At 51.6% G+C, this 142292-nt stretch overlaps 1 protein-coding gene across 2 annotated transcripts; it reads left to right on the top strand.

The window, feature by feature from the left end:
• The first annotated feature begins 72653 nt into the window (after positions 1-72653).
• On the top strand, positions 72654-135750 carry RUNX3 (RUNX family transcription factor 3). Of its 2 annotated transcripts, XM_053576121.1 has the most exons (6): positions 72654-73160; positions 107059-107336; positions 109177-109333; positions 117497-117601; positions 128187-128342; positions 132737-135750. In XM_053576121.1, exons 1-6 carry the CDS (start codon positions 73103-73105, stop codon positions 133285-133287), a joined length of 1305 nt encoding a protein of 434 aa, XP_053432096.1. In that variant the 5' UTR covers positions 72654-73102; the 3' UTR covers positions 133288-135750. The 2 variants fall into 2 exon arrangements, with proteins under 2 accessions (XP_053432096.1, XP_053432097.1); XM_053576122.1 differs by lacking the exon at positions 72654-73160 and having other exon boundaries at positions 106621-107336.
• The last annotated feature ends 6542 nt before the right edge of the window (positions 135751-142292 follow it).

The following is a 142292-nucleotide window of genomic DNA, read 5'->3' as shown; positions in this document are numbered from 1 at the left end:
TCATGCCCCACTGCCTCCCCACAGGGCCTCTGCTCCCGCAGATCTCTCCCCTTAGCCATCCCTGAGCCAGTGGTGTCCCTGTGCTTAGACGGAAAACCTCCAGGTATCGGGAGAGTCAGAGCCGGGTCCTTGCTGTGCTTTCATCTGTGTCTGACTGGGCAGCCTCTGGCCCCCCTTGGCTCAGTTTCTCCATCTGTTAAGTGGGGGTAGATGTTAGAGCAACTAAGTCCCTCAAGCTGTTGGAACCATGGGGAGGCCTTGGGCTGGGTTGCTCAGACTTGTCAAGGCTGGTGACTGGGGTGGGGTAGGGTGGTGGAGGGAATGGGGTTTTCCCCTCTGCCCAGCACACTGTTTGGCAGGATGAGGAGCTCAAGGGTCAGGGCCCATTGTGATTCATCCCCACCTGGCTTGGAGGCTGGATTTTGGCCCGATGCAGCCCTGGTGGCAAGCTATACTCCAGACATACACCCCTGCCTCTGGCCATGATTGAGCCCTGACCTTGGCCCATCTGCTCCTCAACTCTGGTGGTGGATGAAGTTCTAATTTGGACACAGCTGCCTCTTATCACAGATTGATCCCTGAACTAAGCCATGTACTTACTCCTGACTAGCTACTGACTGACCCCTGATTCAACCACAAACTGCAGACCCAGGCTGACTACTGACCTTGGCCACAGGCTGACCTTGGCTATAGGCTGACCTCTATTCCTGAGTGACGGTTGGTCAGCCTTAGATTAGTCACTGGTGTCCATCAGCCATTCTTTCCTGCCAGTGGGCAAGAGGCACACCCACACAAGTAGATGAGCCCCTTTAGCCTAAAGGGGGATACCATGCATGGTGGAAGGGAGGCAGTGTTGGCCAGACCTGTGGTCCCACTGTGGCTGAGCATGGTCACCTGTGCAGCTCTGTACCCATCAGACTAAGACTCTGTTCTTATGCTGGGTTCATTAGTCCTTCTAATGAGCATCCTGCTCCCAATTCTCTGGGGTTCCCAATCTCTGGGATTCTAGGGGTGATTTATCCCTTTAGAAATGAGGGAATCTCTTTAAAGAGCCTTGGTATAGGAAGTATAAGACTGGGGTCTGAATCCCAGCTCTGCCACTGACTTGTTATATGACCTTAAGCATGACCTTTCTGGGCCTCAGTTTCTCCATCTGCTTGGCCTTTTCCCTACCTGACTTAGAAAATTCTCTTTAATTTGGGAGATCTATGAAATGGGAACATAGGTGATTTATACTCAAGGGTGATTGAGATGAGTCAATGAGACAGTTGCCTTAGAGCCTTTGCACTGCTGTTCCCTCTGCCTGGGATGCTCTTCCCCCAGACACACAATGTGGTTCCTTTCACTTTCTGTTCAAATGTCATCTCAGGGGAAACCACTCTGACAGTCTGAAATCCCAGCACCTTCCCCAAATGTTCTCTGTCCTCCTTCTCTTCCTTGCTTTTCTACACTGTAACTGGCACCTGGCATGCTATATATTTTAATTTTGATCATCGTCTTTCTCCCATGTCCAGAATATAAGCCTCCTGCTGTCAGGAGTTTTGTCTGTTTTGCTCACTGTTGTGACTCGGCACTAGCACAGAGGGTAGGAAATGCTCAGTAAATATTTGTTAGGTAAATGAAAGAGTAAGTCCTCCATGGGAAGAACTTAAACTGCAGCACCCAGCACATAGTGCATAGTGAATGATACTCGCTGTTGTGATTACTGTCACCAGCGGGTGATGGTAAAGAGTTGGGTCCTGTCTTTGAGATCATGGCATCACGCTTTCCCCCTGGGGGCCTCCCAAGACCACTCTAGCCTAAGTGGGTGGCTTTCACTCAGAGTTACAGCAGTTATTGCCTAGGGCAATGAAAAAGCCCTTGACTTGAAATCAGCCAGTGTGGGACTCAAGGGCAAAGTTTCGTCCCTTCTCTGAGCCTCAGTTTCCTCGATCGTCAACAAGACAGGGCTGAGCATAGTGCTGTGTGCACAGGGTGGCCAGTTGCTGTAATTCCTAGGACCCAACAGACAAGCTCTGTGTTCTCTTGCAGGGACGTCTAGCCACATTCCTAGGAACCTGATGTTCTTGGCCCTTTGTCACTTCAACAGGCAGAGGTCAGATCTGGGCCAGCAAGGGGGAGATAAACACAAGGTTGGTCATCCTCTTGACTAATGGATTCATAAAACTGTGACTGTGCCTCTGAGTACTGCCGGTCATCACCACCAGGGGGAAGCCTGGCTATGTGCATGGGGTGGGGAGGGGTAGGGTAAGGGAAGGGAGGAAGGTTGTGGATGACCGGAATGGGGAGGGGTAGGGGCAAGGGTTTGCTCCCGCCTGGTACCTTGACATCCCCTATTCCAAGGCCCACCTTGTCCTGACAGAGATGGGGAGACCTGGTCTACCTCCCAATCTGTGGGCTGTTCTTCACATTCTGATGAGGAAAGGACCCAAGAGACCTGGATCGTAAATTTGACTGGACCACCACTTGCTGTGTAACCTTGGGCAACAAGTTTTCCTTTTCTGGACCTCAGTTTCCTCAGCTGTCAAATAGGGAACATCAGCTATGGTGTACCATCATGGGTCCACCCAGAGTTTGTCTCAACTTGTTTTTAATTAATAACTGCCTTCATCTCAGCCACAAAGCATCACCCCCTCTTCCTCCTGATTCCTTCTTCCTGGCTGCTGGAGGAAGGTCTTACCCAATTATGCATGCTGCCCTCTGTTGGCTGGCAGTAGAATTACAGGTTCAGTGACTGGCTTCCACTATGGCTCAGGGGAGGAAGGCACAAGAGCTGGGAAAGGGTTTGGAGGCCATCCTTATCAATCAATTCACTAAATCAACATTTGTTGAGCCCCTACTGTGCACCAGGCCCAGCAGTAGGCCCTGAGAACATATCCATGAAAATGATATGACCCATGTCTTACTTTCAGGGTTGCACACACCTGGGGTTTTCTTTGGCCTGTGCTATACTCCTCCCATCTGATAGTGAGTGTGATGGGGAGGAGCATGGACTCTTGTGCCGGGATGCCTGGTATCAAATCTTGGCCTTGCCACTTACTAGCTGTGTGAACTCAGACAAGTTAGTTGATTTCTGTGTCTTTGTTTCCCTGACTACAGAATAGGGATAATAATACTACTTACCTCAGAGGGTTACTACAAGGATTAAATTAATTCATACATCTAACACATTTGAAAAAGTGCAGTCTTGGCGCCTGTGGCTCAAGCGGCTAAGGTGCCAGCCACATACACCTGGCTGGAGTGTTCGAATCCAGCCTGGGCCTGCCAAACAACAATGACGGCTGCAACCAAAAAATAGCCAGGCGTTGTGGCGGGTGCCTGTAGTCCCAGCTACTTGGGAGGCAGAGGCAGGAGAATCACTTGAGCCCAGGAGTTGGAGGTTGCTGTGAGCTGTGATGCCACAGCACTCTACAAGGGCGACAGCGAAGAAACAAAAAGTGCACAATCAGTGACATTGGTGTCAGATAAAATAATAAAAAGTAAATGTTGGTGGAAATATGTCAGAAACAATACATATATTTCTCCAATTTTAAACTGCCAAGGGCTTACCTAGGGGGTCTTATGTTAAGGCCAGGCCAGTTGAGCTCACTCTGCAATTGGCATTTTCAGTTTGGAATTCACCACCCACCTCAGAGCACACCGGTTTGTTTTCGCCATACTCCTGGTTGGCCCCACAGGGTTCTGGGTAGAGTCTGAGCTGGTATTCCAATTCCCTACAGCCTGGGCAGGAAGGCCCTACTTTTCAGGGTAATGGTAGAAGCAAAGTGATTGGCCCAGTCTCTAAGGCAGACCATGTGCTAATGGTTGTTATGTTGATGGTGCTGGTGGTGGCAGTGGCAGTGCTGGTGGTGATGGTGGTGGTGGTAGGATAGTGGTGCTGATAATGTTGGGGGTAATGGTGGTGATCTTGGTGGTAATGGTGGTAGGATGGTGGTGGTGATGATGATGGTGGTGATGGTGGTGATCTTGGTGGTAATCATGGTAGTGGTGGTGATGGTGGTGATATTGGTGGTAATTGTGGTGGTGGGATGGTGGTGGTGGTGGTGGTGGTGGTGATAGTGGTGATGTTGGTGGTGACAGTGGTGGTGGTGGGATGATGGTGGTGGTAGTGGTGATGGTGGTGATGTTGGTGGTAATGGTGGTGATGGTGGGATGATGGTGGTGGTGACAGTGGTGGTCGTGGGATGATGGTAGTGGTGGTGGCGGTGGTGGTGATATTGGTGGTAATGGTGGTGGTGGTGGGATGATGGTGGTGGTGGTGGTGGTGATGGTGATGGTGGTGATGCAATGGTGGTGGGATGATGGTGGTGGTGGTGGCGGCAGTGGTGGTGATGTTGGTGGTAATGGTGGTGGTGGTGGGATGATGATGGTGGTGGTGATGGTGGTGATGTTGGTGGTAATGGTGGTGGTGGTGGGATGATGATGGTGGTGGTGATGGTGGTGGTGACAGTGGTGGTAGTGGGATGATGGTGGTGGTGGTGGTGGTGGTAATGCTGGTGATGTTGGTGGTAATGGTGGTGGTAGTGGGATGATGGTGGTGATGGTGGCGGTGGTGGTGGTGGTGATGGTGATGGCGGTGATGTTGGTGGTGACGGTGGTGGTAGTGGTGATGAAGGTGGTAATAATGGTGATGACATGGTGGTGATGGTAGGCGCTCTGAGGCTTCAGGAACCTAACTTAACCATCCCTCTCCTCTCCCCAACACGCCCAGGCCCAGCCATCATCAATGTCTTAGGACTGAAAGATGGGTAGAGCTCTCTCTGAACTTTCCAGGGAACATTTTTGAGCCAGAAAAAAGGGGTCATAAATGAAACACCAAGTACACTTCCTCCTCTTGCTATAGGACTGTCAGATACTTCATCTCTCTGTGCCTCATCTGTAGAGTGGGAAAAGCGGGAAAGCATCCTGGTCCTGAAATTCATTTTTCTTTTTAAGAATTTGACAAAATCTGGCTCTGTCCTCAGGACACATGTGTGTGCATGTACACCCTCTATGACTCTACGTAGGGCTTGGGGGCTCCCAGCTCTTCTTCAGGTCCATGGACTCCAGTTCTGCCCCCCAGATGGGCTAGCCTCTGACTTCTCTGCCAGCCTTGCCTCTAGGGCTGCCTGGCCTGAGGCCTTCTCTCTGGAAGCCCAAGTCAGGACTAAGCAGTGGTGCCAGCAGCATTTGGAGGGTGTGGAAGGGCTTCTCTGGTCCCAACCCAAACTCCCTTGGCCCTACCAAGGCTGCTTGGGCTCCGGGGCCCTCGGAAGCCCTCTCAGCCTGCAGGGAAGGTGGGTTTGGGCTGGTAGAAGCCAAGAGCTAAGGTGGGGTGTTGGTGATGATGTCATCTCTGGCTAGTGACATGAGTGAGGAGCTTTTGCACACACAGCCCCTCCGGGACCGTGGCATAACATGACTCAGGGGAATCTGGGAGAGATTTGTCACCTCTCACCCAAGCAGGCGAGGCAGGGGTTGAGACACGTAAGAGAAGTCCTTCCCCCAGGTGGCTTCTCTTGGGCCAGACCCCATGCCCTACACATGGAGCCCAGCAAAGGGCAAGGGTCCTTTGAGATGTAAGTCCTGGCCACCTCCATCAGAAAGCCCTTCTGATTCATAACACAGAACAAAGCATTTCTGCACAGTCCACATGCACCTTGAGCCTTAAGGCTTGTTCTCTCCGACGTCCCATGCCTGGGAAGGAGCTGAGTGAGGCCCTGGCCCAGGTCTTGCCTCCCAGCTCTGCACTTCTTCCACGACCTCAGGGGACCCTGCTGCTCCCTGGCTATGGGAACGGGGCCATCTCCCCACCTTGTCACCTATCTCCTCAACTGTAAAAAGCCTTTGGGACTTTCCAGCTCTGACCTTTCAGGACTCTCCATTTTCATTGTCCCTCTGAGGTAGCAGGTAGGGGGTGATCACCCCATTGAACAGATGAGGAACAGGTCCAGACAGGGAAGCCACTTGGCCAAGGCGTCTGCTCGAGGAAGTGGCAGAGCCGGGACTAGGGCCCAGGTCTGCAGACCCCCAGCCACAAAGTCAGGGGCCCCAGCTGGTGCTGAGCTTCTAAGAATAAATTTCTGCTTCCAGAACAGACCCCAAAACAGGGACTTTTGGGCCCAGTTGTTTCCCAAGTGTGAGCTCAGGGAGGGCCTGGCTCGGTAGGGGTGGGAAGGGGGCGACCGCTTCCTGCTTGGGCCGGCGCGGTCCCTGTGCGGTGGTCATCAGAAGTCGACCACTTCCCGGTCTGGGCTGTCTTCCCCTTTCTGAGCCTGGGAGGGGACGGGTGGTAGAATGAGGTGCCCTTGCGTGCTGCGGCCTGGATGGTGTCTGGCCTCTTTTCATTTCCCCTGCTCACCACGTCCCTCTCCACAGCCACCAACGGTCGGAAGCTGCTCAGAGCTGCCTGCCCGGGCCCCTGTCCATAGCGAGCAGCCCCTGCCCATGGGTCTGCGTCTCCCATCCATCTCTCTGGATGTCCCCTGCCCAGTCCTCCTGGGAGTCTACCGAGGGCCTGGAATGAGGCGTCCTCATCCCCACTGAGGCTCAGAGAGGCAGCCTTTTGCCCAGGGTCACACGTACAGCCAGTAAGTGGCAGAACCAGAATTGGAACTCATATGTGTGAGACTCCCACATCCACATTCTTTTCACATTTCATTACCGCTTGGTGCCTCTTACGGGCCGTCTGAGCCAGAGGAGGCTTGGATATGGGGAGATGGAATGACCCCCCTAGAGAATGAACTCTTTCCTCCCTGTTAGATCCCAGAACCCAGCCTGGCACCTACCCTACAGCAGGTGGTCCTGACACTCACAGAAACATGAACGGCATCCTAACTGCCTCTGGCCAACCCCATAGATGCTCATGAGCACCTGCTGTGTACCAGGCCCTGGGTGTGGGGACACAGGCCTGACCTGAGAGCAGCGGTCATCATCACACACACACTTCAGATTCCACTGGGTGACCCTTTAGCTCTATAGCAGGGAAGCCAGCAGGCTCACGGGGCCTCGTGAAGGTATGAAGAGGAGGTAGTAGAATGTAGGGGTGAAGAACATGGGCCAGCCAGGCCTGGGTTTAAACCCTGGGTCTGGCTAGCCTTGGTGGCCTTGGGGAAGTGACTTCACGTATCTCAGTTTCCTCACTAGTAAATTGGGGATAAGACAGCAGAAATTGCCTTAAAGGACCTCCATGCTACTGGCTCTCTGTGGGTAACAAACCTTCTCCTTGTCTTTATAGAGGCAGACCAGTGGATGCCATAGCATCTCGAATGCTCCAGGATGATGGGTCCCTCCTAGTGCTACGGAGGCTGCCCTTGCGGCTCAGGGAGGCCTGTTCCCAAACCTATGGCTGCAAAGGCTAAACCAGCAAGACCAGAATGAGACCAAGAAAGAGGGTTGTGTTGCTGAAAACTAAGAAAGGACTTTGGTCAAAGATGTGTAGTCAAAAAAAAAAAGCTGCTAAATTAGCTGTGGGCAAGCCATGAAAGATGGGGGAAAACAATAGCGAAAATTCACCCCAAACGTATGTTGAATTGGGTGTAGACTAAAGCTGGATGTGTGTGGGGAGTATTAAAAAACTAGGAGCCTGCGTTCACATGCTTCACAGCATCTCTAAGGCCTCGCTCCACTTTAAAGAAATCCAAATGGGAACCATAAATGCTGCTGCACTGGTTTGTTTTATGCAAGAAAAACAAGGTGGGACTTCAGCCCGAGGCCTCGCTCTCAAAGATAGCCTTGGCCCAGCATCAAAAGATCATCTAATAAAAGTGCACGCACACGTGTTACGTTCAATAAAATGCCTACTTTATGTATCATAAGATTTCCTGCGCTAAATAGTTTCTCCTATTAACCAACCACTAGTTTTGCTCTCATTGGATAAGAGGTTCCTTCTATTAATAGTGCTTACCTCACAGGGCGGATGTGCGGACTCAACAAGGTAAGGCTCAGACGCAAGGCCTTTGCGCCCTGCCCGGCACACAGTAACTGGTCAGCAAATATTCGCTGTTATATTTATCTTCACATCCAGGCCCCCACCTGGCAGATGAGAAAACTGAGGCTCAGAGGTGTGAAGCAAGTGGGCAGAGCAAGGTCTAGAAATGGAGCTTTGGGAATCACTCCTTCCTGCACCTCCCCACCGCCTCTTCCTTGCCACCAACTTTGGAGGAAGGGGCCCTCCCCAGAGCAATGGTGGGAGGCAATGTGGCCTGGTCACTGAGGGACCTTCAGCATCCCTCAGGGCCATGTCGTCCCGGCCTCCCAACACCCGCCCCTTCAGGGGAGACACCTAAGTTCCCCTTCTAGGTCAATTTAGAGAGAACACTGTTGTCTCAGCAGCCCCTGTGTGTTCACTGAGCCTGGGTCTGTTTATCTCAGAGTCTTTCATTTGGGTCTTTAGTGGTTTGTTTCCCTGTCTGTCTTCTCTGCTGGACTGGGAGCCCCCTGGGGAGCAGGCCTGATTCGTCTGGAACCCCAGAGCCCCGCCTAGCGCCTGACTCAGCAGGGGCTTCACTCATACTTGTTGGACGATGGAGCAACTGGACAAATGTAAATGGGAGTCGCCGGTCTCTCACCATCTCTGCACCAGACTCTCTGGCTAGGGCTGTAGTGGACAGAGGTTTAGGCTTCATCTGAGTTTGCAACCAGCCAAAGTATCTCCCAGATTCTCAGATTTCCCACCATCTTGCCTCGGCAGTCTGGTGCCTAGCGCCCTCCTGCTCCCTAGCCCCCTGCTGGTCCCTGTCATCTTCCTCCGTTCCCCCACCTCCCATTCCTCTCTCCTTCTAGGTCTCATCTTCTATCCCTCATCCCCCATTTCTCCATTCCCATTCCTTTATTCCCCCATCCCATCCCCCATCCTTCCATGCCTCCATTCCTCCATCCTCATGCCCCTATAATACCCTCATCCGCATCCCTCCATCCCCAACTCCTATCCCCCATCTCCCATCCCCCAGCCCCCTGACCTCCATCCTTTCATCTCCTAAAATTCCCATCCCCCATCCCTCCATCCCTCCATCCTCGTCCCCCACTCCCATTCACCATCCCTCCATCCCTCTTTCTAAGGAGCCCAAGGGGCTCTGGTGAGGCAGTTCTGACTCTGGGAAAGCCAGCCTTGGTGTGAGGGTCCCCTCCACATTGCGAACAGGGTGTGGTTTGGGACTCTGTCTCCTCTGAGTCACCTCCATGGTGGGGTTGACTCAGACAGAGAGTGAGAAGGAGAACTTGATTGGTCCTCCTGTGACACGGTCCTGAGCCTGGCCAGGGTGGAGCCGGGTGGGGCAGGAGGAGGGGGCCAGGCCCATACTGAGAAGGATGTTAGAACCACACTCTGGGAGGACTGACGTGGATTTGGGCCCTCCGGGAGCATCTTAGCCCCACACTTTCTGCTCAGGGCTGGTGTGGCCTGGAAGGAGCCTCTGGGTGTGGTGGAGGGAGGAGTCTGACCTGTTCTTACCTCCTCCCCTCCCTGAACTTCAGATTCTTCACCTTACTGCAAGGGAGTTAGATTCAGATCCCCTCCAGCCAATTTCCAGCCTGAGCACCAAAAGCTACTGGGGGGCTGGAAGGAAAGAACGATAACCAAGAGCTCCTCTTGTGCTTACTGTGTGCCAGGGACCAGCAGATGGGTCTCACGAGTCTTTTTTTTTTTTTTAAATTAAATCATAGCTGTGTACATTAATGCGATCATGGGGCACCATACACTGGTTTTATAGACCGTTTGACACATCTTCATCACACTGGTTAACATAGCCTTCCTGGCATTTTCTTAGTTATTGTGTTAAGATATTTACATTCTGCAAGTTTCACATGTACCCTTGTAAGATGCACCGCAGGTGTAATCCCACATACCACCCTCCCTCTGCCCCCCTCCCTCCCCTCCCTTTCCCCCTTCCCCCATTCTTAGGTTATAACTGGGTTATAGCTTTCATGTGAAAGCCATAAATTAGTTTCATAGTAGGGCTGAGTACATTGGATACTTTTTTTTCCATTCTTGAGATACTTTACTAAGAAGAATATGTTCCAGCTCCATCCATGTAAACATGAAAGAGGTAAAGGCTCCATCCTTCTTTAGGGCTGCATAGTATTCCATGGTCTACATATACCACAATTTATTAATCCATTCGTGGATTGATGGGCACTTGGGCTTTTTCCATGACTTAGAAATAATGAATTGGGCTACAATAAACATTCTGGTGCAAATATCTTTGTTATGATGTGATTTTTGGTCTTCTGGGTATATACCTAGTAGAGGAATTATAGGATTGAATGGCAGATCTATTTTTAGATCTCTAAGTGTTCTCCAAACATCTTTCCAAAAGGAATGTATTAATTTGCATTCCCACCAGCAGTGTAGAAGTGTTCCCTTTTCTCCACATCCATGCTAACATCTCTGATATTGGGATTTTGTGATATGGGCTAATCTTAATGGAGTTAGATGATATCTCAAAGTAGTTTTGATTTGCATTTCTCTGATGATTAAAGATGATGAGCATTTTTTCATATGTCTGTAGGCCGTGCGCCTGTCTTCTTCAGAGAAGTTTCTCTTGAATTCCCTTGCCCAGCCTGTGATGGGATCACTTGTTCTTTTCTTGCTTATACGTTTGAGTTCTCTGTGGATTCTGGTTATTAAATCTTTGTCGGAGACATAACCTGCAAATATTTCTCGCATTCTGATGGCTGTTTGCTTGCTTTACTTACTGTGTTCTTGGCTGTGCAGAAGCTTTTTAGTTTGATCAGGTCCCAGTAGTGTATTTTTGAAGCTGCTTCAATCGCCTGGGGGGTCCTCCTCATAAAATACTCGCCCGGACCGATTTCTTCAAGGGTTTTCCCTGCACTCTCTTCTAGTATTTTTATAGTTTCATGTCTTAAGTTTAAATCTTTAATCCAGAGAGAGTCTATCTTAGTTAATGGTGAAAGGTGTGGGTCCAGTTTCAGTCTTCTACAGGTTGCCAGCCAGTTCACCCAGCACCATTTGTTAAATAGGGAATCTTTTTCTCACTGAATGTTTTTAATTGGCTTGTCAAAGATCAAATAACGGAAAGTAGCTGGATTCATCTCTTGGTTCTCTATTCTGTTCCAGACATCTACTTCTCTGTTTTTGTGCCAGTACCATGCTGTTTTGATCACTATCAATTTATAGTATAGTCTGAAGTCTGGTAGCGTGATTCCTCCTGCTTTGTTTTTATTTCTGAGTAATGTCTTGGCTATTTGAGGTTTTTTCTGATTCCATATAAAACAAAGTATTATTTTTTCAAGATCTTTAAAGTATGACAGTGGAGCTTTAATAGGGATTGCATTAAAATTGTATATTGCTTTGGGTAGTATGGACATTTTAACAATGTTGATTCTTTCCAGCCATGAACATGGTATGTTTTTCCATTTGTTAACATTTTCAGCTATTTCTTTTCTTAGAGTTTCATAGTTCTCTTTATAGAGATTTTTCACGTCCTTTGTTAGATAAACTCCCAAATATTTCATCTTCTTTGGCACTACTGTGAATGGAATAGAGTCCTTAACTGTTTTTTCAGCTTGACTATTGTTGGTATATATAAAGGTTGCCGATTTATTAATGTTGATTTTGTAACCTGAGACGCTGCTGTATTCCTTGATCACTTCTTAGAGTTTTGTAGTAGAATCCCTGGTGTTTTCCAGATATACAATCATATCATCTGTGAACAGTGAAAGTTTGATCTCTTCTGACCCTATATGTATACCCTTGATTGCCTTTTCTTCCCTAATTGCAGTGGCTAAAACTTCCATTACAATGTTAAAGAGCAGTGGAGACAATGGACAGCCTTGTCTGGTTCCTGATCTGAGTGGAAATGATTTCAATTTAACTCCATTCAATACGATGTTGGCTGTGGGTTTGCTGTAGATGGCCTCTATCAGTTTAAGAAATGTCCCTTCTATACAGATTTTCTTAAGTGTTTTGATCATGAGGGGATGCTGGATATTATCAGAAGCTTTTTCTGCATCAATTGAGAGAATCATATGGTCTTTGTTTTTTAATTTGTTTATGTGCGGAATTATATTTATAGATTTACGTATATTGAACCAGCCTTGAGACCCTGGGATAAAACTGACTTGGTCATGATGTATAATTTGTTTGTTGTGTTGCTGGATTCTGTTTGTTAGGATCTTGTTGAATATTTTTGCATCTATATTCGTTAGTGATATTGGTCTATAATTTTCTTTTCTTGTTGGGTCTTTTCCTGGTTTGGGGATCAGGGTGATGTTTGCTTCATAGAACGTGTTGGGTAGTCTTCCTTCTTTCTCTACTTTTTGGAACAGGTTGAGTAATATAGGTACCAATTCCTCTTTAAAGGTTTGGTAGAATTCTGACGTGTAGCCATCTGGTCCCAGGCTTTTCTTTTTAGGGAGGTTTTGTATGGTTGATGCTATTTCAGAACTTGATATGGGCCTGTTCAACATTTCCACCTGATTCTGGCTAAGTCTTGGAAGGTGACGTGCTTCCAAGTATTGGTCAATTTCCTTCAGATTTTCATATTTCTGAGAATAAATTTTCTTGTAATATTCATTAAGGATTTTTTTAATTTCTGACGAGTCTGTTGTAATTTCGTCTTTGTTGTTTCTGATTGATGAGATTAGAGATTTTACTCTTTTTTTCCTGGTTAGGTTAGCCAAAGGTTTATCTATTTTATTGATCTTTTCAAAAAACCAACCTTTTGATTTATTGATCTGTTGTATACTTTTTTTGTTTTCAATTTCATTTAATTCTGCTCTAATTTTGGTTATTTCTTTTCTTCTACTGGGTTTGGGGTTGGAATGTTCTTCCTTTTCCAGTTGCTTGAGATTTCCCATTAAGTTGTTAACTTCCTCTCTTTCCATTCTCTTGGGGAAGGCTTGCAGTGCTATAAATTTCCCTTTTAGGACTACCTTTGTGGTATCCCAGAGGTTCTGATAATTCGTGTCTTCATTGTCATTTTGTTCCAAAAATTTGGCAATTTCCTTCTTAATCTCATCTCTGACCCAGCTATCATTCAGCATAAGGTTATTTAACTTCCATGTTTTTGTATGAGTATGCAGATTCCTGTTGTTACTGAGTTCAACTTTTATTCCATGGTGGTCTGATAAGATGCAAGGAATAATTTCTATTCCTTTAAACTTACTGAGGTTAGACTTGTGACCTAAGATGTGATCAATTTTGGAGTATATTCTGTGGGCTGATGAGAAGTATGTGTATTCAGTTTTGTTGGGATGAAATGTTCTGTAGATGTCTGCTTAATCCAAATGTTGGATGGTTAGGTTTAAATCTAAAATTTCTTTGCTCAGCTTCTTATTGGAGGATGGATCCAACACTGCCAAAGGAGTATTGAAATCTCCAACTATTATGGAGCTGGAGGAAATCAAGTTGCTCATGTCTGTTAGAGTTTTTCTTATAAATTGAGGTGCATTCTGGTTGGGTGCATAGATATTAATAATTGAAATCTCATCATATTGAGTATTACCCTTAACAAATATGAAGTGACCATTCTTATCCTTCCTTATTTTTGTTGGTTTAAAGCCTATTGTATCTGCAAATAAAATTGCAACACCTGCTTTTTTCTGATTACCATTTGCCTGAAATATGGATGACCATCCTTTCACCCTGAGTCTATATTTGTCTTTCAAGGTAAGATGTGACTCTTGTATGCAGCAAATATCTGGCCTGAGTTTTTGTATCCAGTCAGCTAACCTGTGCCTCTTTAGAGGACAGTTTAATCTGTTCACATTAATGGAGAATATTGATAAGTCTGGAAAAATTTGGGTATCGAGTTTTTCAAATGTCCAGTGGACATTTTTAATCCTTTCGCCACTGTTGGAGTTTGATCAAAAGTTTCTGAGTGAGTTTACTTTTATGGTAGAAGATTGGGCTGGTCATTATGGAAGATAGGTCTGAGAATATCCTGAAGAGCTGGTTTGGTTATGGCAAATTTCCTCAACACATGAATGTCATTAAAGTATTTAATTTCTCCATAATAAATGAAACTCAGTTTAGCTGGATACAGGATTCGGGGTTGAAAGTTATTTTGCTTTAGGAGATTAAAAGTCGATGACCATCCTCTTCTGGCTTGAAAAGTTTCAGCAGAGAGATCTGCTGTCATTCTAATATTCTTCCCTTTGTAGATAATGGATTTCTTATGTCTGGCTGCTTTCAGAATTTTCTCCTTCATATTAACTTTAGTGAAGTTAATTATGATATGCCTGGGGGATGTCTTATTCAGATTGAGTCGTGCTGGGGTTCTGAAACTGTCTGCTATCTGAATTTCAGAATCTCTTGGCATGTCTGAAAAATTCTCTTTCATAATTTCATGGAGAAGGGCCTCTGTGCCTTGCAAAGCCACTTCATCACTTTCAGGGATTCCAATGAGGTGGATATTAGCCTTCTTTGAATTATCCCAGAGCTCTCTGAGAGAATGATCCATTTTTGCTCTCCATTTCTCTTCCTCTTTGAGAGTTTGGGAGCATTCAAAGGCTTTGTCTTCAATGTCAGAAATCCTTTCTTCTGCTTGCTCCACTCTGTTACTGAGGGATTCTACTGTATTTTTCGGATCTTTGAGGGCTGCAAATTCTTGCTTCAGTGCATCAAAATCTTTGGTGGTTTTGTCTTTAAATTCATTAAATTCTTGAGATAACTTTTGAATTTCTCCTCGAATTTCTAATTCTGACTTTTGAATTGCTGCTCGAATTTCTAATTCTAAATTTTCCTCCATTTTATTAATCTTGTTTGCAATCCAAATTCTGAATTCGATTTCTGACATCTCACGCAGCTGTTTATAAATTGGATCTTCCGTTACATCTGCCATATCTTTCCTTGCGGGGGTGGGGAGTGTGTTGATCTATTCTGGTTATTCATGTTACCAGAGTTTTTCCACTGATTCCGCCCCATGATTGTTTTACACCATTTGATTTTTCTCCTGGAGCTTTGTTGAGGACCTGTACAGTGCTATGGCCTGAGAAACTTGGGACCTGTTAGGTGTGGTGGGGCTAAGTGGTTCTGTCTTGTTTTCAGCTGGTCTCTGTTCGACCCTAGTGAAACAGTTACTCTGGGTTGAAGTCTCAGCTGTGGAGAAATACCAGCAACTAAGTCATCCCGCCCCCCATGGGTAGCAATTAGAAAAGGAAAATCAAACCTTCCTACAACCACACACCCAGGGCACCACCTGAATAGTCCTCGGGTGATTGGCTCAGTTCAAAAGGTCCAAATCAATTGTCTCAGTCAGCACTTGTCTCAGGTGAGAGAGTTTAAAAGGTATCTGGTAACTGGATCACAGGAGTCTGGTGACTACTCTGATATGGCTTGCTCCAGTGCTCCGTGGAGTCAGGAGGACCCACCCAGCAAATAGATCAGTCTGGGAAAGTTGATGCCTTTTTCCCCACTTGCACTTTTGTCACACCCAGTCACTGATAGCCCCACAGGGCTGTGAACCAGTTGCCTGTAGTGAACAGATACTCCAGGGGTTTGCACCTGCCTGAATCACAAGGAAATCTATTTCTGCTCAGCCAGGCCACTGCACTCTGCCTCTATCTAGCAGGGGGAGGTGAGGCCTGACAAACTTGGGCGCTTGATGGAGGCTGGGGGGTGTTCACTCAGTTCCAACCCTGCCCCTGATTGATGTTACTGACAGAAAAGAACAGAATAACTTTGCGGGAATTTGTTTCTATCCCTGCTAAATTCCCCTGCAGAAGAGAAGCTTTTTTGACTTCGCAGAGCCTGCACCTCAGGCCCTGTCTTTGCTCCTGCAGGTTTGTATTCAGTTACCTGTTAGTTCTAGCCTCCTGTTTTCCTTGGGTGCGTCTTAGGCTCAGTAAAGTGGTCCTCTGGGTCAGCCCTACCCCGGGAGCTTCCCAGCTCTGTGCGTGAATTTCTAGTCCCTGAGCTCCACCCAGGTTGGTACTGCCTCAGGCAAACCCTTTACTCACAGGGCCTGCATTTCCATCCCAGATCTGTTCCATGGTGGTTGCCATCTGAATAGATGCCTGGCCTCCTCTGGTTGCCCAGGGAGACAGGGGGTGTGGCTTCAGAATATTGGGGAGTGAGCCCTATTGTTGCTAAAAGATGGTTGCTGCTCTGCACCTCGGGGCACCGCCGCTCCGGTGTGGTTCCCTCTCAACTGACCATCCTCTCCTCACTCCTGTGCCCCAGAGTCAGCACTGACCAGCCGCAGTTTAGGCCCTCTCCACACCCCTCGAGAAATCACCCAAGAATCTGGACCCGTGGGGGACAGGCCTCCAGACCTCAGAGTGAGAGTGGAGGGGAGCGCTAGGAGCTCAGAGTTGCAGGTAGAGAATATATACAGTTTTATACGGTTGTATGCCTGGCAGGAGAACACCGTGGCACCCTAGTAGGGGAGGTAGGTCCAGTTTTTAGAGGGTTTCTCCCGTGGAATGTAGTGGGAGGACCTTTAAACTCTGCTCATTTGTTTGTGGGGCACTCCAAGCTGATCTCATGTGGGAGGGGACTCCTGTCTGCTTGGTGATGAATTTTGTACCTTTTGTTTGTATCCTTGTGGTCGCAGCTTGCCTCAGCGGGGTCGATGTGCGTTCTTCAACCTTCTCTCTTGGTGCAGCTCTAATCCACCAGGTTACTTGCTAAATTTCTGTTCTTTAACTCTCCTTCTGGATGGGAGCCTCTGTGGAAAGCTGGCTTCAGTCAGCTGTCTTGTCTCCACCCCCTCCCGTCTCACGAGTCTTCACAGCAGCCATCCAGGGCCCCATTCTGCAGATCAGGGTGCTGAGGCTGAGAGAAGTAATGACCTGCCTCAGGGCATGCTTCTAGTTAACGGGGGAGCTGGTCCACCTGGGTCTGCTTGACCTCAAGCTACTGTCTTCCCCCCACTCACCTGCACCCCAAGATGCTCCAGGTGGTGTTTTCTGACTCTGAGTGGGAACCTGGGAGGCCAATGGGGCCATGGGTCCCTGTCCCCTCTTGCTTCTTGACACAAATGTCCACCTCCATCAGGGCACCTGTGTGGCTGACCACAGCAACCCAGACCACCCCTCCCTGAAACCCTGGAAAGCACCAAGTCAGTCAGACAGTTCTGGGGAGGCATTTGGTTTTCCCGACTTTGCTTTTCTTTTCCTTTAACTTCTCTGCAGCAAATGTAGAAAAGAAAAAAATCATTCCTTATCTTCTTCACTAGGGTATTAGATTTGGGTGCGTTTCACAGGAGGATTTGTATTTTATGTGCACGCCCCAACAGTTGTGTTTCTATGAACACAGGATGGTTTGTCAACAGACATTTCCTGCACATCTGCTGGGGGTGAGAGCTGTGTTCAGTCTTCTCCCCTCACGCAGGCCCTGCCCCCGAGCATGCCTGTTGCACCTACAGGAGAGGTGGCTACTCAGGTGAGACTTCGTGGCCTCACGCTGAGAGCTGAGTTGGGGGGCAGATCTCGGTTACTGGCTGTGCGGCCATAGGGACATCCCTACACGTCCCTGAGCCATGGTTTTCTTATCTTTGGAGTGAGGATCACAGCCCCTGTCGCATGGACAGATACGTGGCAAGTGTTTGGCACAAAGTCAGTGCTTGGTGACTGTTTTGTGGTGCTCTCTGTAGGTCTTGGGGATCTCTGTATTGAGGGTATTTTTCTTCCTGGTGCTCTCAGGGGGCAAAGTTGAACCCAGGTTGCCAAAGCTGAACCCAGGTCGAGACAATTCTGTCATTAAAATCTTCCCTGTTAGGTTTGAGGCAGGGCCTGGAAAACCTCTCACCACCCTGTGGTGTTTCCAGAAAACAGATTCTGGCTCAATTGTCTTCCTTCCCGTGGGTTGCTAATGTGGGTGTGATTCGCAACCAAAAAAATCAAAGCCAATTTCACGGCTGAACACCACTAGCCTGTCTCGCTTTGGGTTCTGCCCCAGCTCCTCCATGGCAGGGCTGACAAGGGTAGAGGAGGAACTCAGAGAGAGGGGATGAGCAGAGGACAGAGGGGGCACCTCAGACAGGTGACACCCCAGGACCAGGTGAGCTGCTGAGATGGGGGGCTTCCAGGCACATGGCATCGGGTGGGTGCACACCCATGGCTGCTGCATAAGCAAATGACTGGATGAGCTTATGAGCCAGCTGAGGGGGTGGGAACTGGGAAAAATTGTCCAGCGCCCCCCACAGAGCCTGCAGGTACCTGAAGGGTCCAGCAGAGAGGTGAGGCCAAAACCCACCTATGGGCCGCTGCCCTCATCCTCGGATGCCCCTCTGTGACCCTGCCCTCATTCCACTGGGGCACCCTCTCATTCTCTGTCATATCGCCCAGCACAGCATTCCAGAGGGGATTTACCAGGGCACCACTAAATGTGCTTGACTCGAAACAATGGCTCTCCCATGCTGGGCTTTGCGGCATTGAGGGAAGGGATTCTAGAAAATTCTTTGTAAGCAACCAACTTCACCACTCAAGGATGAAGCCCTCCTCAGGGCAGGTGTCACAGCAAGGAGCCTGTCCAGCAGGCCCTGGGACCCCAGCTACAGGAGGGTGGGGGAGGACACAGAAATTGGGACAAGAATGGGCTTGGGGGTGGCGCCTGTGGCTCAGTGAGTAGGGCGCCAGCCCCGTATGCTGAGGGTGGCAGGTTTAAACCCAGCCCCGGCCAAACTGCAACAAAAAATAGCCAGGCGTTGTGGCGGGCACCTGTAGTCCCAGCTACTCGGGAGGCTGAGGCAAGAGAATTGCGTAAGCCCAAGAGTTAGAGGTTGCTGTGAGCTGTGTGACGCCACGGCACTCTACCCGAGGGTGGTACAGTGAGACTCTGTCTCTACAAAAAAAAAAAAAGAGAATGGGCTTGGAGCTCTGTGTGTTCAGAGCCACTGTGGGGTCCTAGGAAGTGGCTTCTCCCCTGACTCTGAAACAGCTGAGCCAAATGCCTGGGGAAGTCACTCCCAGCCCCCTGCCTGGGGAGGGCACAGCCTCAGGTACTGGAGAGCAGAGAGGACAGAGGGAATTTCCCAGATCAAGGCTGGGGCACCCCATTGGGCATCAGTGTAATGTCACTGGACCTAAGAGGCAGGGTTGGCCTCTTCACCAGGGAAAGAGGAACACGGGTAACAGTGATAATAATATGATCAAAACTTTCATATGCTAAGCACAGTGGGTGAGAAACTTTCCTCAAATGATCTTTTTTAAACTCCACAATGATCACCCCTTGTATAGCATTACAGACCGTGGAGTCTGCAATTGAACAGTCAGAGTTCATTGCAAGTTGCGTGCCCTGTCTCCCACACGGGGGTCACAAGAGCCCCTACCGCAGTGGTGGTTGGGCGGGTGTCTGGGAGGGAGCCTAGGAATGGTGTCTGGTAGAAAGGAAGGGCTTAAGGCTTGTGATTATTAGTATTATTGATGTAGCGATGGAGGCTCAGAGAGGTGAATTCACCTGCTCGAGGCCACACAGCAAGTCAATGATGATCTCACATCTCTCTGATTCAAAGCCCCACTCCTTCCCCACCACCTTCTGGCTCAACCTTTCTTGTGTCCCTTTGGTCCTTCAGAAGGGCAAAGTATTAAAATCTCAGCTACTGGGAGGGGAAGTACGCTTAGGTAACATTCATTTTACAGAACCATGACTGGACCTTTAGTGGGTAGATTCTTATGCCAGGGTCCCCCACCTAGTTCTCTGTGGAACCCGACATCAGGGCCATCCCCTGTCTGGCCACCCCATACCGCCTCACATCTTGTGGGGCACAGGAAATGATGGCCATGATCCATTCTAAACCACAGGGGAAATTTTTTTGTCTGGGCTGGGCTAGAATCTGGCCACGGCTTTAGGGCAGACATTCCTGGTCATATGCAAAAGGCAGGGGATGTTTAAGGAGTTGGGGGACATTCTGTTCCTACAGCTGTCTGGTCTTGGGATTCCCCTTGCCTGGTTGGGGTGGCCCTGAACTAGGTGGGCTTCTGAGGCAGGTTGGCCTGTGCAGCCTGTCCTGGGGTCATGGGCTAGCCAGTCCTTGGGCAAGCTTGGCTCCAGCCTCTGATCAGAGCCAAGCGCTGGGTGGAGGACTGCAGACCATCCTCCTCTGCTGGCTCTGCCTAAATTTGCTGTGTGATCCTGTACAAGCTTCTTGTCCTCTCTGATCCTCAGCTCCCCCATCATCTCAGAATCCTTCCCAGACTTCTCTCCTGAAATCCCCAGAGAAGTTTCCAACAAGTGTTTTTGCCTCTATGGGGCCAGCTTTCTGAACCTCAGCACTTAAAGAAGAAAAGCTCAGGGTAAATATGTTTGTTTTTTTTTAGCAGAGCAGGAGCATCTGGCATTTCACCTGTCCACCCTCTGGTTAGGCATGACGATGCAGTGAGCTCTCAGAGGAGAAATCCTTGCTCTCCAAACTGTAAATGGCTTGGAAAGAACTGTGGTTGCTTCTTCCTAAGGTTTTCAGCCTTCATAAGGCAGCTGACAGCCTGCCAAGGCCTAACAGAGCATGAACGTTCAGGTCTGGCCCGGCCCGGGATCCTGCACATGGAGCCTCTCCAGGTCTTTCCTAAGCAGCTTGGGTGGCAATGGGCAGTGTCCTTATCCTTGCAGTGAGCAGTGTCATTGTCCCTGCAGGGGGCCATGCACCCAGTCCCTGGGGCTGGCAAGGGTGAACCATAAGATAAGGGTTGGTTTGAAGCAGGAACCCAGTCCGGCTGGTGTAGGTCTGAGTAGCCCCAGACTACTGATGTCTGATTTCTGGGGCCCTTGATAAATATTTCTTTTCTCTTAGTAGTGGTAGTGGTGGGGACACCCAGGCAGGGGACAATGAGTCAAGACTCATGGATTCCAGCCTCTGATCTGGCATGGCCTCCCTGGGGAGCCCTAGACAGTCCTATGTCTTTGCTGGGCCTCAGCCTTCACCTGTGTACAATGGGAGGCACCTATGACTCTGAGTCCAGGGCAGGGAGCTAGAAACGGGCAGAGCAGGGGCCTTGAGTCATCAGTGAATTAGTGTGGCTGTTTGCTTTGAGGCTGGCAGCTATGGCCTCAGTGAAGACAGCTCTTCCTATGCTTGAGGGTTTTGGTGAAGACAGGCTGGGAGTAAGGGGGACCCAACTGCAGTCTTCTCTCCTTCCTACCATGCCGGGGGCCCCAGGCCCTGCCACCCCCATCAAGCATAGCTCCCATCACACAGCTTGCCCTCTACTGAGTTGCTGTGTGACCTTGGCTAAGTCGCCCCACCTCTCTGGCCTCCATTTAGGGTAACAGAATTGGAAAGGCCTTGGCGAGAAGCAGCTGCCAGGGCACCCACAGAGCCAATTCTGGAAGATGCCGGGAGGAAGTGACCTTCAAGCCAAGGTCTGAGCCTTGAGGAAGATACAGTCAGGCATGTGGGGGAGGGATCAGTGCCTCAGACAGAGGGAACAGCATGTGCAAAGGCTCTGAGCGTGCTCGTCACAGCTCCTATGTCCAAACCTGGGGACATATTAGCTACTGTCTGCTAGGCTCCCAGGGTGCTGGTATCACATGGTCTGGATTTAAATCTTCCTTGGCCTTTTCTAACTAGAAGACAAGATATAAAAGTTATCTCACCCCCATCCGTTAGTCTCCTCATCTGTAAAAAGGAAATATTACTAGTGACCACTTCCTAGAGTTGTTGGGATTAAATGGGATTATCCATGTGAAGTGCTTAGCACACAATAAGCCCTCTGTAAATGTCAGCAACCCTCTCTCCGCAGCGATCCTACCCACTGGGCACCCACTGCATGTCGGTGCCATCTATACTATCTGTAGTAAATCTCCACATAGATCAGTATGCTGAGGCCCACTGGCCCATTTCACAGAGAAGACGACTGAGGGTTAGAGGAGCGGGTCACTAAGGCGGAGATTGATTGAGATTTCGGAGGAATCAGGGGTAGCTTCTTGGAGGAGGTGGTGGCTGAGACGAGCTTGGGGGATGGGCACCCTCCCAGCCAGGCAGCCCCACCCCGAGCAGATTGTTTAAGACTCAGGGACTCCCTGAATCTGGAGATAGGACAAAGGAGCTTCTCTGAGCACCCCCAAGTGCCCCCAGGAGTCCCAGGGAGGGAAGGCTCCAGCAGGCCAGGTTCTCAGGCCACAGAGCCTCAAGTGAGCATCGAACAACAAAAAGGCTTTTCTCACTCTAGATGAGTCACCAGCCTCGAGAGCGAGCAGACGCCCGGTCCCTGCACTGGAGAAGACGAAACCACACATCTGAAGAAGTTTCCCACGGCCACCACTTACTTTAAATAGCTGCAGAGAGAAGTGGAGGAGGGAGGGAAGGGAAGAGGGGGTGGGGAGACAGGGCTGTCCCCACCAGGCCCCAGCTAGGGTCTCCATCCATCCCCAGGACCCTGATGAGAAAGCTCCTTGAAGCGGGTCATCGGTTGGAACTCAGGCCTCCCTGGGCACCAGGGGAACCCAGCTGAGCAAAGGTCCAGAGCCCACGGAGGATCAGAGGACAGCAGATGGACAGACAGACAGACAGAGGGAGAGATACCCAGCCAGGCAGCCGGATATGGGGGTGCAGGCCCGGGAAGAGGGAAGTTGACCTCACTGTGCACCCCGATGCAGCCTCCAGGCCCCCAGTCAAGCTTCCTTGCAGGTCACCTGACACCCCTCAGCGCCTTGGCTGCCTCCACCCGGCTGGCTGGGTTCGTGACTGAGCCCTGGGCGGCGTTTCCGGAGGCAGGACGGGAGCTGGCTGCTGACGCACTTGCCGCCCCCCAGCAGGGCTGGGCGAGAAGAGAGCCCCCAAGCCCCCTTTCCCGTAAATGAGCTCACCCCAGCTAGGCCTCACGGGGGTTCTAAGAAGTGGCAGCCTTAGCACCTGCTCCACGCCTAGGCAGGGGCAGGGCGGGCCTGGGGTCCTCACTTCCCAGCAGCTCACCCCTTAGGCCCACGCTGGGGTTCAGGAGCTGGCAAAGATTCTTCCAAGAATGCCCTCTATGGCCAACTGTGACCAGTTCAGAGTGTCTCGATGGCCTGTGCCCATTTTTCAGCGGCCAAACTGAGGGAATCCCAAAGGTGCCTGTGAGACTAGCATGGTTCCTGCCCAGGCTGGGAGTAGGGTCACGTCCTTGGTATTGGGGCAGCCCTTGGGGACCGTCAGTGACTTTTCATTTTTCTTTTCTCCTTTTGTTCTCAGACCTCACGGGTGGAAAGCCTTCAGAGGCCATCTGAGCCAAGGCCCAGAGAGGGTAGCGATTTGCACAAGGTCACGCAGTAGGTCAGCGGTGACTCAGGTACCTGGATGTGAGTCCGCACTCTGGCCAGCCCACCAGCATCGCCATCAAACATCTATTCGACACCTACTGGATCCTTTCAGAGGCCAAGGGATTAAACCAGACAGCATTCAGTGAGGGAGTCAGAAAAGATAGTTAGCAGCAACCACACCCTGGACCAGGGGTCCTCAAGGCTGCCTTCTCAGGTGGGTTTCCAGGCTTTGGGAAAAAATACAGATTCTGGGGTTCCAGCCCTGAGATTACGACTCAGCAGATTAGGAAAGGGCCCAGGAATCTGCATTTTATGGTCTCCCCAAGTTGATCTGCCAGCTAGAGGAGCTCTGGGGCAGACTGTGAATGACTTGAGGGCAGGGCCTGGCCCTCAGGAGGGGAAGATGGTTTCCAAGGGCTTCCTGTGGGAGGCTCACTCCAGGGCCCTCCCCTCTAACACCCATCTTTGTCTGCACGCAGGACCCAGCACAAAGAGACCTCCAGAAACCATGCATTATTGAGGGAGGGGCTGAACGATGTCCCCCACATCTCTCTTTTGTCCCCATCTCTAAGTTCACACGTAGGACAGGAACACAGGAAGAGCTATTGTCCAGGCAGCTGGTGAGGTGACTGATCCTGCTGGGGACAGTGCTCTCTGGTGCTCAGGTGCCTGGCCTGTGCCACTGCCTATTGCCTTTATATCCTCCCCTGGAGGCTGGGCAGCTCCAGGCCTCTGCAGGTAGCAGATCTGGGGGAGCGTAGGGGTCTTTTGTCTGCCCAGACTATGGGGCTGGAAAAGGTGGGCCAGGGCCTGCAGTTGGATGCTTGCCAACTCACATTCTGGCACTTGAGGAGTTTGGTTTTCTCAGGCCTGGTAGTACAGATGTCATCTTTCTTGGTAACCTGGGAGGCAACATGGACCCGCTGGCTGGGCTGTCCCCTGTCTACCTTGTGCTGTGTCCAGCTGGTACCAGGGTAGGTGAGGACTGAGCCACGTCTTCTTTTGTGCATGGGACAGTGGGCACAGAGGCAGTGGGAAGAGAGTGGCTTGTCCAGGGTCACGGCTGGGCTCATGGGAGCAGCCAGGCCTTTCAGCAGGGCCCACCCTTGGCCCCAGGGGGCCACACATCAGAGCCTCTCTGGACTGTGCTGAAGGCCGGGACAGGCAGAGGTCACTGACAGGTAGCAGAGGGCACTGTCCCAACTCCTCTGCATGGAGCTGCTGCCTGCCAGCTCTGGGACTCCCGGGGGGTATGTCACTTCTCAGAACCCCTCACTTCCCCATTTGCACAGCACAGACACCCCCAACTCCAAAGGGTCATTGAGATGATTAAATGAGCAAAATCATTAGACTGCGTGAGGAACCATCACTATCTCCACAAGCATCACTGGTATTTTCTCACCAGAATGTGAGTTCCAGGGCCTAGAAACCTCCAGGCCCACCACAGTTTGGCCCCCCAAGTCTCCCCTCGGCAGGCTGGTGGGGGGCACTGACAGTGGACTGGAATCGGGCTCTGGATTGTGCCTGACACTTGGTGGGTGCAAAATTTGTGTTCGTGGAGTGAATTAAATGGGTGTAGAGAGAGCTGCCCTCTCTCAGCCCGTGCCGCAGGCTTCCCTGGCCCTTGTTCAGCATGTGTGCGTGTGTGTAGATGGGTGTGTGTGTGTGCATGTGCACACGCTGCCCTGCCTGCACACTCCTGCATGCAAGTCTGGTCTTGTGAATGTCTGCATGGACCTGTCTGGGTCCGAGTTTTGCATACGGGTCTGCGTGTGCGTATTTGCATGCACGGCTCAGTCTGTGGCCTGGATGCAGGGGCCTGTGAACGTGCTCAGCCCACAGGTGTCCAGGACTTAAGCAAACATAGGCCTGGAGTGAAGGTGTCCAGTTCTTTGTGCATGGGGGGCAGAGGAGGTTTTCCCTCTTACTCCTCCAGGGGATCCAAGTGGTGGACCCACTTGGGAGAGCCATACTAAACAGAGGCCTGGCCTGGGGAAGACCCTGCAGATGGGTCCTGGGGACTTACAGGCCCTCTCCTCCCTGGGTGTCCCCATTCCTGAGTGCTCCCCATCCCTGAGTGCCCCTTCCCCTCAGGGAAGCAGCCTGCCCTTCCAATGTCCCGTGACCTTCCACTTGGGGCCACACACACGGCTCTGTCCTCCCTCACTGCTCTCTGCCTCCTGGCTCAACATCAGGCCCGGTGCCTCCCTCTCCCTTCCTCCTCTTTGAGGCCCCCCCTTCCCTTCTGCACAGGCTTTGCAAGCTGTGTAGCAGGTGCCTGCCGCTCCACCTACTTCACTGGCCATTCACCTGCATCATTCTTCCCACAGCCCCAAGACAGAGGTTGTGGCAAGAGTACCATTTTATCAACAAGGAAACTGCAGTTCAGGGAAGTTAGGGAACATGTCCAAGGTCACACAGGAAGTGAGTGAGACGAGACACAAACAAGACTCCAAATCTAAGCGTCTTACCCTCTATGCCACACGGCTGCCATGCTCCAAGTCACCTAAATGGTCAAGCCTTGTTGCGCTGACCATGGAGCCCCTCCCAGATGGGCTTTAGGGCCGGGTGCCTCCCATATCCCCATGGCTTATGGAAGGAAGACGCCCAGCTCAGGAAAGAGGCTCTTGCCCTCCTAAGGGAGGAACTTAGGCTCACCCCCTGCTTTTGGTCTGAGCCACCTTTGAGCCTAGAAACCTCCAAACCTACCACAGTTTGGCCAATTTGAAGCCCCCCAAGTCTCCCCTTGCCAGGCAGTATTTGCCCGGTAGACCCCATGGAGAGGCCAGAATCCCCTTCAACAGGGCCACTATTATTTCCTCAGTACACACTTCCATTTGGCAACTGTGTTGGGGGAAGCATGTGGCTCTGATTTCAGTTTCACCCTGGAAAAACAATGGTTTGGATTAAGGGAAGAAACAGTTGGTGAAATGTCATGAAAAGAAAGGAGGGGAGAAGGGGGAGTCTTTGTAGCAAAAATGGGCCCCAAACTTTCAAACCCACATTCCAGAGGTTTCTCAAGGCCTGACATGCAGACATAACTTCCTACCCCAGCATGCTCCCGGCCCCTTCAGTAGCAGCAAGGCTTCCTACAGGGTAAGTCCCACTGGTTCCCCCGTCCTCTTATAGAAGGGGAAACTGAGGCTCAGAAAGGGGTGGTGACCTATTCAGGGTTAGAATGGATTCTGATGACTTCTGTGGAGCTTGGAGAAGGTCGTGGGGGTGGGGGGGTGGGGAGGGAGTGGGGCTGGGGAGACACGAGGCTCTGGTGTTCCCAATCTACCAGTAAGGAGTTTGATGTCTCTAGACCTCAGTTTCCCCACTGAGGAAGGGAAGAAAAGGGTGTTATAGTATCTTAAATCCCCACTGAGCTAAGAGAAGCAAGGAACCTGGTAGAAGGAGGTGGGCTTGTCTCTGACAGCCTGACTCTTTGTTCAGGACAGGCTCTATGCCAGAAACGGCTCACACACACGGCCTGCCTTGGGTCCCTGAGACGTCCGATCACTGTCTCACAGGTGAGCAGACCGGCTGTAAGAGGCAAGGAAGCTCGCCGGGGTTCCCAGGCTAGGATGTGGCCACTGGGCCTTGAGGCCAGGCCTGTGTGGCCCCAAGACTGTGAGGCTGAAGCCAGGAGGGCAGAGTGGTGGAGATTAGACCAGGGCAGGAGGGCAGAGTGGTGGAGATTAGACCAGGGCAGTGAGAACTGAGAACAGTCAGGAAACCTCACCACAAGGTTTGCCACTGGTGTGCCACCATCTTTCTGAGCTGGGGCCCTGATGTCATCCATTCATCCCTTATAGGGTGGAGGAATGAACCCAGCCCAAGGAGGGTGTGATGTGCACAGGGTCACATGGGTGGGGGGCAGTGCTGGGCCCAGCTATAGCCCAGGCTCTTCCATAACATTGCTCTCTCTGATATGGCTCCTTGAGGTCATGGGCCATGCAAGACCAGGGCCAGAGCTCAGAGTGTGGCCGGGGCTGTGCATTAGGAATGAGGGCTTGATCTGGGGCCAGGGTCGAGGCCAAGGAGTTTAGTGCAATGAACTGACTATGGAAGACAAAGTGGACCCCAAGGTGCAGGGCTGCTAATGGGGGTCTGCAGGTGCTATGGGGGCTGGGGCTCTGGCATCTATAGAGGCTAGAGTTGGGGTGCCTCAACCCTGTGAAGTTCCCCCTTCACATCCACCACTGTCTGGCTCCAGATATGTGCAGATGGCCACCAACATCTGGCACAGACCACCCCACCTGCTCTGTGCCCCTGGACGACCCCACTTCCTCTCTGGGAAAAAAGCTACTCTCCTGACTTACCTTCAAAAGAAAGAGCCATGTGCCCCCCAGTTCTGGGTTCCACCTGTGCTCAGAGCCCTACCTTGCCCCACACCAGGGAAAAAGGAACTGCTCAGAGGCCAAGAGAAAGGTAGCTGTGTGAGCTGGGAGGGAAGTGGGGACACTGATGGCGGACTGTTCAGAGCCAGGCCTTCACCCGGGAAGCATGGGTCTCGATTCCCTGCTTTTAACCAACCACTACAAACTCCCAGAAGCATTTATAAAAGGTAGCATTAGCAATATTTCAGCAGAGTAGGGCAGTGTGAGGCAAAATGCAGGCTCAGGGCCACACCGAGTGAGTCCTGCTACACCACTGGTTCTGACACAGCACAGACGGTGAGCAGACAGGAACCAGAGAAGGGCTGGACAAATGGTAGATTTCCAGGCACCAGGACCCCAGATCAGGGTGACACCACACTGGGGCAGGAGAAGCCGGCTGGCTGCCCCCCCTGCCCCCCATGCCTGTCCTGGGAAGACAGTTGACACTGCCTGACTTGACTGCACCAAAGCCCCAGAGTCAGATAACCAGGCCACTCTTCTCGACCTTGACACAAACAGCCTGGCCTCCACACTCTAAAGACAGAGAAAAAATAACTCCAAACAACTGGGCAGGAAGGGCCCCCAGAAATCACCCTCCCTTCATTCTATAGAGGAGAAAACTGAGACTTATGGATAGGAAGAGACTCAGCCGGGGTCACACAGGTTGTTAAGAACAGGCTAGAACAGGGGCCTTCGGAGAGCTGCTATGAGCACACGCCTACCTGTGGTCACAGCAAACATTTACATGGGCTATGGGAAGCCCCCTCGTGCCCCTCTCCCCTCATCCTTCCAGGGCCAGGTGACTGCCCGGGGTGGAAGCTGAAGGCTACTCTCACCTAGCTGGCCAGTGGAAAAGGTCTGAGCTTGGCGCCTGATGCTAAGCTATATGCACCCACACCATGCCACTGCCCCAGGTAGGGAGCCCCCAGGACACGTCAGCCTGTATACCAGTCTCCCTTGCCCCACCGTCTTTGCAGAAGTGTGGCCCCTGCTCGTTCCACAAGGAACACTGGTCTTCTTACCCTCCAGCCCATCTCATGAGCGGTAAGAGGAAGAAAAACCCACAGACACAGGCGAAGCCACACCACACCTGCCACTGTTTCCCCTGACGGATTTTCCCTCTGCCTCTGAATGCGGAGGAGCCAACATGGAGAAGAAATCAGGCTGGGGGCTGGGCGGCTGTGGCTGGGGTGCCTGGGGGCCGGGGGGGCGGGGGGGCAGCATGTGCTATTTGTTCATTCACCATGGACCTCAAAAAGTGCCAGAGGGACCCCAACATCCAGGTATAGCACCCCTGGCTTGCTGTGTGGGGCCTTTGTCTCCCCTCTTATAAAATGAAAGAGTGGGCTCCTTTCCCATCAGTGATTCTCAGGCTTGGCTTCACTGGGAATCTTTTTAAATATATATTTAAATGGTTCTGGGATGGGAACCATTTAACTGGCCCTAGGTGACTTGGCAGAGCAGCAGGGGTGTCCTGGGCCCCCTGGCTCTGGTATTTCACTGGAGGACAGAGGTCACACACGCGGATGAGGTGTCAGGCAGGCCGAGGTTGGTGTCCAGATCTGCCACTCAGTACTGTGTGTGCTTGCACTTGCCACTTCCCTGCCGTGTGCCTCGGTTTCTCCAGCAGTGTCTAATCTTAGCCTTTCCAGCACAGGGGTGCTGGGAGTACGAAGTGCCCTCGTTATGTAAAGCACCAGCACACACAGAGGCAGGGCATGAGCTGGTGTGGAAATGGTGGGGATGACAGTTCTGGGCAAAGGGGAATACTGCCATGGGCTCTGCCCTGGGGCCTTTGTGGACCAGATGCTTCCCCTCCAGCCTGCCCAGGACCCCGGTGGGATCCCCTGAGCAGTGCTATCCCCTAGTGCACTCAGGGCGGAGACAAGGGCTCCGCTGAGCTGACGGTTAGGCAGGCTGGTTCACATGTGAGGACAGAGGAGCTCTGTCTGCTTCTACAATTCCAAGAGCTGGGCATTTGGGAATCCCTTTGGCCAGTCCCAGGGCTCTCCCTCTTGGCCTCTGTAGACTCTCGCTCCCTATCTCTTCCCACCTGCCCCCAGTGTCTCTGTGGAGGGGGTCCCTGGGGTGAGGAGAGGATGGGGCTGCAGGCCTGGCCCCCACGTGCAGAGGAGACTGCCTGAACTCATTCAATGCCAGAAACATGACTTTGGACAGGTGACCGCCTTTTGTAATCTTCTGATTCCTCACCTATAAACTGTGGCTGCTAAGTCCCAACTTGCAAAGTTGTGGGGAGAAGAATCTAGATTATGGCCATGGCTGACATCACATAGACATACACTGCCAGGTGGGCATCATGCCAACATCATCTCAATTTGTCCTCTCCATCCTGTGAGGCATGTGAGGACCAGTGCCCACACATCCCCATTTCACAGATGAGAAACAGGCCCGTTCACTGAGTGCCTGAACTGAGGCTCAGGATGGCAAGGCAACCTTCCAAGGTGCCACAACAGCAAGCACCAGAGTCCAGGTTTGAGCTCAGGACAGTCAGGAGCCAAAGCTCTAAACCACAGAGTCCTTGGCTGATTGTGAGAAGCACAGAGGCTCTGGCAGGGCTCCTGGAGAAGCAGCTCTATGCAGGTGGCCGGGGTGGTGGTGTTGAGAGGTGACACTTGTCCCAATTCATAAAATCTGGGCTGTCAGTAAAGAGAAGGAGGTGAAGCATTTGCTGCTTGCATGGGACTGAAGCTTGTGGCAGGAGAGCAAGAAGCGTATGTCCTCCTGTACAGAGAGCCCCTCGGGCCTGGCGTGGGTAGCGCTGGTGTGACTGCGATGGCCTGAGCACCTGCTGCCTGCCTGGCACCGTTCCAAGCACTTCCCATCCACTAACTCACAACCATCAGAAAGCAGAACTCCACAGTCCCCATTTTGAAGGTTACAAAACTGAGGCACAGAGATGTCTAGTAAGTTGCCCAAGGTCACAGCTAGGAAGGAGCAGAGTCAATGTTAAAGTCTAGACTCCACCCTTGAACAGCTGTGCCATAGACTTCACATGTAGACATTTGCATAAAATCAAGAGGATCAAACCTCCAGGCTCTTGAGCCTTCTGTTTGGATTCAAGCCCAGCTCTGGCACTTACTGGCTGTGTGACCTTGAGCAAACTATTAACCTCTCTGCGTGTTTCAGTTTCCTACCCATGAAATAGGGATAAAAATTGAGTACCTACTTTATGGGACTATTGTGACCCCTCATATATCAAGTAGCCTGGCAGTGATAATTACGATCATTTTGCACGTGCAGATGGTGTACTGGGAATTGTCAGCAGCGGTTACTTTTGGGAGTGGGATAGCAAGAGGACTTTCACTCTGTAATCACCACGCTTGAGTAGTACTTTCCATTTATTTTACCTCTATTGTGATATATAGATACACAATTTTTTTTTTTCGAGACAGGGTCTCACTTTGTTACCCCAGGTAGAGTACAGTGGCTTCATAATAGCTCACAGCAACATCAAACTCTTGGGCTCAAGCAGTCCTCCCACCTCAGCTTTCCAAGTAGCTGGGACTACAGGTGTGTGCCACCAGCTGATTTTTCTATTTTTAGTAGAGGCGGGGACCTTGCTCTTGTTCATCCTGGTCTCAAACTCCTGACCTCAAGGGATCCTCCCACCTCAGCCTCCCATGTTAGGATTATGGGTGAGAGCTAGCGCGCCCGGCTGATCTACGTTCTTTTGAATAAAGAAAACCCTCTGACTGAGCTGGGTGTGAGTGGGTGTCAAGAAATCTCTTGTGGCTAGTAAGTTGCTCTCTTCAGAGAACAAAAAAGGGAGCATTTGATTGTACTTCATACAACCTGAGTCATAGCTCATGGTGTGCAGAGAGGCCAAGGCATTTCCATCCAGGGTAATAAGAAACCATCTGGTGCCCCTGCATGCTTGTGTGTGCAGGGCTGTAGGAGGAGCTCTGGTCCCGGAGCCCAGTGACTCAGTACTGAGCCTCCTGTTCCATCCTACTTGTAATGAGACCTTCATTGATTTGCTTAGCCAATGCCCCCGATCTTCCTTAGGGCTAGGTCCTAGACCCCACAGGTTCTGAGTGTCCCCTCCTCACCATGCCCAGCAGGAGTCCTGGCAGACAAAATGTAGAACAAGGCAAAAGTGGCTGCAGTCTGTGGCCCCCTCCCCACCCCTCACTGCGACCAGCAGTTCAGTAAGGGAGGCCAGCACTGTGAAATCATTCCACAAGCAGAGGTCAAATTGCCACCTAATGGGTGCAGAGGGCTGGGGGTGGAGTTCAGGTGCTCCAGAGCCTATGTTGGGGGCAGAGAATGGTCAAGGGAAAGAGGAAGTGGCCCTGGAGATGGAAGATGCATTGCAGAGTGAGAACAGCATGAGCAAAGGCCAGGAGGAGCAAGGGATAGTAAGCCTAAGAGAGTGAAATTGTGCCTGTGATGGAGTGGGCAAGAGAGAACTCAGCATGAGACAAGAGGGCGGGGGCTGGGTTGGGCCACGGAGGGGGTTGTGGTAGGGATTCAGCCTCAAGAGCCAGAGGCCACAGAAAGAAACTGGAGTAGGGAATGGGGTAAAGGTTTTACCCAGTGGGGAGAAAGGACCAGGTAGAGGGTCAGAGTGGACCCCTGCCAATCTCCAGTTTTGACTGCACAGGCCTGGGCACAGAGCAGCATCAATACCTGGCTCTTCCCTCAAATTCACTCTACAACTCACAGAAGTAAAATTTAGGTCACAAATGTGAATTATTTATTCAACAACATTTTTCCTGAATATAAAATAGGTACTCTTGGGCGGCACCTGTGGCTCAATCCGTGAGGCGCCGGCCCCATATACCGAGGGTGGCGGGTTCAAACCCGGCCCCGGCCAAACTGCAACCAAAAAAAATAGCCAGGCGTTGTGGCGGGCGCCTGTAGTCCCAGCTACTCGGGAGGCTGAGGCAAGAGAATCGCTTAAGCCCAGGAGTTGGAGGTTGCTGTGAGCTGTGTGAGGCCACGGCACTCTACTGAGGGCCATAAAGTGAGACTCTGTCTCTACAAAAAAAAAAAAAATAGGTACTCTACTTGCAGAGCAATGGGGGAATTAATTTGAAGGGCTGCTAAGGAAATTAGGGATTTGGTTCACTTTCTGAAGTTCTCCTCAACTGGAGAACCAGGGTAGATCAGGCAGCTATGAGGACAAGGAAGTGCTCCTAACCCTATTCTAGGAGCTGTCCTAAGATGCCTGGATTCCTTGACAGGTAGTGAGCTTCCCATTCCTGGGGGTATGTAAGCTTTCAGAGTATAATTATAAAAAATAAAGTAAAAGCATAACTCTCATTCAAATTAAGATCGAACATATGGCAAAAATGTATAGCTAAATGCAAGAAAAACTAGAGGAATAGAGTTACAGAATATTGGAGAAAGAATGTTAGAACAAATAGCTTGATGAGATAAAAACTGGCAAATGTCCTAATGGCCCCAAATTCCTACGATATAAATCTATATGTTAACATATAACTTCTAAAGTCCAGTCTTTTGATAACACACACTAAGTCAAAAGGGCATTCCTTTAGACAATTAAATACTGTCTTAGAGCAGCTCACACCTGTAATCCTAGTGTTCTGGGAGGCCAAGATGGGATGATTGCTTGAGCTCAGGAGTTTGAGACCAGCCTGAGCATGAGTGAGACCCCGTTTCTACTAAAAATAGAAAAAGTAGCCAGGCACTGTGGCAGGCACCCGTCCCAGCTACTCAGGAGGCTGAAATAGGAGGATCGCTTGAACCCATAAGTTTGAGATTGCTGTGAGCTAGACTGACATCACAGCACTCTACCCAGGGTAACACCAAGTGAGACTCTGTCTCAAAAAAAAAGAGAGAAAGAGAGAGAGATTCACGTTGAAATGGGCCTTTAAAGCCACAGACCCTTTAAACTGTTTTAAAAAAAAATACATATATATATACACACACACATATACACATACATATATACACACATATATATCTTAGACTGTTTGGGCACCTAAAACAAAATATTGTTAACTGGGTAACATATGAACAACAGAAATTTACATTTCACAGTTGTGAGAAGTCCAAGGTCAAGGTGCCTGGCAAGGGCCCCTTTCTCATTGACAGTGCCCTCTCGCTGTGTCCTCACTTCCTGGGAGGGGCGAGGCAGGACTCTGGGGCCTCTTTTATAAGGGCGATAATACTATGCCTGAGGCTCCAACCTCCTGATTTGATTATCTCTCAAAGATCCCTCCTCCTAATTGTGTCCCATCATTGATTAGATTTAAACATACGACTTTTTCAGGGACATAAACATTCAGACCACATCAGATATACTCAGTGGGCCTGTTCAATGATGCCCCAATATGGCATTGAATAGACAGCCTGCCCTCTCTTTGCCTATTTCTAAGTTTTGGATAATTTTTCTCAACAAAGCCGGGGTAAATATCTGCAGTGAGAGGCTGCAAGAGGGTTCTGAGGGGTTGGCTGGCATATTATCTTTTGCTGTGTAAAAGATTTCTCTAAAACGTGGTGGCACAAAACAGTAAATATTTATTATATTGCTATTTCTACGGGCCAGGAATTTGGGAGCAGCTCAGCTAGGCATTTCTGGCTCATGGGCTTGCAATCACATGTCAGCTTGGCCTGCAGTCATCTGAAGGCTTGACTGAGGCTGGAGGATCTACTCCCAAGATGGTGCACTCATGTGGCTTGCAAGTCGGCACAGACTGTTGGCAGGTCTTGCCGTGTGGGCCTCTCCGTGGATTGAGTAACATGGTGGGCAGTTACTCTCAGAACAAGTGATCTATACCAGAGAAAGTAAATCAGGAAGGTAGCAATGCCTTTAATGATCTAGCCTCAAAGAGCACAGCCATCATTTCTGCAAGTCTATTTGCTACACAAATCAGCCCTATCTAGTGTGAGTAGGGACTTCACCAGAGGGTGAATACTACAAAGCTACAGTCATTAGGAGACTTGCCGATTTTGGAGACTGGCTTCATAGCTGGGCACCTTTAGTGTCCTTAAAGCTAGATAAATGCTAGGGTTGGTGCAGGTAGCAAGCAGGAGTTGCCTTCAGCTGTGCCATTGCCCAGGATGCTTTCTATTCACCTGCTCGGAATTGCTACACAGTAAAGGGCCTGGGCAGGTAGCCTTTCTTCAATGTTTTTCATTGTAGTACTTGGTTGAGTCTTCAGAGCAGCGTTTGCACCCCAGAACCAAGTCTTTCTCTGGAAAAGCCATTGTAGTCAGTCAGTCACACCTTAGTATGAATTAGTACATCAAACTTTATCTCTGGCAGTAGAAAAAGAATGGAATTTGGGATGGGAGCTGGTGGACAGCAGAGTCAAGGTTGTACAAAGGGTAGTCTGAGAAGGACACCTGGGGGGGAGTCCCCCCAGCAGGGAGCAGCTGGGAGAAGCCTTTCTGGGGAGTAGCAAAGGGGACTGTCTTGGCAGGAGCATTAAATGGGGGGTGCCTCAGGCAACACATGGGGGGAGTCTTTGCAGGCCAGTGGTAAGGGAAGGACTCAGTCAGGAGGCTTCCCATTATTGAAGGTGGTGGGGATTTCTGCATGCCCAGGTGAGGGCATCAGGAGAGGGCGGATAGCATGAAAGGAAGGGCAGAGCGTGACAAAGAGAAGCTCCTGGCCCCTGTGTTTTGACCCTGGCTGCAGGTCAGGACATGTCTGGCTGCCTGCTGGTATATCTGGTTGAGGGGTGGTCTGTAGGCCCAATAGTGGGGCCCTGTGACAGCAAGGAGGAAAGGAGGATTTCCCTTTGCCTGTGTGGGCTGGCAACAGCCCAGGATGGAGTGTGGCCGACTGAGAGGCACATTGCCTGGAGGCTTCAGGCCTGGGGTTGACCCAAAGCTTCCAGGCAAGGCAGCTAGAAAGAAGAATCTGGAGTCCGGGGTCCAGTCTTGGCTCTGTCCTCCACTGCACTGTGCTGAGGCCACAGGGGCCTCCTTCCCTCACCATGATGACTGCTCAGAGCCAGCTTGGGAAGCTTACGCTGGGAGTTTGGCCCCTGCCTCAGCTGGGCCTGGAGGACAGCCACACACCCTCCTCCTTCCTGTCCTCTTGGCTGAAAGGTAGGTGACTAGGGATATTGGGGAGGGAGGGGAATGGCACCAGGGGACCCCACGCCTACCTGATGCCAAGGATCTGATCTGGGGTGGGCAGTCCCAGGGGCATACCCGGCTGAGATTTAGAATCTGTCAATATGTCCCAGAGACGTTCATTTGAGGAGAAAGAGAGAGGGAGTCTGCCAGTTTGGGGGGTAATTATTTTGCAAAACTTTACAAAGTTTCGGAAAATCTTGTTTCCCCCTTCATTGAAACCATTGTTTTTCAAGGGAAATTGAATTAGAAGGTGGTGGCAGCTGGAGGGGGCAGGGGAGGGAAGAGTAAGCCACATGTTTTCCTAACTAACTGGGCGTCTGTCCTGTGCCAACAATTTCAGGAGCTGCTTGTGCTCTGCGTCTGGGACCACCAGGGCTGTGGCCAGGGCCAGAAGGGGCTGTAGCAGCTCTGGGGACAGTGGCAAGGCTGAGGTGCCCTCCCCCGACATCAGCCTCCTTCATTGGGCTGAGAGAACAGTTGGGTTTAACTGAGAAATGGGGTCAGGCCTTTGGTGACAGGGAGAAGCTTCTGCAGAAAGCTGAGTGGCCTTGAGTAAGTCTCTCCACCTCTCTGTGCCTCCGTTTTCCTCCTTGGAAGACTATAGCCTCTAATGGGGATCCTGAGTGGGGAGCTGATCTGCAGGCAAGATGTAAAGTGAAAAGTGCTGCTGTCTTCATTGCAGTTAGGACCACCATCATCATCTCCCTGCAAGACAGCCAATCTGCACCATGCTTCAGGCCAATTCCGTGTGATTGGTAGAGACTGGCTGTGGTACTGTGGAGCTGAAATGATGGGAGGAAGTGCAAGGATTGACTAGTGATGCCTGCTTTGGATGCAGACTGGCAAGTAATGATATGTGTGTCGGGTATCTGCCATCTCTAATCTAGTCCAATTCCCTCCATCTACTCATAAGGACACTGAGCCCTAAAGAAGTGATGGGGCTTCAAACTTCCAAAAGCTGACTCTTCCTGCTTCACACACTTCTTCACATGTCCTCACTCAAAAACATTCAGTGGCTTCTGCTGCCTACAAAAGGAAGTCCAACAACTTTGCTGGCCATTTAAGACCCACTCTGTTTTGGTACTGAGGACACTTTCCACACGTTACTTCCCTCCCTAACACTGAGTCCCAGCTGAGTATTACGGAGTAATAGTATTATCCTCTATTCCCTCCTCCACAGTGGGCCTTTGTTCATGCCATTCCTGTGCCTGGAATGCCCTTTCTATCTCTCCCACCACCCCCACCCAAAGCCTCCAGCCCTCCCTCTCTACCTCCTCCCCACGATCCTGATCCTGATCAAACCATACATCTTAACAATATCCCCATGTGTTCTCTCTCCTGCTGAGCGGTAAGCTCCTGGAACTGACCAGGTTGGCTCCATTTTCTCCTGCTTCTCCTTTCCTTGCACAGGGCCAGGCACGGAGATCCTTAGTCAATATCCACAGCACGATGAAATGAACGTCTAAGCTCACAGAGGAAGGCGGGAGGCCTGGGCCTTTGACTCCCTGTCTGGTGCTCCCTCTAGAGCCGCAGATGTCCCCCTGAAAGTCTGACTCTGGTCCACATCAGCCCTCTCATGGCTTCCTGGGCCAGCTAAGCCTCCTTTTCTTCCCTCTCTCCCCTTCTCCTACCTGCTTCGAGCCCTATCTGGCTGCTGCTTGGCTCTGGAACCCAAGAATGGAGAAGTCTAGAAGGAAGCCCATGACTGGACTTCCGCTGCCTGCTGTCATCTCCCCACCCTTTGGCTCTGGACATTTATCTCTACTCATGTCAGTTCTTCTAGTGGAGTAAAGGGAGGACAAGGAGACACTCCGGGTCTCTGATCGATCCTTTATCTCTAAGTGTGAATGCACCCCGTGCAGGGGAAAGAGCCCACAGCTGGTGCCTAAGTCACACGCTCTGACTGTGCCATCTTAGGCTAGTCCTTTGCCCTGGGCCTTGACTATACAACCTCCCCACACACACACACTGGCTCTAACAGACAAGCTCCTCTCATTCCAACCTCCTAGGAGAATGGCATCCTTGGGACTGTCCCGTGGGGCTGGAGAAGGGACCCCACTGTGCCCTGTTTTGAGGGCCTGGCCTCTTGGCTCTGCCCCTACTCTCGGACTGAGAGTCTCGGGCTGCCAAGGAGGCTGTTTCTCATAAACCACTGCTGTTGCAAGGACCTTCCTGGGCCAAAGCCATTTCTGAGCTGAAAACTAGAAGATAGCTCTGGTTTCTCTGTGCATTTTGCAAACTGAAATCCTTTGAGGGGTCCAGCTTCCAGCAAAAACATTTACCTTGTTAAAAATTTATTTAACTTATTTAGGGTCAGATACATTGTAAAACAAAATAATAAAAAGGTCCTGCAAAGAAAGGGAGGTCCACCCAAGAGAGGCAGGGAGACAGGTTGAGATGGAGAGTAGGGCTGGCTAGACTTGGATCAATTGGGCATCTCCATAAACATCACAGCCACTTGCAGAGTCCTAACTGGCATTCAAGCTCTGCCCCACCTCCGGCTCCTTCTCTCGCCCTTCCTCCACCTCCTCCCCTTCTCTGTGCCTGGAGGCAAATCCCAGCCTCTGAGCCTTTGCTCCTACAATTCCCCCCACCCGGGGAGACCTTCCTGTGGCTGCCTCTCACCATTGCCTGGGGAACAGGAGAGGGCGATGGTGAGGATGGCTCTCCATTGCCTGGGGAACAGGAGAGGGCGATGGTGAGGATGGCTCTCCAGCTCCCCCTCTGCCACCTTCCTGCTGTTTCCTTCACCTCCTTGAACCTCAAGTCCCTCTCTGAAAAGAGAAAACAGTAATACCATCCACTGGTTTTGCAGAGATGTAAATGCTCTAAAATGCTTAGAATGGTGCCTGGTATATATTAAGTGCATGATTTTAGGATGTTAGCTATTAAATAATTACAAGGTCCATAAATGCTCCACTGACAGCATGCCTCTGCTCACACTCAGCCCACGAGGTTACCACCTCCTCCTGGCCCCCCTCAGTATTCCACACCAGCAAGTGCCACCATGGCAGGAATTGTCTACCCTGTGCCCGGGATGCATGTGCCTAACACAGGGCTCCATCAGTGTTTGTGAATGAATGAGTACTCAGCGTGGTGCTGTGGGGTCCGGTTCACAGCAAGACAGGTTGACTGAGCACCTATAGCTGGGCTGGAATATGCTAGCGTCATCCATGTCCCTCCCTCTCATTAGGCCGTAAGCCTCCCCTTCTCACCACTGTGATGCCTCTTCTAGGAACTCCCAGATTGCCCATGCAGCGTGGTATACAGTAGACGCTCAGAGTCCTAACTGGCATTCAAGCTCTCCCCAACAAGTCATTCAAGAATGTCTGCTGCTGGTAAGCCTATGGGTGGCAAGGTTGTGGCATCTCACCAAAGCCCCAACCCCTGGGCAGGCCTCCTACAGGGCTGACCCCACATTGATTTTGGAACCACATGAATGTGTTTCTTGGTTGGAGGAAGATACAAGCCCACCAGATCCCAAAATCATAGGGAGGGGGCACGAAGCCCACCTCTTCATGAGATGAGTGTCAAAGAGTTTGACCCCCTTTAAAACCCACCACACTGATTTTAAACATTGAAGTAATTTAAGTTTTGAAAATTTTAAGGAAACTTTATAACTCCACACGAAGTAGAAAACCAATATCAAGTAACTTGCAAACATAAATAAATATAAGGGGAGAAGAAACACGGTTACTTTCCTACCTCTGTGTACAAATGTGTCAGCTTAAATCAACATCAACACACTAGCTCTCAGTTCCCACAGGTCAGGAGTCCAGGCACAGGTCAGCTGGGCCCTCAGGGCTGAAACTGAGGTGTCACCAGAGCAGAAATCTCATCTGGGCTCAGGGCTCTCTTCCAAGCTCCTTGATTGTTGGCAGAATTCAGTTTGTTGTCACTGTGTGACTGTGTTCCTATTTCCTTTCTAGCTGACAGGGACCATCCCTGGCTCCTAAAACCCTCCCAAAGTTCCCCACCACATGGCCTCCCCCTGATAGACTGCTTACAACATGGCTGTTGTGTCTTCCAGAATCACATCTCTTGACCCTTCACCTTCTTCTTCTTCTTCTTTTTTTTTTTGCAGTTTTTGGCCGGGGCTGGGTTTGAACCCGCCACCTCCAGTATATGGGCCCAGTGCCCTACTCCTTGAGCCCCAGGCGCCGCCCGCTTTCATCTTCTTTTAGAGGTTCCTCTGATGAGGTCAGACCAGCCAGGGTAAACTCTGTCTTGAATAACTCAAAGTGATACTCACATGTTCTGCTCACACTCAAGGGGTTGGAATTATACACAGTGTATATACCAGGGGGTGGGAATCTTAGAATTCCGGCTGCCACCCACGTTATGAGATGCCAGCTAGACACCATCATCTGTCGGAGCCCCTGCCTATGAGACTCTCTCGAGGTGCAAGGTTAGCAAGCCTAAAAGAGGTGGCAAAGACCCCCCAGTCCCTAACTGGGACTCCTACCCTGGTGGCACTCAGGGGCATGAACAAGAATGGAAAGGGCACTCTATTCTCACCCTGTGAGTCACAGTCCTGTCAACAGCTGCCCCAAATCACCTCATAGACCAGCCCTGGGGGAACACAGGACCAAATAACCATTAGGTCTTTCCTGGGATAACATTTTGAAACTTTGGCCATTAATCTCAGATTTATTCTTTTTGGTCATGTGGTCTTAGGCCAGTCATGATGAGCCTAGGATTTGAGAATGGGCTCTACAAACTGTAAAGTGCTGTAAGGTCATTATTGTTAGTCCTGTTCTGAGCTAAGTTGAGCTAGGCCTGGTATCTCCTCCGGGTGCGTATAATGGCTGGGCAGAGCAGAGTCTGGCTCCCATTACCTCTCACAACATTAAATGGCTTTCAGTGTTCTTGAAGCTCAGGGTAGCGCAGAAGGGGCCAGGCTGTGACATCTCAGAGGTCTGAGAAGAGAAGTCTTAGGTTCCTCTGTACAGATAACCCTTCTAAAACCATCACTTACAACGTTCACAGTTTACCTAATACCTGGGAGTGCGGGGGAGGGGGGATTCCTAGTGAATCAAATGAATCAAAACTGTGATTTCACAAATATAATTTCTTAGGGTGAGGATACGTTTTATTAAGTATAAAGAATGAATCCATTTAAATACATATATTAAGGAAAATAATGCATGTGAATTTAAGGTAAGAAAAGTCATGTAGTCATTACTGGAATGACTGAAATTTGGAAAAAACATCTTTGGGAAGACAGTTTGCCACAGAGTGGCCTCAACACCCAAGATTGTGGGGTGTGGCTGTTTCTTCCTGAGTCATCAGGCTGAAAGGCAGGGAGTTTGAAGAGGGGTCTCTGTCCCCGGTCCCAACCCCAGCCAAACCCAGGATGCTCATCTGTAACAATGGGCAGATGCATCCAACAGAGAAAACATCTCTTTGTCCATCTAGTTGCTGCAGGACGGTGGCTCTGCTGTGTCTCACAACAGCTGACCAGTGTGCAGTCTGCGGCCTTCTCAATTGGGCCAAAGGATGACCTGACCTGAACCAACAGCCCATGGCTGCCAACTTCCTGCTAAGGGCGAGCCCAAAGGCCCCTGGAGCCTTTGGAGTCTGACTTCCGGTGGCCAGAGATGGTACATGGAGGGACAGCTTGTGGCAAGAGTGGAGGGGCCCAGGGTGGGGCGGCTGGAAGACGTGTCAACCCAGCACTGGGCAGGAAAAACCAAGCAGGAAACATGGGCACCCAGCAGGCCTTCACCTCAGTGACAGAAAAACCAGTATTGGCAAACAGTAAATAAATTCAGCCCTGCCCAGCCTCAGCTATCTCCTGGTGGGCACGGCCAGGAGCAGCCAGAGCTGGGACACAGGAGGAGCAGCTTGGGGGAACCAGGACCAATGTGACCGAGGCCTGGTGTGGCCTCTTCAAGGTGCCCAAGGACAAGCCCTCATTCCCTATCCTGTTCCAGGGATCACAGACGCTCAGGGTTGGGTCTCTGCTAAGATGGGAAAGCCTCTCTGTTGCTGAATGAAGGAGCTGGGGGTGAGGGGTATGAGAGGCAAGATAGGGAAGGAAAGGCCTGACTGTGTGCATAGCCCTACAGCGGCGGTTCACTGGATCCTCCCCATGGCCCCAGCTGTTCCACCCCACAGTGCACGGATACAGAAACTGAGTGCCAAGGAAGTCAAAAATCTTGCCCAGCTTTACACATCAGGGAAGTAGGAGAGGCCAGTGATCAGCTGTCCCCTCTGCCCTTGAAAGCTAAAGTGCATTTCAAGTCAAGAAAACATGTCCTTCATGCATGTACCGTGCAGTTTACAAGATGAGCTCACCCCTGCAGTTTTGCAGTCAGCTTTTGCACTCACTGCACTGCAAGCCTCTCCCTACACGATCAGTTTCAGTGCTGATGTTTCAGGCTGCTGCCTGCACCAACAATGCATCAGCCACGATGCGGTCAGGGGTGACAGGCAGGGAAGACAGTGTCTCCCGGACTTGTGGAGGGTACAGCCTGGGCCCTGGTGAGGGCTCAAGAATGTCCCCAGTAGACATTAGCTCTTCTCCCCTCTATGCCAGATCCTGGGCTGGGCATCGGGGCACATACTTACCCCTGCCCTCAGGGAGCTTTCAATCTAGTTGGGGCAGGAGCAGGAAATCAGATAATTCCAGGAGAACGAGTTAAGCCAGCTGGGAAGAAGACCCTTAACCCTCACAACACCTGGCAGCTAAACAGGTGCCAACACTTTGCTGGGTGGGACAGACAGTGGGGTGGCAGGAAGTTCAAAGAGGGACAGGTCTTCATGGATGGACAAGTCAGAGACAGCTTACTGGGGAAGACTGAACTGGGAGCCTTGGGAGAATGGGCCTGACCTTGAGAAGGGAAACAGTGTCCATCAGAAGAAGCTGGAGCAAAGACCACGGAGGGAGTCTGATAAGCAATGACATGGTGAGAACGACATGCAGTTTTCCAGGTATGGTCCAGACCTGGCACTGTGCTGAGCCCTTAACACACAGACTCACACATGTTCATGATAGTGCTATGGGAGAGGGAATGATGGCCCCGTTTTACAGAGGAAGAATACAGTGTGACCAACTATCCTGGTTGCCCTGGATTGTCCCAGTTATAGCACTGAAAGTTCCCCAAGTCCCAGTAAAACTGGGACAACTGGTCATCACAGAAAAACTTCCCAACTTCAGCACTACTGATATTTGGAACCAGCTCATTCTTTGTTGTGGGAATTGTCCCATGTCCTATGGGATGCTTAGCAGCATTCCTGGCTGCCACCCACAGGTGACATTGCATGCCCCCATGTGACAGCCAAAAATGTCTCCAGACATTGCCCAAGGAGCAAATTGCTCTAGAGGAAACTGAGGCTGAGAGATTAAGACACTCGCCCAAGGGCGGCGCCTTTGGCTCAGTGAGTAGGGCGCTGGCCCCATATGCCGAGGGTGGCGGGTTCAAACCCAGCCCCGGCCAAACTGCAACAAAAAAAATAGCCGGACATTGTGGCGGGCACCTGTAGTCCCAGCTGCTTGGGAGGCTGAGGCAAGAGAATCGCGTAAGCCCAAGAGTTAGAGGTTGCTGTGAGCCGTGTGACGCCACGGCACTCTACCGAGGGCGGTACAGTGAGACTCTGTCTCTACAAAAAAAAAAAAAAAAAAAGAAAAGACACTCACCCAAGGTCACACAGATGTTGATCCAGAACCCATGGATTTCCCACTGAGCCATGTGGCTGCTCCTGGCATGGGCAATCAGGACATCTCAACTGGAGCCCAAGCTCTGCCTCCAGTAGGCTGTGTGTCCTAAACAAGTCACTTCCCAACTCTGGGCCCCAATTTTTTCATCTCTAAAGTGTGGGCTTAGGTTTGAAAACCTCTGCAGTCCCTTGGGAGGGTCAGCCCAGCTGGCAGGGGTGGGGAAGTAGGGTGCAGCACAGGCCAGAAGCAGGGAAGTCGGCAGGCTGGGGGAGGGCCTGCTGTCTGGCTTGGCCACTGTGCCGCCTCTGCCCACAGGGCACACCTTGTCTGGGCCCAGGCAGGCTCTGAACTTCCCACGGGGGGTCCCTTCAAAGGAGCAACACTGGGGGCCGAGCAGAGGGAGTGAGAAACTGGGGGTGGCATGGTGATACTGTCCTTCAGGAAGCCTCGGCCTGTCTCTGTGGCCATCCCCCTCTCTCCTCCCTTGGCCCCTGCCTCTTAGGTCTTTGCACGTAGAGAGAGTGCTCAAGAAATAGTTTTTTGAATGAATGAATGTCCAATGCAACTTCCCCCACATTTGTGCAGAAACCATGGCCCCAGACACCCTTGACTCTCCCAGGCCTTGATTTTAACCACCAGTCCCACTTCTGCTCCTGCTCGCACAGTCCTTTCTTGTCTCATGGCCCCCTGCTCCCCCCTGACCAGGTCTGGCACATCAGCTGTGCCAGGGCTACTGCAAGGAAGGGACACTCCCCCCACCCTAGGGTCGATCTCTCTCTCTCCTTGGTAGAGAGCACTTGGTGCCTAAGCTGGGGGCTGCCTGGTAGGACCTGCCTGACTCTGTGGAGAAAGGCTTGAAGCCCCCGTGCTCCCCTCCTCTCCCGCCCCTCACATTGTGGTTTGCTCACAGAGGAAGCAGCAGCTGGGCCCGAACACAAGGCCTAGAGGCGTGCTTGCTGGGGCCGTGTGGAAAGTTACAGCTGCCACCACTGAGGTCTTTGAAGACCAAACTGTTTGTGTTCCCCACAGCTATTTGTGGCCAGGCACCCACCACCCACCACCCGCCCTGGCTCAGAGCTGGGGACTGAGCAGAGTAAGGAGTGCTGTGGCTATCCTCCAACCGACCTGGAGCCCAGGCCAAGCCACCCTAAAACCCGGTCGCCAAGCCAGCCTATACCAAACCAGACAGCCAACCAACCCAACCTATCTGAGCTAGGCCAGTTCTAGAAACCCAAGTAACCTAACCTGTCCCACTAATTCTACCCCATTAACCCTGCCTTACGTACCCCAACCAGTCACCCAACCAACTAACCCAACCCAAGTAATAAGTTCTACCCATCTAACCAAACCTAACTTACCCAATGAGCCCAAACCAAGTAGCCCAGCTAATCCTACCTACCCAACTAATTACTCCAACTCAACCAACCCAGCCCAAGTCAGCCAACCCAATTCAGCTCAACAGCCTAACACAAATAACCTAACTGAATGCAACTAACTAGCCAACTCCAACTAAACTAGCCAAAACCAACCCAACTCACCCAACCCAAGTAAAAAAAAGCCAACCACAAAACCCAGCTCAACTAGCCAACTCAAACCAACCCGGCTTTTTCAATTTAAATAGGCACATGTAAATAAATAAATATACATGTAATCCCACCCTATTCAACTACAAAGGCTATTTCACCTAACCAGGACTACCCAACTAATCCAATCCCATTCCACTAATGAGACCAATCTAATTGATCAGTTTAATTAATCCAACTGAACCCAGATAACCCAGCCTAACCCAGCCTACCTCAACTTAAATCCATCTGGTTTAGGATAAATCCTTCCAAATCTGCTCATTCCTCTTTAATATGCAAACTGCTATTAAATATCTCAACTGTCCAGTCAGAGGGCACCCAGCTATGCCACTGTTAAATAGCCACTTTTCTTTGGTATTAAACAAGCCTCTGAGAAAAGCAATGAAGAAGACCTAGTCCTGTGCTCAGGGACCTCATGGTCTCCAGAGTTTGGAGAGGACACCAGACTCCAGTCTCCATGAAGTAACTTCCTTGAATATGACCCAGGCTGCAGTGTTATGGGAGCCTTGAAGGGGGTACTCCTGGTACCGTGGCTGACATGAAGTATGGGGGGCTTTGGGAACAGGCAGGGTTTTGTAAAAGGGAAGAACAGTGGGAGAGCGTCATAGGTGGGGGGAATGAGAGCAAAGCCTGGAGGGGAGAGGCCCTCTGAGCAGATGGGAACAGCGCCCTGTGCTGTGGTGGGAAGCTGAGGCTTGGAGGAGGCTGGGAGTGAGAACAGAAGGGCTCGCAGGAGGACAGGGGAGAGGCTGTGAGTGCTGCCTGGAGGGCTGGATCACTGTGTTTTGGGCTACAGGGAGCCCGGGAGGTTGCTGAGCAGGGTAGGGTCTGATCAGCCACGTGCTTTGCATGGCTCATCTTAAAGGACAGAGTGGCACAAGGAAGAGAAGGGCCAGTCTGTGTTAGGAGGCCATGAGAGGGAGCTAAAGCAGGGAGGGGTGGGGGAGGGAAGGAGAAGCAGGAAAGCTGGGGAGCAGAAAGAGGGAAAGCGCACGTGGGAGTGTCAGCCTGGGAGAGCCCTGATGCTTTCCTAGCTCTGTGTGCCCCTTTGGCAAATGTAGACACCTAGGGCCAGCATCCCCACCCAACAAATATTGGAGTCCAACTCCAGGGGCCATTACACCACCCAATCTGTGGGCCCAGCTCTTGAAGTCCCCTTCCTCGGGGGACCAGCCCCTCTCCTGTAGAGAGAGCCAAAACCCCAGGGCCTCATCCATGACTTACTTTCTTAGGAGATAGGGGCAGGCCCTAGAGGTGTGTGTAGCTGAGTGTATCATGAGCCCTTTTGAAGAGAAATTGCCAGGAGGGTGTAGGAGTGTATGAGAAGGGCCAGTAACGACACTCTGGGATGGCAGGGGCCAGAATGTGAGATGGACCCTCACAAGAGATATGCCTACCCTATTAGCCAACTCTGGGGAGTGCAACATACCCAGACAGGAGGAAATATCGTCACTACTACCCTCTGAGCTTAGCTTTCCTTACCAACCTTGGTCTGAACTTCTCCTTTGACCTGTGGGGAAACAGAGGCCCAGGGAGGGACAGAGATTTGTCTTAGTCTACACAACAGTTTAGTGTCAGAGCAGGGACTAGAACCGAATTGATGACCCAGCCAGGGATTGTAGACTGTACCATTAGGCCACTCATTGGGTTCGGAATCCAGGACTGGAAGGGGACAGCAGTAAGTTAAAGCGTAAAGCTGCCAAAGCATCTGGGTTGGCCCTGAGCCCAGAAAGTGCCCCCCTGGCCCATGGCTCTTCCCAGAATGCTCTGCAGTCCTGCCGGCTGACCCTCAAAACAATCCCAGTCAGATCTGCCCTGGCCTGTGTTTCTAAAACTCAAGAGGAACTATTTCCTGGCTCCAAACTCTCCATTCCCATCTACTAAGCCAGGTCCCATCGATTTCAGATTGGGAGGAAAACAACTGCTTTCCCCATGCTGACAGCAGGGATCAATAGGACAGCCCTGCCCAGCGCCAGGCCAGACAGGTTTACGGGGCTGGTGGGTGGTGGATCTATACCAACCTGGGACCTTTGGACCCACCCTTCCAGGCTGTCTACCTCCCCCTGTTAGAGGAGGGAGGCCAGGAGATGTGCAGCCCCTGGCTCTAAGAGCAAGTCTTCAGAGGAGGGTCTGGCTTTGGAGAGGGAAGGAATACCAGGGTGGGTGGAGGGATGCCTGGAGCCCCGGAGGTGGAAGGAGGTTGGCCTGTGGGAATCTATCCATTCACAACTGGGAAAACTGAGGCTCAGAGAGTGCGTGAGGTCAGATCTGGGATTCCCATTCTGCCTCCGTACGACCAGAACCAACTAAGGAACCAGACAGTGGGGCCAGAAGCCAGCACGGCCCTTACTCCCTGACAACATCCCCCTCGGCTCAGGAGAGGTGGTATGCTTAGCAGTTCAAGGGCATGGTGGATGAACCCTAGATCTGGGTTCGAATCACGGCACTGACTAGCTGTGTCCGATTTTGGTGTCTCCATCTTCCTACCTGAAAGATGGGAATAACAGCCTTTCTCTCAGATGTGGTTAGAGCGGCACTGGCTGGTAGTGAAGCGCCCGCGGCCTAAATCTTAGCAGTTACTTTGACTTTCCGGCACTTAGCACTTAACAGCTATCTGTCAAATAAATGAGAGGGCTGCCCCCAGATCACAGTGAGCCAATGGCAGAACCAGGAACTGAAATCAGGTTTCTTGACTCTTGTTTCTTCATCTGTAAAATGGGGAGAATGATGCTGTAAAGAGTTAACCTGATTATGCACAAGTTTACCTAAACAGCACCTGCTGTGCGACCACCAGCTGCTCTACAGTGGCTTGGGCATAAAACAGGCTCTCATTGGTCTAGCTGGGGTCACATGCCCAGCCACAAACCAATCACCGTGGCCAGAGGTCCAGAGGCCCTGAATATTGAGCCAGCAGCTGCCAGCAGAGGTGGGCGTGTCCAGTTCCCCTGAGCCCAAAGCTAGACCTCCAGGCCAGGATACGGGAGACAGGCAAAACCCGGTCATGGAATCCGAGCCCTCGGAACAGAAAGTTTCTCAACACTGCACTCCAGTGCTCACACCCTCACTGTCAAGTGGAGACTGTTCTAGCCCCAAGTAACAGATGAGGCCACCAGGGCAGTACAGAGGTTAAGACAGATTAATGATAATGTCTCGGAGGGGAGCGTATTGCAATTACCCTCCTCAGAGGCCTCCATAAATTTAACTATAATTCTTCTTATTACCTGTCCTCCTATTGAATGGCTATTAGGGCGGTTCAAATTAATGATACTAGCCAAGGTTGGTTAAGCCCTTCCTATATGCTAGGCATTGTTCTAAGTGCTTTTCATGTATTAACTCATCTAATTCATGCAATATTCCTATGTGGTAGGTCCTATTATAAACTCTATTTTAGGAAACTGAGGCATGGATAGGTTAAGAAACTTGCCTTAGTTCCCACAACTAATTATCGGAAGTTTCCATCATGAGACTTTTAATTAATAATGGTTTTGCCATATAATGGGATAAAATTCAATGAGCATTTATATGGAACACCTCTTTTCCCCTGTTCCCCACCTCCCCCCTGCTGGACAGGAAACTGAGGTTATCTCTGCACCACCTACTAGCCAGGCATTCTGCCAGGTGTGTTAGCTACATACAGTCCCCTGCCATGACCCCAAAGTCCATCTCAACATCCTCATTTCACAGAGAAGGAAACTGAGGTTCACAGAGGCAGAATAACCTGCCCCAGGTTACACCCACAGTGGGACGAGGAGGTGGAGCAGGGCCTGGACTGGCAGGGCAGAGGAGGGAGAGTCTTGCCTGTGGCGAGGGCTTGGATAAATGGGGCGCGACTGCGGTGTGTGGTGGAACGTTCTGTGCCTGCCTCAGCTCTCTCCCCAGCATAAATCCAGAAAGCCTGTCCCAGGGGAGGGCATGAGTGGCCTGGGCATCCTGCAGGCCCTGCTGCGGGAGACTTGATTTCAGGTAACCTTGGCACCAGGTCCTGCAGGACCAAAGCCTGACCCTTGTTTTGCTCAGAAAGCCCACACATCATTTCACACAGGAAATTCAACCTGGCCTCCTCACGTCCTGTTCTCAAGAAGAGGGGGGAAAAACCTGTAAAGTCAGTCACTGGGTTGTTTTTTAAACAGACTTTGAAATGTTTCCTGAGAGGGAGAAGAGTTTAAGAAAAGGAGAGATAGAGAAACCTGCAGGAGGGAAAGTGTGTCACAAGGACAAAGAATCCAAATGGAAAAGTGAGCAGAGATGGCACCTGGGGTGGGGGGATCTGGCTTAGGAAAGCACCAGGAGTGGCCGGCAGAGGCTGTGCAGAGAAGGCAGTGGGCAAAGTGAACCAGCAAGAAGCATGAGAAGTTTGAGGCCGGCGGAGGTTCCCACCCCACCTCTACCCCCAACACTGTCCTCTGTGCAGTTGCAGCAGCACCAGCCTTTCCTCCCCACCTCCACCTGGTTCAGGGTGGTAGGAGGAGGCCTCCCTTTGGGGTGAGACAGGTTTTCGGGGGTGTGCTGGAGATGGCTGGTGCTGGATGTTGCTAGCTGTTGCTAGCTTGCAAGAAGCAATCATCAAATACTCTGGAATTTGGCAGGCCTAGGTTGGTAGCTTAAAATTGGCCTTGGTGGGAGTATTTACACCACAAAAATTGGCAAACACTATAAAGCAAGGCTTTTTTTTTTTTTTTTTTTTTATGACAATGGTATATTGCCTGGGGTCTGGAGCTGATTCCAGCCATGATTCTTAACAGCTATATGACCTTAGTCTTGTTACTCCACCTCCCTGAGCCTCAGTTTCTTCACCTGTGCAATTAGAAGACTAATACCCTTCTCACAGTTGCGGAAACAAACATCTGCACACAACAGGCACCAAACACACATCTCCTTTTCCCCTGAAGAACTCACTAGTCTGTTCTCCATCACCCTCCTCACTTCCCCTTTATACCTGAGCTTCCCATACTAGAAAAAATGGATCTGAGTCTTGCCCTCATTCAGTAGACAAATACTGATCTTCTGGGTAGGGGAGGACCTTTACACTTGTAAGGCCATTAGTCATATTAAGTCAGCAGTTATTAAGACCTTTGTGCCTGGGAGGACACAGAAAGGGATGGGGAGGCAGGGGGAGAAGACAGAGCTGAGAGATGATTAAGACGTATTTCCTAGAACCACAAGATGGGGAAATGAGTTGGTACATCCAGAAATGACTGGTGCTAAGAATTAAATCATATCAGGTTTTGAAACATGGGATTCAAGGAGGGTAACATTTGAACTGGGTTGTCCTCTCTTCCTCCCTTTCTCCCTTCCTCTTTCCTTTCTTTCCTTCCTCCTTCCCTCAGTCTCTCAACCCTCCCTTTCATCGTTTAATTATAATTTATTCATTCATCATTCATTTCTTCTGCCAATATTTTCTACCCACCTGCCCAGGCTAGGTGATGAGGACACAAAAAACAGCATGTTTCCCCTGCCATCCAGGAGCTCGCAGGCAAGTGCAGTGTGGCCCTGTTTGCAGGCTGGCAGATGGTAAGGAGGGCATTACAGGGAGAGGAAAGGTCATGAGCAAAGGCCTGGAGGTTGGACTAGGCAGAGCATGCGCAGAAGGAGTGAGGAGCTGAGTGACTGGAGCAGAGGGTGGGATGCACAGCATAGGCTGGAAAGAGAAGCCAGACTCTTGAGCACCTGGGACAGGACATTTTTACATCACCCAGCAGGATTATTTCCAAGAACTGGCAGAAAAAAGAACAAAAGAGGGGGAGGAGGGTTAAAGCCCAGGCTCCCTGACACCAGAAGTGTCTTCTGAGCAGCCCATTGGCTATACATCAGCCCTTCCCTTCAGAGCTGACCAGCTGCCAACCTCTGGCACCTCTGCATCTGTTCTCCTTTCTTTCGAAAATGACATCTGGATTTCCTTAGGAGGTACAGCCCTATTCCTGTGTTCTGTTCACTGACACACACCCCCAACCCCCAATCTCCAGGGAAGGGCTCCTGACCAAGGTTACCCAGTGAGAGTCGATCCTGGGACCATTGCCACGCTGTCAACCACTGCTGTTCTCTTTCTATTCAGGTGGAAGCTGATAAAATGAAAGCCAAGTTGGTGGTGACTGCCTTTGACACAGAGTTAGAAAAGCCTGCCTGAGAGTGCAGCTAAAGCAGGAGAATCAGAAATGAATGAGGGGCAGACAGGATTTCTGGTGACATCATCAGAGCTCCTAGACCCATCTATGCCTGAAGCAGACATACTTCTAGACTTTTAGTTCTATGAGCCAATATAATATTTTTATTGCCTATTTATTTTGCTTTGTTTTATTTAGGCCAGTTTGAGAATTGGGTCTTTTGTCACTTGCCACTTGTCCCTACTGATACAGTTGTTTCTCTGTCCTACGCCTTTTTCAGACTCAGACTTGGACTTACTATGAGTCTCTGGAAAAGCAACCTAATCTCTGAGGCTCTATTTTCTCCTCTGTGAGGTGGGTATGATAAGCCCACCCCACAGGCTTACTGAGTAGTCAATGCGACCACGCCTGCGCAGGGGTTAGTTGGGTGACTCTGCAGAGATAGGAGTTGATATGGAGCCCATGTCTTGAAATGGTTTCAATCGCTGACCAGTCCCTCCTCTATGTCTCTAGATTCACCCCCTCTTCTTTGACCTCCAGGGTCATCTCCACCTGCCCCCTGTGTTTGCCCTTGACATCTCAAACAGATCGTGGCCAAAGCAAACTCTCGGTTGTTCTCCCTCAAGCCTACTTCCCAGTTTCCCCTCCTCAGGTAATGGCCACTTCGTCCCTCACTTGCTCAGACCAGAAACCTCCCCCATTATCCTCCTAGCCCTCCATCCTCCACCTGGCCATGCAGTCAGGAAGTCCTGTTGGTTCCACTTCTAATTACATCTGAACACTTCTCCACCTCCAGTGCTTCTACCTGGCCAAGCCTGCTCATCTCCAGCCTTGGTTATTGGAGGAGTCTCCTAGAGCTCTCCCTGCTTGTACACTTGCCCACTACGGTCTATCCTCAACAGTGGCCAGGTGGCCCACCTGAATCACCTGATCACAAGTCAAATGGGGCCACTCAAAATCCTGCTCAAAATCCTCTGCATCCTGGAAAGAAAGACAAAATTCTTACAATAGGCTGGCTAAGATGTCTCAGTCAGCTTCAGCCACAGTTGAATGAATGTTTGATTCATTCAACAAACATCCATTGAGTGTATGGGGGGGAGATCATTCTAGGTACCAAGGACACACAATGAATAAGACAGGCCAAGACCCCACCCCCCATGGAGCTTTCATTGAGTTTAACAAGACAGAATGTCAGAGGGGTTCATGTACAACTGCTAGACTTGGGCTAAAATGTGGTGCGTAGGGCAGGGAGATAGTACTTGGATCTACACCCACGGGATGACATTGCTGCTAAAATTGACACTAGGATTCTTGGCTGCATTATTGAAAGTAGAGCTCCTGGAGAGTGGGACTGAGAGTCACTTTTTCCTGTGTAAGACTCACACATATTCCCAGCCACAGGGAAAGTCTGGCTCATGAGTGGACCAGTGTCTGTGCCTGCCCACTGTCCATTCTGCCTTCTGAGAACAGCACCTTTATGCTCCTTTAGGGACTCCTCCCTGCTCCCCTAGCAAATATACTCCCACTTTCAGTCCATGTGGTTTTGGTGGGAATGACATCACTCCCCAGCGCTAGAGAGGAGCACATGACCCAGGCCTGGCCAATCAGCACTGGATCCTGAGTCTAGCCATTGGTGTAAGGGAGAGCACATGACTCAAGCAAGCCAATGAGAATCAGTCCTGAGACTTTGCCTAAAAATATAGAAAAAGGGAGCTCTTTCCCCTGGAATCGCTAAACTGATAAAATGTAAAACTTCAGTTGCTAAGGACCAGTAAGGGGAAAGACGTGCTTGGAAGTAAGGGCAAGACAGAGGAAAGCATTGTGGAGTGATATAAAAGGAGAACATGAGATTTCGAGTCCTAATAATGCTCTTTGAGCTTCTAGATCCAGCCATGCCCTCAGCCATCTACTCCTGCAATTGTCAGTCATATGAGTTAAGCCAGTTTGAGAAGGATTTATTTCCATAATATGGAACTATAACAATCCTAACCATTTTCATTCAGTTCTGGGTGCCCCACTATGAGAAGCTTTAATCTACTGGATCCTGACCAGAAGAAAGCTTCATGGGTAGTGGGGGGAGAGGGGGCGGTTCTCAAAACCTCCTGCTCAGCCTTGTATCAGTCTGGTAATTTAAGCAAGCCTCTTCATGTCTCTGAGGCTCAGTTTCTTCCCCTGCAAAATGGGCACAAATAATAGGGCCCACCTTAGAGAGAAGGACATGAGATAACAGGAGCAATGCGCTCAGCTCCACATTTGAGAACAGCTGCTGGGATTGCTGACTTAGAGGCTTGGAAGGCTAAGGTGTGGATGATGGCAGGAAGGGAGGAGTGAAGGACAGGGGATGGGTGGAGGGTGGAATTGGGACTGATGAGTGGAGATACAGAGATACAGAGATCAGCTCAACATAAGGGAGAACTTTCTCACAGTCAGAGCTAGTCAAAATTGGCATGGGTTGCCTTGACAGCTAATGAGTTCCCCATAAACTGGAGGTGTGTGGCCACTTGAGAATGCTCCAGAGAGGGTTCAAGTAGGAATCAGAGGCAGAAACTAAAGGAGCCCTGAAGCCTATGAGGGTGGGGGGAGTCACAAGTCAGTTCCCTGGAGTTTTCAGTTTCAGCCAAACTGCTCCCTGAGGGAATATTTGAAGCTTAGCTCCGCCCTCAACCCCATTCCAACACTCCCTGGGCTCCTTCCTGTTAGCAGGCTTGTTCTTCAGACCCGCAGTTCCCCTTCCAGGCTGAGTCAAGGCCCAGGATCTGCTTCAAGGCATCATGTAGGAATCATCATCAGACCACAGTAAACAGGGCTACCTGGCCCCCTGCACAGTCAGAGTCTCGGCAATGGGCCCAGGAATTGTCACGTGAACTGAACCAGGCCAATCGGTATCAGCCCCAGAACTTTTGCCTGGAATTATTGAAAAAGAGGCCCTCCCTTTCTCTGGTCTTCCAAGCTTTGGCAGTGAGTTAGAACTGCTGGCAGCCTTCTTTGTACTTTTTAAAGGACAGCCTGGTCCAGAATGAAGCCAGAACAGAGGAAAGCAGGACAGGGGTGGGGTGGGCTTGTTTTAAGGCATTGGCTCACACGGTTGTGGAGGCTGGCAAGTCCAAAATCTGCAGGGCAGGCTGGCAGGCTGGACACCCAGGGAAGAGGTGAGGCTGTGGCTCAAGTCTGAAGGCAGACTGCAGGCAGAATTCCCTCTTACTGGGGGATTTCATCTTTGCGCTCTTAAGGCCTTCAACGGATTGGACAAGGCCCACCCACAGGGTGAAGGGTCATCTGCTTTACTCAAAGTTTACTGATTTCAATGTTCATCTCATCTAACAAGTACTTTCCCAGCAACGTCTAGACCAGTGTTTGACCATATATTTGGACACTTTGGCGTGGCCAAGCTGACAAGTAAAATTACCCATCACAGTTAGGTTTTTGTCACTTGCAATAACAAAAGCATCCTTTTGTCACTTGCAATAACCAAAAGGGACTGATAGAGTTAGTTGTCTGGGGCAGGGGGAAGGACCAGGTCACCTTCTCAGCCTGCTCAGGTTGAGGGGACTCCTCATGGAACAGAGGCAGTAGAGTGCCTTGGAAAGAGCACTGGTTTTAAGAGTCAGGTCTGAACATAAATTTCTTTTGTTATAAGAAAAGAACTAATACAGAAGAAAGAGAACCCACAGGCAGCGTGGAAACGGCAGACTACTGCTCTACTCCAAGACCCAGACAGATGGAAGATCCTACTGGAGAGACAAAGCATGAAACAGAAAAACCCAGATTCTGAATTCAGAAAGGCCTCAGCATAACCCCAGCTTTGACACCTCTTGGCAAAGCAATTAGGGGATGTCCCATGGCCTCTCTGAGCCTCAGTTTCCTGACATGAAAATGGAGGCACTGGCACTGATATCACCACACCACTGTGAAAATGTAAGGAGGCCCAGCGTGCGAAGTTTAAGAAGGCCTGCCTGGAGCAGGTGCCTGGTACACGTGAGTTGAATCTAAGCAGGGAATTCAACAAAGGCATTTCCTAATACCCATGCCTCAGGCCTCACTGTTCTGGGCATCAAGGGGCAAAAAGGCTCTAGGAACCTGACACCTTGGTTACAGAAAGCACAGGAAATAGACAATGAGAGTGCAGCTGGGGGGTGGAAGCTGGGCTCTGAAGGAGGAGCAGGACTTAGAAGATGGCAGAGGACAGGAGGGAATTCTGGGAGGATTCCCTAGGGATGATGACTTGGAGGCTGAAAGGTGCAGAGCATCTCCCATCTGGGCCAGTGTAAGTGCACGGGGAGAAGCTGCAAGAGGGTAATCTGGGAGGCTGAGGAGTGTGGAGGTGATGCTGCCATCCTAGGGAGTCACGGGAGGTTGTAGGCCAGGAGGGGACTAGACATTCTGCACCCCCTGGCTCTACAATGAGGCTGGGGATTCCACCCCAGCCCAGGCTCCCAGGGTGAGTGGCCTCTGCTCATCCCTCCCCAGGCTTCCTGGAGGCCTAGCTGAATAGTGAGAACCACTGGAGGGAAGCAGATGGCAGCAAGTGCGTCTGACACCTTGACCACATACAAGAAAAGAAGCTAATCTGAGATGACTTTGTGTGCAGAGTCTGCACCAGGGAGGGAAGTGTCTTGATTTCTCTCTTGCCTGCAGCTGCTCTACCTTGGAAATGATATGTGGCTTCATGGAGGCTGAGGGGGACAGTACTCTGCTGTCATTATTGGCCACCTTGAATGGCAGGGCTCCAGACTTGCATGGAGGCCAGGCCCTCAGGTTCTGGGAGAGATCTTTCCTTCTCCTCTGCTCTCCTCTGCCTGAAATCTACCATCACAGCTGCCTCCCCCTTGACCCAATGCCTGCATTGTCCACTCACCAGGGGCCTGGGCAGGTGGCTCTGTGGTCCAGCAGCCTCAGAGGGAGATATTTCCACTGTTTCCTGGGAGTGGACTCTGGCAGGGAGAGGGTGGAAAAGCATAAGAATCCTGGGGGTAGGCCGGAGGGTCAGGCAGGGAAAGGGACAGATCAGGCCCTGGGACTCTAAAGCCAATTTCTGCCCCTTTTGGTCCAAGGGACCTACCAGTCTCTGGAGCTTCCTGTGCCTCAGCACCCTCTCTCCCATCACACCAAACCTAGGATCCCTAGGCCATGGTCGCCAGGTCCACAAAGAGTCAAGACCTTCAGAAAGTTTCCTTTCATATCCCAACTGCCTGAACATGGCTCGCCCAGGGGACACCACCTCCCTGCAGTCCTCCAGGAGAGTCATCCACTCCCCACTGTCAAGGTAGCTTCCAGATGTTGCCTCAGACATCCCTCTCATCTCTGCTGAATCCTCTGTTCCGCTGAACCATCCTTCCCTCCCCTACTCTTCAGCTCCTTGATCACATTCCTTAGCCCTTTCAGCCCTGGGCTCCTAAAGAGCCACTTTCCTCTCTGTCCTAAGCCTAGGAGAATGAATCCATGAATGGATGGGTGAATAAATGAACATGGCTGGGCTTCTGGCCCTTCTCCTGTGCCCCCACTTTCCCAACTGAGATGGCCACCAACAAATCCGGGTCACTATATCAATGTGGCATTCATTTCCACTGATAACCCCTTCCTGCATGGCCCTCCCTTGACTCCCCTCACCCCCCCAACCTGCCCAGTCACCTTTCTGAGCTCGACTTTCCCTGTGCCACAGAGACTGACACATCTCAACCCCGGTGATCTGACATGCTCCTCTCATGCCCAACATGGCCAACTCCTTCAGTCTTCTCTCTTGGGCTCAGAGCTGTACCTCTACCTGCCACTGAACACCACCTCCAGGAGACCACCCATAGCACACCAGATTGGACCCCTCACAGCTCTGACCTAACAGGTCCTGCCCCTGCCCCCACTCCCAACCCCTACCAGCTCTGCACCTGTGCCCCTCACTACCATCCACCCAGGCTCTAGGCACAAGCCCAGGAGTCAGTCTTGATTCATCACCCCAGCTTCCCAAATGCCTCTTTAATCCATCTCACCCTGTCCAGGCTGCTGTCCCATCTCAGGCCTCAGTACCCACACCTGGACACTACCACCCAACCCCTCCTCATATCCAAAGGACTTTCCCAAAAGGCATATTGGAGTTTGCCACTCCCCTGCTCAATACCCTACCAAGGCTTCCCATTGCTCAACTAGGGCTAACTGCAAATGCTGTGGCAAGGAACACCAGCTGTCCCTCTCGATCAACTTCTGTCACTTTGGGGCTGGCCTATTGTGTCCAGGTCCAGATAGGGCTGCCAGACAAAATATAGAATACCCAGTTAAATTTCAAATTCAGGTAAAGGACAAATAATCTTTTAGTATATCCCATGTGATATTCAGAATTTTATATTTTTATTTGCCAAATCAGACAACTCTAAGTCCACAGTCATCTCAAGCTGTGCTCCCCCAACATGGCCTCAAGTAAGGCTGGTGAGTTGAACTCTTGGTGTGGTGGAGCTGGCCGCTACCTAGGCCTGGAAGGTGCTCCCCCCCACCCAAATGTACGTGGCTCCCTCTGTTTTCTCTGGGTCTCTGCTCACACATCAACTACCCAATGAAGTAGGTCCTCCCTCTCTCTATTTCTTACCCTGTTCTGCCTTCCCCAGAGCATGGTGCCATGCTGTGAGGGCTCCAATCTGGTGTGCTATGGGTGGTCTCCTGGAGGTGGTGTTCAGTGGCAGGTAGAGGTAAAGCTCTGAGCCCAAGAGAGAAGACTGAGGGAGTTGGCCACGTTGGGCATGAGAGGAGCATGTCAGATCACCGGGGTTGAGATGTGTCAGTCTCTGTGGCACAGGGAAAGTCGAGCTCAGAAAGGTGACTGGGCAGGTTGGGGGGGCGAGGGGAGTCAAGGCACACGCCCATTTGTTTACTGTTCTTCGTTTCACTGTGAATCTCAGAGCTGAGACTCATGCCTGGCACATAGTAGGTACAAAATAAATACCTGTGAGCAGAAGCCAGGCAGCGCATCCTTCCGTCTCGGCTTGCTGCCCCAGACAACCACACGGGAAGTGGCCAAATGTGCTTCCCTGGGTCTGCAAAGCTCAGGGGCACCTCAGAAACCAGAGGGCACTTTTTAAACATTTTGAAGCACAGGAGGGTGGAGCTGAGGCATCATAGTAGAGTGGGCAGAAGCCAGCTTGCAGGTCTGAGGAGCTGTATTTTCACAGATACCACATGGGGAGGGCACAGAATTCACCTTAAACCACACTTCTGTTATCAAGGTCATGCTGCAGAGACCCCTCTGGCACATCTGGGATGTGTGAATGCTGGTCATCCCCCAGAGGGAGGAGGCCTGGACGGTGAGCCCCTTCCCCCGTCACAGCCACTGTCTGTAACCCGGGCCAGCCAGGCTGGGCCTCAAACATCCCAGGCAGAGGAGAGGCTTGCAGGCTCCTTTGGGAATTTTATGGAAGCCACAGACTCTCTTGCTTGAGTTAACACATTTTTACATAATTTTGTGTAGGGTTTTCAGGGATCTGCAGACCCCCAGAAGCTGTGTGCTCAGGGTAAAAATACCAGTTGTCTAACAGTTTCTATCCCTGTGGGAAAAGATTCATGATGATTTAGGTGTGCAGTGGGGGACATTTGAGGAAAGAAAGAAGGAAAGATCAAAAGATAGACCTGAACTAAGAGAAAGATACACACCAAAATATTGATGATATTTAATTCTGGGTAATAGGACCAGAGTCCTTTTTAAAATTTTTCTTTAGTCTTTTCAACTTTTCAGCATCAAATGTGCATCACTGTTGTCACTGGGGAGGAGAGACAGACAAAATCATAGGGAGGGGGCAGGGCCAGGCCATGGGAGGCCACGAGGATCAGAGATGGTGCAGGGCTCTGTCGTGCCTGGCCTGAGCCTCCGTGTTCCCACCCGTTAAATGGGGACAGATGGTGACACCGCAGCCAGGGGTGAGAGGGGACGAGCATCGCCCACACAGAGGGGAGCTCAGCCCCAAGCCGACAGCTGCCCCCACCCCAGGCCTCTGGGGAGGCAACTTCAGGTTCTTTGATCTGTTTCCTCGAAAGGGGGAAACCAAATTTCAGGGTGGGAGCTAGGAGCAGGGGGAGGGGGGCAACTTCCCCTCAGCCCCTCCAGGAAGTCTGGAGGGCTGCTCCCCACAGTGACAGGACCACGTTCTGAGGGTCTCTGGCTTCTAGGCCCTGTGAGAAACCAGAGTTGAAGAGGGGTCTCCTGAAGTGGGCTGATGCCCAAGTCTAAGCCTGTGGGCCAATCCCCAGAGTCGAGGGGACACTATTGAAACTGCTTGACAATTACTTGCCCCCAGTCCAATTCACTGAAACCTTTTGGCCTCTCAAATGGTAGCAAAACTGAGAGTTTACAGCGCCGGCCCTAGGTGTGCAGCAGGCCTGCGAGGCAGAGGGCCATCTAACCCCAGCAGCAGCTGTCTCAGGGCCCGGGCCCTTCCTGCTCACTGCCTGGCCTGAATCCACAGCCACTCTAGATGGGTGCTGGGATGGCACCCATTTCACAGATGCAGGAGTTGTGTCACTTGCTGTGGCCACATCGCTTGAACCAGGTCAGCTTGGGTGACAAGCCCAGGCCTTTTCCAATGGCGAACTCACTTCAGTTTGGTTCAATAGACACACGTTGAGCAGCCAGTGTGGCCAGCCTGATGCTGGACCCTGGCCCAGCTATGCCTCCCGACAGTGAAGTTCATGACATTAGGCCCTTGCACGGCCAATAACCACAAACCGGCTGGCTTGAAACCACAGAAAAATATTCTGTCAGAGTTCTGGAGGCCAGAAGTCTGAACCAAGGAATGGCTCCAGGGGAGAATCCTTCCTGCCTCTACCTGGACCTGTGGCCACATCTCCCTGACCTTCACCTCCGTGGTCACAGCCACCTCCTTGTCTGTGTTATTTCCTTTGCCTTTTTCATATAAAGACACGTACGATGGTGTCCATGAACACAATGCCATATAATCTCGTCCCAAAATCCTTATTACATCAGCTACCGTCTAAGGCAATATTCATAGGTTCCAAGGATGAACGTGAACATATCATTTCGGAATGAGATTATTTAACACTCAGACCTCAGGGGAATCATGGGAGAATGATTACCAATAACCCAATAAGGTCTGGATGCTTATATATGCTGCTTCATGTGTTGGGGTAAATGGTTTTTAGGGGGAATGAGAAGACCAGGAGGCAGACATTACCTCGTGGACGAGCCCCTTTTGGAAACTAAAGGAGATCGGAGAACAAACAATGGCTTGGGCAAAGTTCAGAGTTCAGTTTGTCTGGGCTCTAAGCACAATACTTTGTTTTCAGTCTCTTTCTCTGTGACATGAATTTCCATTTTCTTGAAATTTCAGGGGAAGGATGGAAGGTAACTTCTGGGAGGCCCAATTTCTGATAGATAAGGGAACTTCAGAGAAAGCTTCATCCTGTGCTTTGGGAGAAGCAGAGGGGTGAGAGCCAGGTTGGGCAGAGGACGATGGGTGAGACCTCGAGGCAATTTCTTGAGTTCAGCTTGTCAAGGCCGTAAATCAGGCCAGGTCTTCTGAGCCCCAACAGAAAGGCCATTCGCAGAATAAGGAACAGTGGGCAGTCAGATGCTGCTTTGGGAGTGGGGGCATCTGTGTTGTCTGTGGGCCCTCTGAGTGGAAGGATCTGGTATTTCCGTACACACTGGCTGTTCTCTATTCTACCCTGTGCACCTGGGGGCTCCCCTGTGGCCTGCATCACCTGGCCTCCTTGGTCTCTACCCTCCAGGTGGGCTCGGACAGAGGGAGACACTGAAAGAAGCCCCCCACCCCAGCCAGCTGAGGCTGGGACAGTGTCTACATGCTTTCCGTGAGCCGTCCCCTCTCTTAGAACTGCTGGGTTTCCATAACATCCCCTTTCCCTTACCTCTTCAGGCTGGTGGTAATGGCTTCCCATTTTTGCTAGACTCTGGGTACATAACCACCAGCTCCATAAGGAGCTGCTCCATTAAACATGCCTCAGTTAACCCTTTAAGGGTGCCACCTGTTCCCTCCAGGACCCTGACTGATACACTCAATATAGATGCATCAGTTTCGGGGTACTTCACTCTGTTTCACTGGCTTCATTTTTTTTTTTTTTTTGAGACAGTGTCTCACTATATTGCCCTCAGTAGAGTGCTGTGGCGTCACAGCTCACAGCAACCTCCAACTCTTGGGCTTAAGCGATTCTCTTGCCTCAGCCTCCCAAGTAGCTGGGATTATAAGCACCCACCCAACGCCCAGCTATATTTTGGTTGTAGTTGTCATTGTTTGGCAGGCCCAGGCTGGATTTGAACCCGCCAGCTCTGGTGTATGTGGCTGGCACCCGAGCTGCTGAGCCATAAGTGCTGAGCCACACTGGCTTAATTTTGTAGTCTTGTACCAGTACCTCTCTGACTTCATTACCTTAACATATTCTAGATTCTGGTATCTGGTGGTATTTCCCATCTTTGCTCCTCTGGTACAGAATTGTGTCGGCTTTTCTTGGCCATGTGCATTTCTATGCCAACTTTAGAAACTGTGTGTCAACTTCTATGAAAGATCTTGCTGGGGTTTTGATTGAAATTGCTAAATACAATTTGTAAATTATTTGGAGAAGGATTAATATCTTTTGAAAATTGAGTCTTCCCAAACATAAACAAGATCTATCTGACATTCTTAACCTCAGACAAAATCTTCCCCACAATCTAGAAAACAGAAAGGAAGGAGTTGAATGCAGGCGTTCACCTCTGCTTTGCTAGCTGTAAGGCATCGTTCCTTGGCTGGCTGCTGGTGGTGTGTTTTTTGTTTTGTTTTAGGCACAAACCTACAAAGTCAAAGAGAACAGAAGAAAAGATAACAGCAACAAAGGGTAGGAACCTGAAAAGCAGCTGTAGGTGAAGCCGCCGCCGTGGCAGATCTGAGCAACCCAAATCACTGGGGTCAGCCCTGAGGAGAGCCAGACAGTGTCTCAGCTTCCTACTGCAGAACCCGCAAAGGCTCGAGGACTGGCATCTCAAGAGACGTGTCTAGAAATGGGGGTGAAGAAGAGGCTGAGAACAGGAGGCATATTTGAAAGTCTGTTTCAGAAGCAGTTAGTCCTCGAAGTCTTCTCCCCACCCCAGTAGAATATTGGAGGTTTATTTTCTGGAGAGAGAAAAGCAGTGGGACTCTGGACAGAAGGGGACCAACCACATAAAACACAGTGGCCGCTGTGCTGACAATGAAAGATAAGTGAATGTGACATACACATATTTCCGATCCTCTTGCCCCAGAACATGGTCAGCCAGTCCAGTTCCTTCCAAACAGATTAGAAGAATCCCCGCCTAGGGAATCTGAGCAGACTAGGATGAAAGAGCTGAAGATACTGACCAAGGAAATGACCTAGACAGACTCCCCACCCCGTGAAGTTCAGAGTCTGCAGTCAACAGGCAATTACACAGAGCTTCCAACCAGGGTTCAGTACCCCACTAGCAAATAGGGTCAGACAGCCAAAGATCATCAGCCTTATGAAGAAAGCTGTACCCGGAAAGACAAGATAAAATAAAAAATTTTTTAAAATACTAACTTGAAGGAAACATAAAGGAGATCAAATATTTTTTAAAAATTCTATCACCAATATTCTCAGAGTAGAAGGTACTGCAGCTATACTGTGAGAACAAGAAGTTATGGAATATAAAGATTAGAAAATAAAAATGTGCAAATTCAAATGATCATAGCAGAGATGATGAGAAACTCAATAGAGGAACTGGAAAAAAATTATCCTCCCCCTTGCAAAAAAAAAAAATACTATAAAACACAGATAGAAAATAAGAGAGTTTAAGAATTTTAGAATTCTTTAGAATCTAAAGAAAGAACAGTGAAAAAGGTAGAAAATGGGGCGGCGCCTGTGGCTCAGTGAGTAGGGCGCCGGCCCCATATGCCGAGGTTGGCGGGTTCAAACCCAGCCCCGGCCAAACTGCAACAAAAAAAATAGCCGGACATTGTGGCGGGCGCCTGTAGTCCCAGCTGCTCGGGAGGCTGAGGCAAGAGAATCGCGTAAGCCCAAGAGTAGAGGTTGCTGTGAGCCGTGTGACGCCACGGCACTCTACCCGAGGGCGGTACAGTGAGACTCTGTCTCTACCAAAAAAAAAAAAGGTAGAAAATGATCAAAAGAAATAATTCATGAAAATGACCCAGGATTGATCACTATAAATGTCCAGATCAAAAGCCTTAATTGATTGTTCAGCACAATGAAAATAGAACCACTCGAAGTCATCTCACTATGGAATTTCACAACACTTGGAACAAAGAGTAACTTCAAAGATTTCAGAGAGAAAAAAAATGGTCTATTTTCAGATACTAAGAACCAGAATGTCTTCATACTTATAAACAGGAGCGCAAGAAACAAGAAGGAGATGGAAAAATACCTTGAAAGACTGAAGGAAAATTCTTTCAATTATAATTTCTATACCCAGATAAGCCACCCATCAAGTGTAACTTAAAGACATCAAATGCAACAAGCTCTTAAGTAAGTCTACCTCCCTGTCCCCTTTCCTAGGAAGCTACTGGAAGATGAGCTCCATCAAAACAAGTGAGTAGGTGGGCACAGTGGATCAGACCTGTAATTCCAGCAATCTGGGAGACCAAGGTGGGAGGATCATTTGAGGCCAGGAATTCAAGACCAGCCTGAGCAACATGGGGAGGCCCCATCCCTGCAAAAAATTGAAAAGTTAGCCAGATGTGATGGTGTGGCACCTATAGTCCCAGCTACTTGGGAGGCTAAGTCAGGAGGATCCCTTGAGCCCAGGAGTCTAAGGCTGCAGTGAGCTATGGTGACACCATTGCACTCCAGCCCAGACAACAGAGTGAGACTCTGTCTCTGGAAAACAAAAATAAAAACCAAAACCCAAACAAAACAAAACAAACAAAAATCAAGAAAGTAAACTAAGCAAGAGAAAGGATCCAGAAAACAGAGGCTTCTATGTAAGAAGGGACAAACAGAAACTCCAGGGTGACAGTATGGAGTTCCTAGGTGGACAGGTGAGCGGCATTCCTTCGGAGCAGTTGGCAGAGACTGGATCAAGTTAGGGGATGCCAAGAGAGAGGGCTCCAGAATAATTGATGTTACTGAAGTCCTGAATAGGACATGTGGACTAGTGGAGAGTTTCGGGATGTATCAGTGGTAAGTACACAGAAAATCACACATATGAAAAGCTAAGCAAAGAACAACTCCAGGGAAAACAAAGCCGTGCAAAGAAAGACATATGTTCAGTGCATATGATGTGGCTCAGCTGTGAAAAGCATTTACCCAGTTGTCAAAAGGGAAATACTGACAGTTAATCTAACCAACATTATAACTCCTTGGAGGATGGAAAGGGGACATGCAGGGAGGAAGCCAGGTAGAAGGGAGTCACAGACTCTTCCATGGTGGGAAGTTGGTAGATAAAGCCTAAAACTGAAGAATCTCAAGGAGTTCCGTAAGCACGTTATTTAGAGAAGTCTAAGAAATACGGGGGGGGAAAAAAGAATTAAAAATTAACTAATTAGCTAATTAATTAATACTGAAAGAAACAATTAAAAGGAGTTGAAAATGATTTTTCTCTGGGAGTAGAAAGGAGAGCCTTAGAGAAATACTTGGCTCTTTACCACGAGAGCCAATATAACTTTGAGGAGAAAATAAAAGCCAAAATAAAAGTGAAAAGATAAAGCAGGTTTCTCTGGTTGAAGTGGTGGGGAGGTCAGAGTCTCTCTTCCCCAGCTCAGCCTGGCCCAATCCTTGGCGCCTCCCATCTGCCTCCCAGGGTTCCAGCGGACACTACTGAAAAGCCAGGGTCCCATAGGCTGAAGCGTGGGTATAGGGGACTCTCAGGCTCTGGGCCAAGAAGTGAGGGAGTGATTGACTACCCCACGGACTGCACAATGTGTCACTTCCCTGATGGCAGGGCAACTGGGAAAGGCCCAGGAAGGGTACCCATGAAGGTGCTTGTGAAGGCACAAATTCTTACCTGGCAGAGCTGGACTGGCTTTAGGAAACAAATGCCCTGAATTGACAGCTCCCATGAGGACAGATTGGCCTAAGGATGTTCTCTGGCCCTGAGTGAGCTTTGCCCAGGGGAAAGCAGGAGTTGTTGGAGAGTTATCATTCCTAGAACAATCCTGCACTGATGATTTGGTGGATACGTAACCCAGCTCCCTCCCACAGCAGCCGGAGGGGGCAGTTCAGCACTAGGTTCTACACAGCCCCTCCCAGAGGTCCCAGTGGGGCTGAGCTCCACGTGCCCAGAGCAGTAAGCCACCACCTCCTGCCCCCTGCGTGGGCCACTTTCCCTCCCCTGTATCACTCACCCCTCTCCCGCACCTCTGCTTTCTGGGACCACATTCTAAATAAGCTACTTAGAGTCAGGATCTGCCTTTGAAGGACTCCAAACTAAGATGATGACTTCCATTCCTTCTTTTACAGAAAAGGAAAAAGAAGCAGACAGGGTAAAGAACTTGTCTGGCTGCACACAGCCAATCACTTGCAGAGCCAGACCTCATGGAAAGGGCCCTGCACCTAGAACCAGGTGACATAGGATGTTGGCCTTAGCTGTGTGGCCTAGGGCAAGTTCCTGCCCCTCTCTGAGCCTGGTTCCTCCAAGTGTCAGGCTCAGCCTGAAATCTCCCTGGCCAAGGCTCCCTCCTCGCCCCAGGCAGCCCCCTTTCCTACAGGGCCGCCTCTGATGTACAGATGCTCTAAGCGTCCTAACTGAATGTCGGGAAAATGCACACAGAGATGGGGAAAGCCACAGTCCTGGATGGTCGCTAATTCTCTCATTTCCTTGAGGGCTGCTGAAATTCCTGGGATGCTAGGTCAATGGCATACAAAATGCCCCACCATTTCCCAACCACATAATGACACCCCCCCTTCCTTTTGCCTGGGTCAGCAAATTTGCTGGCCGGCACACCCCTGCAAAGAAGGCCATTATCACAGAAAGAGAGAGAAAGAGGGAGATAGAGAGAGGGAGATAAAACCACTAAGAACAAATTATTTTTTTAAATTACACCAATCCTGGCTTTTCCTGGGACTCAGCCCCCCTCAAGCAAAGCAGCAAGGGTGGGGAGCAAGGCAGAAGATGGGGGCTGAGGCATTTGCTTCTCGGGAAGGCTTTGGGAATTTCAGCAGACTTAGCTCCAATTTGGAGTCCAGAACTTCCCAGCTATGTGACCTCAGGAAAGTCCATTTTTTTCTCTGAGCCTCAGTTTCCTCCCCAGTAAAATGGAGTGAGGAGGATAATAGTATCCACCAGCAAACACACACACACACACCCTCACAGGCACACACATGTCATTTGTTAGGAGAACTAACTGAGGTCATAGGTACCATGCCCTGGAAGCCCAGAGGTCACAGTGAGCCTGGAGGGCCCTGGGCCAGACAGACGTGGTCTAGATCCTGACTTCCCATTTGTCACGTAGGTTATTTTGAGCACATTCCTCAGCTTCTCTGGGCCTCTGTTTCCTCTGCTGTAAGTGGGACTAAATGGTAATAATATAGACTGGGGTCAAATCCTGGCTCTGTCCCTTCTGAGTTGAACTTGAGGAGTAGTTGAATCCACTCACTCTCAGCCTCCTTACCTGATTGTTCTAAGTACTGAGTGAAGGTTAGTGGAAGGGTACCTGGCAGCATGCACAGGCTATGTAAATGCTGACCTATGAGCACTGCCGGGGATCATTACCATGAGGAGGGACCGGGGCAGGGGCACGAGGCCTGGCCCCAAACAGATGCCCACTGATGGCACCAGGAAGGAGTGCTGGGCCAGGCCCCAAGGGCGGGGCTCTTGGAGGCCCCCCGCCCTCGCTGCCAGCCCTGTGGCTGGGGTACCTGCCTGTGCTCTTCTGCCCTGGTGGAGTGCCTGCCTCCCAGCCCAGCTTCGAGCTGTGGTCACACAAGGTCCGACCTTAGCAGTTCTAAGTGCCGGCAGAACTCTTTGATTCTAAAAATAGGTTATTCTTCCCCAAGACCCAAAGAAAGATCATTTCATGAGCCAATAGGGGCTGTAGTTTGGGGTTTTCTTTCTTCTTCTGAGGGGCCTGGGACTCCGAGGGAGGGGAGGGTCTTAGGGGCAAGACTTTCCAGGTATCAAGGGGACACAGAGAGGCCTCTGGGCTGACCAGAGTCTCAGGAGGACACACTGCAGCTCAGTGACCTCTCCTGGGACCAGGTTTAGGTAGCTCTTGGCCAGGGTCAGCCAGGGGGCCTAGTGCCCCTCCCAGCAGGGCTTTGGGGGAACCAGGTGGGAGGGCAGGGACCTACCTGCTGGGGGCACAGAAATCCCTCAGTGAGTCAGCCGCATGCCCCCATCCCTTGTTCCCAGGCCATGCTCCTACACACACACACACACACACACACACACACACACACGAGCTCACCTGGCCAAGTGCCACCACGTGCTCTTCCCAGGAGTTCCTCTTCACCCTCATACCAAGGAGAAGACGGGGGCTTTTTCTTTTTCCCATCTTATAGGTAAGAGAGGTGAGGTTCCTACAGTCCCTGCCAACCCCACACCAGCCAGGTGCTGCCATCGCTGGGGTCTGAACCTGCTCAACCAGCCCCAGGCCCCAGCCCCTCGGCCTCCATGGAAAGGACTCTAGGGAGAGGTGGGGGTTCAAGGGGCATCTTGGGGACATGGCTGCATGTGGAGACAAAGACCTGCATCTGAATCCCTCTTACTCATGTCTGAAAACATAGGAAGTGTTTGTGGGAGTGGGGAGTGGGGCCGAAGGTTATTTTTAGCAGGGAGGAGGCTGGGCCATTCCTGGGGAGGCTGGACCATTCCTGGGGACTGAGATGGTCCCAGCCTGGGCCCCTTCCTAGGTGTTGGCTGATCCCCCCTTGGCTGTGTTGTTTCCCCTCCCTGTTCCATCTGCCTTTTTAACAGAGGACCATGGAGCCGTTTCCATCTATGGTAACCCAAATGTGTGCTGATGGTGGGATTTCAGGCAGGAGGGAAGGCAGCAGGTGGAACTCTGGGGTCTCCGGACAGGCAGATGGTGAGGGTGAAGATATTCATGAGATTGTCTTCAATGCCCCTGACCTGTGGTGTGAGAGACCCTGGGGTGGCAGGGAGAGGACCAGCCAACAGCGGCGGGGTGGGGGTACCCTGGAGAAGAGGCTGAGGCAGGAAGGGGGCATAGGGGAGGGGAGGGCTTTGGTTTTGAAGGGGGCACCACGATCAGGTTTCAAAACAAACAGGAAAAAGAGAAGCTGAAGGTGGGGAGGGGAGAAGAAGCCCCAAAAGCAAGTGGAGGGTGGGCTGAGTTTGAGCCCTGTTTCCTCCACCTGCGAACCAGGTGCCTCGGGCAGGTCTCTCGGCCTTTCTGGCGCTCCACTGCCGACTGGCAGTAGGGCCGCACAGCCCCTGGTGTGCGTGGTGCTCTGTCCTGAGAGCCCATCAGGCACTGCAGATGCTGCTACAGCTCTCGGCATGCGCACTGCATGTGGTGAGTCCTCAGCTACTGGTGCCTGGGTGGTGCACAGCCCCAGAGGCCTCATTCTCCAGCCTGGAGGAGGGTCCCATCTGATTGGGGTGGAGGCCTTTTGGTGTTCCCACACTGGCCAGCCCACGGCATGTATCAAATCTCACTCCAGCACCTTCCTTGGGCCCTACTGTACCATGTGCTGGTGGAAGTCAGAATCGAAACTCTGAGACTAGTGCCTGCTTCAAATCCGCTGCCCATCTGGTCCCAGCTGGCTGCACTGATTCCCATGGGCTAAAACGTGGGGTCAATCCCTGGAATAGTCTTTTCCTCCTCTGCACTCGTCCTGCAGGCTATGAGAGGGGCTGTGCTGAGTTTATAAAGTTCATGGACAGGGCCCGCTCCCAACACTCAGGATGGGTGACACAATTCCCCAAGCATAGTAACCTGAGGTTATGGTGAAATCATCAGCTGGGTAAGGACACGGATGTCATCACCATTCACAGCAGGTGCTTTCCTAACTGACTCCAGGTAACTGGCTCATGGAATTCACCTGATTTCTGTGTAACGTGCTGACCAATGCCCTTGGCTAGCAGACCTCTCCCTGGCCACCAGCCACTGAGCCGTCACTTACCAAGCATGAGTCGCGATGTTTCCAGCCCCGTTAGTGCCAGCCGGGCTGGCAGGGTGGCAGAACTTGACTGGCTATTGTGGCAGTCCCAGGCCAGTTTGCCCTCAGCTCCATTCTGCCCCTTCCCCTGTCTGGCTTTGTGACACAGAGGTCTGATCTCACAGGCTGCGTATCCCTGAGTCCCTCAGTCAGCTGGTCCCAGCTACATTTGACCAGTGACAGGCACCTAGAGGAGACTGAAAGCCCGGAGAAAGGGAGGAACCAGGGTATTTCTCCCACTTATTCTTTGTCTCAGGAGACCTCTCCATGGTGGCCAAGTCTCCTCGGTGGCTCCAGCAAAGGCCTGACTGGTCCACTGTGTTCTTGCTTCAGCTAGGGGGCCTGGGAACACCACCTCTCCCTATGTCCCTCTTCCTGAAAGGGTGACAGTGGCTTCATGCTGAGGCTAATCTCAGGATCCTCACTGTCTTTGTTTAATTACTCAGCTCTTCCAGCCCCTGTGTTGCTAATAATCTCTGAACTCCCTGGTTTCCAACACTCAAAGCGGCCCCTGCTTTCTGGTTGGACTCTGACTAGTGGTGATGCAATATTCATGATAGGATGCCCAACAGGAAAACTAAGCCGAATGCTTTGCAAAGACTTGGTGAAGGCAAGCTGCTAAAAAATTAAGTTGAATCAGATATGGGTGGGACATTGTAAAAGACTGGGGGAAAGAGTAAAATCTAGATGATGTTACGTGCTGATTGCTTCATAAGCATCTTTACATTCATGTTCCACATTAAAGAAACCAAAACTGGAAATTGTAGGAGGGGCCTTCTGGCTTGGCTTAAGCCAGAAAAACAAGAGGAAGGCCATTTCATGTACATTGGAAAGTTAAAATAAGGGGTTTAATATACTATTATTTATGATTCTCTTTTTTACAGATACTATCTTTTTTAATGATTTCCTTCTTCAACTAGATTTTTTTATTAACCTGGTTTGATTTTTTCCTCATGGAGAACAAGAGAAAAATTGCCTACAATATGTCAAAAGAATATACAGTCAGATGTGAAAGGAAAGGGAGCCCCTAGGAATTGAGCACCTATAGTATACCAGGCACACTCATGATTATTTTCTCACTTATCCTACTTACAATGTTGGGAGGTAAGTACTACAACTGACCCCATTTCACAAGCAAGGGAACCAAGGCTCAGAAGAATACAGCCTCTGAACAGGCTTCAGGTATGGCTGGTTCCAGCCTCAAGATTCTTTCTGCTTCCCCAGGGAGCTTCTAGGGGGTTGTTGAAAGTCTAGCACATGCTTATGAGGGGGCAAGTGGAGGTTATGAGTCCCTTAAGGCAAGGACCAAGGCTGGTACTTACTTGCTGCCTTGCCCTGGGAACAAATTGAGCTACCCACTGCATCGATGCATCACTGAACTCAACACAACCCTTTGGGTTGCCTCTCATTCCTGGCCTAGACTCAGCTTCCCAGGGAGAGGGAGCCCTACAGGGTGACCAACTTATAGGAGTTTAAGGGGGCCCACTCTGAAGTGTGGGAAAAAAAACAACAACGTGTGTAGAGTGGTGTGGCACATCAGAAACTGGGGTGGTGTCAGAATGGAAACAACTCCCAGGCTGGGAAGCAGGGGCTTGGGTTCCACTGACTCACTGGGTGAGCTTGGATGAGTCTCTGTTTCTTGGGGGCCTCAGTTTCTGCTTCTATATAAGGGGGTCCTTTCCGGTTGTGTCATTCTCTGATCTATTTCACAAGGTGGCTGACTCCCAAACGCACTGCATTTGACCAAAAGACCAAGGCCCCCTCAACAGGTTCCACCTGTGCACTGATCCCCATGTCCCCACCCAGGCCAGGCCACTGATGAGTTTATACTGCAGGCTGCAGGTGGCACGGTCTGTGTACCCTGTGTGAGACTGCAATGGTGGTTCCTTACCTGAGCTTACTCATAACAGAGCCCAAACTGCGTCATGGAGACTCCACCAAGGAAACCAATATTTATGGTGCCCTCAGCCAGTGCCTGTCCCTCCAAGGAAGGTGTTATCCCCATTTTACAGGGAAGGAAACTGAGGCCAAGAGAAAGGAAGTGACTTGCCCCAAGTTCTCACAGCTTTGATTCAGCAGAACTGTAAACCTAATCTGATTCCAGATTCCTGTGGCTTTCACACTAAATCTGCTTCCTCCATGGCTGATTAGAACTCGCGTCCCCCACTCGACCCCCAGCACCAGTCAACTCACCATTCAGGGATGGGAGACAAACCTTCATGAGGTTCCAGATGAGGCACACAGGGCATTTCCAAGGGCATCTTGCTCACAGGTGATCCAGTGTGCCAGGAATAAGTCTCTTTGGGACCTTGGGCAAGCCCCTTCTCACTGTGCTCCCCTTCACACCCTCCTGTGTTGGCCTACAGAGGTCACTGGGAGTCTAAGGCTGGTGCTGGGGCCTGGCCCTAAGCCTGGGTTCCCGAGAGGTGAAGGGGTGGTCTTCAAGCTGCAGAGGGACTTTCTGAAGTCTTGGGACTTAGCTTAAAGTGTGCTGTGGTATCCTGACTGAGGCTGGGCTGGTGAGTCAGAGGCTGAAGTTCTAATGCTATTCCAGAATACCGTGTGACCTTACACAAGCCACCTTGGACCTCAGTGTGCTGGCCTGTGAAATGAGAGAGTAGAGCTTGCCAGGGCAATGGTAAAAGCCATCACCCTCCGTCCCCCATCCCCCGAGCCTGACCCAGCTTCTGGGAACATGAAAGAGTAGGCTGAATGGTCTTCACGTCTTTTCTACTTTTGAGTCCCTCGGAGCCTGAATCCTCTGGGACAAGAAGGATGCAAAGGAGCTGACAAAAGGCACGTCGGGTGGAGGAGCAACATGAGCAAAGGCCTAGAGCGAGCAGGAAAGCTCAGGGGCATCAGAGAACCCTGAGAGCCCTGAGGGACAAGCTCAGGCCGCAGACCCCAAGCTCTGCAGAGGGCCTCTTGACATAGTCCCGGTGAACCACGAGGTTCACATGGAAGGCAACTTTCCCGGGGCGGGCAGGCCGCTGCTGGGCCTGAGAGCTGGTGATGCCGTTTCATGTGTTTCCCATTTGTACTTAGTCCCAACTGCCATAAAATCCCCCAAAGTGCCACCCAGCCACACATGTGGACGCCTCTCCCCAGCTACAATGGTGGTGGACAATAGCAGGGTGTCAGCTACAGCCAGGGGCCAGGCGGTATGGAGAGGAGCCCCCCGCCCACTGGAGGATCGGGGCTCCCAGCCCGCCCAGGCCAACGCTGGCCTTAATTAAGAAGGAGTCTCCCACCCAGGAGCCAAACCACCGCCCCGCCGCGCCCACTCCAACTGCTGCTTTCCGTTCTGTTTCTTGGGCCGCGTGCTGAGGCCAGCTCCACAAATAAAAGCCATCACTTTTTTCTCTCTTTCTCTTTCTTTCTTTTCTCTCTCTCTCTCTCTTTTTTTTTCCAAAAAAGAGAGAGGCAACCACAAGATCTTCTAAGAGGCCGTGACATCATGGCCCAGGTGACCGTGGCCCAGCCAATGGGCCAAGGCCGCGAGCTGGCTGCTTGCATCCTGTGAGCTGAGGTTGGGTTGACACTGTGAAGGCCTGGTCCCTCAACCACAGAACCACAAGGCCAGGCCCTCGGCTGCCTCCAGGGCCCTGTGAGGGAGCTGGTTGGCTCCTGGTCCTCCCACCCCCAGCCGCCCTCGCACCCACCGGAGCCCGGGCTCTGTCGAGGGTAAGCCTCATTCATTCATTCCCTGTGGCTGGTGGGGGCCTCCTCTGCTCTGTCAGCCCAGAGCTCCTCCACCCTGGCTGCCAAAAGCCCCTTCCCGCCATCTAATGATACACTCTGCATACGCTTCTGTTGAAAATTTGTGGCTAGACATTCCTGTGGGACCGGGAATCCAAATTCTTGGGTACAAACAGAAACTTACTTTCCTTGGGGATTTTTTTTTTTTCTCTCTTGCTCACACACACACACTCTCGCGTTCTTTCCTTTTTTCTTTTTCGTAGCAGCAGGGAGAAAAAAGAGACAAAACAAACCAAAAAAACAAACAAAACGCAATACCCCCCCCCTTTTAGTCTCAATAGTAGCTAAGAAAAAAAAAACAAAAAACAAAAACAACAGCCAACCAAGTCAATCCCAACCCAACCCCCTGAAGGGCTGAATTCTCGCCTTCTCCAGCGCGGGGCATGGCATCCAACAGCATCTTCGATTCCTTCCCGACCTACTCGCCGACCTTCATCCGTGGTGAGTAACAGTTGCCCAGGGCCCTGGGCTGGCCCTTGCGGGTGGGGAGCTGTGGCCAGGCCCCGGACCACGTCCCGCCACCAACCACCCTGGCTGCCCTCAAGGGCCTAGACGGGCTGGCCTCTGAAAGCCTGGGGCGGGCAAAGGGTTGGTGGTGTGGAACATTGCTGTGGGACTTTTATCCTCAGCTGGTGGGGACAGCTAGCAGCAGGGGCAATGGACACTGTAAGACCTCCAGACCTCAAAGACCAGACCTCGGAGTGGTGGGAGGTCAAGGTGGGGAGTCTCTGTGATCTCGATGTAGAGAGCCTCACTAATGCGGCTCCTGGGCCCTCCAGCCTTAGCCTCTGCTCTGCCGGAGCTGGGACCCACCACTTGGACTTAGGCAGACATGGGCTGGCCAGCTTCGGAGGACAGCCATGAGTGGCAGGCAGGGGACAAGGCTGTTCCTCAAGATCCAGAGACCTTCCAAGGCTCGTAGCCCCCGTTTACCATGTAATCCTGGGGTAAGGGAAAAGGGAGGGGAGGAAACTTCATGCTTTTGTGGAGAACTTGGGTGGTGCTGAGCTGGACTGAAGCTGGATCTGAATTGGTGTGGGGGGCTGGTCAGGCCTTGGGAAGGTTTGTGGACTTGGCCACAGAGGAGAAGAAAATGTTTCTGGGCACATTTTGCTTCTATTCCTGGCCTGGAGGGACCTAGGATTGTGTCTTTTAGCAAGTATATAGGGTCTGGGATCCCAAACTGGGATCTAACTGGAGCCAGGAACTCACTGGGGCTGGGGAGTCCATTCCTGCCTCTCTCTCTGGCCTTGGGACTGACGTGCCTGGCCTCAGACACCCCCTGCCACCTTTCTCCTCCCTAGCAGGAGCCCAGAAGGGGCTGTGGCACCTGAGGTTGGGTCCCTGAGGTGAGTCCCACAGCCCAGCGGCTTCCTTGCTGAGAGACCTTAGGCAAGTTAATTAACCTCTCTGTGCCCCTCTGGCTGTGGCATTCTGATTGTCTGAGGCTGGGGTTAGGCTGTGTGTGAGGGCAGTGCCTCTGGGTGTGGGGACCAGTTCTGCTCCAGAACAGAGGGGTTGCATGGTATCTAGAACTCCACCTTTGGGGTTGGGGTGCGGCTGCCTTTTCTCAGCCGAGGGGGTCAACAGAGATGTGGGGGTCTGTCTGACTGTCTGCCCTCCTTGCCTGTCTACCTGGCTGCTGCTGGCTAACAGAGTGAGTGGGACTCTGTGCCTGGGTCTGTGGGCCACAGGCTTCTGTGAAGCCTTGTCTAAGAGGAGGGCCTGTTCCTCTTCCTTGATGAGGCCAAGGCTGGCAGTGCAGCTGCAGGTAGGGACTGAGAGGGGGAGAGAAGGGGCCTGCAGTCCCCCAAAGTAGGGGCCTGGGTGTGGCCGGTGGCAAGCAGCAGCCCCAGGCCCCAGAGCTGAGAGCCGAGGGCTCCTTCCTTCAAACTGCTGCCATTACAACGTTGTTCCTTTTGTAGTCCACAGAGCTAATTAAAGGCAGTTCTGTGGCCAGAAAATAAGAGTTTATAAAAACCATTTGCTGGGTCTTTGTAATCTGTATTTCAACATCCATGAGCAAGATGGAGAAATGTAGGGTTTAAAACAAAGGAGTCTTAGGAGACTGGGCTAACGTACTGTCCCGCCTCGGATGGGCTCCTGAGGCCCCCGGCGGCACCAAGGGAGAGGGGAAGAGGAGAGCCACTGACCCTGGCCCAGTATGTGCCCAGAGACAGGAGGCTGCTAGGGAGAGCAAGGACTGGTCGTCAGGGGAGGGTGTAGAAAGTGCCTTGTAGGCTGAAATCCTGGGGAAACCATGGGGTCTGAGGTCTGGGGTCCTAGGACTTTCCCTGTGATTCCATGAAGTAGTTCTGTCCTTACTGTTCGGCCCTCTCTCTCCTGCCCAGTTCCCCCCATGCTTGCCTCAGGGACCTATCTCCCAAATTCTGTCCCTGAGGCTCACAGGGCCCCAGCTGCCAGCTCTGACCCCAAAGAGACTCAAACCTAAGGTCTCCTGCAGGGCTCTTCACCTGTTCTGAGCCTCCTAGTCTCTGCAGCCTGGGGGAAGCCTGCAGAGAAACCAAGTCTAAGGAATACAGTCAGCACACTGAAAACGCAAGCCTGTGAGACGGTGACCTTGTGTCTCTTCATGAACTCAGTGTGATCACCTTCATGCAGCAGTGATGAGCCCACAGTATTTCAGGATAATCCGTAATGACCCTAATGAGACTGAAAAATATCTGTGCTTCCTATTGGTGACAAAATTGCTGTGGAAAAAGATGCTAAACGTCAGAAGTTGACAAAGGGAAAGATGCCATGATTTCCAGCCCAAGTTCACAGACCCCCTGAGGCCTACGCATGTCAGGGCCTCCGGTGTGTTATCTCTTAGAGTCTTCAGCAGAAGGGTAAGGGGCTCACTCTACCCTCCACTGCCTTCGGCCTCCTCTTCCCCCTTTCTGCCTCCTCCAAACACTGTCTGAGCCCAGTCCCTATGCAAGGTGTCAGCACCCCTGGGGAGCTTCCACACACTGGGTTCCCAATTCCCACCTCAGACTGCGGAATCAGAATCTCTTAGGTTTGGGCCTGGGCAAATGTGGTCTTGAAAATCTCCTCAAAGTGATTCTGACATGTATCTCGGACAGGCTTAGGAACTGCTGGCCAGGGAGAGCCCAGTCCTCCACCGTGGGCTGTGCGACTTGGTCTGAGTCACCAGACATCTCTGGGTTACTATTCTCTCATCAGTAAAAGGGCATGAGTGAGCTGGATACGATCGATGCTCCTTGAGATGGCCCAGTCCCCTCTGTCTCCCCCATTGCGACTTGAGCACTGTCACCGAGCTCCTGCTACCTCAGTGTCCCCATAGAGCAGAGGGGAATGGATTCCCTTTCATTTCTACCAGCCAAGACAGGCTGAGAATGAAATGTCTCATCGTGCCCCGCCTTCTAGTAACCTAGAGCCCGCCCAGAGGCCTGCTGAACACCAAACAAGTGTGGCTGCTTGTGTGTGACATTTCACAGCCGCCGCCCACCCTGCTTCTCTTGGTTCCTCTGACTTAAAAGTGCAGAGGTGTTCATTTTGAGCCAAGGGACCCGAACTCCCCTGGATTCATTGTGGAGAGAAGAGGTTTAGGAAGAGGGTGGAGAGACATTTGATTCTGCCCTGCAAGCCGAGGGTTGAGCAGGAGGCAAGAAGAGGGTAATACTTAAACCGAAGAGCCGACACGCTGGTGGTGGGATTCCAGGCTCAGAGAAGGAGGTATAAGAGGACACAGGGGCCTCTGGGGTGCCTCCCAGGTGGATAAATGGGTACTCATTCATCTTGTTTGATGAACGGGGAAGCTGAGAGCTGACAGCTATGACTTGGACATTCTGTGGGACTAAATGCCAGTCCCCTCCTCTCTCCAGGCCAGGACTCCAGGGTGGTCTAGGGAGACAGGTGTGTACAGGGTGGCCTCAGTTTCCCCATCTGACAATTTTCCCCATCTGTCAGTTTCCCCATCCGACAATTTTGGGCAATGGCCTTGAGAATCTCAGGGTGCCCACCCATAGCCCCACTGGGGGCTGGGACCTTCATACTGAATGTGCCCCACGAGGTCCTTCTCTGTACCCCTGGGCACTCTCCTCGTGCGAGTTGCCTCCATAGCACCCCTACATTGTACCCCACTAGCATAAGCTCTCTCCCAAGGGCGGTTGGGTGCCTTCTAGGAAGGAGGAAACAGCCTAAACTACCACATCAGGATTTAAGGGAGCTCTGGGGAGGCAAAAGTTTTCATTTACTAATTCAGTAATTTTACAAGAACTTATTAAGGAGTACTGAGATTCAGTCTCGGGCTCTGGAGCCGAACTCTGCTGCTCCCTGTCACCTGGGGCCAGTGAATGCTTCGCCTCTGTCTCCAGTTTCCTCACCTGTGAGGGAATATGGGTATGCCAATCTGCTATGGAGAGAGGGTGGGCAGAGACCCTGGCACAGAGTAATTGCTCAGTAACTGTTTTCCTTCTAAGTACTCAGAGCCAGGCCTCGTGCTGAGAGCCCACAGAAGACAGGTCGTAATCTCCACCATAACAACTTAGGCTGGCAGGGGAAGGGATGGGCAAAGAGGACATGGCTCTGGAGTTTGGGAAGTGTATATGGGGGGAAGGTGGGGAAGGAACCCAGCCCTGGAGGACTGGCACGCAGCTGGGTCTGTCCCCGAAGGAGTAGTCTAGGCAAAGGCATGGTGGCAGGAGAGGATGAGTTGACTCAGGTGTCCCCGGGATGGCTGGGGACGTGGCGGGTGTGCTGGGAGACGGCTTGGCCACAGGACGGGCCTCAACTGGACAAGGTTCTCCAGTAATGATTGGCATTGGCCACCAGCTCCTCCCCTGAAGACACCCAGGAGAAATGGAAAATGGAGTCTCAGACGTGAAGCAGGCCTGTGTGGAGGCAGGGGGTGGACGATGTGGCCCTGGACAGGTCTGACTGGGATGGTCTGACTCAGAGGTCACTGGACAGGGAGGACCCTGCCCAGACCAGGGAGGTCAGTCAGTATGTCCTTTGCTAAGCTCCGGACAGTGGCTGACAACAGAGGACTCTGTTTTAGCAGTGAAAGTCCCGAGTCCCAGGAAACTCTTCTGTCTCAGGCAACCCGGGACGGTGGGTCACCCTGAACGCGTGTCCGTGGAAGCCTCCCCCACCCCCACCAACCCTGGGAGATGAACAGACTGACCGCCAGCCATTCCGCACCCACTATGGCGCTTGCCTGGCGCCACATTTGCCAGGCCCCTTTGACGGCGGCTTCTGAGGCCGCCCTGTACACACCCGTCTCTCCAGACCACCCTGATGTCCAAAGTACCCCCCAGGCTAGAAGGGCATTCCTGAGAGCCCCTGACTGCCCACAGGGTCTGGGCAGACATGAACCGGCTCCACACAGTGGGACTGTGTGTCCTGGCCTCACCGCACCCACTACGGCCGCCGGCGGCCCCCAGCAGCCCTGCTGGTCATATAGAGGGCCCATTGACACCTCAGCCTTGAGGTGGCCGCATCAAAGAGAGGCTTGCTCCCTCACTGAGGGGGAGGGGGCCCGAGATGATGCTCTGAGCAGAAAGGCCTGAAAACCTGACCTTGCAGAGGCTCTGAGAGGCAGGAAGAGAGCGGCGTCCTCTGACCCCAGCCCTGCCTCCGAACCAGCCTAGACATCCTCCACAGGTGGGGACTGAGGCCTGGGCTCCAGGTTCAGCGAGGCAGCCAACACACCAACTCATCACCTTCTCCTGGGAACACCTCGTCTGCAGACCTTTCCTCAAATCTGCCACCAAGACTGTGCCCTGCTGGTCGTCAGGAGTCTCACCCAACTTGCAGTCTAAGCTCAAACATTCCCTCCGCCAGGAGTCATCCTGGGGCTGGCCGCAGCCACCAGGGTGCTCTGACTCCTCTGTACCTCAGTCCTGGGACTGGCCAAGGGCAGTCCTTGAACTCAGCCAGCCCTTCCCACTCTAGTCATGAGTAGCCTGCCTTAGGTGGCAGAAGGAAAGGGAAGGAAGTACGGAAGAAGGGAAGGAGGGAAGGAATGAGGGCTGCCTTTAGTCCTCAGTGGGTTTGGAGCCTGGGCCCTTGTCACTGGTCTCCTGGAGTAAGCAGCCAGGACACAGGGAGCTGGCAGTGTGGAATGGGCTGGGAGTGAGACTTGGGTCTTGCCTTGAGAAGTCAGAAGAACAATGAGCCAATGCACGAGAACGTCGGAGGTGGGGGGCAGAGCGTACCTCTCCTCATCTTATAGATGGGGAACCTGAGGTCCAAAGAGGGGTGTGGCCTTGTGAAAGGTTGAATTTAGCCGCAAGAAAACAACTTTTTCTAAGCTCCCTGGGACCATCCATCTGCCTTGCAGGTAGTTTAGGAGTCAGACCGACCAGGGTTTAAGCTGCTTGGTAGCTGGGTGACCCGACGTGTGTGTCAATTTCGGTCTCAGTTTCCTTCTCTGTGAAATGGGCTAGTAATGCTGACCTCAAAGGGTGGTTGCAAAGAGTGAATGTGGCACTGGGCTGCAGGGCACCTGGTATACAGTGAGCGCTCACTGGGTGCACGCAGGCCTCCCGATTCACTCAGGCCCCTTGGGGTGTCCAGTGTGATCACTTGCTGCTTGGCAGATGTTTCTACGCCTCACCCCCTTGCTCTTTCTCCAGTGTGGAGCCCTGGTTTTCTCAGGGCTGGAGAGGTGTATACGCATGCTGCCGGGGGCCCTTGTTAATGGTTCTCAGGGGCAAAGGAGCAGGTCTTTGGTGAGGAAACAACAAAACACAGGGCTATAAGCCCAGACTACAGCCAGGCTATGCCACTTCCCTGCTGTGTGGTCTTGGGCAGGGTGCCTTGCCTCTCTGTGCTCTGTTTTCTCATCTGTAAAATGGGCAAAACTAACAGCATCCATCTCAAGGTTTACTGGGTAGATTTAGTGAGATAATACGTGTTACGTGTATGACACAAGGCCTGGTGCAAAGTCAAACCCTCCAGAAATTATTACTATTTAATATTCTTCTTCTGAAAAACGCTTCTCTCCAGCGGTGAGCAGGATGGGGAAAGTGAGAAACCATGGCTGCCCCTGGGGAGCCTTCCTGGCCTTTCCCCTTCTCCCCTGAAGGCCTAGGGATGCCCTGCCACGACAGTCTGTCACCCACACCCCACAGGTATCCAGAGGACGCTCCTGAGAGGCAGGATAGGCTCACAGTGATGCTAAGTCCTTCTGACTCAATGGTTAGAAGAACAGAAGAATGAATGAGTGGCCCGATTATTCGTCGGCCCAAGAGGTTTCCAGCTTCTCTCATTACTTCCTCCTTCATCGTCTGGCTTTTCTTTGAAATGTTTGTTGGCGAGAGCCTAAGTGCTCCTGACCAATCAGTGAAGGCAGAATGAAGGTTTAGGTTCCTCTTTGGGGTTTTCTTTCGAGTCTGGGAAAAGTGTTTTTGGCAAAAGGTTCAGACTTACGTGTGGGCGGAAAGGGCAGATGTGTATAACGTACGATTTACAGGGTGACCAAAGTCGGCCCCCCTCCAAAGGTCCTTCACTGCAGGACACGATGACTGAGACGGCATCGTTGTCACGCAGTCTGTGTGGGGTTTGGCCTTTTACACACGCTGGTCCCTTCCTGTCATGCACACCTGAGTCCACCTGATCTGTTCACCTTTGTTGAAGGAGTTAGAAGGTTGGTTCAAGGCAGCAGATGGCATTCGGGGGAAAGGACACTTGGAGAGCTCACAGGGCGAAGCAGAAGAGGATGAGGAGGAGAGGAGAGGTCCACTTTGGCCATGCCCTGTCCCCAAAGCCAGAGTGCCTGGGATCCAGTGGCTGAGAACCAACACCCACAGTCCCAAGAGCTGTCCTCATGCAAGGCTTGCCCTCTGGTTCTCCATCTGTGAGCCTGGGTTCTGTCCCCCCTCCCTACTGCCTGAGGAAGCAAGGGGAAGAGGCTAGACCTGTTGTAGCACCTTCCCCAGCCCTGAGCACCCTCGCACCTTGGGAAGAGGCACTGGGTCCAGGATGGTTGGAGCAAGTCAGGAGTAACAGGGGGCCCACGGGGAGAGCCTCCCCCAAACTCCCTACAGAGCAGCTGTATTGCTTCCTGAGGGGAAAGGAAGCCACTCCTGAGAACAAGCCACCTAAGAAAAAAGACTAGAAGGAAATACCAAAGCATCATCAGTAGTTAATGCTGCCTGGTGCTATGATGGTATAATGGAAAGATTCCTCTTTACTTTAAATTCTTTTGGTGATTGTGTGTTTTCCAAACTTTTAAACACTGACCATGTATTACTTATAAATTTAAGGAGAAAAAAATTGTTTTCAAAGAAAGAAAGAGGAAGAAGCAGCCCCACCCTCCCAGGAGCAAGCAAGCTGGGACTCCAGCCTCCCATCAGCCTGGGCTCCAGCCTGGGACCAGCCTGCTCCTGCCCAGCCAAGGCCCTGCTGGCTGTCCCCCTCTCTGTTCTTATTCCCAAGTCCCTGTGTCTTTTGCCTGCATCCCTGACTGTGCCCTGCCAATCTAGGGAGCAAGAGTATTCCGGGGCCGGGCAGAGCCACACATACAGCAGGTGTTCAGGCAGTGCTTGTGGCCGGAGGTGTGGGCCTGATCTGGAGATGCAGGCCTGGTTTCCAAATGGACTTGGGATGTGAGGTGGGCAAATCCGTGCTGCTGATTCATTCAGTGAACACTCATCGAGCAGCCACACGCACTGTTCAGGGTGCTGGGGATGCAGGAGTGAATAAAACAGACATGATGCCTGCCCTCCTAGAACTGGCAGACTAGTGATGTGTGGGAAGGGGTAGCATCAGGAACGTTCGCTCCCCCATCAGCAGTGTTTTTCAGCATTGTAGTTGTCAGTTACAAATGGGGGAACCGAGTCAGAGAGAGGGGGCTGTCTTTGCCCAAGCCTCACACCCAGGGAATTACAGAACCTGTTCTAAGCTCCAGGGCTCCTGGGACTGAGCCCAGACCTGAGCCTACCCCAGCCCTACGGAGGAGGGGCTCTTCCCTCTGCCTGCCCACCCCACTCTGCTTTAAGTCCTTTCTACCTATAGAATCATAGCTCTCTGTGAGGCTAAGCTTTCTGGCACTATGCCAGTTCCTTTGCAAGCATATCCCGGTTTACTTAATCTCTACAATAATACGTGTAGTAGGTGTCATCATCATGACAATCCTCATTTTACAGACAAAGCTCGGCAAAGGGAAGTGATTCATTCACCCAAGGTCATGTAGTTAGTAACCGGCAAGGCTGGATTCATGCTAGGGTCTGCCTGAAATCAAAGCCCACCCATCAAACCCTTCCTTCTACCTGGCCGGTGTCTTCCTTAAGGCCCAGACATATCACCTCCACAGAGCCCTCCCTGATACCTCCAGGCAAGGTGATTTATATCCCGCTCTGTGCAACCCCAGCAATTTCAGGCCCTTCTCAAATACTCCCAGAAGGCTTCCTAGAAAGGATGAATCTGATCTGGATCTAGAGTAGGCAGTTCTGGGACAGAAGGAACCTGGTGGTGCAGGTGGAGTGAATGACAGGGACAAAAGCAAGGGAGAGGGACCACGTGTAGAAGATTTCAGAGAGATGGAAGAGCTGAGCCAGAGGAGCTGGGTCAGGCCTGGAGGGTCGCACTTGGCTTCGAGGCAGGGTTGTGGGTCCGGGCAGGATCTGAGAGGGGTGGTGATGTGGGGCAAAGTATCCCATGATGCACAGGGCCGTGCTCGGAAATAGACCAATGCAGACGTGGCGCTGAGGGCACGTACATGTGTGAACTGAGACCACAGGGGCCTCCCGCACCCACTTGCAAGCCCTATTTTTACCACTCTCTAGACACACATCTGAGCAGCCGAGGCTCACTTGTTCTCAGGCACGTAGAGTGCTCCATGGACAGCCACATCTGTGGTCGGAAGAGGGCAAGGGCAAGGGTTCAGAGCAGTCAGAGTGAAACTTGTCCTGGGAGAATCCCAGGAGCTAACACCAGCTATGTAATTTTCAGGACACAGTGCAAAATGACAATACAAGGTCCCTTGTTCAAAACTCATGAATTTCAGGACAGGCTCAGTGCTTGTACCTCAGCGGCTAGGGCGCCAGCCATATACATCAGAGCTGGCGGGTTTGAACCCAACCCAGGCCTGCCAAACAACAATGACAACTACAACCAAATAATAGCTGAGCATTGTGGTGGGTACCTGTGGTCCCAGCTACTTGAGAGGCTGAGGCAAGAGAATTGCTTAAGCCCAAGAGTTTGAGGTTGCTGTGAGCTGTGATGCGACGGCACTCTATGAAAGGTGACATAGTGAGACTCTGTCTCAAAAAAAACAAAAACAAACAAACAAACAAAAAAAAACCAAGAATTTCAGGACAGCCATAATAGAATATCAAACCAAGAATGAGGCCCCTCAAATTATGGGCCCATGAAGCCACCTGCCTAGGACAGCCCTTGTAGGGGTGCTCAGCCTGAAAGCAAATTTCCATCTGTGTCCCCTTCATACCTTTGACTTATGTGGGCTTCCATCCTTCATGAGTCCACAATTTACAAAATAATAATCAGTGAGGCCTTGGGTAAGATCATACCCTGAAGATTTTAGAACCAGAAAACACGAACTCAACCAACATCGTCACCCCATCTGTATTTTATGTTGTAGAATGCCTGAATGAGCTAAGAAATTTAAATATAAACTCAGTAATCTCAACAACCAGAAAAACCACTGTCATTCAGTGTATTTCCTTCCAGTCTATTTTTTCCCTGTCTAGTTTCTTCCTCGATAAGGTCTCTTCCCTCCAAGTGTGAGTCAATTCAGAAATATATTTGAGAACCTCATCAAGAATATTAACAGTCAGCGGGAGCGGGGGCTCACGCCTGTAATCTTAGCACTCAGGGAGGCCAAGGCAGGAGAATCACTGAAGCTCAGGAGTTCAAGACCAGCCTGAGACCCTCCCCACCCCATCTGGACTAAAAATGGAAAAATTAGCTGGGCATGGTGGCAGGTGCATGTAGTCCCAGCACTCGGGAGGCTGAGACAGGAGGATCATTTAAGCCCAGGAGTTTGAGGTTGCTATGAGCTATAATGACACCACGGCACTCTACCCAGGGCAACAGAGCAAGACTCTGTCAAAAAAAAAAAGAATATTAACAGTCATTATAGGATGAGTATCCCTAATCCAAATGTTTAAGACCAGAAGAATTCAGGTGTTAGATTTTTGATTTTTTTGTAGTTTGAAATGTTTGTGTTATATTTAAACCTGAAATCCAGAATGCGCCAATGAGCATTTCCCTTGAGCATGACATTGGCCTTCAAAACATTTCAGATTTTGGAGCATTTCAGATTTCAGATTTGGGGATTAGGAGTACTTAATCTTTATACGTGTATGTCAGGATTTGTCTAGGAAAAATCTAGAACACTGCCCAACAGGATTTTCTGTGATGATGAAAATTTTCTATGCCAGTGCTGCCTGGGATAGTAGCCACTAGCTACATGTGAATACTTAGCACTTGAAATGTGGCTCGTGCACCTAAGGAACTGAATGTTTTTTTATCTTACTTCAATTTAATATTTTAAATAGCTACATGTGGCTAATGGCCACCTTGTTGGACCATCCAGATCTAAAATAGTGTACACTCAACTATTAACTGAGTTATCTCTTAGGGTAAGATCGTGGAGTTGTTTTGTTTTACAACTCAAAATGTTTAAAAGTTTTATGCATACCAAGCATGTATTACTTCTGGAGTCAAAAGAAAGCTACTGAAGATTTTAAGTTTATGACACATTCAGTGCTACGGAGTGGGGGACCCTTACATTTTTAAAAACGTCATGGGGGAAGATTGATCCTGGCAGAATGGGATCTATTTTTATTTTTCCTACAATATGTTGAAGAAAGACAGTGAAGTTTAGAAACAAAAGCTGTGGGTTTATCTACCGGATCTGCCACTTAACCGGTGGGTGGCCACTTAACCTCCATGAACCTCTAGTTCCTCATCTGTAAAATGGGGATATTGATGCTACTGACCTCTCCAGGCTGCTGTGGGGACTGAATCAAACAATGAAAGCGAGAACAGGAAGACCAGCCTGATGATGGATGCACATTACTGAAGATGATTTCTGCACAGGTAGACTGAGGTAGACCGACTCACCACTGCCAGGCGGTGTTACAGCTCTGGCTCCCTCTGCCATTTCTGGCCTGGGAGAGTTGAACCTGAGTTCAACTGTGTTTTGCTACAGACTTTTCAGAGACTATTCGAATGAATGAATGCATCTGGAAGGGGCTGGTGTGCTTCCAAATCTACTCTAGAGAGGGCTACTAAATCCTGAGCTGCAGGAACTATGGAGCCAAGGAATATTTATCTTTTCACAGACCTAGGAAATTATATGAGGCTTAAAGGAAAATTTTCTGACTCCTAAATACTAAAAGGAAAAGTACAAAATTAAAATTAATAAATGCGTAATTGACTGTCTAGAAAATAGAGTTGATGACTCAACTCTTAAATAGTTACAATATTGGCAACAAATATTTACATAGCTCTTATTATAGGACAGGCACTAAGTGTTTTACACGTCTTTACTCATTTAGTCTTCACAACCCTATGACAGATATGCGATTATGAGGCCCATTTTATAGATGAAGACACTGAGGCCAAGAGAGGTTAAGCCACCTGCTTGAGGTCACCCAGCTGGGGTTCAGGCCCAGGCAGGGTGCATCTAGACCCTGTGTACCTTGCCATGGCACAGTAGCTATGCGTTAATCAAGGTTTCCTCAGATCAAGGAACATCCTTCGTCTTCCATCAGCCCCCTTCCTGCAAAGAGCTGGTGGTATTTCCACCAGCTTGGTTCATGTGTCCTCCAGCCACATCCAGAAATGCTGGGGGGACTTGAGAGGTGAGTGGAGGCCAGTCAGAATCAGCTCTGCCACTCTCTGGCTGGATGAGTCATTGCTTTCTTTGGGCTTCAGTTTTTGCACCTGAGAATGGGTCAGTAATCATTTAAGGAACAAGGGAGGGAAGATTCTTAAAATGTGATGAATGGCCCAGGCAAAAGGCACTTGAGTCCTCTCCTTTACCAGTGCATAGTTAGAGAAACTAAGGCACGGATGGATGAAACATGTGCAAATCTGAGCTCAGAGAGCACCCCAGGGAGCCAGGCCACCCTAGGCCCATGTGGCAAACATAGGAAAAGGGCTTCTTTCCCACTTGGCAGGGGCCCATGGTATCCTCATGAGTACATTGGTGGGCACCTCTGGGCGCCACTTCCTCAGCTCCCAGGGGCCGCTTTCACCTACTGTAGGCTCTGCCTAATCCTGAGCATCCTGCCAAAATCCCTGGAATTCCCAACAATTTCCCTCTCTAGGGTGAGGGGTATGCACACAGGACCCTGTGCTTGCTCAGGTACACATCCCCCACCCTAAGAACAGAGGCACACACATCCCTCAGTCACCTATGAGACTATGGGGAACCCCTGTGCTGGGTTTAAGGCTCTTCGGTTGCTATACTGGAATTCTTGATATTATCTTTGAATTGGTGCTTAGTAAGTGAAGTCAGGGGGAAAGAGGAGCATGCCTGGGGACTTGGGAGGCCTGGGTGCTGACAAGAACATGTGAGTATGGAGAGCAGAGGTGCATGGGACCCACACACCAAGTTTCAGGGTAGCCCCTGGGAGTCTGCAAGGGTCTGCACCCCCCACACACAGGTCTCCCCATGTCCAAGGAAGTGAGACATTAGCAAGAAGTGAGTATAAAAATTGTGATGGATTTGTTACTTAGTTCAATGTAAGCATTTCACATTGTATATCGACGCAGTACCCTGAACCCCATAATGCATCAATGTACAAAGTTATGATTTAATAAAAAATAATTAAAACAAAAACAAACACAGGGGTATGTCAAGAGACCATAGAAGAAGGAGAAAGCTCCCCCTACTTGCTTTTTGAACAGAGCCCCCAAGTAAGGCAGCTGGACCAGCCTGAGGACTGAGGGACACGCAGGGCCCGCAAAGATATGGTGCTGGCAGGGCCCAGCCCAGGTCTGTCTTGTTGCTTTTTTTCTACACGAAAAGAGGTAGCAATTGTCTCCAGCAGGATTAAAGGGGGTTGCAGGGGTCAAGGGCCCAGGTCAAAAGAGAAAGACCACAGCATAAGAACTTGAGGACAAAAAAAAAAGGAACTTGAGGACATGGAAGCCCCTCCAGCCAAGCTGACTCCTCCTGGGGTGGCCCCAAGCTTTGAGCTGAGGCCAGCCCTCTGCCCAAGCGGCCCTTGGGGCAGCTGGGCTTCTAGGCAAGATGGGATTTCCTGGTCTAGCCAGGGCCAAAGCTACCCCCTGCTTCAGGGAGGATTGGCCCAGAGTGGCAAGCCCGTGGTGGCAACAAGGCTCCTGACAGCCTCTTGCCCCTGGCCACACGGACAATGCACCTGGTGAAGCAGGCACCTGGCCTTGACTTTTGAAAAGCGGCAAATGAAAAGTTCACAGAGGCTCCTGCTGAGTGAAGGCAGTGGGATCACAGCTCAGGCAGTGGCCAGGCTGGGGTCAATGACAACTTGGACAAGGAATCCAGCTGTGGCCAAGAATGGCACTCGGTTTGTGGCCATTTGGGGGCTGTCTTGTTCAGGGCCAAGTCCTCGGTGCTGAGCTAGGTCTGAGTCACAGGTGGGGTTGGAGGAGTGTACAAATGAGTGGTCTCCCAGGGGCCCTGGGCCCTGAGGAGGAGGCACTTCCACCTTAGCCAGACTTGGATTTGCATCTTGGCTCCGCCTGGGGAAGCAGATATTTAACATCCTTTTAGCTATTTCTTCACCTGTGCAATGGGGAGAATAACGGGCCTCCCTCCCAGGTTGTTAGAGAATAAACTAAGACAAATTTAGAGTGCTCGGCTCCCTCAGTAGTGCACACGAATGCTCCGTGTGTGGAAATTCCTGTAACTGTTGAGAAGACCCACAGGCCCAGCCCTCAGAGATGCTCACACTCTTCACTCTGGTTATAAGATTTTAGGCTTTAACATTTTTAACGTATTTTTCTGTATTTTCCAAGTTTTTCCATTGTGTTCTTATTACCCATATCATGGGGGCAAGGGGCAGAAGATTCAATTAATGTTATTTATTTACAATAAATAAGGGGAGGTTACTCAGGGTCAGCTTTCCTCAAGCATTCACTGGGGTCCCAGCTCCCCAGAGGCCCTGACAGCATTTTGAGACTTGTGCCTGCGCCTCCCCAAAGGTGCACTTTCCCCACACATGACCAAGCCCCCTCCCCCCGCACCAGCCTTCAGATTAGCTGAGCAGCAGCTGAGGGTTTCCGGTAGGACCTGTCATAAGTAGCCCCAGCACAGCAACCAGAGTCCGGTCCCACTTCCATTTCAGGCCTCTGGCCCTGGGCGTCCACCCCGCAGGGCACATGTGAGCTCACACGAGCATCTCACACAGGTGTAGGCACACTGTAGAGGCTGTGCCCACTGCAACAGACGCCTGACTTTTTAGGAGCCCCTGCCCAGGAGACCAAGGGACACCTGGCAATGTGGTCTGAGAGAGGCTTTGCCCCTACTGAGACTGGTCCCTGCTTCTCTGGCCAGAAAAGCTCTCCTCTGTCCCAGGGTTCTCAGATACCTGCCTCGAACTCCTGTCCATGGGGCTGGTGTTTCTGGAGGGCTGAGGCCTCACAGGAACCAGGAGGATGTAACAGGCTGGAGACCCCGGCTCAGAAGGAGGTTTCCTAGCTAGGGGAAGCCTCAGAGGTGTCTGAAGTGGGGGTGAGGTGCCTATCCTCTCACAGAGAGGGAAACTGAGGTCAGGAGAGGGAGGGGCCTGCCCTGGGTCACCCTGGAAAGTATAGGTGGGAAGGCAGCCTCCCCCAGCAGAAGCGCACAGCAGAGGCAGTGAGGTAGCCAGTCCTGCTCAAACCGCATCAGCTTTGGGCTCTTCGCCTATCAAACAGGGGCTACCCAGGGACCCTCAGCTCACATAGTAGACCTGCTGGGAGCTCTGGAAGGCTCCAGGGAGCTCTGGTAAAGCCGGCACAGCTCCCTGGGTGGTGGAGGAAAGAGGATGCAAATTGGAAGGGTCCCCAGGGGCCTGTGTTAACCCCCTGAACTCATTTCTGGCCTCTGCTTCCTGTAGGGTCTGTTAAAAAATAGCCTCGCATCTGCCAGGGCTGGGTTGGGCCAGCCTCTGTCTGGGGCCATCAGGCCCTTCCCAGGCTAGCCTGGGACTGAAGCCTGCCCACTCCCACCCCCTGAAGACCAGGCTTGGCTGCCTGTGGCAAGGCAGCCTGTCTGACAGAGGTCTCTCTCTCTTTGACTCAGCACCAACACCCACTGAGCTCAGAGCAAACACAGCCCATGAGGCTGTGGTCTGAATCCCTGCTCTCCCATTTTATAGATGGAGAAGGCGAGACACAGCAATTTCCCAGGGCACACATGAAGGGAAGACAAGGTGCGGAATGTGGGCCAAAACTTTTAGGCCAAAGCTGGTTATTGCTTCCTTGTGGGTGCTCCTGGGACTGCGCCCCATCAGGTAACGTGCCATGTCTTGACACCTCCAGATTACAAGACCACAGCTCCCTGGGGCAGCATCAGGATACCCTTAGTGTTCTCATCTGTAGGTTGGGAGACAGCCACCCCTCCCCCCAAGGGCGATGGTGAGGATACATGGAGATGCACCGGGTGTGGTACCTGACAAGTTCAGTCAGCCAAGTGTTCACAAGTGTGATGTCCACACAGGCCCCAGGTCCCAGGACTCTCAGATCATGACTATTTTGGCTGGAACCAAGCATCTGAGATGGAAACAATGAGCCTTGGACCATAACATGGATAAATAACTGAATAAATGGGTATTTTCAGCCTCAGATGGAGCCAGCGAGGTTCTGGGGCTTTTCTCCAGATGAGGCAAATTAATGCCTCCTGCTTCCTGTCAAGCTGAGAAGTCAAGGCTGCTGGTGGGAGTGAGATGGAGAACATCCCCGGAGAGGGTGGGCAGGAGGTATCCAGAGCCGGAAAGTGTCCACACTGGGCTCAGCAATTTGAATCCCAGAGGAATCAGACATGTGGCTAAGACGTACCTACAAGGGTGTCCCTGCAGCGTCTTCATAATAACAGAAATCCAAAGACACCCTGAGCAGCCTTAACAGCTGACCGGGAGGTAACACTAAGGGGATCCAGCCGGGGCCCCAGCCCACCCTCTCAGAAGCCATGGTCCCCTGCTGTTGGGAGAGGACTTAATGACACAAGGGAGCATACACAATATGTTGGGGAGTTTCAAAAACAGGTTTAAAATGTGTACTATGTTCCCAACAATCTAAAAGAAAGGAAGGAGTGAACAGAGGGCAGGGGGGCAGGGAGAAAAAGAAACTAGATCAATACGGACAGTAAGAATACCAGAAGGCTAAAATCCGAAATGGTAACCATTGTTCTGGCTGGCAGGATTTGGGTGGTTTTAATTTTCTTCTTCATAATTGTATTATTTTCCAATTTTTCTTTAATGAATGTGTATTATTTTTTATAATCAGGAAAAAATGTGTTTTGTTTTAAGAGATAGGGGGGCATTAGGGATTGTTCTTCCCCTTGCATAGACTCTAAACTGAGGTCCAGAGTGAGAAGGGCATTCATTCATTCACTCATGTATTCATTCAACCATTCATGCGTTCATTCATTCATTCTCAAATGCTTCTGGAAACCTTCCTAAAGCCAGACTCAATTCTAAGTTACATGCCAAAGAGCTAAAAGTGACTGATCTCTGTCCTCAGGGAGGTCATAATCTGGGGGGGCTAGGGGAGGGGAGTGTAAAGGACACAAGAGCAAGTCTTTACAATACATTTGAACAAGGAGCCACGTGAAGAGTGAAGTCCTCCTGGGAGTGTTAGAGATGGACTCATGAAGAGGGAAAAGTCGGAAGGGGCTTTGGTGTATGAGCAGGAGTTCTTCCATCAGAAGATAGGGGAGCATACTCCTAAAAAAGGACCCTGGACTATTAGAGAGAGACAACACACCATGTTTAGGGCAATGAATACATAGAGAGATAAAGCTGGAACATTCCATGAGCCAAGTTCTTCAAGGGTCTGAAATTGGCTCTGCAATTGTGTAACTTGGAGCAAGTTACTTAGCCTCCTAGGCCTCAGTTTCCTCATCTAGAATATGGCTAATGACCTGGGTTACTACAAGAATTGAGTTAGTAACTGTAAAGCATTCAGACCACATCTGGTACATAAGAGAGACCATGAAACTGTTTGTTTTTTCCTGTTTACTATTATTTACACTTTATCCTGCAGGCATTCTGGAATCCAAAGAGGATTTTTAAGCTAGAAATTAACGCTAATTCGTTCATTTATTTATATCACTCATTCCATAGATATTACCGAGATCCTAGCATATACCCAGAAACTATTTTAGGTGTTGGGGATGGAGTTGCTAGATAAAATAAAGGACACTAAGGTTATGTGAATTTCAGAAAAAAACAATAAATAACTACAACATTTGGAGCAACTTAATACTAAAAAAGTGTTCATGTTTACCTAAAATTCAATTTAACTGGGTGCTCTGTATTTCTATTTGCTAAATCTGACAACCCTGTCTGGGAATGCAACACCAAACAAACAAAAAAAAAAATCCCTGCCTTTCTGGAGCTGACATTCTATGGGAGGAAAGAGACAATTTATAAGTAAAGGTACAATTTATCAGGCAATAATAGATGTGCTGAAGCACTATAAATCCAGAATGGAAATGGATTAGTTTCCCCTTACTGCTATAATGAATTACTACAAATTTAGTGACTTAAAACAAAACACATTTATAATCATACAGTTCTAGGAAACAGAAATCCTACACGAGTCTCCACATGGCTAAGATCAAAGTGTCATCAGGGCTGGCTTCCTTTTTGGAGGTTCTGTGGGAGAGTTCGTTTCCTCGTCTTGTCTGGCTTTTAGAAGCAACCTTTAGAGGTTGCCTGCTTTCTTTGGCCCATGGCCCCTTCCTCCGTCTTCAAAGCCAGCAACTTCAGGCCAAGTCTTTCTCTTGCTGCCATCTCTCTGGTTCCCTAATCAGTTTTCCGTATCCTATCTCCCTCTGACTGTCCTTTTCTACCTCCCACTTCCCTGTGTAAGAACCCTTGTGATTACACTGGGTCCACTCAGATAATCCAGAATAATCTCCCCATCTTAAAGTCTTTAACCTTCATCCCATCAGCAAAGTCCCTTTGGCCATATAATCCACAGGTTTCAGCATTAGGAATGTGGACCTTTTGAGGCCATTATTCTGTCTACTACAGGGGATCAGAGAAGGCCTCTTAGAGAGGGCAGCAGGGACCTGAATGAGGTAAGGAGTTGAGCTATGCAAACAGAATGTGAAGGGCTTTCCAGGCAGCGGGAACAGCATGTGCAAAGGCCCTGTGGTGGGAAGTATAGTAGGCATGTTTGAGGGCAGTGTGGCTGGAGCAGGATGAAAGTGGGGCAGAGTAGGAGATGAGGACCAAAAGATGGAGGATGGAAGCCAGCATGTCATGTAGAACCCCATCAAAGCCGACTGGAAAGGGAGACTCAGTGACCCCTCCCCCTCCTGCTTCTCAACTGTCCCCAGCCCCAGCCACCATGTCCTGCTAATCTGATACCCACTCCAAAAGTAATCACTTTTTAATAGCAAACTGTACAGCCTCAAGGACTAAGTCATTAATGTTGAAGCCCTGTGACAGGCAGTGAAGAAGATATTTTACAGTGGGGAGGGGCACATCCACACCTCCCCCAAAACCAGAAGTTCAGCAGTCTCCACCAACATCAAAGGTCAAACTCTTCTCAGAAGTTATCACAAGATGAGAAGGAAGAGAGTTTCCCTGCAACATGAGGGACTCAGGTTAGATGTTTAAAAGAACTTCCAGCATGACAGGTCCTGACTGGGGAGGTCAAGGCCAGTGTCCTTGAGGACATCACATTCAGGCACCAGTTGAGCTCCCAAGATAACCTGGAGGAGTAAGGAGTCCTGACCTTGGAGTCTTCTTTGGCAACTGACCCCTCTCCAGACACGATTCTCCAACATAAGGGGCGGGACTAAAAGATTTTCAAGAGTCTTCCAGCACTGAGGAGCTATGATTCTCATATTTTGAATCCCTCAGATTCTAGGGATCTTATGTTCTAGGACAAAAACCTCATAGCTGTGTGACTTGGGCAGGTCATTTAACCTCGTTGAGACTCAGTTTCCCCATCTGTAAGTAGGGATAATCATAGAACCCACCTTCTAGGGAATAGTGAGGATAAAAAGAGTTACACTGTATAAAGTACTCAGAACGTGCCCGGCATACAGTGAGTGCTCAATAAATGAGAGTGACAATCTCTGAAGATTCTAACATTCTCAGAGTCTCAAGTCCATGACTTTGTCTTCAGCAGCCTGATATTTGCTGGCTGTGGGATTCTGAATCTCCAGACACCACCCACTTCCAGCGTGCCCCCAGCGCCCTGGCCTCCCCCACGTGCTGGGTGGCATGCCTACCCTGCCACCACATGAAAAGCCATTCCCCCAGGGTGTCCCCACACCTGGGAAAACCGGCAGTCTGCCCGGCACTGGCCCCGCCTGGTGGCTAGAACACCGGGCAAGATCAATGACACCCGGCTCTGCTCCCAAGGCCACCACCTTGTTCCAATCAGGGCTGGGCGCCTTCCGCTTGGGACCCCCGCCCAGCCCCAAGCTGCTGCCCCCTCCCAGGCCTTACCCAGCTGCCCATGTTTCCAGCCCTGTGACCTCTAGGAAGTGGTGCCCACAGCCTGACTCCACAGTGGCTGTAGCCTGCCCAGACTTGAACAGGCGGGCACCAAGGAGCACCAGGCTGGGAGCTGCTGGTCTGGGTCTGGTCCTGGCAATCGGAAGCCATGAAAGGCTGTCCCTCCCCTCTCTAGCCTCAGTTTCCTCAACTGTAAGTCAGGCTGCTTAAATTCACCCCATCTGGTTCTCGAGGTGGTTGTGGGAGAAGCAACAGAGATAAAGGGTAGAAAAGAGTTCTAGAACCTGGGAATATGGGCCACACAGAGGAGGGAGGAGAAAGCGGGTAGGTGAAGCGTTCCCCACCATGCAGTGGGGTCTCCTACCAGCTCCCTTCTCCCTCCTCCACTCAGGTCCTTCTCAACCCTCAAATCTCAGCTCTGATCTCACCTCGTCTGACAGACCTTCCCTGACTACACTGTCTGAGGATTGGTGACGAGCCCCTCTCTCCTCCATCCACCAGGTCACTGTCTGTCACTTGACCCTGTCTGTTTTCTTCCATGTCCTGAGACACTAGCAAATGTCGACGTGTTCACTTACTCGCCTCCTTGTTTGTCTTCTGTCTTCCCTGCTGGAATCAGGGCTTCATGAAGCTCCACGGCTATCTTGCCTGTTCCTGTATCAGGCACCTTAAGTAACCCCTAGCACATAGTAGGTGCTCAATAAATATTCGCTGACTGTATGAATCTAGTGCCTGCTTCTCCTTATCTGTTTTTTATTTCTTTTCCTTTCAATCTCATGTCTTCCCTGCCTAAGCACAGAGCTCCCCAAGGACCCTTTTACCCTGGGGATGAGGACAGGAACAGGGTCAAGCCCAGGCCTCTGTGAGCTAAATGGGCCTTTGGATGATCAAGCCCACCCCAGATTTGACTGAGGCTCAGAGACGAGGCAGCGAGAGGACTCAGCCCCCACCCTGGGTCTGAGGGCGTTCGGTGGGCTTCCAGAAGCCCACTCAGGGGCAGCTAGAAATGCACAGGTGAAAAATGTCACATTCCTGCCAGTGACAAACTTATGCCAATGACAAATGACAAAGTGTCCAGTGTCGGAGCCCGTGTGATCTGGACTTGCCAGGCAGGGATTTATGGCTTGCTCTAGCTTCTCTCTGGCTATGCCCACATTCTCAGCACCTCCCCAAGGGCCACGCCTGGTAAAGAGGAGGGGACACAGCTCATCGCAAAGGGCTGGTGCCATCTGGCAAGAGATCTCCCAGGCAGCATCCTTCAACCTTGGCCTTCCATCCCTGCTGGCCTTTGATCCCTGGGGTCAAGACTCTATCTTGCTTCCATGGGATCCATGCTTACCACGCAGCCAGGCAAGTAGCACAGACTCTGGGATCAGGCTGCTGGGGTTCAAGGCTCAGCTCTGACACTTACCTGGGGTGAACTTGGACAAGTTTCTAACCTTCCTGTGTCTCCATTTCACTACTGTTATAATGGGGGTGATGACAGTGGTACCTAATACATAAAGTGTTTCTGAGGATTAAATGAAATGACATATGTCAATATATATAGCATCAGTTATAATAACTGGCCACCCTGGCACCCAGGGTAAGGCTGCTGCAGGCAATAGGGTCCAGTCAGCATTGACAGATCTTGGGTCAAATCCCAGCTCTGCCCTATCTGGGTCCAAGAGACTGTATTGGTGAACTTCAGTTCCTCGCCTGTAAAGTGGGCCCATGGACACATACCTGGAGGGCTACTGAAGGAATTTCAGGAGTGCTGTAAGAAGCGTGTCCAGCATGGATGGCCACCTAGAAATGCTACCCTGGTGGGGATGGCTTCAAGAGCCCCCAGATGGTTTGGCTGAGCATACATTGGTAGGCAGAAAAATATGGTTGAGACAGGGATTTAGCTGAGAATAAAAACACCCCAACTTTGTGCAATTCTATGCAAATTTAAGCTTTATTGTGCATTTTTTTGTTCAGAGGTTTGGGGGCAGGAAAGACTTTTCTATCTTTTCTTCTTTAAAAGCATTTTTTTAAAAATTTTTTTAAGTATTTTAAAATACTTTATTATAATATTTGATTGTAAAATATAAGTACAGAAGTAAATATAAGTACTGTTAAACTTTAAAGAATAGGCTCCACACCCATAGCACAGTGTTATGGCGTCAACCACATACATGGAGGCTGGCGGGGTTGAACCTGGCCTGGGCCAGCTAAAACAACAATGACAACTGCAACAAAAAATAGCCAGGCATTGTGGTGGGCACCTGTAGTCCCAGCTACTTAGGAGGCTGAGGCAAGAGAATCGTTTGAGCCCAGGAGTTTGAGATTGCTGTGAGCTATGACATCACAGCACTCGATCAAGAGTGACAAAGTGAGGCTCTATCTCAAAAAAAAAAAAAAACTTTATGGAATAAATGTGTACCCACCACCTGGCTTAAAGAATTAGGGCACTAATCAGAACTTAGGGCACCCACCCCAGGGTCCCATTCCCAATCACAAACTTCTCTTTCCCCCTGCCATGGGGAGGCAGGCAGTGGAGGCTACTCTCCTGATTTTTGTATTAACCATTCTCTTGCTTTTCTGTGTGTTTTTGCTTTTAATGTCATTTTCTACTTGTAAGAGCAGAAATTCTCAGACAGTCTGAAAGGATGGCAATAGGGGATATGAACCACTGAAATACTTGAAGGAGTTTACATGGGGAAAGCACCTGGAAGATGATTTGTTCTCCCCATTTCACAGATGAGGAAATTGAGGCTTGGGGAGGCCCCAGGACACACAGCTGGCAGGTGGAATACCAGGATAGGAACTTAGAGACCCTGAATTATAGACAGTTGGGTCACAAATGGAGCTTTTCATTCTCTCATTTGTTCAAAAAAAGTGTTTACTATGGGCTGACCTGTGCTGGATGCTAGTGTGTAGTCTGGCTTTCTACCCCATATAACACCTTCTACAATACACTGATCTCAACTTGAATACCTCCCATGATGGGGAGTTCTCTACCTCCAGGGGGACGTGTCTCGTTCTATTTCTAGCTGGCTCTCAATTCTTCTTGTCCTTGTATGGATTCCCGCCCCATGTGAGCCCTCTCACCTGGGTGGGGGTGGGGGTCTCCTCATAAATCTGAAAGTGAAACTCTTACCTCTAGGGTAGCTCTTCTCCAGGACAAAGTTTCCAGTTGCCTCCATAGTTCATCATGTGATTTGGTTTCAATAATCTTCCCCAAGCCAGGCTCCTGGGGTACACTTGGGCACTAACAGGCTGAATCCCCTGGGCTGTGGCAGTTGCTGTTTCTGAGTTCCCACTGCATGCCAGGAGCCCCTTCACACCACCTTTGAGCAAAAGGGATTGTCCCCATTTTACAAATGAGGAGAATGAAGTTCAAAGAATGCCCAGGGCCTTTCAACGTAAACCCGAACCCATGCTGTTTTGGAGACCCTAGCTTCAACCCTCTGATTATACCTGCCTGTCTCTAAGCCAGAAGGACAGACTCTCCTTACCTCCAGGGAACACTGAGGGGGTGGGAGACGGAAACTCAGCTGTTGGGGAAGGATCTAGAAGCCCCAGGCAGGCAAACCACCCAGAAAGTCTATGCCTCTGAATTGAGGAAAATCTATTTCTCCCACATTTAGGGTGCAACTCCTTTCAGAGCTATAAATCCAGAGCTCTGAGCCCTGCTTCAACACCTGTCTCTGTGTGTGTAGATTTATCTACATAGTGGTCTGCTGTCTACACAACCTTGATATGTGTCTCTGCCTAATGTGTGTCTGCACAACTCTGTATGCGACCTATCAGTGCATCTATACTAATGGGTCTGTGCATGTTGATACAGATAGATGTCATGTCTTTGCGCACACACACACACACACACACACACACACTTAACTGTTTACACCTGAGGCTCCACTATAATAATGTTGGTCTCCATGAGAGCTTGTTTATATGGGGGTGCCTGTGAGTTACCAGTGATGTATATGTGAGAGTGTGCCCGTGAGCATGTGTGATGTGCCCGTGAGCATGTGTGCTGTGTGTGATGTGCCCATGAGCATGTGTACTGTGTGAGTGTGCCCATGAGCATGTGCGCTGTGTGTGTGTGCCCATGAGCATGTGCGCTGTGAGTGTGCCCATGAGCATGTGCGCTGTGTGAGTGTGCCCATGAGCATGTGCGCTGTGAGTGTGCCCATGAGCATGTGCGCTGTGTGAGTGTGCCCATGAGCATGTGCACTGTGTGTGAGTGTGCCCATGAGCATGTGCGCTGTGTGAGAGTGTGCCCATGAGCATGTGTGCTGTGTGAGTGTGCCCATGAGCATGTGTGCTATGTGAGCGTGCCCATGAGCATGTATGCTGTGTGAGCATGCCCATGAGCATGTGCACTGTGTGTGAGTGTGCCCATGAGCAAGTGCGCTGTGTGAGTGTGCCCATGAAGGGAATATATGCACATGCACGTACTATGTGTGCCCATCCTAGCTTCCCACCTCACCCACCCCTGGGGTCCCAGAGTCTGACCTTTCCTCCCTGTTTTCTACCCACATAATAACCCCTGGGAAAGGAGCCTTTGTTATGAGAACACTGACACAGCCTAAATGTGACTGGGAGACAGAAAGTGTTGCCAACGCCTGGCATGCTTTTCTCTGAAGAGATCAATCATCTTAACCCATTTTGTGTTGCTATAACAAAATACTTGAAAAGGGGTAATTTATAAATAGAATTAGAGAAATAGAAACTTATGTCTCACAGTTCTGTAGACCGGGAAGTCCAAGAGCAGGCTCTGGCAAGTTGGGCATCTGGTGAAGGCCTGGTCTCTCTGCCCCCAAGATGATGTTTTGTGGCTGTGTTCTCCAGAGGGGACAAATGCTGTGTCTTCACAAGGCTGAAAGCAGAAGGGGGAAAAAAGGCCTGACCTAGTTCCAACTCCAGTACTTTTATAAAGGCACTAAGCCATTCATGAGGCAGAGCCTTCATGATTTAATCACTTTCCCAAAGGCCCCACCTCTTAATACCAATGCAATGGGGATGAAGTTTCAACATATGAATTCTGGGAGACATGGAGGTCATAGCAGATCTTCATTACCTACCAAGATCCCTTAGCTGTGACTTCTAGGGTCTGGGCACTTAGGGTGCCTGACAGGTCAAAGTGGGCTTGCTGGGAACAGGACAAGGGTGAGCTGACCCCACACTGAGGCTGAATCCTCCCAAAGCTTGTGCAGAGATGGCTGGGCTGACAGACAAGAGCCCTGGAGTCAAGTGCAGTTGCCAGTAAGCATCCTGTATAACCTGGGCAGGTCCCTGACCCTACCGGGGCATCAGTTTCCCCAGTCATGAGATGAGGAAATAAGCAGACCTATTGTAGACTAGTACGGAATTCTAGAATATTGAAGGCACACTTCGTGAGGGTCACATGTGTTCCAATGCACACTGGGGGTCACAAAGTGTTCCCTGAATGGAAGTCTGAGGCCCAGAGAGGAAAGGGACTTTCCCAGGGTTACCAGCGAGGAACAAAGGAATACCTTCCCTGCAGCTAATACCCAGGCCCATGAGCCTCAGGCTCAGCCAGGTGATAGGACATGACAGTCTTTGGGCTCTTTTTAGCCTCAATTTTCTACGATTCATTGAGGACTTGAATACTTTTGAGTTTATCAAGGTGCAAGGTGCAATTGTTTCCCAACCAATGAGGACAACTAGGGCATGAAGAGTGGAAGAAGACACAAGGAAGGACTTCCAGATGTTTCACACGAAGAGCTGAGGGGGCCAGGGCTCCAGCTTTATCCCAGACCAGACTCAAGGCAGTGACTCACATAGAGCTAATACACTTACAAGTGGCACGAACAACCATAAGACTGAAACTGCCAGCCCAGCCCTATGCATACAGGCCATTGTTGCCAAGGTCCTCCATGAGCCATTGACTATGTGTGACCTTGAGGACCTTCACTTCTCTGGCCTCAGTTATGCCTCTATTCTCTGGTAATTGCCTGACCCTAGAACATGGTGAAGACGAAATACTGCAAAATGAGGGGTTAGCACACACTTTGGGGTCCAGGGGACCCAAGTTCAAATTTAGATTTTCTTGCCACATGAAAGCCTCTCTGAGCCTCAGTTTCTGTATCTGCATTTCACAGTCACTTTGAAGTTCATCTCAGGTGATGTAAGGAAAGTGGCTAGCAGGTGGTCACCATACACTGTTCCCTAGGCCTGGATACCTGTAATGGCCAGGAGAGGTGTGGCAATTTTCTAATTGGGCAGAACCTATGGTCAGGTCTGGCTACATAATTCTGGGGGCCCAGAATAAAAAATGCAGAGCTATTATTCAACAAATATTAAGAATTTCAAGTGGTGGCAAAGCATTAAACCAAGCTCAAGACCCTTCTAAGAGCACACTCAGGAAGCTGGCCCTGCCCCTAGATACCTGGGGCAGCTCAAGCCCAGTTCAGGTGAAGGGGCTGAAGCTTCCACCACTGTGTGGAGGGCCACTCCCTCTCCCTGGGGCTGCAGCTGGGACCATGACCGCTGGCCCTGCCACTCTCGGTGGCCATTGGAGGCGCATGAAAGACTGACTGTTCTCCACCGCATTATGCTCCTTTTTTATCTCATGCCATGCATACAGCACATAGTTGATTTCTTTCCACAAAGGGCTGTGCTTTTTTTCTTTTCCAAGGGCGACGCTGGAAAGCCATGTGGCTTTTATTGCTGGCAGGAATGTCTGAGGCGTTCCTTCACCACCACATGAAATGAAGCCCTAATCTTCATCTGCGTAAGGCCAAAGCCCCCAGTCTCCTCCAAGCCATTGGCCTCTGAGATTAATTAAAGCTTCACAAGGACTGACAGTCATTAGGACATTTGGGGGGAGGTGGAAAATCCCTAATGGGACCGGCTGGGCCCAGGAGCTGCCGGGTGGGTGGTGGGGAGAGAGGAGGGAGAAGGAAAGAGGAAGATACTGGGGTCAGAGTCAGTGGGAGGTAGCGGGAGGGGGAGGGGTCCAGACTCCACCCTTGGCCTAGGCTATGATCTTGAATGAGACCCTCTTCCTCCTTAGGCCTGGTTCTGCCAACATGATACATGGGGGTTTGCTTTGGTATTTCAAAGCCTTGTTGGGTCTGACATTGTCAAATTCTGAATCTTAAAAAAAGAAAATTCTGAATCTTGCTCATGATTCTTATGCCAGGATTCTAATTCTGTTCCTTAACAGTACCTTCCAACATCTGATTCTGGTCAATGTGTAAAGAGTGTAGTGGTCAAGAACTTGGGCTCCAGGGCTGGGCAACCTGGTTGGAGTCTTACCTCCATGGTTTCCCAGCTGTGTGACCTTGGGCAGGTTACTTACCTTCTCTGTGCTTCAGTTTTCCCACATATAAAATGGAAGCGATAACTGCACCTACCCCCATAAGAACATGTGAGGCATAAATGTGTATAAATGTGTGAGAGGTCACAGCCACTCAGAGGAGTCCTTTCTCCTCCTGCCTGCCAGAGTGGAAGGCTGATCCTGGAGTGGGCAAAAGGGTGTGTCACGTTCCCCTTGGGCTCCAAGATACCCAGGTCCCCCCACTCCAAGAGAAGATGCCTCTGATTTGATGGCTCTGCCAGGCAGATCTGTACCCACCCACCACTTTGGATGGAGAGTCCAAGGCACTATGACCAGCTGGCAGAGTGGAGACAGATCCCTGAGAACTTGTCTGAACTTTTCAGGTTCTGAGGCCCAAGAAGGGAAGCTCTTTATCCTCTGAGCTGGGTTTCTTCATCTCCAGAATGGAAAGAATAAAATCTCTACCCTGCAGAGGCACACAAGGATGAGTGAAAATTCCCACAGCGGGCATACAAAGAAGTAGTGCAATTATTGATCCTAGAACAATACTCGAGGTCAGACCAAATACTTGCCTATTAGAATTATTTCTCTGATTTAATAGATGACAAAAGTGAGAAGCACAGAGAGTGGCAGGAAGACCCCACCAAGTGACGGGACTGGCACCAGAACCCACTTCCCTTGGCTATGGGTGGAGCCTACACCCTCAGCTCCGCGGTGAGAGTGCTGGGATCATCTCTCTCTTCCAACCTGCCCTCGCCTTCTCTCCCATCCCTCCCTCTCCCCTCCCCAAGAGCACTCTCACCACCGACCCCCAGCACAGTGGGGTTGGATGGAGGGGGCATCCGTAGCTCTGAGCACACACAAGGGAACTGGTACCAGCAGTGTGCTTGGTGGGAAAGAGGGGCCCTGCGGGCTCTGGCCGAAGTCACAGTGAAACCCGCTGGGGGTCCGGCAAAGAGCTGGTCCAGCACCCAGAGGCACAGTGGAAGCATACCCCTGGCGTTCGGATGGGAACACTGGGACCTACAGTAAAACGCGGCGACTATGGCACTTCTGCTCAGGCGATAGGCACACAGGCACACTGGGGTTGCATCGGGCCTGGCTGGGAGGCGGCACAGGTGGGAACGTAGAGCCTGGGCTGGAGGAGGGCTGCAGATTCCAGCAGGACAAATGTCAGCCCCGCCAGCGCTTTAGGTCATGTCGGAGCTCAGTCCAGACCCTGGTCAGGCTTCATGTTCCCATCTGTAAACTGGGGACTGTAGCTTATCCTGCCTTCTAGCAGGGTAATTCTGAGGCAGAAGGACAGTGAGAGGTGGGTGGGCCTCAGCATAGGACCCTCTGGAGTGACCCTGGCAAGCTCTATACAGCCAGGGGATGGGAAGAGTCAGCTGATTTCCAAGTTCATGGCTTTTACCAGATTTTACCGCCTCCAGGTCCCCCACCGTCACAATCCCACCTTCTATATCTACACACCTTCCCATTCATTCATCCCAGAGGAGGACAGGAGCATGTGCTTAACCAAGTGGTGCTTTTAAATTCTGAGCCAGTGCTGGCTTTTAACCTGGCTCAGTCTTTCCTAGCCTGGCAGATTTAGGGCAATTTTGCTTTTCATTTAAATAGGCACAGCATCTCCACATAATCATTGGTCATTGGTCATCATAGGCATATAACAATGTGCATAAAGCACAGGGCACATGGCAAAACCTCAACAGACCTGTTACCCTCCTTCCCATTTTACCATCGGAGGGGTGCAGACCCTGGGCAAACCCACACAACTCCAGGCAGTATTTGGGTCCTAATGTCCTAACCACTGTGATCTCCCCACACCCCTACCTCCCCTCCAAATATGGCTGTCCTCTCCCCTGCCAAAAAAATAAAAGACCTCTGTAATTCCAGAAGCACACTTGTCCTCCTGCACATTCTGGATCCTTCCAGAGAGGAGAGACGTTCCCTGTGCTGGATTCTCTGGGGTGGGACCTCTCAGCCTTGCAGGAAACAACCATACAACTTTAATATGTTACCATTTTTCATTACTGTTTCTCACTAATATATATGTGTGTGTATATATATATATTCACTCATATATATATACTCATATATATTCAGAAATAGGAATGTAGATGAGTTCTAGTTTATTTAGCATTTTCTTTCTTTTTTTTGACACCAACAATTGATAATAACATTTTAGATAGGTGAAATACAATGCCACTCCCCTCCTAGAGGGAATCTCTAATGCCCCCATGGGGAGGTGGAGCTGTTAGAAGGGCCTCCATTGACAGAAAAAGAAACTGAACATCAGTATGGGACAGGAAGGTCCCCTTGAGGAGATGGGTTTCACCATGGACCCTCTGGAGTGGGGGTGTAGAGGCCAGACTGGGAGAAATATCAGTTCTAGGAGAATCCTCCGAGCTCTTCACTGGACTGGGCTCTTGTGAGACTGGATAAAAGAAACAGATGCCTGGGCAGAGGGAGGGACTAACAGTGTCTGCAGAGGCTCAGTTGTTTCTTAGGAAAGTGCCTGCCTTCAGGAAGGTGGGTAGTAGGTGTGGGCCAGTGGGTTTCCAAAGTGAGCGTCTATGAGCCTAGGAGAAGAGGAGTCATCAAGACCTGAGCTCAACCCTCCTTTGAGCTGTCTATGAGGAGGTCACAGACTAGTTCTTACTTCCCCCAGGTACCCACTAGGGGAACCAAAGAGAGAAGGACAACCGTGGTCTAGGCTCTGAGCCTGAAATAAGAATCAGACATTTCACAGATGGGAAGTGTCTGGGGAAGGGGTTTGCCAAGAAACCCAAACAAGGGGTGACAGGCCTTTTTTTCCATAATAATAATAATGACAATCCCCCATGAATGGAGTACCCCCTTTGTCCCAGGCTTGTACTAAAGCACTTTATGCACAATTTTGTGAAGAGGCCACTACTAGTACCCCTACTTTACAGGTGAAAGAAATAAGCTGAAAGAAGTTTTAAGCAATTTTCCCCAGATCACTGTGGGCCACAGTGAGACTGCAGACTCAACCTCCTTCTGCAACCCATGGGTCTCTTAGAAGTTTCTCTAGAGCATAGTCTGGCACACCTGGGGGATCCTCACTCTCCCTAGGAACTGATTGCTCCCTAGGAATCAAATCGTAAACTGGAAGCTCCCCTATCATGGAGACCTAAGCCAGCAGACACCTTGCTGCCAAGAAGGCACTTGGAGTTGGCTCCTAGATGCCCAAGAGAAGCAGACCCCTTCTCTGGGGCAAAGGCGCTGGCCGGCTGTGCCTCAGGTTGGTCTGAGTTCATCTAGCTCTGGGCCAAGGTAGGAGAGGGAAGTGTCTTGACTTTCCAACGTCCTTGTGGACAACTTAGGGTGCTCTTAGGTGGGGGGTGGCTTAAGAGAAAGAGGGCTGTATGCCCATGGGGTGGAGTGAAGAGGGAGAGGAGAGGACTGGTCATACCAGATGGGAAAGGGAGAGGATGTCCGTATGTCCCAGGTAGTGGAAGCTCTCCCTCTGCCTAAACGGCCAAAAACAGATGAAGTAGTTTTTGTCAGACCAGGATGGAGAGGAAGCAGATTAGCGATCGGTGAAAACTAGCTGGTCTGTTTGTCCCTCCAGAATGGGACAGGGAAGAACTGTGCATTTTTGGCAGGGAGCACCTGCTGGGTGAGAGGACGCAGGGAACAGAAAGTCTCTCTCAACCAAGGTGAGGAAGGTGACCTTCGGTTTGACCCAAAGTTATGGGTTGGTTCGAAACGTCGCCGTACAGATGGCGAGAAATAGGACGAGCCATCTGTCCTGAAAGGGCAGCTCCTAGGAGGCGGCCCGCAGCGCCTGGACACCGGGACCGCAGCTGGCGCGCATCTGTGAGCAGAGCCCAGCCCAGCATCTCCGCGGCTGGCGGGGCGCAGGCGCCAACTAGCGGTGGCTCCTGCTACTGCGCCTGCCCCGGCGGCCCCCGCCTCCCCCGCGACCTGGGGCAGGGGACCTAAGCGCCTGTAACCTCGGTCCCTAGGTTCCGGTGCCCACGGACAGCCAGCGGGCGCCCTCCCGAGGGTCGGAGCTGCGCTGAGTCCTGTGCCAGGTGCTGGGGGCCTACAAAAGCTTCATACTTTGAAAACCCCGTTTGTCAACCCTCCATAGGGTGGGAGAGAGAAATCGGGCGGAGGCACAAGTACAAGGAAACGATGCACCCCGAAACCACTCGATGAATCGAACCTGCAATCCCCAGAAGCAGCGGGTCATGGCCTCACAGCCGCTCAAGGGCAGCACGCCCCGGGCTCCAGGCCCTACCTGGCCATGATGCGGTGGGCTGTCCCCAGAGAAGGTACCAGAGGTCGGCTGTGACAAAAGCCCCATCTCTTGCTTTCCTCTAGTTTTTGGTTCCTGCTGCCAGCGCTTCTGGGGGTGCGCGGGCCTTGGTGATCTACGACTCCTAGGCTTAGGCTCTTTAAAAAGTCCAGTGAGGGACTCCGCTGTCTTTGCTTTGGAAATGACCTGAGCCGCTGACTTGAGGTTCCCAGGAGGGTAGGGGCCAGCTCTTCAGGTGGTCAGAATTGGGTCAGAGCCCGTGTCCCCTGGAGCCACGCAGGGCTTAATTTCGTTTGGCGACGACGAAATGGTGCGCTTTGGGCAGGGTGAGATCCAGGACAAGATCTTTCCGCTGCCGTAGGATCCTGTGCTTCTTTGCTCCCGAGGCTTGGGATTCGTCGTTTTGCACCTGTCGTGTATTGGCGACAACGAAAATCCAGGCCAATCTCCAAAGCGGCAGGGAGATTTAAGGCGCATTCGTTCCCCAGAGACCAGGGAGAGCATTTGGGGCGATATTCGGAGTGAACAGGGGTTTGTTCTCCCTTGTTCCCCTCCCAACGGAGCCCGTCCCTAGGCCTGTTCAACTGGTCTAGAAGGTGGGAGAGGCTGGGGTTGTTGGCAGTGAAGCCCAGAAGTGGTTAGGCTGCGCGGTTGGAGAGTGGGAGCGGGACCCCAGAGCCGGGGTAGCAGGTACCGCCTCCGCGAAGCTGTCCGCGTTCCTGCGGCGCGGCCAGAGCACTGGGGCCTAAGAAGACTCGGGCTTGGAGTCGCAGGGGCCACTTTTCAGACACACAAAGGAAGAAAATTCTCTCCTCTGGAAGCCAGGGCCCTTAGCTTTGCAGCCACTCTGCAGTTTTATTCTTGTCACTGACCTGCGTGCTGTTCCAGAACGCAAGACCGTGGTTAAATGTGTGGAGGGAAAAAAATCGGGAAAACGCGTTTTGCAGGTCACATCGTGGTTTTCAAAGAGCCATAGACTGCCACAACGAAGAAAGATGCCTCGAGGCCTGCATGATCCTGAAATTGTTTTCAGGGAAGAGGCGAGAGGAACGGGGTTGTTGATCACAGTCCACTGCGCGTCCGTGAGAGACTTCCGTCTGTTCCCAGGGTGGCATAGGGGCCACTAAGGCCAGGACCAAAGCAAGGATAGGAGCAGCAGAGGCCACGGGCTGGTCCCGATGGCCCGTGAAATCCCTTGTGGGAGCTCTTGGGTCAAAGTACTTTGCAGGGTGGTGCGGGGAGGGGGGGAGCGAAGATGAGTAACCTCTTTGGGGCTGCTCCCGGCGCCCTGTCCATAAAGTCCCCGCGGTCCCTAGGTGAGGGAGCCGGCGTCACAGACCAAAAGTGTCCAGAGTTCAGGGAGCCTGGCTGTGGGCAGAGCGGAGGAGGAGGGAAGGGGTTGCGGTCCCTGTGTCAGGAAGCCTCGACCCTGGAGAGGGCAGCAAGGGAGCTTTCTGTGGGGCCCGGACGTTCTAAACAAATTTCTAGCTTTTGCCCCGGGCTCCTGAACTCTCGGGGGCCCTGGGCTACTGAGCCAGAGCCTCCGACCCAGGGCTGACTCCGCGGGGCGGGGCCTTCCGCCCCTCCCCGTGGGGTGGCCTGCGGTGGGCCCGTTCCTCCCCCGCGAACGCCGCGGAGGTGCCCGCGATGGGGGCTCCGATTGGCTGCCCCACGCGTCTCTCGGGCCAGTCCCGCCCCCGCGAGCCCGGGGTACTAACCCCGCGCGGGCAGCCGCGACCCAGCCACTTGATTGTCGAGGATTTGTTCTGGGGCTGCGGCCGCCGAGTCGGTGGGGCGGCCGCGGGCAGGCTGCGGGCCGGGACGCGGCTGCGGCGGCCGCACAGCCCGCGCGGGCCCCGCCGCAGCCCAGGCAGCCTGGACCGCCGCGAAGGGCGGCAGCACGCGGGCCGCGCGCCCGGGATGCGGGACTAGCGGGCGGGCTGCGCGCGGCCGTCGGGTCAGCGAGGCCTCGCGGCGGGCAGGCCCCGGCGGTCGTTCCCGGGCGCCGCCCCCTGCGTCCTGAGGCCCGGGCCCCGCCGCTTCTGCTTTCCCGCTTCTCGCGGCAGCAGCGGCCGAGGAGGCGCCCGCGCCGGCCGCCCCCGGGGGAGCCGTGCCGCCGCCGCCTGCCCGGCGCCCTGACCGCCGCTGTTATGCGTATTCCTGTAGACCCCAGCACCAGCCGCCGCTTCACACCTCCCTCCACGGCCTTCCCCTGCGGCGGCGGCGGCGGCGGCGGCGGCGGCAAGATGGGAGAGAACAGTGGCGCGCTGAGCGCGCAGGCGGCGGTGGGGCCCGGAGGGCGCGCCCGGCCCGAGGTGCGCTCGATGGTGGACGTGCTGGCGGACCATGCGGGAGAGCTCGTGCGGACCGACAGCCCCAACTTCCTCTGCTCCGTGCTGCCCTCGCACTGGCGCTGCAACAAGACGCTGCCTGTCGCCTTCAAGGTGAGTGCGGGACCCAGGGCGGGAGGACACGGCGTCCCAGCTGCAAGAGTCAGGTCTCCGCGAGAAACTGGGGAAGGGACGTGCCCAGACCCTGCGGTGAGACCGTGGCAGCTGGGCCCGGCGCGCTTTCAGCTTTGCTGCATGTTCGGCCCAGGGACCTCGGCGTTCAGTCGCGGATGTGCCCCGCAAGATGACTTTTAGGGCTTGTCCCTCCACCTGGGCTTTAGGGAACCCTGCATAGGTACGCTGATGCAGAGAGACAGGTTAATAGGGTTTCGCTTGCCTACAACCCGTATCCCTTGGCACAGCCCTGCGGGCAGCCCAGCCAAGAACAGGACCACCAGGACCAGGGCGAGGACACCAGCAGTGGGGTTCGGAGAGTGAACAGGGCCTACCCTCCCCCGCCGGCACCGCTCCTCCTGCGCAGCTCAGAAACACTTCCTGCTCACACTCTCCACCTCGGGCTTCTGAAATTTTACACGGGGCGACTCTAGGCCGAGACCCAGGAGCTCTGCACACTAAGTGTGTGCACCGGGATGCCATCCCGGATGGTAGGCTCAGATTGGGGCGCCCCCACCCCTGGCAGCCCCCAGTCATTAAAAGGATCTTTTTCTCTTTGCCAGGGAGTAGGCGACTGTTTCATTTTCATTTTTTTTAAGGGGGCAGCAAGATGAAACGAAAACGCCTTGGTTTTCCCCTAAACCTCTCACAGCTGCGGTGAGAAAGGGCAGAGCAGGAAGGGCCGGCGGCGGCAGTGGGGGGGGGGTGCCCAAGGTGGCTGGAAACATCGGCCACTGGCAGCTGAGCCGTCCTTGCTCCCATTAAGACGACTGCAAATTGGAAAAAAGCAGGAGTGGCTCTTTGAGGTCTCCCGGGTGACATCTTAAAATACCAGTGGGGAAAATCTCCCGGGGAGGGGGGGAGGCCCGTGTGACTTTAATCGTCAGATCGGAGGTTTTACTGTCACTTGGAGCTTAAAAGGAGTCTTTGAAATTAAAAGAAGACAGGATGTTGACAGGAAATCTGGCCTTTTTAATCAGACCCCAAACATTTCTCCTTGAAATTTTTACCATCTGGATCTCTAGTCCCTGCACGCGGTGGCCACGTTTAAATGGCTGTTACTCTGTTTAGAATCTGATTCTTTTTCAAAAGGCATCTGCCTCTCCGTGCTCTTGGGGGTAGGAGGAGGGAGTGGGGAGACCCCTACCCTCATCCTGCAATTCCCAGCAGGTGCATCTTCCTGTTACCAAAGCTCCCCCTCACTTTAGGGGGTTTTCTGGACGACCCTTCCCAAAACCAGTTTGTTTTGTATTTTGCATGTTGTCTGCATAACGAATTCAGGCTCTGCAGACGCCAATAAACTGGGCCTGGGCCACATTTTGGGGCAAAATTTCATACCCCAAACGACTGTTGGATAAATTGAGTGAGGGTACCAGCCCTCTTACTGTTGTTGATAAGCTTTTTTAATTGGAAACTAGGTTGCTAGGAGCAGGTTGATTCATCTTTTACTCACGCCCAAGACAACAGGGGAACTGCATCCCACATCACAGTGACTGAGCTAGTTCATGGCTCTCTTAGATTCAATGTAATTGAAAAGATAATTTCTTGGGACACTGCTTAACTAGTTGACCTAGGATTTTGGCATGGAAGGTGGAGATTTCATCTGTTTGTTTTTGTTATATTTGGGGGAAGGTCTTTATTGGTTTTAAGCCTCTTCTCCACTCCTCATTTGAGAAATCCGCAGTGCGCCTGAGATCTAGGGGAGAGCCCAGCCCAGCCCTCCCCTCCTCCTGCCTCTCTGTCTTTCTAAGCTATCCCTCAGCAACCCCTTTGTCCTCAGGTGGTGGCACTGGGGGATGTGCCAGATGGAACAGTGGTGACAGTGATGGCAGGCAATGACGAGAACTACTCTGCTGAACTTCGCAATGCCTCTGCCGTCATGAAGAACCAGGTGGCCAGATTCAATGACCTTCGCTTCGTGGGCCGCAGCGGAAGAGGTGAGCTGGAGGGAGACATTAGCAGTGGCAAAGGTGGGGGGAAGGAAGCTGAGAGAGACGCCTTGGGGTCCCAGTGGAAGCTCCGGAAACAGGTCTCCCAGCCCAACTCTGTCTAAAATAGCCATTTGCAGTCCCTTAGGGTGTTACAGATCTCTGTGAGGATGTGAGGAAGGTTATAGTCTCTTGCCAGGAAAAGCCACAATTTTCTCCCAGTTTCTAGGATTTACTAATTCCTGAAACCTTTCATGCCACTCCTCTTGCCCAGTTAAACACCCAGCCTCACAAAAGATGCTGGAAGAAGATCGTGGATTAACAAGCTCAAAAAGGAAGCTTGTAGGTCTTTCAGCAAGTGGCTTAGCCAGTCTCCCCATGGGGGCAGAATCTCCCCCACACTCTGAGACCACCACTCCCCAGCTGTGGTTTCCCAAAGGCACAGTTTCACAAGCCCTTTGAGCTCTAGGTGGCTTAGAATAGAACTAATGCAACGCAGAAAGCTAAATGCTGGCAAAAACAGCCTGAAGGCTGCCATCTCCCATCCTACAAATACTGCTGGTGTGCCGCTCTGCCTGCCTGATTGACCTGTGCAGTAGAAGCAGGGGCTGTTGAGTGGGGGGCTGTGAGGAATTGAAACCTGTTGTCACTTAACTCCTGGTGTGAAATCCTAGCAACCGTGCCCCAGCAAATGGGGGCTTAAGGGTCCACTGGCCCTTTAAGACCAGCCTGCAGAGAAGTGGCATAGGGAGCTACCCTTCCCAAGCAGGCCAGCCTCCAGCTTTGTTAAGAAAGTAAGCCCAGCTCCCTCAGCTCCCCAACTCCACACAGACTGAAGCGGCTAAAGCAGAATTGTACTTTTCATCACCAATAAACAAGCCATTCTCAAGGTTTTAGTTCCCTCTGAGCTGCCAGCCATGCTCCAAACCGGGCATCTGGGCACCATTTTTTCCTCTCCAGCCGTTTGGTGTATACATACAAATGTCAAACATATTTTGACTTTTCAGCATTAATTAAAACCAGGGCATTATTTGCATGTAATAACTGTTTACTTGTTACTTTTTATGAAACTGAAATAGTTTACATTCTTTCAAACATTTCCTGTTCCTGTTGGCTCCCTTCCCCACGCACAGATTTCTTTCAAACGGTGCCCTTAACTGGTTGCAGGTTGATGGATGGAAAATGTTTGCTTTTATGAATTAAGCTTTCATTGCTGCTCCTAATTAGTCTCCAAGCCCCTTTGTCATCCCCAATCTCTCAAGCCCTTTGCAACTTAATTCCAGTCCCAGCCCTGCGTGGAGAGTCACCTGTCCCTGGTTGAACTGGTGGCCCTACTGACTGTGGGGCAGGCCGGGGCTGGGTCCGGCAGCCCAGGTGTGGGGGATACTACACTATAGTTGCTGCACCTCATGAGGCAGGCCGAAAGTGATGTTGGTCCAGGAGCCCAGCAATGAATCAGGAACTTGGTTTTCCTCCCCACTCTTTCACCTTGGAGGGGAGATGTAGAAAGAGAAGAGACAGTGATTCTCTGAGTTACGGAGACCTCATCTGCCCATTCTGTACCTTGAAAATGATTTTTTATGGTTTTTTTTTTTTTTTTTGTGGCTTTCCTGCCCACAGACCTGGGCTCCAACCCACAAGGCCTGTAAGGAGGGAGATGGCGTTCCAGTGCATGGCTAGCAGCCTGCCCTTATAGCTGGCAAAGCTAAGCCTGGGGTGGTAGGTCTTCCAGATACAGAAGGCTCTATGTACAAACCATTCTCACATCTGTCCTCTCATCATTCTCAGTGTTCCTGGGAGGGAGGGCGTGAACGATCTAAATACAAGTTCTGGTGTCCACAGAACTCTGGATGAAGTGTTCAGTGCTCTAAAGCTTACCACCTTTAAGAGCCAGGGCCCTAGAATCAACCAACCTGGTTTGAGTCCCAGCTCTGCTAGTGACTTGCAGGATACATTGGTCAAAATGACTTAACCTCTGCGTGCCTCAGTTTCCTCATCTGTAAAATGGGGCTAATGTATCTCCCTCGTGAGATTTTGAAGAGAATAAGGAAATTGCTCCAAGTATATCAATTGGCTCATATTGAGAACTAAATACATATTAGAGATTTTGAAGAGAATAAGGAAATTGCTCCAAGTATATCAATTGGCTCATATTGAGAACTGAATACATATTAGAGATTTTGTTACTTCAAAGCTTGGGACTGGAGGAGGCCTTTGAGGTCCCTTTGAGCGGTGACAGTCACTGATTCTCTGATTATTCTCTGATTACTATGCGGTTTGGGCGGGGGTGGGGGAAACCCAGAAGGTGTAAGCTGCTGAGTGGGAGAGGTGGAGGCGGCTAGCAGGGAGGAAGAAGGCTGCAGGGTTTGGTGGCATGCAGACACACATGTGCTGTGCCCAACCTGCTGATGGGAAATTCCCAGCTGAAAGGACAAGTCAGATTGACACCAACAATCTGGGCCACTTTAGGAATCAGGACACATCAGGATTTGGAACCCAGAGCCCTTCCCTGGCTCTCTCACTTCTTCCAGGGCTAAGAAGTCAGGTGGAAACTTCTGCTTTTTCCTCAATTTGTGGCCCTTGATTTTGTTGGGATTCCAGGAAGATGGCTTTCCATGGAAGATACCCAGTAGCTCCACAGGCTGAAGTGGTGACCCGAGACAAGGAAGGAAGGGGAGGAAAACCCGGACACTGCTGTCTCCTACAGTGATCAGGGCCCAGGTTCCCTTCCTGCCAGACACAACACCCCTTTCTTATAATAACTATTTGTTTGTAACAAGCCTTTTACTGTCTTACTTTGAAATGTATAGGTAACATAATTACGTACTTACACACAGTTTCAAAATCTATGTAATTCCATAGCTGTGACAGAAGAAAAGGAAAAATAATACAAATATGAACATGCAAATGAGGAGAGCAAGACTTCACGTCCAGGTGGACTGATGCTCCCTGCACCACTGTGGGGGATACTTAGATTCTGAATGCAGCCTTGCCATCAGTGCCATGATTTTCTGAAGTTACGGACAACTCTTAGCAAAGTTCTAAACAAAATTAAAAAAAAAAAAAAAGAAGACTTGTCTTTCCTTTTGGAAAAATTTAGTAGATGTTAAGTGTACAGAAAAAATGTCCTTGTTTTATGTAAACCTGAGTTAGGTTCGTGGCTCAGACACTTTAGGAGCAAGTGTTTGCCTTCCAGGAGGAACCAACTCCTCACTGCCCTGTGCAGTGCTGGACACTTGTGGCCCTCTCTGCAAACACAGTTCCCACCTCTGATGCCAGCAGTGCCCACCTGGTGCTGTTGACCACACGCCACCACAAATCCCCAAAATGCCCTCCAGCAGATGGCCACTAGCCTGGGCGAAGATGACAAGCCCGTGCGCTCCTGACCACTATCAACGGATTCAAAAAGAACCGTAGTTTGTGGAGAGAGATTCGGGGTGAGGTGTGTGGGTACAGGTTTGGGGAGACTGCTGGTAGGGGAAGAGATGGATGGCTTCTTGGCACCAAGAGGTTCCCTGAGACCAGACACATGCCCTCCCTTGCCCAGGCGGCTCCTATGGGTGGGGCTCACTGCATAGGAACCCTGGTGAGCAGCTGGGGTGGGGGATGCCGAGGCTGCAATGCTGGGCCTGGCTGAGCTTGATAGGTCCAGGGCACTGGGTACTGCAGGGGTAGCTATTTCCCAGACTTGGATTCCTCCTCCCACAATCTAGGTGCCCTTGGGGTGCCTGAATTTGCAATTCCTGGACTCCTAGCCCATTGCAAGTTTGCTGGTTTCTGGAAGGAGCCATCCACCTTCTCTGTCTTCTCAACTTTGTACTCCTAGAGCCTGAGAGAGATGGATAGATGGGTTTGTTGCCTCCAAACAAAGAGAGAGCTGGGCAGGGCACTCTGGAGGACAGCTTCCTCCCATCTATGGTCCCAGGGACCCTGCCTCCTAGGCTCCTTAACACCTGCCCCTCCCATCCATTCCTCCTCTTAGCCCCACCCCACCCCCTAATCCTAACTCTGACTTCTCTCCCCTTTGTGGGTACCTGGGAGGGATGGTGACAGGTCTGGAAACTGGGAGGAAGCAGGTGAGGAGTACTGGTGACCTCAGCGGTGGCATATGGTTTGCTACCTGGTAGGAGTGGGGGCTTCTCACTCTCCGGGAGCAGGTCCTTAGTACTGGTGTGGTGGGGCAGACTGCAGCCGATTCTAAACCTTCCTGAGCCCTCCTGCTCAACTCACTGCCCCTCCATGAGCCTCAGTTTTCCATAAAATGGGAGCAGCAATCTCTGCTGTTAATTCATTTAACAAATGTTTATTAAGCATCTATTATGTGCCAGAGGCTGTCCTAGGGGCTGGGGACACAGCAGTGAATAAGACAAAAATTGTGGCCCCAGAGAGCTTATGATCTAGTAGAGGGAGGCAAAATAAAATAAGTAGGGGGATTATCAAAAGCAATAGGTATTATGGGAAAATGCAGGCAGGCACAAGGCTGGAGACAGGAGAGAAGGGCCTGTGCTGCTTCAGACTGAGCTGCTTAACCTTTTCTTGCCCTGTGGCCCTTTGGACAGCATGGTGAAGCCCACACCTTTCTCAGAATAATGTGGTTTTTTTTTTTTTTTTTCTTTAAGATTTAAAATAAAATACAGAGGATTACTTTGAAAACCAATTCTATTAAAACAGAAATGTTAGCAAAATGTTTTCAAAGCATTGTGCGACCTGTTTCCTGTATTAAATAACAAGATCTAGCAATAGGACGAATGACGACCATGAAATATATTTAGAGAAATCTGTGACAACTGTAATGTGATATGTAAACATCTGTGACGTCTGTTGGCGACAAGGTCACAGGTATTGGCTGGTAATACCGCTGTGGTTTGTTGCCTAAGCATGCTGTTACTTGAGAGAGATGCTAAATTTCAGTTAGAGGGTAGGGACACTACAGTTGTGATCGCAGTTCACAGGCCCACTCAGTTCTGGAAAGCCAAGTTAAAAATGGCCCACTTTAGATAAAAGGAGCAGGGAAGTCCTTGCTGGGAAGGTGACCGTGAGACCTGCAGGACCCTTGGAGTCAACTGTCAGGTGCCGTTGTGGGCCAGGCTGCTGCTGCAGGGATCTGGGGAGTTGGTCCCTTGTGTCAGAGTCCAGTCCCTAGTGCTCCAGGCTGTGTGCCTAAAGTGCCCATCAGTGTGGCACCCCCAAAACCAAGGAGGTGTTGGAAAGTGATGGAAGGGACAGAGGCCCAGAGACCCCTGGTGAGGGCCTGGTTGGTTGGATAGGGAAGGAGTCCAGGAAGGAGGTGACTTCAGAATCAGGACAGGGAAGGAGGTCCTGGGAGTGAGTAAGCAGGGACCCTGAGGCCACCTGCTGGCATTTCCCTAGACCAGTGCTTGGCAACCTTTTTTATCTCACTGCACATTTGCACCTATGTTAAACTTCTGGGGCATACTTAAATTATGTTGATTTCTTTAAAAAGTTTTAAAAAAGAATATACTTACTGTGCTTTGAACTTCTTTCAAAAACAATTTAATTAATGATCTTTAAAATTTTTCGAGGTATACCTAAGATCCTCTCATAGCCCACTGGTTGAAAATCCCTGCCCTAGACCATTTTGAACTTTTTGTTTCCAGGGTAGAGTGGCCCAGGATTGAGGCCAGAGGGGTCCAGGTGTGTTCTTACCACCCAGGGCTCCAGGGGCAAGTGCCATTAGCTTTTCTATTGCTGCCTCAGCTGGCTGGATCAGGAAAAGACTTCCAGAAAGGCTCCTATTTCCCACTTGGAGCCACACCTCAGGGGCCCTTTAGCTTTAAACTCTCCCAGGCATCCCAGAAGCCCTTGAGTTCTTCAGCATGCCCCCAGCAGCCCGGCTGTTTTGGTTTTGTTCTAGATTATCCTGTTCTGGAGCTAGAAGTTTCACTCGATCACTTGGCCACTGAGCAGCCAGCTGTGCAAACAGAACCATAAGCTACTGGTCCCCACCCTGAGGTCCATGTCCTCAAGTGATGTGGGGCTAATGAAACCTGCCTGCTTGCTTTGGAGAGATGGGGTTGGGGGAACAGCAGAGGCATGCTCTTGGGCAGTCTCCCTCCGTAGCCCTTCTGGGCCAGCCCTGAGAGTACCGTGCACCTCCGTTGGCTCCTGCCCTCAGGGAGTTCCTGGGGCTACAGTTGGGGTCACAGAAGCAGAGAAGGGGAGGTGAAGTCTAGTTTGAGAGAATCAATGAAGCCCCTCCCCACACTCTCATATAGCAGGAGCCTTTGGGTTATAATAGAGCACAGGGTGACAGGAAGGAAGAAGATGACTAAAGATTATTAAAGCACTGAACATCAGGTTCCTCTTTAAAGAAAAGTCCTCCTCACCTTACGCCATAGCAATCAGAAAACCCCCAGGCACATCAGTGAATTAATTGTGGACAGCAGAGAAAATGCTGTTTGTAGAGACAGTGCTGTTTGTTGAAAGTAAGACTTTATCTGCTTTCTACTTGGAGAAACCTGTCTCAACATAAGAAGAATAAAAGAACCAGAGAGAGAATTGAAAATGAAAAACAGCTCGGGGCCAGAAAGTGAAATGAGAAGACCGCTGACCTGGGAAACTGATCATCCCCACGGCGACATGGAAAGTGTTAGCCAGCATGCTACATAGTGATTTTTTTTTTTTTTTTTTTTTGTAGAGACAGAGTCTCACTACTTTATGGCCCTCGGTAGAGTGCCTTGGCATCAAACAGCTCACAGCAACCTCCAACTCCTGGGCTTAAGTGATCCTCCTGCCTCAGCCTCCCGAGTAGCTGGGACTACAGGCGCCTGCCACAGCGCCCGGCTATTTTTTGGTTGCAGTTCAGCCGGGGCCAGGTTTGAACCCGCCACCCTCAGTATATGGGGCCGGCGCCTTACCGACTGAGCCACAGGCGCCGCCCTACATAGTGATTTTTAAAAGGCACTAAATCCTTAGCAGGAAAGTGTAAAAGAAAACGAAGCAATAATTTGTGTTGGATTAGGACGGATAATGACCGTGTCAGATGTTTCATTCTCACTAGTAAATGAAGAAAAGCAAACAACATCTAGAGAGTCTAAGAGAGCGTCCTAAGATGTGATCACAAAGGTGACGGGGCCCCACACTGCATTCGAAGAAGACATAATCTCTGGAGAGCTCACTCCAACACAGATCAACACCAGAAACTATGTCCCAGTTTCTCTGCTGGGATGAAATCACTCACTACTTCTTGGAATCTTTTCTAAGGAAATAAGCAGAGATGCAGACAAAGATTTTTATAAACAGAAAGTCATTTACATCTTATTTTAAATGGTTTTTTAAAGAAAGTATTATTTTAAAAGTTTTTTTTTCCCCTCTCAGGAATTTTGAATGGAGACTTTGGAGCCAAATGTCTATCTAAAAATAGAACAGGGTTCTGGAAATAACAGTTGTGTCTACAAATGAAAAGTCTGCAGCTCCCAAATCAAGTCTTTTTCCAACTCCAACTGTGCACACCAGAGAGAAATTAGCAACGACATAAATGCTCAAGAGTAAGGAGATGGGTAAATAGAAGATGGGGCTTCCATGAGCTGAAATATTTGCAGCCATTAAAAATGAAGTTTGTGAAGAAGTTTCAGTGACATGGGAACGTGCTTTTGATGTGATGTTAAATGAAAATTAAAACAAGATATGAAAACATATATTTTAGTACCATTGCAACCGTGTAAATACACATACCCATACAAAGATCGGAAGACAAAACACCCGAGCAGTAACAGTGTTTATCTCTAGCTGGTGGAACTATGTTTTTTTCTTCTTTTTGAAATACTTTCTGCGTTCTCAATTCTACAAAGATCACTAATTATTTTTGGAAAAGAAATAGGTACCCATCCTTGCTCCTCACCCCCAAATGGTGTGAGTCTCTGAAAAGAAGGAACAGCACCAAAAAAAAACAGGAAGCAGGGAAGAAATAAGCCAGGGTGGCCAGAACATGGGAAGAGGGAGGTGACAAAGTTGAGACCCCCGGGGACCTTAAATGATGACCACAGCAGCTGGAACTTTACCTAGAGCCCCTTTTCCTGCCCAAGTTCAAAAGGGAGAGACCTGCCCTTTCTAGAAAGTCAAAGGCTTCCAGGGGTGGGTAAAGGTAGGAAACCAGGGTGTCCTGGAAGCTCCAGGTGCCAACTGCCTGCCTTTATCTCCCATGCCCCCCAGGGAAGAGCTTCACACTGACCATCACTGTGTTCACCAACCCCACCCAAGTGGCCACCTACCACCGAGCTATCAAGGTGACCGTGGACGGACCCCGGGAACCCCGACGTAAGTATCACTGAGCCCCTGGGCAAGGCAGGAGGGTCTAGTGGGGGAGGGCAGCAGTGAGATCGGACAGGTGGCACTGGGTCCCTGGAGCCCTTCTGTGGGGAGGATTATGGTCTTTGGTTCTGTCCCCCTAAACTATATACCTGATGGCAAATCCCTAAACCCTCTGGGCTTAGCCTAGACCATGAGTGGCCGAGGGGCAGTGGGATAACAGGACCAATTTGGGGAACCTGCCTCACCATGAGACAATTGCCTGCTGGGACCAGCTGAGGGAGTCAGGAGGGGGAAGCATCTGGTGTGTTGGAGGGCGTTTGGAGATGGTGGTTGGTCCAGAGTTTCCTTGTAAACTCCTTTTGAGTCTTAGCTTGTGAGTTGCTAAAGTCATGCAGAGCCTGGGCACGCTGACCCCAGGGCCCACACAGGTGAGATCAGGACTGCAAATCTAGGCACCTGCCCTGTGCAGGAGTCCTGATCCCGTCTGGGTTTAGTTCCTTCTGCCCGCTGAACGCCCTGGAGTTTGCAGATTTGGGGCAGGGCCTCAGGTCTGTGTTCCCAGAGTGAATGAGTGAAATGGCCTCCCACCCCACCCCACCCCAAGACACTCTCAGCCTGTGTATTCAGAGCTGGCCTGTCCCTTTCTTTCTTTGCAAATGTGACCCTTTGCTGTTTAGAAAACCTTTTCATGCTTATCATTTCATGGGATCCTCCTAACAGCAGAGCCAAAGGGTTACCCAGTTCTGGTGAGAGAGAGTCCAGGCGTGAGGAAGTTGGGTACCTCGCGCAGTGCTGGGTTTGGGGGAATGCTCTAGGCCTCGGTCTTCTGGAGCCAGCCTTCAGTGCCTGGTCAGTTGGTCCAGGGGCAGGAGCACAACCTGCCTGTGTCTCTCCTCAAAGCCAAGGAGGCTCAGAACAGGAGTGTGGCCGTACCAGGGCAATGTCAAGGAGGAATGCTCAGGCCTGCCCTGCACCTGCCCCTCCCTACTTGGAAGTCAGGTGGGTCTGGCTCCCATTTGTCCAAATCCTGGGCCCATTACAGAGTCTGGCCACTTGTGAAGGCTTGGGGCTGGGTCCAGAAACCCTGGCAGTTTCCCTCCAAGGCTCTAGGGGTCACCTCTGCTGGCTCCCCGCGAGCTGCTGCACACATCCTCAGGCCTTGCAGTACCCAGCCAGCACCTGCTCTGGCCAGAGTCCTTTCAGTCCCTTCCCGCTGAGATCCGACAGACAGGTCCCTGTTCTTGGCCATAGGCTTTGTTACCCTGAGCAAGTAATGGCTCCTTTTTGGCCTCTGTTTTGTTATCTGTGAACTGGATCGGTGACCCCAGTGATGGCTGTAGCCATAGGCCACCGTGGTGCAGAGAGCAGATTTGGAGTCAGCCTTTCTAGCCCTGGGACCTTGGACAAGTCTCTGTGCCTCAGTTTCCTGATCTGAAAAAACGGTGTTCACATAAGTCAGCACCTTGTGGTGTTGTCATGAGGATTAAAGGCACTTACAGGGAGTGGGAGGGTTAGCAGGTGGTTGATCTGATCTACAGGTTACCTGGAGGGTAACCAGGATGATTATTTGCTAGGTGACCTTAGGCAAATCATGGACTTCACTGGACCTCAGCTCCCTCCTCTATGAAATGGATGATTCCACCTTGTAGCCCTGGAGATCAGGAGTGACAGACACATGGATAGTACTTGGCTATAGCAGATGGAGGGTCCTCATGAGTCAGTGGGTTGGTCTGTGGTGTTCTTTGGTCCCTGACAGCCCTGCTCCCCTGCACTCCCCCCACCACACTGGCAGATGGTCAGCCTCTCCTGGGAGCAACAGGGTGCTCCCATAGTAACAGAGATGCATGATGTCCCCACTGAAGGGGGTGACAGTCCTGCTCTGGGTCTCCAGGGGCAGGATCAGATGGACAGGAGCCACAAGTGGGCTCAGTGTGGGGATTCAGTGCTTAGGAGCCTCTCCAAAAGAGGGGTGCCATGCAAGGCCATGCAGGGTGTCTCAGAACTTGGTGGGAAGGTCCCAAGGCACCAGGCGATCCTGGCATCTCTGAGCCCTCCATGTTCAGCCCTGCCCAACCCATAGCTGCCCACCCTCCCCTGCTGGAGGCCCAGCACTGCTCTGGGAGCTCCAGGTTCAATCTCTTGTTTGCTTGTCTCTCCTGGGGACCCCCAAGTCTGAGATGGTCCCTTCCAAGGGTGAGCTGGTGGGTGAGGAGAGCACAGGATGAGGCAGCTGAGCCCAGAGGGAGCTGAGGCAGCAAGAGGGAAAGATGGAGGCTGGGTTGGGAGACCAGCAGAGGCCGAGGCCAGGCTTGCTATGCCACGTGAATTAAATGGCATCTTTCTCTGTGCCCTGGCAGAAGCCAGATCAATGATTTTAAAGTGACTTGTTCAAACAAAATCTAAGCAGAGCTGATAGAACAGAGCGGGGTGTGTGTGTGTGGTGGGGAGTAAGGTTCTATTGGTCTTCCCTCCTTAGCACCTGCTTAGCACTCCTGGTTCCCCCTGCCCTGAGGTCTGGAGTCCTTCTTACTCTGGGTTCCGTCTCCAGCCTGTCCTTCCCATCCGTGACCTTAGTACAGATCCTTCCCCTCTCCTGGCCTCAGTGTCCCCAGCTATAAGAAAGAAAAGGTCAGCTGAATAGCTGCTGGACACTGAACACCCCCTCTGTGCCAAGGCTATGCAAAGTCTCTATTAATTAATCCTCAGTGATCCCAGGAGGGGACAGAGGCCAGGGAGGCAAAACTTCCTGCCCAAGGTTAACTCCACTGCAGCTACCTCCACATGCTCATCTGAAAACTGGGAATAGTATTAGTGTCTGCTTTGGGCCCTTGTCGGGAGGGATAAGTGAGTCGACAGCTGCCCAGCCTACAGGAAGTGCCCGACAGCCCTCCTGGATTAGCACTGGCCTTTTGAGCTCCAGGGTTTCCTCTCCCAGCTTCTCCCCTGCTGCTCAACCCCCTACCCTGTGTGAAGTCTGAGCCTTCTGTGGGGTGGGCTGGGTGTCTGCGGAGCCCAGAAGCCGGCTGTGGGTTCTGTGGCCAGGTCGTTCCCCTCTGGTGCCCTGCAGAGCATGCCTGACCTACAGCCAGGTGGCCAGCTGGGTTTCAAGGATGGCTTGGTAGCTTCCTGCCTGTGTGGCCTTGGTTTCTGAGGTTCTCAATGCTGGTGTCCCTCAGAGTCACTGGGGGCTGCTTAAAATACAGGTTGCTGAGCCAGGTCCAGGATTCGGACAGGAGGTCATACAGTGCCTGGCAGTTCTGGTGTGGACCACAGTTTGGGAATGGCTAATCCCAGGTTCCAGGTTTAGCAGGTGCTGATACCTGAGGGGTTAGGACCTGAGTTCTTAACCCTCCCTGAGACAGAGGAAGGTGGTTCTGGCATCTTCCCCGTGGGCCCTTTCCTCCCCAAAATGTATGTGGAGCAATTTCAACAAATATTTTACTGGGCACCTACTGTGTCAGATTCTGTTCCACATGCTGAAGACGTCACAGTGAGCCCAACCAAATGGGTTCCCACCCGCGTGGTGTTCACACTCTAAGGTGGGGAGAGATGGTGAATAGTTTTGTCCTTAATCATGGTTCCCAAACCCCACCTGATCTCTGCCATCACCCCTCTGCCCTCCTTGCTCACCCAACTCCGGCCTCCCTGCCTCCTGGCTGATCTTCAAACCTGCCAGCCGCACGTCTGCCCCAGGGCCTTTGCACTGCTCTTCTTCTGCCTGGAACTCTCCTGCCCTGACACTCCAGGTCCGTGGGCCCTCCCCACCTTCCCCCCCCCATCCTTCCTGCTCTGATGCTGCCCTTAGCCACCTTCTACAGTGCTGCATAGTTCACTAACTTATTTCATTTATTATTCAGTTTCCCCTTGATCCTATGCTCTCCACAAGGACAAGGTTCTTTTCTCTCTTCTCTCTTTGCCAGGCATTGCTATAGACCCAGAATACAGGCAGGGGCACCTAATAGGGGCTTGATAAATACTTGATGAATAAATTAAGCAAGCAGATAATTAGAATTCCTATGAAGAAAAAGAAAGCTGGGAGAAGGGGCGGAGAGTGCAGGGGATGGGTCATGAGGAAGCAGGCCCTGAGAGGTGGCCTTTGGGTAGAGGCCTGAAGGAAGTGAGCAGACAGTCCAGAGTGGCTGCAAGGAGAAGTAGAAGTGACCCTAAGCCCACACCTGGACCTGGGAGGGTCCGGAACTTGCCACAGTTTCTTCCTTGGCTCCAGAAAGAAGCTGGAGAGAGACAGAGGGATGCCTGGGCTGAGGAGAGGCAGCTGTTCCCAGCCCCAGGCTCCCAAGATCCCCACACCCCCAGAAGTGCCCCCTGTGCTGGGGAGAGGCCTTGGGGAGCCAGGGCCATCTGCCTGGCAGGAGGGAAGGGGTTAACCACAGACCTCCCGGGTTCCCCTAATCAACCCCAGGCTGCTGGAAGCCCTATTCTCAGCCTCCCTGCCCGCTGGCCCCCTGCCAGCCTGTTCCCTGCCCAGCCACCGACCCAGCTTTCATCTGCTCACAGGGGGCCGATTCACAGCAGACCACCCTGGGCCAGCACCCGCCTGCGATTCCGCGAGGTTGTTAAGAGTCGGGTGTAAATCTCCTGACAGGCCGCAGAGCCAGCCTCAGGCCCAGTGCCCCACCCCACGGCTGGGCAGACAGTGGCTGCTGTGTCTGAGCCGTGGCCACACCAGGCGGCCAGGGAGCCTGCCCAGTGGCTTCAAACGGTAAAGAACCTGGCAGTTGGGCCTACATTGTCCCCAGCAGATGACACTGTCCCGTGGATCTGCCTAATTCTGCTTCGCCTTGCATCCTGCTTCTCCCACACCTGGTTGAGGCTGGCTGCTGAGCTGACCTCTTGCCAGCCAGACCTGGTGGCCAGGTGATCCTCTCCTCTCTTAGAGGTCTTGGGAAGCTGAGCACCTTAGAGTACACTGACCATTCCAGGTTTGCTTCTCACTGTGTAACCTTGACCCCCTGCCTCCACTTTTCCATCTATAAAATGGGGTGATAGTTACAGCCTCTCAGAGGATCATGACCCTTGGAGACAGTGTGCATGGCCCACCTGGCACAGGGCCTGGCACATCACCATTAAAATGGCAGCCACTCTGGGCGGCCCCTGTGGCTCAGTGAGTAGGGTGCCGGCCCCATATGCCGAGGGTGGCGGATTCAAACCCGGTCCCTGCCAAACTGCAACAACAAAAAAAAAATAGCCGGGAGTTGTGGCGGGCGCCTGTAGTCCCAGCTGCTTGGGAGGCTGAGGCAACAGAATCGCGTAAGCCCAAGAGTTAGAGGTTGCTGTGAGCCGTGTGACGCCACGGCACTCTACCCGAGGGCGGTACAGTGAGACTCTGTCTCTACAAAAAAAAAAAAAAAAAAAAAAAAATGGCAGCCACTCTTGTCACAGGGGCATATGTTGGGCCAGTACAGAAGTAGAGGGGTGGCCCTGATGGCCTGTTGTTCTCTCAGAATTACCAGGAGCCTGGGGTGGTGGGACCCCATGCTGGCCAGGCAGGTGGTGATGAGGGTGGCCCTTGGAATGGTGATGAAGGAGGCTCCAACCCAACACCCACTCTTAGTCTTCTAGTTTCTGCACGGTTTGGCCCTGGCTGGACCCTGGCATTTCTGCTCCCCCACTTTGGCCCTTATCACATAGCTGTGAGGTTGGTCACCCCTACTGTATAGATGTGTGGAAGAAGAGTAGTTTGCCAGGGGTAGATGCCAAGTCAGAACTGCAACCCAGAACATCTTCCTTAAAGGCCAAGGTCTAGAGAGCTGTTTAATTCTCAAAAGCTATCCTTACCCTTGGCAGATAGAGCAAGTGATTCTCATTTTATCGGTGAGGCAACAGAGGCCCAGAGGGAGAGTGGCTTGCCCAAGACCACTGGTGGGTGAAAGCCGTCTGATACGGCCTTTGGTCCACTGGGCCCATGGGAGGGGCAGGCTGGGACCTGTCTCATGTGAGCCCAGCACTGAAACCGGTAGCAGCTCTAGCCAGACCCCGTGGGCCAGGGCAGGGCCTTCTCCAGGTGCTCTCCCTACCCCTTCTCTGCCCTCCAGCACATCAGCAACCTGGAGGTTAGACACTATGGTAACCACTTCACACATGTGGAAACTGAGGCCCAGAGGATCCAAGGCACATGGTAGGTTAGAGCAGGGGGTAACTGGAGACTTGGACTCTCAACCCTGACCTTCAGAGCAGGGCAGGGCCCCTGGGGGGGTCCCCTGAGACCTTCTCATCTTCTTCTCCCCACGCCCAACCTTCTGGTCAAGCACACAGAGAGCACCTATGTGCGCTGGCCTCAGCGGGGCCCTGATACCTGTTGTGGAGCCCCTGACTGTCAAGATCCAGTCCTTTCCTGAGAGATGGCTCCAGGGAGAGCAGGTGGCCAGGTGCTTTCTGTGTGTCCTTGAGTTTCTGTTTTTCACCTGTACAACGGGGAAGGAGCAGGCCTGCCTCGTGAGGGTGCTGTAGAGTAAAACAGGGCTGTGCACGTCAGTTGCGTAGACACTGCAGTGGAAGAAGGCCTGGCTGCTGTTTTATGATTCCTGCTCCTGCTAACCACTGCTCCTAAGGCAGTCTCAGCCTGCAGAGGTGCGGTGAGGGCTCCGTGGTGGGAAAAAGGAGGCTTCCTAGAGGAAGGGTTCTTGAGTTGGGTGGGAAAGGATTTCTGGCAGAGGCTGCCCTAAGCTGAGGCTCTGAAATGTGGGGGGTAGAGAATATTCGAGAAACACTGGGAACAGCAGCAGCAGGAAGAGGTGATGGCATGTGTGGGCCCCGGGGCAAGTGGCCCTGCCCTCTTCCCTTTTGGGGCCATTTGCCCAGCAATCGATTTTTTTTTTTTTTTTTTTTTTGAGACAAAGTCTCACTGTATTGCCCTGGGTAGAGTGCCGTGAAATCATAGCTCATAGCAACCTCAAACTCTTGGACTCAAGTGATCTCTTGCCTCAGCCTCCTGAGTAGCTGGAACTACAGGCGCCTGCCACAACACCTGGCTAGTTTTTCTACCTTTAGTCGAGACAGGGTCTCTCTTGCTCAGGCTGGTCCTGAACTTCTGAGCTCAGGCAATCCACCTGTCTCAACCTCTCAGAGTGCTAGGATTACAGGCGTGAGCCACCATGTCTGGCTGATCTTTAATCAGGGACTTTCAGAGGGAGGAGGCCTCAGTGAGCAGGCTGTGCAGAGGGGAAACTGAGGCACAGAGCACATCAGGGCCTGGCCCCAGATGACCGAAATGCATTGGAGCCCGAGCTCCCCACCAAACTCTCTTTCCAGTAGCTGAATGAAAGAGGCCTTTTCTGAGGCCCATCTTCTTTCCTCAGGCACAGGGACTTCCCCTGTGTGAAGGCCTTAGCCCCGTGTCTCTGAGACTCTCTGGCGCCCTGGCCACATGGGCTTCCCTTTCCCCCTCCCTGGCAGTGGTTCTGCTGTTCCACAGCAGCAAGGAAGCAATTTCCAACTGCTGATGAATTCCCTGCCCTGCAGGAAGGCAGGACAACATATGTTGGGAGCACATGCTCAGAGGCCAGATTCATAGCCTGGGTCCTAGACCAGCCACATAGTGTTGGTTTTGAAGCCTCAGTGGCCACATCTGAACAATGGGAACAAAAAGGAAAGTATCAGAAAAAGAGCCCTAGCCTTAGAGTCAAGGAATCTGAGTGCAAATGCTGCTCGTACTGTCCAGACACAAAGTCACCACCCTGGGCTCAGTGCCTTGGTCTCTAATGTGGGGTGGTAGTCTTACCTTTGTTGGGCACAAGCAGTGCTAGAAGTGACAGTCATGACGGTGGTGACCCAGTGGGCGGAAAGTGTCCGCAGCCCTCACCGACCCAGCGCCTTTACCCACAAGGGCAGCAGGATGGGGACACTGCAGCGTGAGGGTGGCGGAAGGAATGTAGCTTAAGCAAGGCCACCAGGTTGCAAGCAGCAGGGTACATCCTCGAACCCAGGCCGGCTGCGAACCCCGCCCTCCTTCCGCAGGAATAACTGTAAACACTCTTTGTACACAGTGTGACTCAGAAACAGGGGACTTTATTCACCAGTGACGAAAATAATGAGGCCTGAGGTTTTGCACCAGCTCTTGTGTAGCCCCATTGGCTCACTTCAAGCTTGTGGTTGTCTAAGACACCCAGATCCTTTCCACCCAAGCTGCTGTCAGGTCAGTCTGTGGTCTCCATGTCCATCCGGTAGGCTTCCTGCCTGTTGGGATTGTTCTGAATTCACTTGTCCCCTAGCTCATCCACATGTCCCTGCCATTTTCAGTGGCCTTAGTGGTGTGGGCAACTCCAAGGCCTTTTAGGGTTGAGGACTGAGCCTGGACTTGGAAGCTCTGCCCAGTCCCTACCCATCTCGCTTGCCTCATCTGTGTGACCCACCCAGCCCTGATAGGCATCTGAGTTTGAGCCCCCAGCCTACATTTCTCCTTTGTTGCCAGGGGTCCCAGGAGGCAGCAGTAGGGCCTGGCCAGACGCCTGACAGTCTCATTCCTACTGCCCAGGGTCCACGGGTTCTCAGCCTGGGGCCTCATGGGGGGAAAAGGTGGGGCTCCCTGATTCTGGGTGATTTGCTGAGCCCACTGTAGCCCCAGGACTCCCAGCTTCATTTCTGAGGCCCTAAGATGTCCATTTGAGCTTGTGGCAGAGGCATGTCGGGAGCACATGACCACCAGAATTCACTGTGTTCCCATCTTGAAATTCAAAAATCAGGCCCATCTGAGGACCCCCATGCTGTGCCCTCATTCCCAGCAGTGGCCAACAATCATTTGCCACTGCTCCATTTCCCCAGGAATCACTTGTCTAGGCCACAGGAAAGACAGTAAGGGGGTCTATTTTACCTTCCCTCTCTGTCAATCTAGAAAATTTCACATGTCACTGCAGGCCCAAGGACTCAGGCACACTTACTCCTCCCCCTTAGCCCCTTCCCTTTTTCTAAAGGTCCAGGAAATCTCACCACCTCTGCTGTGTGACCTCAAGCAAGCCTTCTTGCCTCTCTGAGGCACAGCCATAGTTCCTTTATGAGTAAAAGAGGATATGACACCCCTGCCTGCATGGCAGCCTCCCTCAGGGTCCTGTGAGGCAGAATGGGCCAGCACCTCTGACCGTGATTGACTGATCAGTACACCCCTGGAGCAGGCGGCCACCCAAGGAATTAGTCCATTCCCAGAGTCCTGCACACAAGGAGGTGTGGACAGGGGCATTCTGGAGTATTGTACATAGGGGAGCAGAGGAGGAAATTTGGAAATGACGTAAGTCTCTGTAGAAGGGAACTATGGAGTGAACCGTGTCTCCAGTGGATATGACAAGCAAAGAGGAGGATGTCAAAGGCACAGCATGTGGTCCTTGTCACGCTTGCTGAGCCCTCACAGTGCCAGGGATGGTCCCCAGGGTTTTACAGAAGCTCTATGATTCCCATGAGGCTGGGTTACTCTCCCCATTTCACATATATGGAAACTGAGGTTGCACTCCAAGGAACATTACCAAAAAAGCGAGTTACTGAAAGACATGCCCAGGCTGAGACCACTCAAGAAAGTTCCAGGAGAAAATTGCTGTGTGTTTGCCATGCATGTAAAACCAAAAAAAGGCCAAGGAAAAAAACTTCCAAACTGATCACTGTGGGGACATTTGAAGAAGGGCTTAGGGTGGATCAAAAGAGCCTTACCTATAATGCTTTTATTTTTATAAATATTCACACATTACTTGTGAAATGTAAAATGAATAACTGAGAAGTGTGTGTATGTGTGAGTGTGTATGTGTGGTAGGAGAGGTCCCTGCAAGCCTGATGTCACTCAAGAAGCGTCCCCTTGGCCTCAGCAGGCTGCAAGAGGTCAAGGTCCTGGCCACCTTGACCCTCCCAGCACCTCTGGGACAAGGCTGGCATTCTTGTCGTGTGCACCATGGCAGAGGGGTAATGGGACATGCTGGCATTTTTTTCCATGTGTGATGCCCTAAGCCAGGTGCGCTGGTCTAGCCTTCACTCCCGTGCCCTGCCCTGCCCTTCTGCCTAGCGCCCTGGTGGAGCTCCCCTCTGCAGTGGCCTGGAGTAGAGAGGGCATGTGCTGCAGATCACAGGGTGGCTTGGTGCTGGAGCATCCAGCAGGTCCATCCTGGGGCCTCCTCCCCTTGCTCTTGCGGGACGGAGGGTGGCTGTACCCCTGGGCTCTCTCCCTGCCTGCCTTGGGACCATGTTTGGGCCAGTTTCTCATGCCTGTTACCTCAGTTTTCTCTTCTGCTAAATACTGTTTTATAAAGGTGTAGGTGATAGGCTTTGATTTGAACCCTCAGTTTGAATCTTAACTCCACTATTTAACTGGTTTTGTGACCTGGAGCCACCGTCTGAGCCTCTCCTGCATTAAGAATGATGGGTCCTACTCATGCAGACGGGCGAGACCACAGCAGCCCTGGGATGGCACATCACAACCATGCTTTGTTCAGAAAGTCTTTTGAGAACTTCAGGAAAGAGGCTGGTGGTGACCTTAGGGATCTCCCTGCAGTGCCTTACGGTTAGATGTTAGGAAGAACTTCCCAGCAGAGTGAGGCATTTCTGTCTCCCCCCTAAGACCCTGCAAACCAGCAGCTGATGGACTCCCTGTGCTCTGCAGGGCACCGACAGAAGCTGGAGGACCAGACCAAGGTGTTCCCGGACCGCTTTGGAGACCTGGAGCGGGTGCGCATGCGAGTGACACCGAGCACACCCAGCCCCCGGGGCTCTCTCAGCAGCACCAGCCACTTCAGCCAGGCCCAGACCCCAATCCAAGGTATGGCACAGCAGGGGCTACCGGGCAGGGGATGGGCACAGGGGTGGAAGGGGGACCTAGACAGGGGTCCATCCATCCCCAACCAAAAGCCCATCGGAAGAACAGTCGCTGCTTGCCCTTGTTTCCTAGAGGAGGCAGCTGGGCTCCTTCGCTCCTGTGGATGTTACCCCGGGGCCTGTTCCATGCTGGCTTTCCTTCATTCACTCAACAAACACCCACTGATGTGTGCTCAGCGCGTGGCCCCAGGGATCAGCGTAAACTGACACGGCCATGCCCTTTAGGAGCACACTATACCCTGGGGGAGTGGGGTTACCCTCATATTTCCCCTGTTAAAATCAGGGCATGATTTGTCCAAGGAGCTGTGCCAGGCACACCCTGTTGTATGCACTGTGCCTTCCCATTGGCCTTAGCTTTCTCATCTGTAATTGGAGTGGTGGTGGATGCCTCTGCCCAGGGCTGCAGTGAGTAATTGAAAATTACTGTAATGCAGTAATTGACATTACTGCACTCAGACACACTGTACTCACTGGAAAGTGATCTTCCCGCCCTAGAAAGGCACACAGCATTGCCTAGAAAACGTCTCCCAGCCTGTCCAGAGATTCCTCCCATACAGGAAGGCGCTGAGGTAGAAGTGAGGACTGGGAGACTGGGTCTCTGTCCCCGTTGTCTAGATGGATACAGCAGGTACGGCTGTAGTAGACCTCAGGCGGACCTTTCAGAGATACGCAGCACATGGCAGTGCCTGTCAGACAGCTGGATGCTAAATCTATCCGTCCTCCAGGTCCCGGGAGTCAGGGAGGTAGGCCTACAGAAGGCTGTGTGCACATTGCCCACGGGCCAGGCAGAGGCAGAGAGGGCTCAGCAAACGGGCTGGACAGAGGTAGAGGGCTGGCCCTGTCACATGCTGTGTCCTTTCTCACTCACCAGAGCCTGGTCAGAGCCCTTTGACAGGTGAATGACTTGAGGCCTAAGAGGTTAAGGACCACCGTTGGGTCGTATAACCCATCAGTCAGCAGGTCTGCAGTCTCCACAGCACCTGCCCCCAAGACCTATCTGCTCTTCTGAGGGCACAGGGAAGGAGGCCCAGAACAGAGTTGCAGGCTGGCACCTACCTGCCCGACCCCCCTCTCTCCCTCCCATGCACTGTGGTGAGTGGGGGTCAGCAGTTTCTCTCTTTCCTTGGTGCCCTTGACATGTGTTCCAGGCTTGATGGAGCACCTAGGCACCTAGGCATGAAAAGAAGGTCCCTCCATCTGGCCTGGGCTCAGGAAGCTGTGGTTCTGCTCAGAACCCAGGATGGGGAACGACCCCAGGCCCAGCCCTGAGCCCTGGGCTAGTGAGTTTGAGACACTCAGCTCTAGGGCCTGAGGCATGGGGGTCCTGTCTCAACAGTGCTAGGAGGCACCCTGCCCTCTGGCTCCTGTGCCCCTTGCCCAGTAGCTGTCCTTGCTCCTGTCCCCCGCAGCCTGTAGGCAGAGCCAGCCCCAGTAGGGCCTGGGGACCAAAAACCCAGCATCTGGGGGTGAACAGTGGCTTCCTGTCTACCAGCTTCCATGGAAAGGGAGCCCACATCTGCCCTCACACGGTCAAGTGGACATGGCTTGGGCATTGGTGTCCGCGGGAGCCTGAGGCAGCCTGTCTACCCTCTGTCCAGCCCCATAGTGAGCAGAGCCCCCACTCCACTCTGGGGCTGGAAGGAGAGGATGCTGGCCTGTGTGGGGCCCATGGCATACCTACTTCTCCTTCTGTGTCCTGTGTGGCCCTTTGCCCCAGCAGTTCTCCCCTCCCTGGGGCTGTCCAGTGGAGAAAGGGCCCTTGACAGCCAGACTGGGGAAGGAGCTTGAACTTTGCAGTCAGATGGACTTGGCTAGAAATTCAGGCACTGCCAGGCATTGACAGTGTGATCTTAGGCTAGACTCTCACACTCTAAGCCTCAGTTTTCTCATCTATAAAGTGGGGAGAAGGAGATCCCCACCACAGAGGGGCATTGGCAGGCCCAGGTTTGGGAAGTCAATCTCATAGGCCCTCCCTTCCTCTGCCTTCAGACGCCCATCTGGTGATGCCACTCAGAACACCACACCACCACTTCCCTTGGTGCCTGTTAACAGCTTGACCCCTCCAGCCTTTGTCACTGGTAAAGGGTACAGAGACCCTAGCTCCTCCCATACCCCCACCACAGTCGGCCACAAAAGGGGCTTCTCACAACTCAAAGGACTCATTCAGCCACCACACAGCAGCTGGGGCAATTTGGAGAAGAAAATAAACATTTCCTTTCACTGTTGGGATTGGCTGCCCGACAGTGGCCCGGCCAGCTTGGGTTTCCCAGGGCTGTGAGGCTGGATGGTGGAGGCATGGTAGAGGCGCAGGAGCCAGGAGGAAGTGGCTGGAGGGGTCTGAGGGAGTGCTGAGGGCAGGTACTTCCCCCACCACCCTGGAGGAGGGGTGGTGGCCTCAAGGAAGGAGGCTGGCGGGGATGGTGTCAGGTCCAGCCAGGTCCAGCCCACAGCCCGCAGCCCTGCAGCCCATGTGGGCTCTAAGGGACACACACACTAGTCCCAAGCCCACAGCTGCAGAGTCTATGTTCCCTGGGCCACAGTCCTGCTGTCACATCCCAGGGTCCCTATCTGGGCTTCCTTTGTCTTGAGAATGGGGTTATTGTCCATGAGCAGACCCACTGCTGCTCCACTCAGCGTGGTGCTGTCAGCCTCAGGCTCGGCTATGCTTGGAGTGCCACCGGGCACATGCCTTCTCCCCTGGGTCCCTGGATGAGGACAGGCAGCCAGGCCCTCCGATACCTTGGGCTTTAAGGCAGTGCCGACCACCTAGGTGACCTGTTATATCAGGTGTTCCAGAAGGCCCCAGCCACCTGGATTCCCATCCCCACATCCCTCCATCTTTGAGCTGGAAGCATCGTTCTATTCTGATCCATGCCCAGGGCCAGAACCCAATACTAAGTGACACATGCTAGCTGACTTGGAAAGAAAGTGCCCAAAGCCCCCAAGAAGTCATACATCCCACCAGAGGTCACGTGGCACCTCAGCCAAGCTTCCATCATGGTAGGCATTGCCCACCCCAAGCCAGCACCAGCCCTGCTGGGCCAAGGAACAGAGACGGACTCTTCTAGATCCTTTTCTTGGCCCTTATCCTTTGGAGGATGAGATAGAGGGGTTGGTCATGATGTCACCTCTGGACCACTGCTGGGGGCTCGTCTGCCTCCCCATTGCTGAAGAGTACAAGGAAGGCCGAGGCTCAGGACCTCATCTTTGCAGGGCCTGAACAAGCCAGTTCTCCTGAGTTCCCAGAGCAAGAGGCATCACAGCTGCTCCAGCAGTGCAGAGTCCCCCTGGGTGCCATCTCTGTGCCCAGTTCCATTCTAAATACTTCATGTGTGTTAACTAGATCCTTATGAACTATTATTGTCCCCATTTTTTAAGACAGGGAAGCCAATGCACAGAATATTAAGTAACTCGCCCTGTCTGGGCCTCAGCTTTCTCACCAAGGGGATTCAACTCCAAACCCCTTCGAATGCTACAGTGGGGGGGGTGGTCTGTGATTACAAGCTGGGGCCAGAGGCTATGACACCCTTGTCATAGGATCCAAACTTCTGAGGGAGCCAGGACAGAGGCTGGCTGGGCTGGACACTATCTCTGTGACCAGCAGGGGCCTGGGCCCCTGAGCCCTGTAGCCTCCCTTTGCTGTCAAGGCAGGCAAGTGTGGCACCTGGTCACTTACAGCCACCCGTCAGCTCCAGGCTGCAAAGGAGACAGGCCCAGGAGGAGAGGCAGCAGAGCCACCATGAACCAAGCACCCATACCCAGGGTACCTAGGATGAGCCCCTGGGCCCTCCCTGGGCTGTACCTGGGCAGGAGCATGCACACACATTCTCACCTACACATGCATGTGGTCCCAGCGGAGAGGCCTCATGATGAGTTCAGTCCTTTCTGGGCAACTGGAGAATCATTCTTGCTTTCTCTCTGCCTCAGTTTCCTTACCTTCAAAAGCAGGAGTCAGTTCCCAGTCTCACAGGGCCATTGGAGACCCTTCTCACACCTATGTTCTTGACAGCTGTTCACAGTGGACGTGCCAATTTGGTCCCCAGCCCCCCACCCCACTCCCCATCTCCTTAGGCCTCTCCACTGCCAGGCTAGGAAAGAGGATTTAAAGGGAAGAAAGTAAGCCCTCTTCCTCTCTGCTGCCAAGAGTCGGGAGGCTCCGAGGCTGTCTCTGGCCCAGGGCGCGCCCTCCCAGGTGAGCTATGTTCAGAGCATGGCAGGACAGGACAGCCAGATCTAGAACCAGGAACCCCCAAAATGGGCCTTGTGAACCCAGCCCCCGTCAGCCTTCAGGAAGGGCCTTCTGGGCTGCCATAGACCCTCCTCTTTGCTGTCCTGCAGGCACCTTGGACCTGAACCCATTCTCCGACCCCCGTCAGTTTGACCGCTCCTTCTCAGCGCTGCCACCCGCCCTCACAGAGAGCCGCTTCCCTGACCCCAGGATGCACTACCCGGGGGCCATGTCTGCGGCCTTCCCCTACAGCGCCACACCCTCGGGCACAAGCATCAGCAGCCTCAGTGTGGCGGGCATGCCGGCCACCAGCCGCTTCCACCACACCTACCTCCCGCCACCGTACCCCGGGGCCTCGCAGAACCAGGCGGGGCCCTTCCAGGCCAACCCGTCCCCCTACCACCTTTACTACGGTGCATCTTCCGGCTCCTACCAGTTCTCCATGGTGGCTGGCAGCAGCAGCAGTGGCGGCGATCGCTCACCCACCCGCATGCTGGCCTCCTGCTCCAGCAATGCCGCGTCTGTGGCGGCAGGCAACCTCATGAACCCCACGCTAGGTGGCCAGAGTGACGGCGTGGAGGCTGACGGCAGCCACAGCAACTCGCCCACAGCCCTGAGCACGCCAGGCCGTATGGACGAGGCCGTGTGGCGGCCCTACTGACCACCCTGGGACTCCTCCCGCTGGAGGCGGGGACCCCCAACAGCCTTCCAGAGGAGTGACTGGCCCAGCTCCGAGGCTCTGGGCAGGAATGGGACCTGCCCTACCTGCCCTCCAGGGCAGTCATGGTCCCAAGGTCCAGAGCTGGTGCATGGCTCAAGTGCACCTGTCCATCCTCATCTCTATACAGAAGGGCAGGGACCTCCCCCAGGACACTGCCCCCAGCCCTGACCCTAGTCATCTCAGTCCACACGCCTGTGGGAAATTAGGCTCCCCTGCCACCTCCCCAGAATGGCTTCGCTGTCTCCAACTAGCCCCAGTGCTGTCAGGGGCCATCTCTTCCAGAGAGGCAGCACGTTTGCCCCCAGGATAAGCCACAGGGCCCTGGGAAGATCGCCCTACCCCTCCACCTTTCCCTCCCTACATTTACACAGTTAAGTCAGAACTGGAAACGCCCCTGCTCTAGAAGGGTTCCCCTCATTGTATAGAGGGGGCAGGATCCAGGACACTGCTGGCAGAGATGGGAGCAGAACACACCTGAGCCTGGGCCCTGCTTCCCCACAGTTCTCAGCTGCTGGCCTGTCCCAGCTGCTGTGGGTCCCAGGCTTCAGAGCAGATTGATTAGGGTACAGCAGCATTCAAGTCCCTAGAATCAGGGAAGGTGGCTGCAGACCAGCCCTTCCATGCACTTTACCAGCCCAAGGCATTCACCCTCTGTCCTCATGGGGGCCAGGGAGTCACCTTTTCCTTAAACTGGTCTTATTAATTTCCATTTTTAGAGAAAACACAGTGGCCATATAGGCCCTAGGAGAAGGCATTGAGGTGAGGAGTCATTCACTGAGTCAAATGTCAGCACCGCTGTCCCACCCTGCACCCGGGCTGTCCCCCTTCCCCCTAGGCCTCCAGGGAAGATTCGGGCGAATCTTCTAACTCTGGCCATGCAACTCTCTGGCTTTTTATGCTCTAAAAGCAAACAGTCTTTAACAAAGCCATTTTTAAAACAGATTTGGGGGGATGGGGGAAGCTTCAGTAAAAACATTTTCAAACACAGGATTTCTTACAGGTAAACCCAATGATTGTCAACATCCTGCTCCCAGGCACCGCCTTCTGAGGGTGTGGGGTGATTAGGATCTCAGTACCTCCCCAAAAGGTTACTTCTCAACGGGCAGCATCCCGCCAGCTTCTATGGCAGGTGGCCCTGAGAAATGTGAGAGGCTGGGCTCTCACCTGTGGCTCCTGGACATTTGTCCTAGAGGATCCGTGGGCCTTCTGGTAGTGGGGGTGGGAGGCGGAGCGAGCTGTCTTCGTGACAGCAGAATGGGGGAGCTATGAGGGACTCACCAGCCTCAGCTCAGTCCCCTGCGCTGCAAAGGGAAGCATCACTCCTAAATTTTGCAAATGAGAGAGCAGGCCTTGCCCAAGGGCTTAGGCTGCATTAATTCTCATGTCAAGAGTTCTTTAGTTCTAGAAAGGATTAGAACTTTGGAAAATGACAAGAAAACTCTTACAAGGGCAAGAGAGCGTGTGGTTTTCTTGTAATTGTTTCTGCCACATCTGTGGATGTGGAAACCTCCCCTACAAAACACGCTCCTGGGTGGAGCACATGGCCTACCATGCCACCCCCAACCTGTAGTAACAGCCTGATCCACGTGCCGGCTACACACTGTGGCAGGTTAGGAAGTCCTTCTGGTGATCCTCTTTAGATCCTTCCTGCTGTAGTTTTATCCTGCCCTCACTGGAAAAAGCAGTCTCCATCTCCCCAAAATAGCTGCTGGCAGTGTCCTGCTGCCTCCCAACATGCAGGGCCCCCCTCCCCCCCTTCTCAGGAAGCGGCTATGAATCCATTGACTGTGTACCTTCTTCACTTCTATTCTCTGGCTCTAGCCTGGCCCCAGGCCAGCACGGAGGCACCTTTGGGTTCCCAGTGCCCAGCACTGTGTGGTCCCCAGATGACTATCCCTTCCTGAGACCCAAGCCCTGGTGGGAGCAGGGACAGGAAATAAATTGACTCCCCACCTCCTGACCAAAAGAGATGGCAGCCACATGGAGTCTGTTTCTAAGGCCCATAGTGGGCGCAGACAACCTGGGCTGGAAAAGTGGGTCCTTATTTACATGGCTGCTTTAAAGTTGTAGTAGGCAAACACACTTGACGTCAAAAGCACGAGGAAACAAAGGGGTTTTGAACCAGTGTTACTGTAAGTGGTGGTGTTACCCAGTGGTGGCTGCAAATCCTATGTAACTTGTTGTGGGTGTTGCTATCTGCCACACTCTTATCTTCCACAAAGCCGTCCCGAGCTGGGAAGAGGGAGGGAAAGGGTGGAAACTGCTTTGCACTATCATTTGCTTGGTGTGTTTGTCCTTAATGCACAACTGGCTTGTACAGCAAACTATCTTCTGTACTATTTAACTGTAAAATGGAATTTTGACTGATTTGTTACAATAATATAACTGTGACATGTGTCGGAAAACCCAGTGCCAGGCTTCTTGGGCTGTGTGTGTGGGGGTTGGCAGGGGAGGGCAGATGGGCAGGATAGAGACCTCCCACCGCTGATGGCAGGTACAGGCCTAAACCGCAGCTTTGGAGACACTGGCACCTTGGCCTTGTGTCCATCTCCCTCGGGAACCATCACAGCAACCACCCTGGTACAAGGATGGCCAGTGAGGCCTCCTATGTGGCCGAAACCCCAGAACATCAGTTAGGTCTTCAAAATGTCCTTCCCTCTCCCGTCTTCTAACCAGTGGTTTGTGAGTCTCCACTAGGAAACAGAAGCAGCTGAGCACCTACTCCAGCTGGATCCCCTGACTCAGATTTGGAAAGGGGGCAGAGGCAGCGGGAGTGCTACGCCGCCTGGGGGAGAGTCCCCCTTCTGAGAACTGGCAAGTTAGTAACACGTGGGGCTGAAAGCAAGGAGCTGCATCAGTGGCCCCATTGTGCAGCTAACATGACTAACGTGCAAAGATGGGGTACTGTGGGGTTCCGTGCGTCACTGGAGTTGCTCATGGCTGAGCTGAGCCCACAGCCTGATGATGAGGGCTGTGGCACCAGTGGTGTGGGGACCTGGCTTGACAGCCCCCTCCCCAGCCTGCTGGTAAGGTGGCCTGGCCCACTCAGGGCCCCAACACCCAGCTCAGTGCCTGGCCAGGTGGGACTCATGGAGGGGAATTTTCATCAAACAGACCTTATTTTTGAGTGATGCCACTTACTTCTAAAACTAATCCCACAACTTTTCCCTGTTCAGTTGGGTTGTTCTGCCTAAAACCCAGCACCCAACAGGAAGTTCCCATGTACCCTCTGCCCCAGGGGACAGCGGGTTCCTCTCTCACTGGTACTCACCACAGAATTTCCCTGTGGGTCTTTTCTGGGTGGCATCTGCCAGGGAGAAGCAGGGCTAGTCTGCACGTGAGTCTACATGGCCAACGCTGCTTGTGTTTGTGTTTATTTGGGGTTATTTTGAAGGGAATAATAGCCTCTCCCCAGAAGCTACACTTTGGTGCCACAGCAGATGGGAGAGGATGTAGCTAACAGCCCTCAACTCCAGTCCCCATCACCTGCACCCAGTAGGCCCTGATCAGCACACCTGGAAACCAAGGCCCAGAGAAGTCCCAGGCCGGCTGAGGCCCCAGGGCTGCAGGAGCATTGTAGTAGCCTTGATGGCCTGCAGATGGCAGCAGGGTGGACACACCCGGCAGCAGGTGGAGGCAGGGCAGACATGCCCGCTTTGGAGAATGGCTGCCTCCGTTGCAGCCAGAATTTGGGTTAGGTATTAGAAAGAACTTTCTAAACCCAGGAAACGTATCTCCAAAAGAGCCCAGGAAGGGTCTTGATGTGGAGAACGGTTTTTTTTCTCCCTGAACTATGTGGCTGCCCCTCTCTGAGACTCCATTTTATTCACATTGAATGAGCACCTACTGTGCGCCAGGCCTGAGTAGCAGCCAGGGACCTGGCATGAAGGAAGGGTTGATGCCATAGTCCTGCCACCCCCGCCTCCTGGAGCCTGGCAAAGCCCCACTCACCTCCCCTGAGCCACCAGCCGGAGCTTGAGATGTGAAGCAGCCATTCCAGGGTGAGGAGGCCAGAGTCTGGAACCCTCAGACTCCAAAATGCCTTTTCAGAGTCCCTGGCATCCCTGCGATGTGGGCAGGGCCTTCAGTTTCCCCAGTGCCCTCAGCCTGCAGCTGGCCTTGTGATGGACTCAGAGAGGTGGTGCCAGCCTCGAGGCTCCCAGAGTGGCCCCCTGGCCTGTGGTTGGTACTTCCTGGGGAGTGAAGTCGGCAGGGCCACATCACTGGCCTCGGGAAGCAGCTTGGCCATGGCAGGGCTGTGGCATGGGAAATGGTCACTGCAGGGTTCTATAGGGCAGGAATGATGACACACGCCAACCAGGAAACTACGAGGGCTGGTTACAGACCCAGACCTGCCTCACCCCTCAGCCGGACCCCTCCCTGCCCCAGACTGCACCCCTGTGAACAGCCAACCCGGCCTGGCAAGGCCCAGGACAGCTCCCAGCTGCACCAAACACCCGAGCTTGGCCACATAAGTAGGGAAGGCACCTCAGTGGGGTAGTTCATTTTGGGGTCTTAAATGAAACGAGCTGTCAAAAGGGACAGGAGCAGGGGAGGCCAGAGGGATAGTATGGACTGTTCCTGGCAGGAGTCCAGAACTCCCCCCATGCTCCCCGTGCAGGCTGTGGGCAGAGGGGGCAAGGGGCTGCATCCCGACATCCGCAGCCACACCTGTGTGGTCCAGCAGCTAGGGGAGCCTGGGGAGCAAATTCCGAGCTTCCTATTTTTAGTTTTGCAGCTAGGAGTGTGCTGTTTGTTTTATATGTTTATATTCACCCGCAGAAAGAGCCTGCCCTCCATCCTGCAAAAGGGGAGTGCAGCACCCCGGAGCCAGCTTTCTGCCACCATCTTCCCTCTGTGCCTACGCTGAATGCAGGGAAGAGTTGTGAGCGCTTCCATGTCCTAGCAGGTGGCAGCTGTCCGGGCCACCCCACCACACTAGGCTCTTGGGGCCCTGAGTCTTCAAGGCCTTCGTCCAAATTCATTCATTCATTCATTCACTCATTCTCCAAACACAGACCTGAGCTCCTCCCTACCCCCAGGTGCCAGGCACCAGGAAAAACAAGGTAAAGAAATCATAGCCAGGAGTTCCCAGGGCAGACAGACAGAAAAACAGAGTGCACTAACTTGTGGGATACATGGTGCAGATCTGGGTGGACATGTGAGGCTGCTCAGAGGAGGTGTCCCTCCCCCTCAGAGAAAATGGGAAGAGGAGGGAGCCATGCGCATGGGCCTAGAGTGCTAGGGTCACATGTGTGAGCCACCACACCCAGTGGTTGCCCCTCTGCTACAAGTTTTTAATAAACCCAATGTCCTGCCTCAGTTTCTTTGTGACAACCCTCTGACCACACCCAAGGCCACATGTAGCCTGTTGGACTAGAGAGTCCAAGGCTCAGAGTTTGGTCCAACCACCCTACTCTCCTCCATAGTCTGAAGATGTAAAGGTTATAATACTTTGAATCCAGGATTCACAAGTTTTATGTATTAAATTTTTAAAAACAAATTTTTTTTTTGCAGTTTTTGGCCAGGCCCGGGTTTGAACCCACCACCTCCGGTATATGGGGTCGGCGCCCTACTCCTTTGAGCCACAGGTGCTTCCCTAAAAAAAAAAATACTTTTAAATGACACAAAATAATACATAGAAGGAAAAGTAGACAATACGGACTACAAAAGAAAATACAAGAAAAAAGACTTGTAATCCCCCTTTCAAGATAACCACAGTTAAATATTTGGGGGCTTTTCCCTCTCATACAGATCTTTATTTTCCATCAATGTAGAAATACCTTCCAGGAAGAAGGTAAGCTACACATTGTATACATAGTTCATCAAAGTCGTTTAAAAAATAGAGGTAGTCTAGAATGAATGACTAGAAAGATGGGATTATACCTGTTTTCTATTTTCTTCTTTATAATTTTCTGTTTTCCAAGTTTTCTAAAACAAGCGTATTTGTTAGTGGTGTAGTATATCAAGCTTCTAAACTGATAAGTGTTCAAGCAGAAGAGTTTGAGATCATGCTAGGACCAACTCACCTGTCAACCAAAACATCACCTGCACCAGGTTATACCCCCATGCTGGGTTTGATGCCTTCTTTTAACCTGTGGAATAATAATAACAGGGCGGCGCCTGTGGCTTAGTCGGTGAGGCGCCGGCCCCATATGCCGAGGGTGGCGGGTTCGGACCCGCCCCGGCCAAACTGCAACCAAAAAAAAAAAAAAAATGGCCGGGCGTTGTGGCGGGCGCCTGTAGTCCCAGCTACTCGGGAGGCTGAGGCAGGAGAATCGCTTAAGCCCAGGGGTTGGAGGTTGCTGTGAGCTGTGTGAGGCCACGGCACTCTACGGAGGGCCATAAAGTGAGACTCTGTCTCTACAAAAAAATAAAATAAAATAATAACAACAACAACAACTAGGCCAGGTGGGGTGGCTCATGCCTATAATCCCTGCACTTTGGGAGGATCACTTGAAGCCACAAGTTTGAGACCAGACTGGGCAACAGAGTGACTACACTACATCACTACCAATCGCTACAAAAAATAAAAAAATTAGCCAGATGTGGTGGTGCACACTTGTAGTCCCAGCTACTCAGAAGCCTGACACAGGAGGATCTCTTGAGCCCATGTATTTGAGTCATCACTGCACTCTAACCCAAGTGACCAAACACGACACTGTCTCAAAAAAAGAAGAAAGTACTAATACTTCATGCCAGGCACTATTCTGAATATTTTGCCATTTTTAAATCAGCCCATTAAAGTATGTACTATCTTTATCCCCATTTTACAGATGAAAAAACTGAGGAACAAGAACAGAATTCCACCTCAATCCTGACAAAGGCAGAGTATTCACTGAAAAGGTCAAGTTTCCCACCAGCTAAAGGTATTAGAGGCTCAAAGTAAAAATTAAGTTGACTTTATGGGAAAAGCTGATATTTCTTGCACTCCTGAGCTTGTACCCATGACACATATTGGCTTATAAAGGCACGTTGTGGGGATAAATGAGGACAAAAAGAGAAAAAGAAATTAGAAAAGGTACTAAGAAGCAGAAAGGGCACATGCTTGATAACCCTTTTTTTGCTTCTGAGAGTGATGTGTCTACCCTTCTAAATTGTGGTTCTATGGTTCTATGATTTCCCAAAGCATGGATGAAAGACAGAAATCCCTGTCTCTGTATCCCTCCAGCCCATCCTGGGTCCCGGCCTCTTCATGGCAGGCTCCCCGGGCCACTTCCCCATGCACACCTTGGGGATATCTGCCGAGGTGGCAGTCTTTCTCTGCCTCAAACAGGTTCTATTTCTTTTTCCATGAAAACAACTCAGTCCTAAATCACTGATGCCTGAAATTAAAAAAGTACGAGGCCCATATTATCATAAGACCATTTTAACACAGTGGAGCCCCTCCAGTGGTGGGGAGAGTGGCCAAGGGCTCCATAGCAGCCCCCTCCAATCGCAGCCCCTGGAAATGCCCAGAGGAATGAGAAATTTGGTTTTCATTAGCAGCGAATGTGAGGGGTTCTGTCGCTCTGAATGGACCTTTGATTCTGGCTGGCGGTGGAATCTTTCCAGGGCCCAGTGTGTTTTGTTTTGTTTTTTTCATATAAAATGGGCCAGGCCCTTCTAGCTTATATCTCCCTGCACTACACGGGAATTGGGCAAGACCCCAACCTCTTGACTTCTAAAGTCAACAGCTGGGGCCGGCAGGAGAGGCACCTGAGACCATTCGCCTTTATTGACTCTGAGGTTTTATTAAAAAACCCTGTGTTTCCTTGAGGTCTGTGCCAGACCCAACAAGGAGACTGGCCAGTGGGAGGCTGGCAGAGGCCAGGAGGATTCTCACCACCTGGAAGACAGCCCACCTTGTCTTGCCTCCTCCCATCCCACTGACCCCCAAAATGGCCTCCACTGCTCCGCCGCTAATTCACTTAACACACATTGGTTCAGCACCTACTACAGTGTTGGGTGCTTGGGACATAGCTATGAAAAAGTTAGACCATGTCCTTATTCCATGAAGCTTACGCCCTAGTTGGGGAGAAAGGCCACAAACAAATAAATTATTACATATTTTCAGACAGTCATAAGTGCTGTAAAAATAAAACAGGATGATATGATGGAAGAAAACTGGGAGTTGGAAGGCAAGATTAGGTAAGGTACTCAGGGGAGGTTTCTCAAGGACATCAGCTGCTGGCTACCAGAAGCCTATCGAGGGACAGCCTAATCTCACCTGTTATGCGACATGAGGTGTCTCAACTGGAGCATCTGGGATCTGATGTGCAGACACCAATTTAGCAAATCCTTTTTTCGGGGCATTTGGCAGCAAAGAGGAGCCAGGACAGCCTGCCTTGGCAAAGCAGAGACAGCAGAATGCCTTCATGGTCTACCTCGATGACATTAACTCCACTCTCCATCATAGCATCACTCCCAGGGACTATCTTAGATTGGGAGCCCTAGAAGTATATCTGGGGATGGGGACTTGGGGGATGTGGACTTTTAGGAAAAACAGAATGAGCTGGGCAGAGCAGGGGAGGAGAGCTAACCCATGTTGTCCTTGGGCTGGAGGCCGCCTCGTTCTGGTCTCATGGAAGCCTTTGAGGCATGTCTTGCACCACTGAGTTGCTTGCCCTGCCTCGGGGAGCCAGTGTTTTATACCCTCATGTCAGTCAGCAGGACCCATGGACCTCCTGAAGGGGCATAACCTCCGTGGTAAGAAGCCTACCACTTGGCAGAGGGCAGTTCTCCAGAGAACGGGGCACATATGAGCTGTTTGCAGCCGACACTCACATGATGTCAACATGACGGACCTGGGTGGTATCTGTGGAATGCCAAGATGATCAAGGACTTTATGGTGGACACTGTTGATGGCAGACTCCAAACCCCTTTACTCGGTCAGTGCTGCCATTCCCCTACTGCTGTGAACCTGGGGAACCAGAAGAAGCAAGAACCCGAGATGTCATAGTAAA

This window comes from Nycticebus coucang, chromosome 22 (genome assembly GCF_027406575.1).
Source record: "Nycticebus coucang isolate mNycCou1 chromosome 22, mNycCou1.pri, whole genome shotgun sequence".
In the NCBI taxonomy this organism is placed as follows: Eukaryota; Metazoa; Chordata; class Mammalia; order Primates; family Lorisidae; genus Nycticebus; species Nycticebus coucang.
Note: the sequence above shows the minus strand (reverse complement) of the source record. Positions and strands in the feature narration are given on the sequence as shown.

Bases quoted from the DNA above. Each gene is read 5' to 3' on its own strand.
- RUNX3 (XM_053576121.1), top strand. From the start codon at position 73,103: ATGGCATCCAACAGCATCTTCGATTCCTTCCCGACCTACTCGCCGACC. The intron at 109,334-117,496 runs GTGAGCTGGAGG...CATGCCCCCCAG, and splicing joins CGTGGGCCGCAGCGGAAGAG to GGAAGAGCTTCACACTGACC. The intron at 117,602-128,186 runs GTAAGTATCACT...TGTGCTCTGCAG, and splicing joins CGGACCCCGGGAACCCCGAC to GGCACCGACAGAAGCTGGAG.